The sequence below is a fragment of the Micromys minutus genome, assembly GCF_963924665.1.
Source record: "Micromys minutus genome assembly, chromosome: 16".
Lineage (NCBI taxonomy): Eukaryota > Metazoa > Chordata > Mammalia > Rodentia > Muridae > Micromys > Micromys minutus.
In genome coordinates, this window is record NC_137985.1 from 5,846,372 (window position 1) to 5,990,550 (window position 144,179).

General features: G+C 39.7%; 2 protein-coding genes and 1 pseudogene across 4 annotated transcripts in view; 1 reads left to right on the forward strand and 2 right to left on the reverse strand.

Annotated features, from left to right (window-relative positions):
- Positions 1 to 1,312: 1,312 nt before the first annotated feature.
- LOC308430933 (heat shock protein HSP 90-beta-like) lies at positions 1,313 to 3,407 on the reverse strand (annotated as a pseudogene). The gene has a single exon. The product of its transcript is annotated as a heat shock protein HSP 90-beta-like (transcript).
- A 44,188-nt stretch (positions 3,408 to 47,595) lies between these two features.
- On the forward strand, positions 47,596 to 109,931 carry PGR (progesterone receptor; the record flags this gene model as incomplete). 2 transcript variants are annotated; one of them, XM_080929980.1, is made up of 8 exons in its annotated part: positions 47,596 to 49,214; positions 50,694 to 50,845; positions 73,595 to 73,711; positions 93,083 to 93,388; positions 102,785 to 102,929; positions 104,858 to 104,988; positions 108,358 to 108,515; positions 109,776 to 109,931. In XM_080929980.1, the coding sequence occupies 8 exons, from the start codon at positions 47,596 to 47,598 to the stop codon at positions 109,929 to 109,931; spliced, it is 2,784 nt and encodes a 927-aa protein (XP_080786106.1). The 2 variants fall into 2 exon arrangements, with proteins under 2 accessions (XP_080786106.1, XP_080786107.1); XM_080929981.1 differs by lacking the exon at positions 93,083 to 93,388 and having other exon boundaries at positions 48,094 to 49,214.
- Positions 109,932 to 142,573: 32,642 nt separating this feature from the next.
- The window catches only part of ARHGAP42 (Rho GTPase activating protein 42), a gene marked incomplete at both ends in the record, with an annotated part of 233,837 nt that continues 232,231 nt past the window's right edge, over positions 142,574 to 144,179 (reverse strand). The window contains one exon of the mRNA XM_080930427.1: positions 142,574 to 144,096. Coding sequence (XP_080786553.1) covers positions 144,008 to 144,096 — 89 coding nt within the window. The remainder of the gene's footprint in view (positions 144,097 to 144,179) is intronic.

Genomic DNA, 144,179 nt, shown 5'->3' on the forward strand with positions numbered 1-144,179 from the left:
GGAGAATAAGCAGACACAGAGTAGACCCACGTATAGCCTAGGGTTTGGAACCAAGTGCACATGAAACTGGTCAGTTCTAGCCAAAGTTTAGTCAACACAAATGTTAAGTTGGAGAATAAATGATTTTTTATTTTTGGCCACTGAGTCTGAAGTGATTTCTTATGAAACCATTTTAGCAGTAATACATAGGGAATGTTCAAAGTACAATTAATAAGATATGTAAAATATAACCTAAGCAAGTCACAGGGATAATCATGGTAATACTCATTAAATTTTTAGTTTCTGTATTTTCTGTTTCTTAGATGAGAAAATGGTATGAAGATTCACAATGAAAAGATTCTTCACTTATTTTCCTATTATAAATGTGTGGTTCATATGCTAACACTTCACTCTAATAGCTCACCCTCAATGAACAGTCATTTAGACATTACAGTAGTCAATGAACATCCCAAAAGAATCATGAAGTATATAATATACTTTTCTTTCAAGGTGACTCACGTAGAATAAAACTTAAGAGCACCTAGGTGGTTTAGTGAGCCATTCCAAGAAAAATAATAATAGTTTTTATCTACCAGCTGAAATACCGCATGTCAGGAGCAGTGACAACCAGCTAGCAGTACACTACGCTGCTCAAGTTTAATTAAAGTTAACCCCATGAAGCAGGTTCTATTTTCCTCCACAGCTTGAGAGATTAATCTTGAGCCATTTACTTACTACATGATAGCCATATTGCAAAAACAAATACAACTGACTCAAAAACCCATCTACTTCCTACTATACCACATACTGAGATGAAAATTGAATTTGCTTCAACATAGACGAAGCGTTGTCAAAACTAACTGCACATAACTTTCTAAGGTGAGGCCATGACTTTGGATTTGATCTTGGGTAAACCTGAATTTGTAGATATAAATATACATAAAATCATATAAATAAATAGGAATGTACTTATATGTATAGAAATATATGAAATACATTATTATTCGAATATACATATGTGTACATGCTGATATAACAAGTGATTATTTTTCTTATTTATTTGTTTTATTTTTTTCTTTTTCATATAAACTGCTTCTTCTTTATTTTGCATACTTTTAATTTTAGAGTGAAATAAAACAAACAGAAAAAAAAACGTTAATGCACAACCCAACCCTGCTATTCTGTGGGAGGGGATCTTCCTGCCTTAAGGCACAAGGACAGGATAGAAGAGATTCTTGTAGACATGAGCAGATCCAGGTGAGTCAGGGCCAGTCAAAGCTGTTGAGGGAGCCACAGGGATACTATACAGAGGGCACAGGCTTCCCAGGAGCCTTTAATCCACTTCTTCCATGTGAGAGCCATCCTCTTCACTCTCCAGTGACGGAATCTCATCAGGAAAAGCAGCACTGGGCTCTTCTGTGGTGGCCTCATCTTCATCAATGCCCAGGCCTAGTTTAATCATGTGGTAGATGTGGTTGGAGTGAGTTTGGGCATCTTCAAGTGAGAAACTAGAGCAGAGAAGAGCAGTTTCAAACAACACCAGCAGGTCCTTAACAGCTTTGTTGTATTTGTCTGCCTTAGCCTTCTGCTGCAGGGTCTCCACAATGGGGTAGTCGGGGTTGATCTCTAGGTGTTTCTTGGCCATCATGTAGCCCATTGTAGAGTTGTCTTGCAGTGGCTGGGTCTTCGTGATCTGTTCTATGTTGGCTGTCCAGTCAAAAGTGCTCGTCACAATGCAGCAGGGTGAAGACACAGGCCTATTGGAGATTGTCACTCTTTCAACCTTCTGGTCCAAGATCTCCTTCATGAGTTTGCAGAGATTCTCAAACTCTTCCATTTTTTAATTTTTTTTCCTTATTTTTTGTTAGCTCTAGGCCCTCCTTAGTCACTGAGACCAGGCTATTTCTATCAAATTCCTTGAGCTGCTGCACACAGTACTCATCAGTAGACTCACCACCTCAACGACCTGTATTCATACAAACTCCACAAAGACAGAGTTGGCCACTTGATCTTTGCTTTCACCAGTAATATAGTAGATGGACTTTTGGGTCTCTTTCATGCAAGACACACACTCTAACAGGGAAGTCACCTCATCTGCAGACTGAGAGGTACGATAGAGAATGAGCTCAGAGAGATGGTGACGATTATTGGAACCCTTCTGGATTACAAGCTTTAAATTCTTGGAGAATGCCCCATAAAATTTCTTGTAGTCCTTGTCTTCAGCCAACTCAGAGAAGAGTTCAAGGCACTTCTTCAAAATGTTTTTGCGGATGACGTTCAGGATCTTGCTCTGCTGGAACATTTCTTGGGAGATGTTCAGAGGCAGGTCCTCACAATCAACCACACCACGAATAAAGCTGAGATACTGAGGTATCAGCTCATCATAGCTGTCCATGATGAACACATGGCAGACATAAAATTTATGTTGTTCTTCTTATTCTCAATAAGGTCAAAGGGAGCTCGCCAAGGAGTGAAGAGCAATGCCCTGAATTTCAACTCACCTTCTACAGAAATGTTTGACTGCCGAGTTGTCTTTCCAGTCATTAGTGAGGCTCTTATAGAATTCACCATATTCCTCTTGAGTATTGTCATCTGGATTTCTGGTCCAGATAGGTTTCGTCTTATTCAGCTCTTCCTGGTCAATGTACTTCTCCTTGATTTTTGTTTTCTTTTTATCTTTGCCACTGTCATCCTCCTCATCAGATCCCATATCCTCAATCTTAGGCTTCTCTTCATCTTCCTTATCTTCCTCTTCTTTCTCACCATTCTCTTCCTCTGCCTCATCTTCACTGATCTTCTCTTGTTCCTTCTCCAATTAGAGGGGGATGGGATAGCCTATGAACTGACAGTGTTTCTTCACCACTTCCTTGACCATTCTTTCCTCTAAGTACACTGTCTGGTCTTCTATGAGGTGAAGGATCACTTTGGTACCCTGGCCAATGGGCTCACCATGATCTGCACGGTTGGTGAAGGATCCACCAGCAGAAGACACCCAGGCACACTGCTCGCCATTGTGCTTTGTGATCACAACGCTTTCTCTGCCACTAGATCGGTGGAGTAGAGCCCAACACCAAACTGCCCAATCATGGAGATGTCTGCACCAGTCTGGAGAACCTCCATGAAAGCCTTTGTACCAGATTTAGCAATGGTTCTCAAGTTATTTATGAGGTCAGCCTTGGTCATGCCAATACCTGTGTCCACCAAAGTCAGCGTGTGCTCCTGAGGGCTGGGGAAAATGTCAATTTTCAGCTCTTTCCCACTGTCCAACTTGGGAGGATGGATCAGGCTCTCATACCAAATGTTGTCCATGGCATCAGAGACATTAGAAAATCTGCTTGTTTGAGTACAAAGTATTGATGATGAGAGACATGAGCCTGAAGGGCTAAGGTCTCCACCTCTTCCTCTCCATGGTGCACTTCCTTGGGCATCTTGAAGAGAAAACCAAGTAGTACAGAGCAGGGTGGGTCCGGACCATGTCCAACTTGCACAAGCCTAGGCTGTGCAGGGGTGATTCAAGAAAGCTTATTTCATTTATTCTTTACGTCTATTTTTCTTATTTATTTTTAGTGTGTGTGTGTGTGTGTGTGTGTGTGTGTGTGTGTGTGTGTACATGTATACTTAAGAAGCATTTATTTTTCTCTCAGCAGTCTCAGTAACCCTGATGAGTCCATTCACTCATTCAGTTGTCAAATAGGTTATTGATTCTGAATATGTCCTATGCACTTGCTTGTTCAGAAAATATGAAAATAAGCAAAAAGCTCATTATCGTGACTTTAGGAAATTCATTCTATAATTATCAAACACATATGCCAATAAATTGTCAATATTAATCATAGAATGCTAATTAAATACTGTGTTTACCCAGTGGATGGGAAGAAATTGGACTATTATGTGCTAAGTGTGGACAAGGAGGTGAAGGCCATGTGTAAGAGATCATGCCACTGTAACAGAGAGGATAATGAGTTTCCTTTAGAAGTGCTACATGGGAAATGTTCCTGTGTAATCCAAATGGAGACATCCAGCATGAAAATAGATACAACATGTTCAGAGCTAGAGTGCTCTTCAGTGGATGGTCTCTCAATGGTAAAGCTAGGAAAAGTACAGAAAAAAAAGCACAGGCTGCAAAGTTGCTGTAGAAGTTTCAGATTCTGAACTTCAGATCTTATGCCTGTGGTCAAGACCAGGTGAAAGCAGTTTTCTATGAGCTATTACTAGGCCAGTCTAAGAAATACCATGTGTTAATTAGACCAAGTATTGGATGTGATCTGTAAAACTGAGATGAGATGTTGTAGGTTCCAGGGCATCCCTGAGACTAGCCCATGTCCACTTCCTTTAGTTTATGAGTTGCTCAGAGAACTTAATAAAAACTGTAAATCATTTCTCAGAGAAAACAAGAAAATAGCATTTTCAAGTCTCTGTGGGGTATTAGTGAATCCGTTCACAGACTCGGGGATTAATGACACCTGGAAAAGGGCAATTATTGCTTCATGACTCTTTGCTTTCAGACTCTTTCCTAATCATCTGTTGAGGCGTTTCTATAATGTGTGAGTTGCTAGCAATGGAGTTGGCTGCACATAGTAGGAAAGGTGATTGATTTCACTGGGGTATAGGCTCCCACGAGTACTAGATGGTCCTTCTAAATCCTGCCTTTGTTCCTGGAAATCCACATTAAAAAGCCTAACATTCTCATCTTCCCTTTTCTCATCTTTGCCTCTGTGAGGTATTTTACTACTTTTCAACAGGCTGTTCTCCAGGCTCCCCTTCAGAATTCCAGTGGCAGAATCATCACTGCATCTGTACAGAGTAAGAACATTAAATACCCACTGAGCTAAAAATTGCACAGAGGGTTTGGTGTCTTAGACTGGCTTAGTGCTGTTCAAGTACACGATAAAACAAAGAAAGCTTTGCCAATGAAGGCATGGTGATTGCTTTTATCATTCATGCAACTGTGAATACATGACAGGAAAGGATGATTAAACCAATAACCTTGCTCACTATCTTCCTCTCTGTTTCTTGATATCATCTTTCTAGCTCTTTTAAGTCTAAGGTCATGACTTTTGCACCCTGCTCTCCTCATGCTAGGGCACATTTATTTTCAACATTAAAAACAATCTAAGTCAAGTTTTACTTTCTATGATCATTTGTCTATGAAAAACCTGAAACAATACAGTACAAAGGACACTAGATTAAAATCAGACTATCTGGGATCAAGTCCCACTCCAAACAGCTATGTATTTTGGAGCTGGTCCCTGAGCTGCCCTGGTCCTCCAATTTTAGAATCTGAGAACAATACTTCCTCTGTGCAGAACAAATGAGGTGAGTTATGTACAAAGTACATTTGCTGTTCAAGGTTGCATATCTTTTTTCCCCTTTGCACTTCTTAAATGAAGAAGCCAAAGCTAAGACAAGTCTTGAGAAAAGGCAGAGCCTTATTACAGAACTACACCTTTTGATTTTGGCTTTGACTTTAAATTCCTGTTATTTCTGTAGGGTGGAACAGATGAGCATATTTGGTGTTGTGATAACTACAGATAAACTGCTTGAGGAGTGGCCTTTGAAACACCCACCTCATCACTTGAGACCTGCACCTCAAGAGATGGCTGGATTAAGAGTTGGTGTATGCTGGACTGGTTAAAAAGGCAAAGCGCTCAGTAGCACTAAGACTCTTCATTATGTGAAGCACTATACCCAGTTTAAGATCATGGCTGCGCTATTTGCTATACCGGTGGAGCTACAGAGGCAAGGACAAGCAAGCACAGCCTAGTTTCTGATGGCTAAAGGGAATTTAGGTAGAAACACATGAGGATCGAGGCAATATATCGAACTGTTCTGTTGAGAGACATGAGATGGGAATGTGTTTGGCAGAACCCTCAGAAACACTGATTATATCTTTCTTGGTCAGTGGTCCATGGAAGCTTGCTTTGGGGGGTGTTGTGAAGCGCTGAGTTGCCTTTGCAGCTGAGCTTTGGAGATCAGGACTAGAGGTCACCCCCTGGAGGGCGGCCAGACTGGGCCACAGAGCAACTAAGGGGGGGGGAGAGTTCCACACTGAGCTCCGTAAATATCAGCAATTGTGTTACTGTAATCAGCCATCTCCTGTGTTGACAGGGAGCCAGTGAGGGAAGGAGTGGCTGTGTGGTGATATAAGGTCGTTCAACTCCTCACCATAGTAACAATATCTATTTAAAGCAACACGGAGAAATGAGGGATAGATTCAATTCATTATTACACTTGACTTTCCTCTGGACTTTTGCCCAGGTGTAAGACACTGTACCGTAGAACTGCCCTTATAAAACACCCTGCTCTCATTAAAGTCACCTCAACTAGGTGCATCTTCCTTTGAAAGCTATGCAGCTGTGATGCTAGCTTAAGATTATTTAAATTATTATTTATTAAACATTATTTTATTATTTATCAAATTATTATTAAAAGTATCTATAAATAAGCAGTTCTGTGGGACTCATAAAAGACTTAATTTTTATTCATTTTTACTTAAACATAAATGTAGATTCTTATTTACCACATTCCGAAACTGTATTCCTGTTAAAAAGTGTCAGGCCGTATGATGTCTGGTTCAGGAAGCATCTTGCATGCACCTTTAAGAGGATAGGCATCGATATACTGTATCTTTTTATTATGCCTATAGCCCACTAGCAAAGGCAGGCAGCACTTGGTTTTCATTTACAATAAGATTTGAGGGACTGGGTATATAGGATGTAAAAAGGGGAGGCTTAAGCATCATACAATGTAAAGGATAGTTCTATGCACAAAGATCTGACCTCTTCAAATACCACCATGCCATAGTTAGGACACTCAATGTGTTCAACCACTGAACATGAGAGAGGCTCACGGGCCTGTCCGAAGAGAATTCCACTTGTATCTTCTTTGACTTTCTCCATGTAGAACTTCAAGAACATCTGGTATAGAGGAGTTCTGCACACTTTCTACTCTGTTACAGCTACTCACCTGATCATAGCTCACAGTAAATTTCACTGTTTAGAGCAGCACAAAGATCATCACTACCAAGAACATCACCAATCAGGGAGCTGTTGCTCTGTTCTTAGCACACAGAACAGGTTCTTATTTTCCATTAAACCACTTTCTTAATACAAAGTAAAAGAAATTATCATTTTATACTAAAACATTAAAGATAATGAAATATTTTAGATTTTTTTTTGTTAGACTACTCAGTGTAGACATATTTGACAATTCTTTTTAAAAGTTTTTTTGAGTTGGAGTAAAAACTAATAAATTTTACTTTGGCATTTTCATCGGCAGATATCATTATGCTTTCTCAGTTTGCCCCATGGCAAAAATTCTTAGATGGCATCAGAGGTAAAAGTTTAACAAATGTCATCAATTATCAATGGCACTTTACAGAAGAGGGGGGCTCACAACAGAAACCTGCCATTAGTTATATTTTAAAGACCTCTAAATTTCTTTAGAAACATGAAATTTATGGTGGATCGATAAACATGACCTCCAGAATACTGTAATATACGATTGTTTTTGTTTTTTTGTTTTGGCTGGTACAGGATGAATTCATCGTTAGAGGAATTTTAATGCTTATTAAACACATACATTGGTAATAAAAATAAAAATAGAAGAGACTAACTTGGGTCTACATAAAGAAGGCCGGAATGAAAGAAAATGATTTATGTATTTTATCCATTTAATTACAGTGGCTTGGGCAGCCCAGTGCTCTAACAACAAAGACTATTCTTCTCAATCTATGATCCATGACCCCCCCTTACATTACAGCAAAGGACAGACCTAGTCCATGGTCCACATTTTTATTGAGTCCTATCCCCTCTCTCTTGCTGTTGAAGTTATTTTTAAAAAAACTACTCTTACAGTTTTATTTTTAAATGTATTTTAAAATGCAGGATAAACTGAGATTTCCCATTGATTGAATTATTTTTTGACTTGCAGAAAACTGAAATTGTACTAACTTTTCTCACAACTCAAGAAAATACTTGATCAGTGATCAGACTAGAGATCTCAGTAATAAGTACCTAAAAGTTTCTCAGCGAACCCCTCTTCCACGCAGTGAATTCATAGCTGTGTGGATTGTATGGTAGTGGGGAAACCTATGAACAAGCTGCAGAGGAGGAGATGCACCAGGACCTAAACAATCTGTTGCCAAGTCAACATTTAGAATCTATAAATGAGTTTGACAACTAATATCAACAGAATGAACATTCTGAAAAGAAGATAAATATGTTTGCTATTGCCAAAGTTGGCACTGAAATTGGACTTATAGTGACTTATTTAAGAATAATTATCATTCAACCGGTCAGCAAGTATGAGAAAACACCCAGGAGTCCACACTAGAACACTGGTCGCATACTTTTGAACTACCTGTCTTCTCACACAGAGTTTTTATTCTGCTTCAGCAGATTCAACTTGACTTACTAAAGATAAAGCCATTAGTCTTTTAAATCAGTAAAATAATATTTTATAATATATTTTATTTATTAATACATTTTATTAAATCTTATAGCATAAGCAGTAAATCAGAGTCCCACTAAAAATACCTGTGTTAGTATGACTAATTTAGAAAAAAAAAGATATAAAAATAGTTTTCCCTTGTATTGAAACTATTTTTTTTCATACAATATATCTTGGTTTGGTTTTTGTCCCTCTAGTCCTCCTAGCTCCTCCCCACCTCCCGTCTGGATCTACGCCTTTTCTCCCACTCTTTAGAAGCCAAACAGGCTTCTAAGGGGCAGTAATAGTTTTTGACAGAGCCTAATAAGGTATCTTAGGAATTCTTTTAGAGTAAGTAGGAAAAGAAAAATTAAAAAATGTTTTTGGAGACCCTTTAATGTAAAAATTATAAAAACTTCAAAGATTTAAAAGGGAGTGGATTGTTTTAACTGAAAGAATATTTTTAAATGCAGCTTGAAAAAGGATAGCCATGAAACCAAAATCCAGACTGCACTCATTCTGAGCATTAAGCTCAGCTTCCCCAATTTTCTAAATTGATTTTTTAGTTTGCCATAATGATGACCACCTCTACTGATACATTGTTAAAATATCACTCAGAATCTAATGATGACCACCTCTACACTGATACATTGTTAAAATATCACTCAGAATCCAGTGATGACCACCTCTACTGGTACATTGTTAAAGTCACTCAGAATCTAATGATGGCCACCTCTACTGGTACATTGTTAAAATCACTCAAAATCTTTACCAGAAATGTTTTGCAGTTTCTCCTTTAAGGGTTTTGTTTATTTGTTTTTTGGGTTTTTTGTTTTGTTTTGTTTTGATTTTTTTGTTTTACATTCACCAATGAAACAAGTTTTTTCTTTCATTCTTTTTCTTTCCTGAAAACTTTTAAAAATCATGCAATAGCTCTCCAGTTTCCTTACCTAAAATTAAAAAATAAAATAGTATATACTGCCTATGGATTAATTAAGCAATAAATTTGAAAGTTTGAGTTCTGTGGTTTCAATGTGTAATGTCTTCTATTGGCTGGACTATTTTAATGCTTGGTCTTCGACGGTGGTGCCGTTTGGGAAGATTCCAGAACCTTAAGGGGTGGAGCCTTGCTGAAGAAATACATCATTTGGCTTGGGCTTTCCGGTTTGATAATTTTCGCTCACTTCCTGTTCATTCTTTGCTTCCTTAGAATGGATGCGATGCTAACAGACCAGCTCCTGCTCTTGAACCATGCCATGCTTGGCAGTTGTTGTCCCTCCCTGTCGTGATGGGTTCTAACCTTCTGGAAATGTAAGTCTAAACCAACCTTCATTCCATAGTATTTTTTGTCAGGATATTCTATCAGAATTACAAAAAGTAAAGACTACACTAGTCTATGCTGTGTTACACACAAAATGGCGAAAAATGTCCCCGGAAGGTATTCAGTGCTGCCATCTAGTACTATAGCATCGAGAGTTCTCTGACGGGCGGCCGGTTTTCAGCTCCGCTTCCAGTGGTAGTTCCCTTCTCATTAAAAAAAAAAAAAAAAAAAAAAAAAAAAAAAAAAAAAAAAAACAAGAAAAAACAAGAAAAATCAAAACTACTTGGGTAGAATATAGAATGCTGATCAAGAGGGTGACAGTGACACTGTTGTCAAAGAAAATTCATGGAAAAGGCAGAAAGGGGGCATTAGTGAGGGACTAAAGCCACATGGGTAGGCTAGAGCAAACTGCTTACAGGAAAACAGCATGCTATTGATAAAACATGGTTCTAAATAAACTCTCAAGGAAGCAGACGCTAGAAATCACTAACCTTTCAGCAAGTGAGTTCTACAATAAGATATGAGCATCCCAGACTATGCAGTTGAGGGTTTTTCATCTGGGCTTCCATACGACAGTTGGTGCAAAGCCCTGTGACTCATGGGAGAGACAAACAGTCCAGGGAAGAAAAAAGTTAGGATTGCCAGAACTCAAACAGGAGAGAGTGAAACTAAAATATAGGTGAAGGGACACAACAAACTAAGACTTGGAAATAAAAAGACCTTACTGAAGACGATGAAGAAGGGGAATTGAAGAAGAAAAATGCCTAAAATTTATTACACTCATGGATAAAGTCTCAGAATTTAAAAATGGGGAAAATAAAAATATGCACATATGCCCCTTCTGCAGAGAGCAGGCATCCATGTTCCTCGTGAACCTGCGAAGAATTGTATTGTTTGTGTTGACCACTGGTTGTACATGACTGCAACTGGGAATTTGAAATATGTTTAAGATCTGAATTCAGAAGTGTCCTAAATATACGATACCCTGGCTTTTGAACTGAAAACCACAGTTATAAACACAAACACACATGTGTGCTTATGAATGCACATGCTCGCACACACACACAAACACACACACAAACATGCACACACACCACCACCACCACCACCACACCAGTAGGTCGAGATGCATTTAAACCAATACAATTATGTCAGTTAGGCTCAGCTAGCCTCATGGTGATGTGCTGGACAAAGCAAAGGCGTTTGGGCTTACTCATCTCTCACTGGTATGTTCATCTCACATCAATTCCTGACACATGTGTTCTCTCAGCAGTATTGGGCACTCTTTCTCAACACTGCTTTTTCATAAAATTTATGTTTCTTCAACTTTAGTTTGAAATTCTTTTCTGGGTGACTTGTTCACTACCTTTGTGTTGTAGGAATATTTTTGGCTTGCAAATTGAGCATGGAGAAAACCTTCCATATCAGTGCAGTTATAAGACCTTAAAATCATTTAGAGACAAAATTAAAAACTATCAAGAAAGGGCTACAGAGATGACTTAGCAGGGAAGAATGCTGGATTCCTTTCCAAAGGATCAGAAATCAGTTCCCAGCTAACTCAGCTCACGGTCTTACTTATAACCGCCTGTAACTCCAGCTCCAAGGGAACTTAACATCTTTTTCTGGCTTCCAAGGGCAGCTACAAGGATGTACACACACACACACACACACACACACACTAAATAACTATGTAGTAGAATATAACTTGAGAGCAATTAATAAGGACTATTAGGCTTATTCATTCATGGTACTCTTGTTCATTTCTGGTAACTCTCATACACTTTATCCAATTCTCAGGATTTTCTTTCTTTCTTTCTTTCTTTCTTTTTTAAGATAAATAACCTTTAGCTTTATCATGAAGATTGAAACATAGGCTGAATATGGTGACTAAATACTGAAATTTTCCTGCTAAAATCTAGGTCTGAAAAGAGGAAAGCAAATGGTTTTGCTTTCTGCTGCAGCACCCATACTTACTCAACAGAACACAGTGACCCAGGGCATAGAAGGACAGAAATATTTTAGGAAATTTCTGTTTTAAAAAATCACCAGATTACTTTGCAGCACTGACCCTCTATCATGACTTCATCTGAGTAAGTAACAGGGAAAACGAAGCTTGTAAAATATGTTATAAGGAGGTGGGGTAATGCTTAGTAGGATATCATGTGCCAAAATCATGAGGGGTCTAAGATAGCGATGGAATAGTTTGCATTTACCACACATCCTAGGACACAGGACACTTTTCTGATTTAACTGCAATTTCATTTGTTCAAGTCTTTGACCAGCTAAGCTGAACTGTTTGTTCCAGGTCATCAACCCTCTAGTGACTGAAACTATGTCAGACTGAGAAAGGGCACGGCTGGACCCAGGATGCAGCTTGGTTGGTAGTGTTTACACTGGGCATTGTCCTCAGCACTGCATGAACCAGGCATGATTGTGAATGCCTGTGTGCCAGCACTTAGGAGCTAGAGGCAGGAGAATCAGATGTTCAAGACCATCTTTGGATTCTCAGATCTGAAACCAGCATGAGATGTATGAAATCTTATTGGAGGGGAAAAAAAAGATGCAGCCTCAGACTTCTGTCAGGTTATGTGGCAGAAAAGAATGCCTCATGGATACACATGTTTACAGACACACCAGCCACACACATCCATAATTTCTTAAAAAGCAAGCAAGATGCCTCCAGTTCTGTTAAGGATGGGTACCAAACACTTTGGACATCTGACTTGAGGAATAGAGCTGCTATTGACCTGGAAGACTAAATCTCATTGTTTGTAAACATGAAACACAAGCTTCTTAGAGAGAATTTCCTACCCTTTCCTCCAGATCCACTACTCTATTTCCTCATCAGAAAAAAGAAAAGTCTAAGAAATGACAGCCAAATATGACAAAACATAGTACAACCCACAATTCTACTCAGCTGTAGCCTGTGGACAACAGTGACCAGCCCCAAAGGTGTAACAGCAACACTGATACCTTTGGATAAGCAACAGTAAGTAGGTAATTAGATTCACCAAGTGGTAGGGAAGCTATGGAGTTAGCTATCTGTGGCTGCTGAGGTCATGGACCCTAGAGGACAACCTACTAATGCCACTTTCCCAGAACAACACAATTTATATCTACATTTTCCAGGTTTTCCTTTTACAGGTAAGTAAAGTCATCACTTCTCATGAGGAGATTTTTTATTCTGGTGATGTTTTGTTTTGTTTTTTCACAACATACATAATCGATTACAGCCTCAGTCGCTGCATCAACAGCTAACAACAATCGCTAGACACGGCCACTATCATCCAAATTTGTAAGCCATTCGAAGATAAATCTTCTGATTGCGAATCCTGATGAATCTGCAAACTGGGAGCCTCTTGTTTGCTACATCCTCCTCCAAGCTCTCCCTGTCCACAGGCAAGTCACCTTTTCCGTCTCTTCTCTTCGCTCCTCTGACCTGCATGTCCTGCCTACTCCTTGCCCAGTGATTGGTCCCCTGAAATTTTTATTCATTAGAGTAAGGCCCTGCCACAGAACCTCTTCAAAGTAAGCTCTAAATTAACTTTAATGCCTGATGAAGTGCATAGACTATTCAGACAATTAAAACTCCACTGTCTTCATTCACACTACAGTTTACATTAGTCTTGTCAGCAGATCTCATTAAATGTAGACACGGCACACTGTCCTTTCAGGGAGTTAGAAAGCATAATACAGGGTATAGAAGAATGCTCCACCTTAACTGTTATAGCATTGGCATGCCAGAATTCCTTATGATCAGCAAATCCTTTACTTTAAATCAGCCCAATATGGGCATATATGTTTTAATCCAGCAAGTAGCAAATGAAAATTAAAGTCTTAACATCTACAGTACCTCACACACATCAAAATGGGTAAGATCAAAAACTCAAGGGAAATCACATATAGGTGAGGATATGGAACAAGGGGAACACTCCCCCACTGCTGGTCGAATTGCAAACTTATACAACCACTCTGCAAATTAATTTGTCAGTTTCTCAGAAAATTAGGAATAGTTCTACCTCAAGACTCAGCTATACCACTCCAGGGCATAGATCCAAAAGATGCCCCACCATCTCATAAAGACATGCATGGTATGTACTCACTGATAAGTACACACTTATAAGTACTTATAACCATGTTACCGATTCAGCAATCCAAAGATGGAGGCCCCAAGGGAAGCTGGTTGAATCTGTCTCAGTAATGTAGATATTAGAGGTGGAGGAATGGAGGGAACTTGATGGAACAAAGGACAGGGAGAAGAGGAGGAGCTAATCAGGTGTAGAAAGATTGAATAGAAATCAGAGGTGGGTAGAGGGGGACATCTCTAGGATATGCCAGAGACCTGGGAAGGAGGAGGCCACAGAATGACTATGGGAGTGACTCTAACTAAAAGTCCTAGCAGTATGGGATATAGACCCTGAAGTGGCTACTTCCAGTAGCCAGGAAGGACTCCCAGTAGAGGGATAAGGACAGTGTTCCACCCACAAACACTTCAACCTAAAGAGTGTCCTGCCTGCAATATGTGCAGTAACAGAAATAGAGTAGAAATGGAAGAAGTGGCCCCAAATTGAGAGCCAATCTCATGAGTAAGAACCAGTCCTTTACAATATTAAGAATACTCTGCCATGCTTGCAGACAGGATTCTCCCATAATTGTCCTCTGTCTACCAAACTGTTGGGTGAAACGGGTGCAGTGACCTACAGCTAAACATTAGGTGAACCTTGTGTAGTCATGTGGAAGAGTTGAGGAAAGATTGAGGTACCTGAGGATAGAGATTCCACAGGAAGACCAACAGAATCAACTAACCTGAACCTTTGGAGACTCCCCCAGACTGAACCACAACCAAAGAGTGAGCATGGGCTGGACCGCACACATGTGAAGCAGATGTGCACCTTGATCTTCATGTAGGTCCTCCAACAACTGGAGCAGGGGCTGTCTGAATTTGTTGTCTGCCTTCAAATTCCATTCCCCTAACTGGGTCACCTAGTTCCACCTCCGTGAGAACGGGTGTGCCTAGACCTGCAGTGACTGATGTAAAAGGGAAAAGGAATACACAGGGGCTACCCCTTCTCAGAGGAAAATGGGAGGAAGGAATAGGGAGTGAAGTTGTAAAAGGGGCCAACTGGTAGAGAGAGGGTGATATTGGAATGTAAAGTAAATAAATTAATTAATAAAAATATTAAATAATACCCTATCTGTCATCTATTGATAGGAACTGAGAAATCCAACTAAAATGTATTGACACTAATTAACATTAATTAAGGATTGCTCATAAAGCAGGAAAAATTTAACATTGCTTTATGGGCTTTTAATATCTTCCTAGCACCATAGTTCCATAGGCTAATGTATTAATATCCAAAATGTTTTAACATTTTTTTTAGCTCCATACAGTTGACAGTTGGTAAGTATTATGGTATTATATTTAAGAATTTCTGTGTGCAGTGTGTGTGTGTACCCGTGCACATGTACTCATTTGCACAAATGTGCATGTGTGAAGAAGTCAGAGGACAACATCTGGTGTCAGTTATAGACTTACACCTTTTTTAAAACAGAATATCTTTGTTTTTCTGTTGTGTATGCCAGGCTTGCAGAATTCTGAGCTTCCAAGGAGTCTTCAGTCTCCTCTTTCTTCCCCTCAGAAGAGTTCAGGGCTTCCAGATGCCAACACTGTACATGTAACTTGTACCTGTGCTCTAGGAATTTGGACTTGGTTCCTTTTAAAACATTCTTTAATTTTAATTTTTTAATCATTGTAATCGTTTACATCTCAAATGATATCCCACTTCCCAGTTACCTGTCCACCAACTCCCCATTCCACATCTGCCCTCCCCACTCACTTTAGCCTGTATGAGAGCGTTCCCCACCCACCCACACTCTCCCACCCCACCACTCCAGAATCCCTCTACGCTGGGGCATCAAGCCTCCCTGGGACCAAAAGCCTCCCCTCCCATTGCTGTCAAGCAAGGCCATCCTTTGCTACACATGTATCTGGAGCCATGGGTCCTTCCAGGTACACTCCGTAGTGGTGGTCTAGTCCCTGAGAGCCAACCTATATTGTTCTTCTAATGGGGTTGCAATCCCCTTGACTTCTCCAGTCCTTCTGCCCGCTCCCCAACCAGGTTCCCTTTGCTCAGTCTGATGGTTGACTCCAAGCATCCACATGTGCATTGGTCAGTTGCTGGCCAGACTTTCTCAGAACGGTCACACTAGTTCCTGTCAGCAAGTACCTCTAGCCCACTGCAACTGTGTTGGGTTTGGTGTCTGCAGACATCATGAATCTCCAGGTAGGGCAGTCCCTGGTTGTCCCTGTTCTGCCTTTGTACAAAAACATTTCTGGGTTAAAAACTTTGAGATGGGTGCATGGGTCTCCCTCAGGCAGGGGTCGTGCCTATCTACTAAAGGTGAACTCAAGTCTTTAAATTTAGGCAAGCATTTTTTGCCAACTAAGCTATCTTTCAAGCCTGCATTATGACATTTAAATCTGGATGGTGTTAGAGATTTTTGCAACAACCTTTCACTATAATCATTTTCACCTTCAGTATAGCATAACATTCACAAATGGTCATTATGTGCCCCGCATTAATAGAATGAAATTAATAGGATAAACACTTACCACTGGTACCCAGAATTAGGATAAGTTTGCAGGGAGTCTTTTAAGAGACAAATGGGATCAGCTGATGACGTATGAGTAGGCTGTAGTCAGACATGACTGGTGTCCACTTTAAAAAGTTCTGGAGGCAGACTATATACAGAAGGGGTTGGGAATGACTATATGTAGACCTAAGAGAATGTGAGAAACACCAGGAAAAAAAACCAAGCCTTCTGGTTCCTCTTGTTGGACTTCCACATAATAGACACTCAGAGTGTGAACCACAACAATGGAATTGTTCTTTGCTTTGATACCTGTGGGAGGAAGATTTATAACCACATGTGGAAGCTCTAAGGTTAACCCACGTATAGCCTTCTTAAAATCCAAAGCAAATTTCTTTTCTGGTATTTCTGGGCCATATTTGGAAAATCTGGGAGCTGCTCTGGTTTTCTTAGGAAATAAAAATAAAATTATGGCAGTAACTTTATATCTCCTGTGTGTCTGTGTATATATCTTCATGTATGTATGTGCGTGCGTATGTGCACATTCCTGTATGTGCCTTTTCCACACGTGTGTAAATTTATATAAGTAAATGTACAAGAGCATGTTAACTATTAGTTACTGAAATAGTTAAATACAGTACCAAAATACCTACAAGTTGCAAATAGGATGAAACCAAACACCTTTAAAACACTTTGGACATGAGTACATTTCAGATGGCAGTGGTAAAAGTCCATAATGGAATGTTAATTGTAAACAGCTTTAAAATCAATCCAGAAGCAATGAGGGTCATCAGTCTTTTGCTAATTATCTCTTACAGGGCTTGGTTAAGTTCTTCAGTTACTAACCATGAAACCATGACATATCGAATCCTATGTAATTTATACTGTAGTTATTGGGGATATCTTCTGTGGGAGGGGAGAGAAAGACAAACACACAAAGACAGACGCATGGAGAGACAGAGAGGGAGAGAGAAGAGGAAGATGGGGAGAAATTGTATGACTGCCATCTATATTGAAAAACGAATTACATTTCAGTGAGGTCTGCCCTAGTTTTTCTATTTTCAATTTATTCTCTGAAAATTTTATACGCATCTACAAAAATACGATCCTGTTCCTCCATTTACTGCCTCTATTCCCCTAGATCCCCCAGATACATTCCCCTTCTAACTCTATCTTCTTCTAAAACAAAATCATTTGCTAAATTAATTAGAGACACTGGTATGTGCATGGGTATGGGGCCATTCACTGAAGCACAGACCATCTCCCACAGTCAAATACCCACGGAATGAGCAGCAGCCCAAGTGTTCAAGGTAAAACGTGTTACCCGCTGAATGAGAATCCATTGGACTAAAACTCTTTCCAAGTGTATTGGACACTGTTCCAAACTGCTTCAATCCAGCTCTTCTTGCAGCTAACACAACTGGTTTTGTTCTATTTCTTTAAGCTATGAACGAGATAGTACTCTGTTATTATTTTATAATGGCGGTGTTTACCAAAACACTTAGCAGCATAGCTGGACATTCTTCAAGTCTGCCTTTCTGTCTGTGATCATCCTCTGTGATCATCGCCTTTCCTTCTGTGATCTTTTCACTCCTGTCTTGTGATGTTACCTCTAAGGTGACCTGCTTAGCTTCTGGCCACTCACTGAGCTGCCCTGGCTTTATGTTGTTCTGTGTCCCAATAGAAAGTGTGGAATTGTGTCTTCCTCTGGACACTGCGCAATGTTTACATACATTCATTTGTGTGTGCATTTGTGTCTAATGGCGTCTCCACTGCTGTCTCTGTGGACACTGCCTTTCTTCCATGTTTTCTATGCTGATTCTTTAACAGTCTCGCCAACTCATTGGCCTTTGGTTGTTATTGAGCTCAGCAATGTAATAGAAATGCACAGAAGAGTGTTTTACTTAAGATCTAGTTAATTCGAATTGATTGGGAAAGACTTTGTTTCAATTATTCAGGAGATGTGCCTCTTAGCTCACACTTCAAAAGTCCTCTTGGCCTGTGTGTCTTAATGAGCAGTTCTTTAACATATTAGGAGAAACAGAAAATTCATGATCATGCAACTGTTCCAGATACTAATCTTTGCATTCTCAGGAATTAACGAGCTGTAAACCAGCCTGTCAGGCAAAATGTTCCCAGTGGTACAGCCATGGCACAGGCATGGTACAATAGTGGTCAGCCATGGTACAGCTGTGGTTCAGCAGTGGGACAGTTGTGGTCAGCCATGGTACAATTGTTATCAGAGTAACCAACTGGTCTCGTATTGGAACAATATTACTCTTTTTAATGGGTTATGATCATCTCTTGTTCATTTTGTGTTACTTTTTGTTTTGTTTTTAGAGCAGTTAATGCTATTTTTCCTAAATGTCTCAGTGTACTTGTAAAATTACCATAACAGATGTCCTTTCAAAACCATTTGTGTTTTCATTCTGATAAACTGAATGACCTGCTTTTAGTCGGAGATACTGTGTGCACTTTGAGGAAGAGAGTGGCATTTGATGTTTGACTCGCTGCTAATTGTTACATTTACAGGCAGCACTGCACCGTACGGGGATACATCTTCCAATTATGTAATTATGGCACCGAGCCTATCATGGCTGTATGGCTATTTGTCTTGTAACCACTAAGCTCCCAATTAAAAGACCAAAATGGGCAAAATTATCTTAGTAGCAACTATTCAAAGAGCCACTCTGAAGAAAGCAGGTAATGACCTAGAGTGGAATAAACTGGAAAAGATTCAAAGCACATTTATTGACATCTACTATGAGGGTGACATTGTTCCTGTGGTTTCCTTTGTTTGTCATGCTCTATCCATGGGGATAAAGGTTACAAAGTCTAGTACTACATGAAATTATCCAGAAATGTTAAACAGGAAATGCCAAGGTGACCTCTTCATGTTAGTAATCTCTCAAAACACATCTCCTAAGAAGGACAAATTCATTGCTACCTTTTAGGGATGAAATAAATGAAAAAATCAATTTATGTGATTAATACAGCCAATGCCCTGGTCAGATGGATAAAATCTCAGCTGAATAGCTGGAAGACAGAATCAGCTGGAGCTTGATATTCATTCACATTCCTTGTGTTCGGAGCCATAAGGCCTGGACATGCTAAGGTCTTGGACAGGCTGAGACCCTTTGGTGCCTCAGCCTCCGTGTGGTCTCTTTGTAGTTGCAAATAAGAACACAGTGAATGATAAGTTAGGATCTTCTGTAAGCTTAAATTGTCAGCTTGACACAGTCTAGAATCATTTGTGTCTGGAGAGATGACTCAGTAGTTCATAGCATACCTGTTCTGGGGGCCTGAGTTTGGATCCCAGAACCCCTGTGGGGCTGCTCAAAATCATCTATAACTTTATGTCTAGGAGATTGACAGTCTTCATCTATTCCCCATGAGCACCTACGCATAGGTGAGTGATTGTCTAGTTAACCAGTGTGGGCTTGTCCTCAGTGTGCTAACTGATATGGAGAAACCCAGGCCCAAAGTGGGTGGCACCATTCCTTAAGTTTGCCTTTCAGACTGTGCAAACAGGGGGAAACTGAGCTCAGCACAGACACACATGAATCCTTCTCTTTTTTTCTAATTAGTGTAATTATATTGCATTCTTTCAAGTTCCTGCTGCCTCAGCTTCTCCACAGTGACGGACTGTGACCTGGAATCAATTCTGTATTGTCTAACATATGAGTGTGGTATTTCATTATGACTGGAGTGAAACTGGAAGAGTAGCACAGGTTACTTGCTCAACCTTGACCAGTGAAATACCTGAAAGATGACTGCTTAGGACCATCTTTAGAAAAAGATACAGGCATCTTAAAGAATTTTTTAAATGAATGAGATATTGGCTTGGCTTTGTTTCTGTTATAATACATAAGGCAGCATACTTTCTCAAGAAAATAGGTTTATTTTGGCTTATGGTTCTGAAGATACTCGGTCTAGGCAGCTTATGTGTGAATAACCTTACTGTTGGCAGGTTCTAAAAGCAGTGGGGAACATTACAAGGTGAAAATGGAGTTCGCTTGTGTGTCTCTGTGCCCTTCCTTTCCTGTGCGCACTCTGTCTTTATGCTTTCATCATAAGGACCCCACAATTCCCACCTCCAAACACTGTAGGTGCATCATTTTGATATTTTTAATACTTTGTACTATGTTTTAACAGATGAAAGTTTCAAAGACATACACATTGTACCAAACCATAGCTAACAAAGGCATCAAATTGCTCTTCACCGTAGCTGAGGTGGGTATAGAGGAGAGAGGAGCCAGTGTGTGAGAAGATGCTGAAACACTGCCATGTAGAAACAGAATGGTCCAAACAGTTTGTAAAAGAATAAACACCCCGTGTGGAGTGATGTCATTCTATAAGGACCTTGTTTGAATGGTTTTATTTGATAAGGATTATTGGAGTAATGATGATAAATTTGTTACTTTTTATAATTTAAAGGAATAGCTTACCCTCCCCCACCCTTGAAGCAAGCTTTCATGTTGTCCAGGCTGGCCTTGAACATATCCCTAGATGACCGTGAGCTTCTGGTCCTCCAGCCTCCACCCCAGTCCGGGATTACAGGATCACAACACTGAGCAGCACCGTGCTGAGGGCTTGTGTCAGCACTCAAGGCAAACAGTGGGGGGGGGGTCCTCAGGGAGCACCCGTCAGAAAAACGGTGCAGAGGGAGGTGGGTGGAGAGGATGACATTTCTGTCTTGGAAACCAAGGAGAACTACACACGAAACTAAAGAATGAAACTGTCCAGATAAATAACCGACTAGGAAGTCAAAGATAAGAGAGGCAAAGAAAGAGTTATCACTAGAGTGTGATCTTCCCCACCAAGCACAGTCTGGAGGGAAAGAGAAGAGGTGTCAGTTATCAGAACATCATCTGCGGAAGCTTAACTAGAACTAAGTGCTAAAAAAACAAAGATCTAGAAAGAGCGTTTTTTTTTTTTTCCAAAAGGAAAAAAACTTAAAGCTTATTTGTTAAATATTGTAAAACTGCAGCTTCTGTCATCAAATTACTTGTGGGATCTACAAGGCCTCTTTATACTGTGCAGTAGCAGGAGTCCAGTGTATGACAGTGTGCTAGAAAACCCTGTCTCTGGCTGATGAGGCTAGTCCTTTTTTATGAATCACACTTTAAATAATGTAGCAATTCGTGCTCAATGCAGTTGGTTTAAATTGATGTAGAAGAGATTCAAGGCCGAATAGACTTCTGAAACACTCTTACAGTGAGATCTTTATAATTTTTCATTAAATTATCACATAGCTAGCTAGCTAGGTTCATAATCAGAACCCATCACTGTCTCAAAAGTCAGCACACTGACTAGGGGTTAGGCAAAATATAAGACTAAGAATTAGTTTAGAATTATAGGTACTGAACTATGTAATCACACACACACACACACACACACACACACACACACACACACCTCTGCACAGTAAAGACACTAGCACCTAAGAGGGTCAATGATGGAAGTTGAAGTATTAATTTAGGAAGAAATACAGTAACTCAGGATGTGCTCTCAAGAGCACAAGACAAATACATTTTTTTTGTAATGTATTTCTCTTTTCTCGAAAATTCTTCCAATTGATAATGCTGGTCAATATAAAAGTCAGATTTATAATTTATCCTGCTTTGAAATAGTTGTGTTTTTCTCTCATGTGTGTGTAGGATGTGCATGATATGCTTCCATAACACAAACATATGTACACATATGTGTATGCATATGTTTCATATATACCACACTTTTTTCTTATCGCTCTATATAAGTAAATAGATTGTCATCTGTTTACTTTCTCTACACACACACACATACACACACACACACATCACTTACATATAGATCATTCTGTCAAAGAAACATTCAACCTGTTATTACTTTTTACAACATCTATTTAAAACATAGCTTTGAGGACTGAAGAGGGCAAGGTGGTTAAGAAACTGGTTACATTTCCAGACAACCGAGTTTCTTCTCTGAATACACATACAACTCACAATCATTTGTAGCTCCAGTTTCAGGGGATCTTCTGCCTCCTCTGGCTTCTACAGGCATTAGGCATGTACACAGTATGCAAACATACATGGGGGTCCAAATACTTACGCTAATATATTTTAAAAGTAATAAAATAGTTGTTCTGTTGCCAATGTCTACAAACTATTCCAAATTCACATTCTGATTATAAGTATGATATTTGTAGTCATGTAGCAATAGAGTGTTTTAAGTTCCCTTTAAACTCAGTTCTTGGAATGAATTTAGTGTTTCTTGACAACACTTTTTAAATGAACTAAGACATATACAACTGTGTAAGTTTATGGTGAGATATAAACTTGCTATACAATGCACTACACCATGCAGACCTGCACAGGGCCGAGAACCTGTACTGAACAGGGGCAACTGAGGACAAATACACTCTATTGTGGCATACTACCTACTGTTGCTGCCAGTGTTTTCTCAAACCCCAGTCTTCCAGCTTCGGTTTGAAGAAAAGACACTCAGGTGTTTTCTCCTCTTAATGCTATTTTAAGGGGAGTATTTGAGGGAAGATTGCAAGGTAATTTTTTGTTCATGTTACAATGTTTTTCAATTGTCCCTTTACTTACAAAATTGATACAAAACCAGAAGTCTATTTTATAAAGAAAACAACAATGTTTAGAAGTAAGAAAACTGACAAAAAATATATGTGTATATATATATGTAATATATATATTGGCTTGTTAGTTAGACACACACATATTAAACATACATTCTTTTTATATACGTATATTATATATTATAGATCTCTTGTGCTTAATTCATAATTTTTCTTTCTCATACCTTAATAGAGTATTAAAATCTAGATGTAGTTTGAAATTCATCCAGTAAAATGAATCATTAGAAGTGAGAGAAATATTTTAGCTTGATTATTCTTCCAACATCTAATGGAAAGAGATAAGACTCAGACAAAGCAATGGATAAATTGTGAGAGTCTTATGGTAGAGTTGGGAAAAAGATTAAAGGACCCAAAGAGGACAAGGACTGCACAGGAAGACCCACAGTATCAGCTAACCTGGAACCATGGGGGCTTTCAGAGAATGAATCACCAACCAAAGAATGAGCAGAGGCTGGACCTAGATCCCCTGCTGGGATGTAGGAAGTTAATATCCAGAGGAAAACTTCCTTTTCTCAGAAAAATGGGGAGACATTTACATGAGGGGATACTGGGAAAAGAGTAGTAAGGGTTGATATTGGATCATAAATTAAATAAAAAATGAAATGTCAAGAGAGACAGAGAGACAGAGACAGAGACAGAGAGAGAGAGAGAGAGAGAGAGAGAGAGAGAGAGAGAGAGAAAGAGAAGAGAGGGAGGGAGGGAGGGAGAGAGAGAGGGAGAGAGCTCTGAAAAGAACACTGTCATAAGACAACTTAGCAACCAACAGATTGGGAAAAGATCTTTACCAATCCTATATCTGATAAAGGGTTAGTATACAATATATACAAAGAACTCAAGAAGTTAGACTCCAGAGAACCAAATAGCGCTATTAAAAATGGGGTACTGAGCTAAACATAGAATTCTCAACTAAGAAAACTTGAATGTCCAAGAAGCACCCAAAGAAATGTTCAAATTCCCTAGTCATCTGGGAAATACAAATCAAAACAACCCTGAAATTCTACCTCACACCAGTCAGAATGGCTAAGATCATAAACTTCATTGCTCACTAGATTCTTGTGAGGATGTGGAGAAAAAGGAACACTCCCTCCATTGCTGGTAGGATTGCAAGCTGGGACAACCACTCTGGAAGTAATTCTGACAGTTCCTCAGAAAAGTGGACATAGTACTTACTACCTGAGGAGCCAGCTATACCACTCTTGGGCATATACCAAAAAGATGCTCCAACATATAATAAGGACACATGCTCCACTATGTTCATAGCAGTCTTATTTATAAAAGCCAGAAACTGGAAAGAACCTAGATATCCCTCAACATAGAAATCAATGCAGAAAATGTGGTACATTTACATAATAGAATATTACTCAGGTATTTAAAAACAATGATTTCATGAGATTTACAGACAAATGGATGGATCTAAATCTAGAAAATATCGTGAGTGAGGTAACTCAGTCATAAAAAAGCACACATTGTATGATAAGTGGATATTAGGCAAAGAGCTTGGAGTACCCATGATACAACTCACGGACCACATGAAGCTCAAAAAGAAGAAAGACCAAAGAGTGGATGCTTCAGTCCTACTTAGAAGAAGGGACAAAATAATCAAGGAAAATAGAGGGTGGGAGGGACATGGGAGGAAGAAGAGTGAGGGGGAAAAGAAGGACACGATCAGGTATAGGAGGAGATGTAGAGGTTCAGGAAATTGAACAGAGGTGTGTAGCAGTGGGGGATGGAGAACTGGGGGTAACAATCAGAAAGTCTCAGATTCGAGGAAAGCAAAAGCCTCCCAGGACCCCAAGAAGATGACATTAGCTGAAATTCCCCATAAAGAAGAGAGAGAACCTGCCGAGATCCTATCCAGAGTTTAGGCATGAGCCCCCAGTTGAAGGATGGGGCCACCCACCAATCTCCAAAATTTTAACTCACAATTGCTCCTGTCTAAAGGAAATACAAGGGCTAAGAGCACAGCAGAGACTGAAGCAAAGGCTATACAGAGACTGTCCATCTAGGGATCCATCCCACATTCAGACACCATACCCAGACACTATTGCTGATGCCAAGAAGTGCATACTGACAGGAGCCTGATACAGCTGTCTCCTGAGAGGTTCTTCCAGATTCTGACCAATACAAATGAGGATGCTGCAACTAACCATCAGTCTGAATACAGGGACCCCAATGGAGGAATTAGAGAAAGGCTGAGAGGGCCTTATCTGGCATCAGTCAGAGGAGAGTCTCTTGTTACTGTGAAGGCTTGATGACCCAGTATAGAGATAAGGCAGGAGTGAGTTTGTGGGTGTGTGGAGCACCCTCATAGAAGCAGGGTAAGGGGTTTGAATAGGGGGGTTGCAGATGGAAATCTAGGAAAGGGGATAACATTTAAAATGTAAATAAATAAATATGCAATTAAAAATAAAATTTAAAAACTCAACAAACTTAAAAAAGAGAGGGAGAGGAAGATGGAGAGGGAGGGAGATAAAGAGAGGAATAGAGGAAAGAAGAAAGGGAGAGAGAAACCTGGGAGAAATATTCTACCTTGATTATCTATGAAGTTACCTAATCCCAGCCCAGGTGATGAAGGGAATTCCATCCAGTGTGTATGAGTTATAGCCTTGGTCAGCAGGATATGATCCCATAGCACAGAACAATATGGGGGGTTGGATTTGCTAGTATTAGTTCTTATTAGTCATGTTGTACTTACACAGGTTTTTAACTTCATCACGCCTAAACTTTGATAAGAAATAATCAAATGTTTAGTATTTAAAGTACACACGATAAGGGAAACACGAACTGAAGGAGAATAAAAATAGCTTGTGTGGATCGTGGGATGTGGGCCAGCTAGAAGAAAGCTTGCTTAGTACATACAAAGCCTGGACAAAGCCAAGGCTCTGATTCAGGCACCACATAAACCAGGCCTGCCAATGTGGGATGATCATCTTTGTTCAGACGTCACAAGAAAAGATTTTGGTTTTTCTTTTCTTTTCTTTTTTTTATAAACCCATTGAAAAATTTTCTATAAAAATTTTTAAAAATTAAGAACACCTATTCAAAAACAATGATGAAGCCTTGGTCCAGTTTTTTACTTTTCAAAAGTTCCTTTCAAAGTATGTTCAATTGTGGTTGACATTTCTCATAATGAATCTAATTTACCTATTCTAAAAAGTCAATATATACTGTGATGATGATGATGATGATGATGATGATGATGATGATGAGTGTGTGTGTGTGTGTGTGTGTGTGTGTGTGTGTGTGTGTGTATGTACAAATGCCTATACCCTTTGTGGAGAATGTGATTTCTGTCATCTAGATCAACCCTCCACTTAATATAAGGCCTGAAGCACAAGTGTTGTGAAATGGTTTAATTCTGTCCTTCACCCTTCCAAATGCAGGGATATCAGAGGGTATGTATGCTCTTGATGTCTGGTTATGGGTCCAAACTTTTCCTTTCAAAGTCCCGTCTTGACCCCCTGTATTCCTAGCTGTCTCCTCCCAAAGTCATTCCAGTTTATCAGTTCTGTTCTGACCATGCTACTATAGCTGGAGCAGGAGCTGGAGATCATCTCAGTTCAAGAGATTTATTAGTTTTCTCTGTATTTTAAAAATAAACCCTCTACTTTTTGTTGACACAAGGATGACTTTAGCACATTGAGTGACATGTTTATATTCATGACTAGTGTTAAATCCTCCTAACTGCAATTCATAGTTTTTACTTAGGATGCTTCTTAGAGGATCTGATCAGTGCTGGGTTACAACAGTAATTTGAGATTCCACTGCACCTCAAATCTTGGTATCCCTGATGCAATTCTTAGGCTTCCTCCTCAAAAACAAAACTATAAAACTCCTCAGGAACAGTGTGTAACAGAATGTGGTTAAATCTGCCCCATAAATTCCCTACTAATATCAGTACAATTTACTTAATGCTATCTCTACTTAATCCACCCTTAAGGCCATTAAAATATAAACGATGATTCAAATGTTTGTTTTGGTATAATTTATTATTCGTTTTTTTTTTCCAAAGAGGAAGGCAGTTGTGTTTTCTCCAAACAAAATTAGCATGTTCAACAAAGAGTACAACAGTCAGATCTACTGTTGGCCATTACAGCAAGGCCGAATGTGTTGGCAAGTTTTCAAGCTATTGATTCACACTCATAACACCTACCAGGGTCCTGTTTCTACACAGAGTTAACTGGAATCAGATAGGGAGATATATCTAGCTCAAGACATACACCAAGAACTGTATCAAACTCTGATTAAAAGCAGATTTTTAATGATATATTACATAGCTTTGTTAAATGCTAAAAAGAGTAAGTTTTCACTCCTACTACTGAGACTAATGTCTTGTAGGATATGTCTTGGTAATACGTTTATTTTTCACTAATATTTACCCATGAATTAATGACTCATTTACTAAAATGGGAACTATTTCTTCAACAGTATTCTTAAGTCACATTTTCAAAAAACTAAATGGCATACAACAAACATATATTTTCCCTTTTAAGTGAAATAAGTAAATTACAGATGTATTCTTATTCATGTCCTCATATCTTAAATTATTTACCTCATCACATAGTGATTAATGTGATTATTATTTGTCCTTATAAAACACTACTTAATGAGTAGTCACAGATTTGTTTTTTGGGAAAAATAGATACTTCATTATGTGAAGTTGTAGTAAATGATAAAAATATGAAAAGTAGACAACTTTGGAAATAATGCCATAGAAAAAGGGAAAGTTTATGTTATCTTGCATTTATTCTGTACTTGATTAGACTTAAATCTTCCAAGTTATTCCTATTATTTGGAGAAATGACTGTACCATTTATACAAAAAGATTTGATGCTTAGTAAACAAGAGTAGCTGTTCATTTTGGATCTGTGTTTGGTGTTACAGCAAGATAAGGAGACTGGAGTGAGTTATGCTAATTACACTTTAACTGACCTTGTTTGTAAAACAAAACAAAGCACATAGCGCATGAGGAAAGATTGCTTTATGTTTGCAAACCGTGGCTTCTCTGATGTGGCTCAGATGAAGTGCTATGATGCACACAGAGCAGCAACTGCTTATCTTGGCACTGGAGTTTACAGAAAACAATCGCACGTTCTGTCACTATCAGGATGATGCTCTGCGCTGACTCAAATTCCAGCTTTTGAAATAGCAATACTCTATACCATCCACACTCTATACCCACAGGAAACACTCCCTCACTGATGCCAGTGGCTTTCTAGTCCACATGATCTACTGCTTGGATCATGTTTACTGCCAAAATTTACACTTATTAGACACATAAAACACTACCTTTGCTATCTTCTGGTGGTCCTCAATGCACTGCTTTAAAGCAGGCTAAACATTATTCTTATAACCTTTCCTATCCAAAAATAGTCCCATGTCTATGTTTATAAGACTGGGGCAGGAAGAGCTGAGAGAAATGACAAAACTTTCAAAACAAACAAACCAGAGTCACTGCTGGCTGTATTTCTAAACATCATGTGTGTTCCAGGCGGCAGTGAAGTGCCTTCTGCCATGTAATCCTCCTTCTGTGTTCACTCACAGCCTTGGGTTCTTACGAATCCACACAGTCATGAATGACAGGTTCCATTACCAATTCTAAGCATCACTTTGAAATCTTGCATCTTAATCTGGTTTACGTCTTCATTTAAAAAAAAAATCATGAACATGGTAAATGTTTCTTGGGAATCGTGGCTAATTTAAATAAAAAGGATGTAGTAAAAACAGGCAAATGAGCACAAATGATTATTTTCAAAGACATTATTGGTTTATTTTTCCAATATCTCTAGTACTAAGCTATCAAACATATCAAACAACTGGGAAAGATAAAAATATGAAAGTCACGTGACAAAGTAAAAGTATTTATGATTTTATTTGGATTAATTGGTTAGTTGGCTATTAGTGATTTTGTAGACTGAACCTACAGTTCCATGTTAGGCTTATGACTTACTACTGTGTTATAACTTCAGCCCAGTTCTGAGTTAGCATGCAGAAACAGCACTTTGGTGGTGTGAACCCGTGAGGTGGACTATCCGATACAATAGGCAGCTTTATTCAGGGCATTGGATACTTTATATTTGGAGGGAATATTGAGCTAATTAATTTATTGCTAAACAAGGTTATGTGAGCAATGTTCACTTGAGATCTAGTTTGTACACACACACATACACACACACACACACACACACATATGTACATATACATATGTACACACACACATATATGCTATGTTTTAATTATATAGATCTCTAGATCCACATACTTTTTTTCTTAATTAAGCTTAGAGATTTTGTCTTTTTATTTACTTAAAAAATCATTTTATGCCTTTTGTTTACATTTCAAAATTTATAGCATCCTGCACTTTAATGTCATAATTTAGTAAAAAAGAAGAGCCAATAAAACATAAGTACTCTGGTACTGCAGCAGTGAATTGGACAACTAAGAGAGCTATGTAGTAATTGGCAGGTAGGGAATATACACAGAGGAAATATACTGGAAAGAGAGGGGGCAGGGAGGGAGGAAGGGAGGGAGGGAGGGAGAGAGAGGGAGAGAGAGAGTGAGAGGGGGGGGGAATTATTTCAAGGACAAGATAGTGAATGTGATTTCACTGTGCTCTTAGAAAAGAACACAATTTAAAACTTGTGAGGTTTTTTTTTTTATTCTTTGAAATTTCTGGCTAGTATTTTTGGACTATTGTTGGCTGCAGATAACGAAAGTCTTAGATAAATGGAGACAGCTCTATCCACAACTTATTTAAATGGATAGGATCTGAGTTATACACAAACTCTGAGGAATCAAAACCAAGGATTCCCAGTGCTTATTTTGTGCTTTATTCTGCCGTAAAGAACTGTTCAGGGTGTGAAGCACGTTATCTTAAACACATGCATCCAGCATGAGATTCTTAAGTATGAGTTAAGCTTGCTATCTTGGGTCAAGGGCACATTAAACATTGGTTTCAACTTTAAAAGGACTGTGATGATTTTGACATAAATTTTAATTCATTTACATTTTGGGTTTTTCTGTGATATCTTCTGTGCTTAAAGATACTATTGTCCATTGACCATTGTCACAAAATCTAAACAAATCAATTTTTATATTTGCCAAAAAGTATAAAATACCCAGAATTCAATTCAAAGAGTTCAAGAAGGTAAACAAGCTGAAGGGCCCAAGTATGGATGCTTTAATCCCTCTTGGGAAAAAGAAGAAAACAATCATAGTGGTGGGAGGCAGATAAAGCGAGGGAATGGGTGGTAGAGGGAATGGAGAGGGGGAAAGGAGAATATGAGGGCCAGCAGAATGAATGGAAATATACAACCTACCTCAAGAGGTGAGAGCTGGAAGGACCAGAGTTCTAGGCGGTGAGAGACTCTCACAGAGAGGGACCTTAGATGAAATGCCCAACTATGGAGAGATAGAAGTTGTAGAGTCCACTTTAGTAGAAAGTCAGGGCATCAAGTAAAGGGGTGGGGTGGCCATCCCACAGTCAAAAACTCTGACCCGGAATTTTTCCTGTCTAAAAAAAAACTGCTTCGACAAAAATGGAGAAGAGACTGGGGGAAGTTACTGGCCCAAATTGAGATCCATCTCAAAAGGATGCTCCAAGGCTTATACTATTACTGACGCTGTGGCATGCTTACAGACAGGGGCCTAGCATAGCTGCCCTCTGAGAGACCCAACAAACAACTGACTGAGACTGATAGCCATACTTACATGTAACCAGTGGACTGAAGTAGGGTCCCCTGTAGTTGAATTAGGAGTAGGGTGACCGTATAAGAAGACCAGCAGTAGCAACTAACTTGGACCCCTGAGACCTCTCAGTGACTGAGCCACCAACCAGGCAGCACACGTGAGCTAGTGAACACATGTACAGCAAAGGACTGACTGATCTTGTCTCAGTGAAAGAAGATGCACCTAACCGCTGAGAGATTTGAGGCCACAGGGAGTGGGGAGGCCTGGTGGGGAGGGGACATTCTCTCGGAGATGGGAGGCAAGGAGAAGAATGGGATGAGGATCAGTGGGTAGACCAGGAGGGAGATAACGATTGGACTGTAAATAAGATTAAAGATAATTGAAAAAAATCACCTAGATGGGTTTAGCAGGTAAAGTCATCTCTAACCTTGACAACTGAATTTGGTTGTAGGAAACTTTGTGACAAAAGGAGAGAAGCAATTCCTATAACTTATCCTCTGACCTCTCCATATGCTTTATAGCACCCATACATGCACATGCATGCAAAACAAATAAAATGAAGTGGGGTAGATTCACCTAGAAGATATACTCATTGGGAAACTGCTTAAAGTATTTGTTATTCTCATCAGATCAATCAAGATGTGAACTTTAAAAGCTGTAGAGATGCTTTAGTAGATAAGAGCATGTGCTGCTCTTGCAGAGGACCTATTCTCATTCTCCAGCACTGACATGGTAGCTTGCAACTGTCTGTCTAGAACTCTAGTTCTAGGAGGTCAGATTCCTTCTACCACCTATTTAGGCACCAGATATTTACATAGTGAATACACACAGACAAATACTCATAGACAGGCATAAAAAAATAAATAAGTATGCTAACAACTAAACTGTAACTTATTCCTTATTGAATCAGTATGACAGTAAAATAAGTAAGAAAGTAAAGACTGTTTTTTAGAATTTTAATGATCAGTCAAAAGGTTCAAGAAATATTTTAGACCAAGACTTTGGAGGATGAGTCATAAATTGTCTGTTTTATAAAATCAGAGCACACACTTACTTGCACATTTTTACCTCTTTGCCACAAAACAGAGTAGATGGCACATAAAATAAAGGTAGTGCATGGTGGTTGAATGACTAAGTAAATGAGGATCATATACTTAACGACACTATTTAATACAAAATGTGTTCATCTTCACGTAACATCATGGTTGAAGTTCAAGTAAGAAATTTGCTGTGTTTACAAACTTTTAAATTGCTAGAAGCTATCTAACTCATATAGATGAGAGGCTCTTGTTTACAGAAAGCTGTTTGATCAATGGTGTATTCTAGGTTTGAGCCACACCACAAAAAGAAACAGGTTTTACCAGTTCCCAATCTCAGGGTTCACAATGTGATCAAATAACCTGCCATAGGCCACTGAGTGGAGGACAATGTTGCTAGCAGAGTTACAATATGCATGAGCCATCAGGCAGACAAGGAAACAAAATAGTCTACATCTAAAGATTGCACATTCTGAGCCAGAAAGCAGAAATATGTTTTTTTACTGACTTAGAGGTTGGAATCACAAGAACTCCTAAAGATCAAACTTATCATCAGGCTAGACAGCCCTCTCACTACTTGCTAAAGCAATGTCTCCTTTCATATTAAGCCAAAGCAGAATTTATCAGTCTGTAATTTAGAGAACATTACTTGTAGGCTGCCCTAAAGTTATCCCAGCCCACTAGCTGTTATACTTCTGAATGAGCTCTACACTGATTGATCTGATATCTGTTGAGGTCATACTCTCAGAGCTTCCTCATTGTGCAGAAGACGCAAGACACTGAAGACATTTGCCATAGCTTTTCTACAAAGTCTCGTTGTGTAATTAGTCCAATACCCTGCCCCTTACTATCACATATGTTTCCATACTTGATGTTTGGAGAACAATGACATTTACATCGCAGCTCCGAGTAACACATAAATGGCTCTTAATAAAACTTAAATAAACAAATTTAACTTCTTTAAATGAATGTTTAAGATAAAATATCCTTTTGTAAAGATAAAGTATCCTTCAAACTTGTTTTTGGTAATAAAGTAATCTTTACTCACCTGCAAAAGCTTCAAATTAATAGGAGAAATTATATTTTTCATTTCTAAACATATTTCCCATCTCACTAAATTTTCTTTTGTCATTAATTATTTTATTGATTTACATTCCAAATGTTGTCCCCTCTCAGTCTTTCCTGCACGGTTCTTTCCCCATCCTCCCACCACATTACCTCCAAGAGTGTGCTCCCCAACCTGGGTACCCCCTTTCACCCTGAGGCATCTCTACATGTTAGGAAGATCCTCTCCCACTGAGCCCAGGCAAGGCAACATTCTTCTACATGTGTGCCCAGGGGATGGAGTGGGAAACATTAAAAACTTTATTCATTTTATGGCCTTCTGATTTCTTAAAGAAAATAAATTCTGCTGAGGTTGCTTCAAGTTTTGAATTCCCTAGAGTGAATTTCAAATATGATCCGCCTTGCTAATTTTTGAGAGTCACAACAATATTCATAAATTCAGCTCTCAGCATGCACAAAGACATACCATGTAAAAATAATATTTAAACAAGGCATTTCTATGCAGGTGATAAAGGTGTGCCCTAAATATCATATTTGTGGAAACTCTCATGGCATTTGAGCAGGGAAGGTAACGTAAATAGGAAGAAGATAGGCAGAGATGCTAATGCTAGAGTACAGTCTCTAGGAATCAAAATATGAGCAGGCAGTACAGCCTGTCGAAAAGCAGAGCCTGAGGTGGGACTGAAGTGAAACATTCCAGAAGGCTGTGCTCATTTTATGGGGATCCCATGGCACTAATAGGAAAATGTGATTCTTGAGAGCTTCTCCTCCACACAGTCTGCATAGCAAAGCATCAGGCTGCTGACATCATCATCAACAGCCTCGGATATCTGAGCCCTGTGAGGCAGCACCCTGGCAGAAGGAAAGTGATAACTCTCACTGTGTGTATATGAGACCCTTTGTAAGGTCATGGTAAATGATACCGTATTAGCTCAAGTGTGGTGCAGTCATCAGAATGCTTTCACTGCATCATCCATGCACAGCCATTATTGCATCAAAAATCTAGCTTTTCCAGATTACTAAGAGAGGAAATGGGGACTTTAAAAACAAACATAAAAAGTGGCCTAGAAATAATAACATTCTCTCACAGCCAAATGTCAAACTTCTGACGTTTATGAGATTAAGTTAAGGAAGGTTCTCATTTAATCAAGCTAATCTCAGTGAAAAGGATATAGGGATCTGACAGACTGTGTTTGAGAAAAGTGTTTCATTTTAACATAAATATGACTATGGTGATAAGTGTTAGAACTACTCTCATCTGAAAAATGCCTTTCTTTATAAAAATATTATCTCCACAAGTGGTCAGCTCTCAACAAATATACACACAAGTAATGCTAAGTAGAGTAGGTTGTACTTATATGAGTGTGTGTGTGTGTGTGTGTGAGAGAGAGAGAGAGAGAGAGAGAGAGAGAGAGAGAGAGAGAGAGAGAGAGAGAGAGAATAGTGAAAGAGGCATGGACTTGAAGGGGCACAGGCGGTGCTGGAGGAGGAGAAAAAGGGGTGGTAATGATCAGACATAGTACTCATGTTTAAACTTCTTAAACAACAATGTTTAAAATAAAATATGTCAACTTTTTATTATTAGCAAAGAAACAATATAGACAAGTAATTGTGAATGCTTTTGGAACACGATCAGATGAAGCCATATTTACATGGCTGTGTTGTTTAAACACAGTTAGGGCAGAAATGATACCATTATAGTGGCCTTAACACAGCTGAGGTTCATGCTGGCCAAGTTTATAATGTGCCTAGCAGATGGGAAGAAAAGAAAAACTTAAAAATAATTTCTGAAGTAGAAATATGATCATATAAAAATATATGTCTTACCAAAATACAGCCTCGTGTGGCTACTTTTGGAGATCCCACTGAGTGTACAAAATGTAATATGCATGGTCTTAAAATAAATCTATGGAACTAAAACTAAATATGTAAGACAGGAAACACTCTTCAGTAGCTATTGACAAGCGTATACAATCACACTGCTGGATGTCTGAGATTATGTCAAAATAATAATTGTCAGGAAATTCCTAAATGAAAATAGTAATCCTTTGTCAAGTGTCATATTGTGTAGACATCTTTCACCATCTTCTTAGCTGCCTCTTGACACATTTCATTGTATGTTTCTTAAATTTCATAGCAATTTTATGGACTGATATAGTATCTTTTGTTTTATACTTGATGTCTGTATTTCATGAATCTTTGATAAAAACTTAGTTTCAATATTTGTATGTAAAAGCACATAGTTAATTCCTGCCACGACACTGCTTGCTGTCTTCTGTGTGTGCCTTTTGCCCATTGGGGGTGATTTTTTTGTATGACAGGAGCAAAGCTTATGCCATTTATTCAACCAACCTATACTTTAATTATTCTGTTTATGTTAAATGATTATTTATATCACATCGCCGGCCCGCTTCTGTCTGTGATGTTCATGTGTCTCTTACTCTTCTCTTGCTTCTCTCTGTGTTGTTTTAGATAGTGTTTGTTTCCTTTTCTCTTCTGCATCTCATTCTGGAACATCCTTGTGCTGGGTAATGACTCCTTGTTTCTAGATACAGGGCTAGCATTGTAAATCCAGTCCAATGGGAATGAACCCTTTAGTCTACTTACCTTGAAAAGGCTTTATGCCTGCTGAATTTCTAAAGAAAAGCTTTGCTGAGGTCAGTCCCCATTGGTTGCCAGGATTTCCTCTTCTCCCTTTTTAGGGCTTTGACAATGCCAGCCTCTTTTCTCCTGAAAACTCTGCTGTGGTTTTAGTGGGGTTCTCTGTATGAAGCTGGACTTTTGCTTAGCACTCTTTCTCTGTCTTAGACTTTGGACAGTGAGAAGTAACTTTTGGCCTCCAGAAGCTGTTCTATTCTTATTTCTTGTCATGTCTTTTATGCCTGGACAACCTCAATGTCCCTATCTTTCTTGTAAGTGGGGAAGTTTGGAGATATTCCATTGCCTGGGATGCAAATGCTTATTATACCTATTCTGGAAGGACCTAGTCAGTATTTCCTGAATACACCATATAGGATTGGGATTTCTTCATTTTTGCTTTTCTTTGCCTTTTTTGCAACTGACACATTTTAGGAAATTGCTTTCTAGTTCAGGACATTTCACTTTTTGAATCTTATCAGTGGCATTCTTCCACTTGAGGGCTTCTGCTTGGCTGTTCTTAATCTATTTGGATTTACTTGACATGGGCATCTTCACCATGCAGCTCATTAGGTTTCCTTAGAATCACATTTTTGGTTTTTATCACATATTTGATCCATTTTCTTCTGCTGTGGAGTCTGGGTAATGGTGGTCGTTGGGAAACGCCTTCCTGCCTTGCTTTTATTTTCATACTTTTGTGGTCCTCTAGTGATATTTGCACACCATGATCTTTTGTTTCTATCAACTTTATAGTATGGCTTTTGAAGTAAAGACGTTATAGCCTGTTTCTGATGGACACATTGGCACAGCTGGGCTCAGTGGTGCCGTCTCCATAAACCTAAGTGAACACTCGCCCTGCAGCAGTGCCTTTGGGTGTGAGAATACGCAGCAGCTTCCGGAGAGTGTGAGAGATTGACCACAGCAACGTTGAATGCACTTTAGCTTCTTATGTAGCTGTAGCATGGAACATACTTAGTGGAACATACTACACCAGCCCTTCCCTAAATCCCAATTCTGTGGACTTGGAGATTCACAGAAACCTAAAGAACTGGAGCCAAGAGTCAGGGAAGCATAGGGAACTAAAACTTTCTGTGGCAGAAAGCCATGTCACATATCACGGAAGTCCCAATCATTTCAATAATCATCCTTTAAAGTGCCTTCCTCAAAATGTGGGCTATGGGTTTGTTGATTGTCTGATCTAATGTTTCCTGATCTGCCTCTTCCAGCAATAACGACCGTGCCATGCTGCCGAGGAAACCCACACTTTGTACTGACTGTAAATTGGTCTGTCTTTCTTTTGTTGTTTCACAAGTGTTGAAGGAACTTGGCAAGACCCATTTAATTTTCATGCCCTTGAAATTTCTTTTTTCTTTCCTTTTGTTACAGATACTTGGTAGGCAGAACAAGCTTCTTATTCTCTTTTACAAAATTATAAACCTAATACCTCATGAGCAGAAGTTTTAGGTAGCAGAAGACTGACACGCCCAGGACAGTCTTCCACCTACCTGCAGTCATAGAGTTGGTCTCACGTCCAGATATCATATGACCTCATTCCCAAACCATGTTTCCAGGAACATTTCTTCTCAGACCACAGTTGTGGCTGGTGAGAACCTCTAGCAATTAGGCCTTAAAAGGACAGTGCTAATTAAGAGGTGTTTGGAATCATGTTGGAGGTTGAGGTGAGACAAAAACTCACCTGTGATTTACATTCAACAAGGGCCAAGGGGATAAAAAAGCCTATCATGTAAAGTTAGACAGACTCCAGATAAGAAATACTCACCACACTTCACAATTGCCCAGGACAAAGACATGGTCATGCCATGAAATATACAGTCATTGAATGCCTGTTTATTTAATACACTTTAATGGAAAAAAAGTGGAAATCATTCTTAAAAGAAGAAAAGAAGAGGGAGGAAGCACAGAGTCATGGGCATTTACAAGCTGTCCACTGAACTTACAACCTATTTTTCTTGCACACTTAATTAGACCACTTTTTCCAGCCTTCACTACAGTTTGATATGGCTAATTAGCTAAACTCTGAATGGTGTGAGGTTAGCATAAAGGATAATTTCTGTTTATAGGCTTGGTCCATGTAAAACTGCCCAAAGGACTTCTCGGATCCAGAGGACAGAATCAGTGCCATGGTATAAGGAGACTCTGTAGAGAAAGCCCATGGCGGGTCCTGTCACCAGTTACAGACAGTGACATTTAGTTGGAGACACCCTAGAATTTAGTGACTTGTTTGCAGCAATAGCAGTTTTGAAGGTCATGACTATTGTGAAGAGATCCCCCCCCCCACCGAGGAAATATACATATAGATGAATAGAACAAAATTCATGAGGAGAAAAAGAAAATTAAAGGATATCTCTCAAACAAGAATGTGTTGTATTTAAGTTAGCTTGAAATTTTCAGGGGAAGATTGTTTAAGTAAAAAGAATGTATTGAAGGTGAATGAAGGTGCCTACTTAAATGCACTAAGCAGAGACTATAGTGGTGAGTTTGACAAAAACATCTTCATTGAGACATTTTCCAAAGATGAGAACAAAGAGTGGCAAGGGGGTTCTGTGAGCTGTACTGTGGACGTTTCATTTAACTCTGGGGTAGGATCATTCTAATGCATGTTGCCTAATCAGTCTTTTTCTACACTGTCCAGGATTCTTAAAACAACAACAACAAAAAAAAAGTCTCTACAAATTTTGCATGCAAACAAATGTAAATATGTTTCTTATTGCCTCAGTGAAGCCAAAGGATGTGCTTACATCAGTGCTAGATCATAAGATAAAGTAGGTACTAATTCAATATCAGAGTTACAGTTGCTGTGTACTCCTCCAATTTCAATGCCAAATCCATTATTTAGTAAGATATTTTCAATTTATTACTTACTAGTTTTTGGGAAAGTGAGTTAAGTTTTATTTTTTTATTAGTTTATTTAATTATTCACATCCAAATCACAGCCACCCTCCCTCCCCTCTTCCCAGTCCACCCTTACAAATACCTCTCTTCATTACCCTCTCCCGTTCTCCTTAGAGAAGGGGAAGCCCTCTTGGATACCACCCTGCTCTGATAGTCCTGTTAGGGGAAGGGAATTCAGTGGCAGAAAAGAGTCATAGATAGCCCTCGCCCCATTTTTAGGGGACCCACATGAAGACCAAGCTGCATGCACATCTGCTGCAAATGAGTTGGGGGACTGGGTCTAGACTGTACATGTTCTTTGGTTGGTGGTTCAGTCTGTATAAACCCTGTGGGTACAGGTTAGTTGACTCTGTAGGTTTTGTGGTGTCCTTGACCCTTCTGTCTTCCTCGGTTTTGCCCCTACTCCTCCACAAGGCTTCTCAAGCTCCATGTGATATTTGGCTGTGGGTCTCTTCATCCGTTTTTCCATCAGTTGCTTAGATAAAGCCTCTCAGGAGACAGTTATGTTAGGATCCTGTCTGCAAGCATATCATCATGTTTGCTCTCTCACATGGGATGGGATTTGAGTTGGGCCAGTCATTGGCTGGCTTTTCCCCAGCTTCTGCTCCATCTTTATCTCTGAGCATCTTGTAGGCAGGACAAATTTTGGGTTGAAGATTTTGTTGTTTTTCTCCCACTACCGAAGTCCCACCTGTTTCCAGGATGTGGACATGTCGCTCTCCATATCCCTTGCTGGTTGGAGTCTCAGCCAAGGTCATCCCCATCAACTGCTGGGAGCCTCCCTTGTCCTACTTAGGTCTCCTGCTCGTCCCAAAGACACTGACCACCATTTTCTGTCCTCATTCCCAGCCCTCTCATCCCTCCCACGTGATCCCCATTTCTGTTCCCCTCCTCATCCCCTTTCCAATCACTAGTTCCCTCTCTCCATCCACCTCTGCTATCTATTTAATTTGCCCCTCTGAGTGAGATTCACACTCCCTCCTTTGGGCCTTCCTTATTACTTAATTTTGTTGGGTCTGTGGATTGTAGTGTGGTTAATCTGTACTTTTTGGCTAATGTACATTTATAACTGAGTACATACCATGGGTGTCTTTCTGGGTCGGCCTTACTTCACTCAGTATATTTTCTTGTTCTATCCATTCGCCTGCAAATTTCACCTTATCTTTGCTTTAAAATCTGAATAGTATTCCATTGTGTAAATGAACCATGTTTTTTTAATCCATTCTTCAGTTGAAGGATACCTATCTTGCTTCCTAGATATTGGCTATTGTAAAAAAGAAGAGGAAAAACTCTAGCTAACTTTTAAGTATGAACATTTGCACATTGGAAATGTGTCATTATTTCCTCAAAATACCTCAAATTATGAAAATCTATAACCTTTAAAGAAAGAAAAATACCTTCACATTTCTTATTACAAATGGCTCCCTACAGAAACCAAATTCTTCTCCCAGAAGAATCTGACACAGGGGAGAAAGTTGTAAGCCCTTGAAGGAAGGCACATTTGTTACAGAGCCCAGGGAAACCCATCTACTCCCCCTGCCTTGTAGGGCAGCTGCTTCTGTAGGGGCTGAATTTGGGGAGTGTCAAAACAGGTATTCTAGTCTGTCAGCCAAGCAACTAGAGGTTTGACTTCTCTCTGTATCTTTATTCAAAAACTCCACTTTGAGTTTTTCTTTATACACATGTCTTATTGTTCATCTCAAAGTTTTGAAATTACTTGTTTAAGAAAAAACAATAGAAATTAGATATAGAAATCTCTCTCTCTCTCTCTCTCTCTCTCTCTCTCTCTCTCTCTCTCTCTCTCTCTCTCTCTCTCCCTCTCTCTCTCTCTCTCTCTCTCCTCTCTCCCTCCCTCACCGCCCTCACTGTTTTTGTGAGTTTGTCTGTCTACCATGGACTGTGAGTAGAGCTCAGTGAAGCTGGCATGAGTCAATTCTCTCTTTTCACCAAGTTGCAAGGACTGAACTTAGGCTACAGGTTTGGTTCCAGGCACCTTTACCTGCTGAGTTATCCTGCCACCCCCAGAATACTTAGTGCATCATTTAAATAATTGACATTTTTCTAGGTATGAAAACAGTTAATATACACTTAATCTTATTGATATTGTCATCCTTGGGTAACCTAATCTTACTGATATTGTCAGCCATGGGTAAGCCCCTCTGCATGAACAGGAAGCTGTGAAGTTGAATACACAGGTTGTCTCAGGTGGTAAGGTTGGAAAATTATCATTTTTCTTACTTTTCCTTAGCAACAATATACTTTTTTAAAAGATTGTCTTTTTCATTATTTTAAGATTTATTATTTTATGTATATGAGCACACTGTTGCTGTCTTCAGACACACAAGAAGGTGACATCAGATCCCATTACAGATGGTTATAAGCCAGCATGTAGTTGCTGGGAATTGAACTCAGAACTTCTGGAAGAGCAGTTAGTGCTCTTAACTACTGAGCCATCTCTCCAGCCCAAATGATGTACTTTTATTTCAAAATTTAACAGTAGAAGAAAACAAATGCATAGTGAGATTGGTACAGGAAAAAGGTATTTTAATTTATAATATTAGAATGACGCGCATGGCTGAGCACAACAGGAAAACAGAACCTCAGTCTTAGCTCCTGCTTATGCTTAAGTATGTGTGTGTGTGTTTTCTTCATTTCACATTAGTGCCTAAAAATACCCATAATTTACATCAGTGGCATAAGTTTAGAAAGTGATATGACACACAATATTTGGAAACTTGCTGTTAAATACACACACACACACATAGAGAGAGAGAGAAAGAGAGAGAGAGAGAGAGAGGAGAGAGAGAGAGAGAGAGAGAGACAGACAGACAGACAGACACACTGCACACTGTCTTAGTCAGGGTTTCTATTCCTGCACAAAACATCATGATCAAGAAGCAAGTTAGGCAGAAAAGGGTTTATTCAGCTTATACTTCCACATTGCTGCTCATCACCAAAGGAAATCATAACTGGAACTCAAGCAGAACAGAAGCAGGAGCTGATGCAGAGGCTGTGTAGGGATGTTGCTTACTGGCTTGCTTGCCCTGGCTTGCTCAGTCTGCTTTCTTATAGAACCCATGTCTACCACAATGGGCTGGGCCCTCTCTTCTTGATCACTAGTTGAGAAAATGCCTTACAGCTGGATCTCATTAAATGCCAGGCTTGTGGAATGACCCCAAGTAGTATGATACATAAGAGTGCCTACAAGAAACCCTGCTGTAATGATAGTGCTTGTCCCAATCTGCATTTTTGCTGCTGTCATAAAACACTGATGAAGAGCAATGTTGAGGAGGAAAGGGCTTTTCACATCTTCCGGGCTGTACTCCATCAGAGAGGGTAAGCAAGGCAGGAACTGAATCAACAACCACAGACCAGTGCTGATTACCATGTTAATTCTCTGATATATATATATATATATATATATATATATATATATATATATATATATATATATATATATATATATATATATATATATATATATATATAGCATATGTTCAACTGCTCAAGAAAATACCTAACAGATGTGTGCACATGCCATTCTGATAGAGGCAATTTTTCTTCCCAGGTAACTGTGGGTTGATATTAAGGTGATACATGATTGGACAGTGGAGAGGTAGGTAGGAAAAGAGACTGGAGGAGTGGAAGAGGAGGCGGTAGGCAGATATTGACAGAGGAGGAGATGGAGGCAGATGTGCATGTTTCTCTCATCTCATCTCTAGCTTGATGAGGTCGTCATGATTATATTTAAGGGTTTCTATGGGTCTAATTTATCTCATTTAGATGGGCAGTTTATATCTTTGTCCATTAGTTGTAAGCTTATTGTGTAGAGGGTTTGTGAATTGAGAATTTAACATATAAACCTATGTAATAAGTTAATAAATGTGGAGTCATGTTTGTACCGGGTGGTGGAGGAAAGAAACACGTTGGGGTGATCGTATCTAACCTGAATAGAAGCAGCAGGGGCCGTGGAGTGAACCTCGCATGAGTTTTTAGAGTAGGCATGAGGAGCCAAGTTAGAGATGCCTGCGGTGCCATGTGGCCCCATGGGAGCTGGCACTAGTGCAGGATAAAAGGTTACCACTTTTTAATATTTACCGCGACAGGTAACTCTGGATTGTGTCAAGTTGACAAAGACTTGACAGCCACACACACAAAAAGCTGATCACAGGGATAGAATTTGTGCCATATGAAAGTCAAACTTAATTGTATCAGTTATAATACAAAATCTACATGACAAAAAGCTTCTGAGACTCAACTTAGTAATGATTTTTTAATTCTTGTTTTGATGCTAAAAATGTAATTTATCAAATCATAACTTGATCAAAATAATCTCTATCAATCTCAGACAGTCCCAACTGCCAAAGAGCTAAAAGATGGATATTCTTTCAGGTAGTATTTTCCAGTCTCAAACACATCAATGAGTTGTATCAGTTGCTAAAAGAACTAAAAGGTGTATTAGCAGATGGCTTCTAATAACGTGTTATTTTTCCTTTGACAAGTTTATACATGTATACACTGTTCTTGCTCACACCCAAACACCCCACCTCTCCCTTACTACCTCCAACAAGCTTCCCACCCACCTTCATGGTCTCTTCTTTTGCTTTCCATGCAGTGAGCTCAGTTGATACTGCCCACATGTATGTAGGGGCAGGACTGTCCACTGGGTCTAGCATAACTTATCAGCGACTATACACCCACTCCCAATTACTCATCCTTACTCAGCAACTGCCAACTAGCTAGGGGTGGGGCCTTGTGAGCCCCTGTCATTCCATACCAGAAATCTACCTGCCACTTATTCTCAGCATTTTAAGCAGATAATTCTTAAAAGCCGATAGAATGTGTAGTCTGACCCAGAGATATATGGAAGTAGATGTACAGAAAACAAACTCAGAAGAAAGGAAGGTGAACATTGTAAGTCTCTAGAGAAAAACCAAAACCCCTCTGAGATTCCATCACACCCTTTTGTTTCTCAGATTATAACATAACTAGAACTCTACCACCTTATGGTGAATGAAAAACGGTGCAGCCCCTGTGATCTGACAGTTGTCTGCATGCCTGTCGCTACCATCTCTGACCAGCAGAAAAGGAGCGACGACACCGCATTCTTCTCAAAGCGGTTTATTCAGGAACCTTACAGCATGCAAGTGAAAATCTTTCTGTCTCCTTTCTGTCTCTTTTTCTCCCTCCTCTGCCCCCAAGTGCAGCCCCTTTTATCCTCCCTCAACTCCACCTCCTCAGTCCATGTTGCATGGCTGCAGTTCATAGGTCCCCATCATCTGGCCTGATCTCGCACAGTGGGAGTGGCTAATCTCAGGGTGGCGGGGGAGGGGGGCAGGAGGAAGTCAGGTGCTAGTCACAAGACTAGGCCGGAGTCCCAAGCACCATCTTTGGACTGCCGACACACCCGCTCTCCACACATGCCTATGGTGTTGTGTGCACAACTAGATGCAGGTCCATTGGGAATGCTCTAATAAAGTACCATTTCTTCAGTGGGCAGCATAGATAGACTAGAATAGCTACCTTGCACAGATCAGAGCATCATCCAAGTGGCAGATTCAATGTCTGGTGAGACTTTCTCTATGTTTCATAGATAGTACTTCTTATCATATCATATATATATATATATATATATATATATATATATATATATATATATATATATATATATATATACAGAGAGAGAGAGAGAGAGAGAGAGAGAGAGATAAAGATATAGATAGCCATTTCATTTCTGAATAGTTACCTAACAAAAATGAAAATATATGGATACAAAAAGGCATACAGGTGATAAATATCTAGCAAAACAATAATCATAAAACTCTGAACTGTCAGCACAGGCAAACACAACATGTTATATTCATTCACTGTATTTATAACTTGGCAATAGAGTAAACTATTGATGTATGGTATGGAGCTGACACTCCAAGTATTATACAAAAAATAAGGGTATATTACATAAACTCAATGGAAGTCTTCATTTCCAATACTTTGGAATTCCCAGAAGAAATGGCTGATTCTAGGAGAGTAGCGGTAGCATACAAGCTGTCTCCAAAGAAGCTTTGGAGAACCAAAGAGAACCATTTTTACTGGCTCCAGAGAAAGTGTGCAAAGCACTTTACTCCATGCTCGTGAATCTTTGCCACACGTAATTGTGACGCATGGCACCAGCAAAGAGGGTAGCAAAGGCGCCCCCAATACTCAAAGCTGAACAACACTTGAGGAATAAAATGTATCCCCTAAAGACAGAATAAAGTGTGATAGGACTGAAGTGTGCCCCCTATTATAGATAAAAGTAAATTACTGATAAAGATGCCAGTGAGTTACCTCATCTTAGAGTAGAGAATGTAACTTCCTGCTCCCACACCCCCCCACTCATATTGACTTTTACAGCTCAGTGACTTCTGTGATGGACCCTGAGAAATGCTGCTTCGCACAAGTGCTCAAAGCCCACATCGTACTGTAAGCCCTGTTCTGTGTGAACCCGTTATGTTCGGAGGTGAAAACAGCAAATGCAAGATTCCCAAACGTCCTTTCCCAAACCCATGATCCATGACTACTTAGAGAACGTCACTCTACAAGGGTTCCCAGGAGTCTCACGAAATATTAGGGATGTCTGAGAGCCACTATAGCCCAGCAGATTCTGGGAAACCGTGATGACAATGAAACAAGGGTGGAATTTGGAAAGGAAAACTGACATTGGAAGAGTATTGTATATTCTCTGGGCATTATAGCTGCATATACTACTCTGCACCAGGCTGAGCTTACTAAGAGCAACATGCAGGAAGCTTCACAGAGAGCATGCTGCTACTCTGTATTCATTGTGGGATTTTCTTTAAATCTAAAACTATTCTGAAAAAGGAAGTCTGTTAATATAAAGTAAAAAAAACCCTCATGTCTAAGACATAGAACATAACAGAACACCTAGTAAACCAGCCAGGAGCCTTTAGAAGTCCTGATATGCAGTGACAGAACGCAGATCATCGGTCACTGTGTGGGTAGTAATGTTGCGAGGAAGGGAGGGGAAGAGACAGTATGCAAAGATCTGAAAGGGTATGACCGACATTCAGAGGCAAACATTCTATGTCTCACAATGTCTTTAGCCAGGTTTTCCCATATACTTTATACATATGCTTATATAGGAGGCTACCTGTTAGCCTCGTTTCTTTGCTTTCTGCACTTATTCTGTGCCCTGTCCAGAATACACCCCGGCAGTTTCCACACTACATTTTTACCATTTGGACATATCGTAAGGACATTCTTACCATAAGGACATACAATAACAGCTTCCTTGAATTCTTTTCTATCTCCCCAATTCTCACACATCTAAAATTAGTCAGCAATAGCTCATTGCTGGAAGAGTCCACGCCCAAACTCGATGGTCCAATGTAACAGAGCCTGCCTTCTCACATGTAGTACCTCCCTGGTGATTCAGGCACCCAGGGACCTTGCCTCCAGCATCCCCACCTGCTCAGCAGTTTTGGAGCCTTCCACCAATTTTCTAGACCTCCCAAGAATAACTGCAAGGTGTCAGCATAAAAAGGATCTGGGCACACTCAAAGACATTTCCCAAATGATTAACTCAGGTCTGAACAGGGCATGCTTAAGACAGTGTCAGGACGTCTGCTGATCTTGGATTGAGCATGGACACTCACTTATGACTGTATACAAAATGTATCATGTTACTCTCTCCCTACAGTGTTCTCATGAAATTAGAGGTGATTTGTTTTTAAAGATCATTGGAAAGAGTAGAGAACCACTGTGAGAGAAAATGCTGTTTAAGTGGAGATCTTAAGATGTGTCGAAGGATATTTAGTAAGGACTGAAGGGAACCTCATGAAAATACAGAGATTTATTCATTAGGACAAACCAAATGTGACACCCAACGTCCAAACTCCCCACAAAGGCAGAGATGTGTTACCAGTTGTCTTCCATCCTTAATGCTAAGTCACATTGGTAGCTCACTTGTCACAAGAATAGTTTGAATGTGTTAATGTTTAGAGGCAGGCTAGACAGGCAGCCAGTGAGGGTGCTTAGTGCCAAACTCAGGATGAAATCTACCTCTAGAATCTGTATGGTTGAAGAAGGAAATCCACTCCCTGGGGCTGGTCTTGGACTACCATATGCAGGCACTCACAGGCATACACACAAGATCGCCTGCTACTTCTTCAGCGACCCCCAGTTAGGATCTCAGCACCCACAACAGACCCCTCAAAGCCACCTGTAACTTCACCTCTCAGGGCTTTCATCCCCACTGCTGGCCTCTGAGCAACTATGTAACCATGTGACATTCATTAACAAGGACATATACACAGAATAAAAATGAAACTATTTGGGACCATTTTCTACCTTTCATTCATGAAAGATAATGTCACCATATGTCATTGTCTGTGTTGAATCTTTACAAATTTCAAGTCGGGAAATCTTTGCAACAATTTTGCTTTTGATAGAGTAGTTTTTCTCTTTACTTAATTGGCAGTATAAATTCTGATATGTTTAGGAGATTTCTTCTCAAAGCATCTGATATTACAGGTGGAATAGGACTAGTGAGTAGCTGAAATGCCAACTCCAGAGCTTTGGATCTAGCAGGTGATTGGCTAGGGACAGGCTTTGGGCGGACCTTCCTAGAGCACAGAAGCTTGCTAGAAAGCCATGGAGTCAGTCTAGACTGCCACTATCAGGCTTTGTAGTATTTACTGAAGTGAGGATTCTGCCATTCAGCTAGCTTCTCTTAGCTTTACCAGAGCAACCTGCAACCAGAACTCGCTGAGATTGTAGAGAACCCAGGGAGCTGCACTGACTGTCGCAGCCAGAAAACGACTAAGAATAGCTACATTTTAGCCTCGGGGTTTTGGTGAGGACTGTAGTGCAAACTTCCTAAAATTTCTAGGTTTCGATTAACTTAGGAAGTCTGAGAGAGCGGGAGCACTGTTTACATCACCGGCCACTCCAGCACCGGGACTCATGTACAAGGAGAGACACAGGGTTGGGGGAAAAGTCTTTTGAATAACTCTCCCAGTTCTGAGACCAGCTTGCTCCAGCTACTTCTTCCTGCCCTCACCCCTCCGCCGCCGGGACAGCGCGACTACCACCCTTCCTCTGCGTCTGGGTGGAGGGTAAGGACAGGCGCTGACCAAAACCGCCCCTCCCGACCAGGAGGTGGAGATCCCTTGGGTCCTGCGACTCAACACCCACTTCCTCCCTCCCTCTGCCCCTATATCACCGGCACCCCCTCCCTCTCTTTTCCCTCCTCCCAGGAGACAGGGGAGGAGAAAAGGGGATCTCGGGTCGTCATGACTGAGCTGCAGGCAAAGGATCCGCGGGCTCTCCACACATCTGGCTCCGCGCCCTCCCCCACCCACGTCGGGTCTCCCTTGCTTGCACGTTTGGACCCGGGTCCCTTCCAGTGTAGCCAGCACTCGGAAGTGTCATCTGTAGTTTCGCCGCCTATACCGATCTCCCTGGACCGGCTGCTCTTCCCTAGGTCCTGCCAGGCTCCGGAGCTCCGGGAAGGAAAGACACAGGACCAGCAGTCGCTGTCCGAGGTGGAGGGAGCTTTCTCCGGAGTCGAAGCCACTCGCGGGGAAGGCGGCAGAAATCCCAGAGCTCCGGAGAAGGACAGCAGACTCTTAGACAGTGTCTTAGACACCCTGTTGGAGCCCTCGGGGACCGAGCAGAGCCAAGTCAACCCTCCAGCCTGCGAGGCCATCACTTCTTGGTGTCTCTTTGGGCCAGAGCTTCCAGAAGAACCGCGCAGTGTCCCTGCTACTAAGGGGTTGTTGTCCCCTCTCATGAGCCGGCCAGAGAGCAAGGCTGGCGACAGCTCCGGGACAGGAGCAGGGCAGAAGGTGCTGCCCAAAGGGCTGTCACCACCCCGGCAGCTGTTGCTCCCGACCTCGGGGAGTGCTCACTGGCCTGGGGCAGGGGTGAAGCCGTCAACTCAGACAACTGTGGTGGATGTGGAGGAGGAGAGTGGCCTCGAGACCGAGAACTCTCCGGGCCCGCTTCTGAAGAGCAAACCTAGAGCACTGGAAGTCACGGGTAGCGGAGGAGGAGTCGCAGCCAACGCGCCCGCGGCGACCCCAGGAGGCGTCACCCTGGTCCCCAAGGAAGACGCCCGGATTTCTGCTCCCAGGGTTTCCTTGGAGCAAGACGCTCCGGTTGCCCCCGGGCGCTCCCCACTGGCCAGCACAGTGGTGGATTTCATTCACGTGCCCATCCTGCCTCTGAACCACGCGCTCCTAGCCGCCCGCACCCGGCAGCTGCTGGAGGGGGACAGCTACGACGGCGGGGCAGCAGCCCAGGGTCCTTTTGCCCCGCCTCGGGGCTCGCCTTCTGCGCCATCCCCGCCGGTTCCCTGCAGCGACTTCCCGGACTGCACCTACCCTCCCGAAGGCGACCCCAAAGAGGATGCGTTTCCTCTTTACGGAGACTTCCAGCCGCCCGGCTTGAAGATCAAGGAGGAGGAGGACGGCGCGGAGGCTGCTGCGCGCTCGCCTCGCCCCTACCTGTTGGCGGGAGCCAGCGCCGCCGCCTTCCCAGACTTCCCGCTGGCGCCCGCGCCTCCGCGAGCGCCGTCCTCTAGGCCCGGAGAGGCGGCGGTAGCCGGCGGCCCCAGCAGCGCCGCGGCGTCGCCTGCGTCCTCCGCGGGCTCCGCGCTGGAGTGCATCCTGTACAAAGCGGAGGGCGCGCCGCCCACGCAGGGTTCGTTCGCGCCACTGCCCTGCAAGCCGCCGGCCGCCAGCTCCTGCCTGAACCCCCGGGACGGCCTGCCCGCAGCCCCGGCCGCCTCGGCAGCACCCGCCATCTACCCACCGCTCGGCCTCAATGGGCTCCCTCAGCTGGGCTACCAGGCCGCGGTGCTCAAGGACAGCCTGCCCCAAGTCTACCCGCCATACCTCAACTACCTGAGGTGAGCACCTACAGTCAGCCCTTCCCCGCTTCGTTTCACCAGCTGGTCCATATGGCAAGGTGACAGCGGCGGCGGGGGCGGGGGAGCTGGGCTTTGGAGACCTGACACCCATTGTCCAGTGCCTCTCTTCTTATATTTTTTGGGGGTAGGTGTAAAAGGGTAGGGGTGCAGATATACTATTTTGTTGTGCACCGTTCTCCCAAACACTGCGTGCAGACAGGAGCACCCAGGTCCAAAACCTGAGGCATCACTCTAAGACCTGTGATTGTGCTGAGAATTTTGGGGGACTTCATTTAAGTGTGTGCCTGTGCCTGTGTGTTTGTGTTTGTGTGTGTGTGTGTGTGTGTGTGTGTGTGTGTGTGTGTATTTGTTTTGGGAAGGCTGTAGTGCAAAAGCCCAGTTTTTCTGGAAGGGGTGGGGTTTAAGTGTGGCTTCAGAACTGAAATCAGAAACACCTTAGGGATCTGGGCAGGTCTCTGGCCCAGTTTTCTTGGGAACATCAAGAGTGAGGTAAACTGTGTGTTTAAACACCAAGTGCAGGGCTGCCAGAGCTTCGAATCCTCACACTGCTGCAACACCTTTACTTTCCTCATGTGTTTTCAAGAATGTTTAGCCCCCCAGTCCCCCGCATACTGCAGTAATGGACGTGAAAGGGGAACAATGCTCAGGGTTTGGAGTCTCGGATGCAGTGACTAAGCAAAATAATATCAGCATGTTAACAGTGCCTTAAAATCACAACTCTGTCGGAGCAATCAACCGTTCCTGGGCTGGGTTTTCAAACCGGAACCAGTGCTAATTCCAGTTAAACTCCTAAAGCTCAGCCATTTCTGTTGTGACCCAGCACTCAGGAAGGAGGTCATATTTCATCCGCCACGGGCAAAATCACTTCTGTATAAGGAGCTCTTTTTAATGGAGAGTTTCTAGCTTTTATGAACGTGAAAGGGTGCTCAGGTCTCCTTTTATTAAGCTAATGAGTGTTAGTGATTTGCATGGAATCCATTATTTTTATTATATCAAGCATCAATTTAGTCCACTGACATTAATAAGTGTGTATACATATGTATGTGTATATATGTGTATGTATGCATTGCATTGATATATATATATATATATATATATATATATATATATATATATATATATATATATATATATAATTTTTGTATGTTTATTGTCCTAGCACCTGGGGATGTGGATCAGTTTTTAGAAATGTTGCTTATCTAGCACATACCAAGCCCAGAGTTCTATCCCCAGCACCTTATAAACTGAGAACCGTGGCAAATGCTTCTGTTCCCAATACTTAGAAGCTTGAAGTTCAAGAGTTCAAGGCCAGGCTTTGATACAGAACAAGTTTAAAGCCAACTCAATTACACTAGACCTTTGGCAAAAAACGGGTTCTCATCAATCCCAGTTTACGAAAGCTTTCTTTATTAGATAGCAGTGTGCTTAAAACTAAACAGAATCTGTTTTTGTTTCAAGGCCAGATTCAGAGGCCAGCCAGAGCCCACAGTATGGCTTTGATTCCTTACCTCAGAAGATCTGTTTAATCTGCGGGGATGAAGCATCTGGCTGTCACTATGGTGTGCTTACCTGTGGGAGCTGCAAGGTCTTCTTTAAGAGGGCTATGGAAGGTAGGAAGCTTCCTCCTCATTCTTCTTCCTCATTCCATCCATTGTCATGGAGAACACCTAATACTTTACACGTTTTAGTTATGCTTGTTTCTAAGAAATGGTGACATTTTGTTACACCTTAAATTATGATGCTATTTTAACCGTGTGCATTGCCTATAATACCCGAGAGTGAATGAGGGTGAATGTGGTTGGACTATAACTCTATACTGTGACTCGCACTTCAATAGTACTCAAGTCGTGACACTGGCCAGAGGTTCTTTTCCTCTCAAGATACAACTTTACTCTAGTGATGCGTTCATATGCATCTTTCATATAAACAAAACACTGGGCTTTTAGTAATTAAAGCTACATATGTGTGCATATTTGTATATTTGTGCATACATTAATATACATATGTTACATGGTCACAATATATGTATAAATATATGACATATATATGTAAAATGTGTGATACACTTGCAAAGTATCTGCATGTTTGTCCTTCCTATAAATACATTTTGATATAAGATTGATATAATTCTAAACAAAAGTTGGGTTTGTCTTTTTGTTTAGCATAACTTCATGTGTAGGAGAGGACAGGAGTAACGGCTTGGAATAAATGAACAATCTGAGTTTCACAGTTACAGTTTCCCCCAGGACTATCTTGCTTTCAGTAAAACCGGCACATTTTTAAGGACCATTTTATTAACATACGTAGCCAATGGTTTTGCAGTAGTTTGTAGGGTGTCTTTCAGACTTTACGTTCCATAGAAACATTTTAAAATTTCTTTCCCTTCAGCAAACACCAAGCCAAACATGTTTGCCTTTAAAGATAAGAATGCACTTACAGATCGTGTCATAGTTTGATGCTAGAGATAAATGTATTTTCTAAGACCTGACATGAAGTGCAGAGATGCTGTGTGGGCTGAGTATCGGGGGCAGGCTTTCCTCCTTCCCAGTTCTTACAGCCCCTCCTCATAAGCAGCTCATAAGGTGCTGGAACATTCATACTTCAAAGGCTTCCAGGGAGGCTCTTCTGGAGATTTGTGTGCTTTCTTCGCTTTTAGAGGCTTGTTTTGGTTTTGGTTTTGTGTTCTGATTAAGTAACACATTATTGAAGTCATATTGAATGCATGCAGCTTCAAGCACCTGAGTTCATTGTGGCACCATCCATGAGCATATGTGAAAACTTTTTGTACTCATTAGTACAGTCTTGACTCCTTTCCTGGTAGGATTCCTTGTATTCTATAGTATCCCTAGAACATTATAAGCTTATAATTTGGCAGCCCTTTAAAAATCCTCCAGAAGTTAATTATTCTACAGTACTTCTAGTTTACTGTTAAGGAAGTCAAAGTCATAAATATGGGCAATTGCTAGCTGATTCATAGTGGCTATATATTAAGTGGGTATATATTAAATGTATACATATTAAGTGGATACCTATTAAGTGGATACATATTAAATGGATACATACTAAGCAGATATATATTAAATGGGTACATATTAAGTGGCTATATATTAAGTGGGTATATATTAAGTGGATACATATTAAATGGCTATAACTAAGTGGATACATATTAAATGGATACATATTAAGCAGATATATATTAAATGGGTATATATTAAGTGGCTATATATTAAGTGGGTATATATTAAGTGGATACATATTAAATGGCTATAACTAAGTGGATACATATTAAATGGATACATATTAAGCAGATATATATTAAATGGATACATATTAAGTGGCTATACATGAAATTTAGGAGATTTATATGGTTTGCTGAGAAAACAAGAGGAGAGGGGCTTGAAAGCTGTGTGTGTGTGTGTGTGTGTGTAAACAGAGGACCACACGTGGAGTCAGTTCTCTGCTCCCACTGTTATATAGGCTCTGAAGACCAAACTCATGCTGTCAGACTTGCATGGTCAGCACTTAACTGCTGAGCGTCTTGCGGGGCTGTGAGCTGGGATTTGTAGGTTCTGCTATAGTACGGGAGGCCTGGTGTGAGGTACGAAGCTCAGCTTGCTGGACAGCAGGTGGGTTAACTGAGCCAGTGATGTCACTGACAGCCATGTCACTGCAAAGTGCCCATGTCTAAGTCTCCACTGGACTCGTCTCACCCCACAACAGAGGCAAGTTATACTCACTCTTTCCTCAGGAGGAAGTCAAGCTGCCTTCCTGACAGTTAGGAAGTGGTAAAGTCAGGATTCAAACCCAGATGGCAGGCTCCAGGTCTCAACCCTCAACCACAGCGCTTCCTTTCTCATCATGGGAAACAATAAAACATGTTTGTCCAGTGAGGAAACATCTAGAATGCTAAAGATGAATATTATGAAGAGATGTAAAGACCAGAAATGTGTGGGATAAAGGTGTACATCACATTTAATTCACATCTGGAAGTACCCGAGAAAAGGCTTACCCAGGTGACAAGCAAGTGTTCTGAGTGTCCCTTCCCAGAGTAACAGTGGGAGACACAGTCAACTAGAACACTGGTGTTAATTGGTCAGGAACTGCACAATGTCTGTTAGGGAGATGAAAAATATCACTTGCCAATTCTGCTAATTCATACCAGCAACATGATTGTGTGGGGGACAGAGACATTTTTATTGGCTTACTTTAATATGCCCAGTGACCAGAAAAATATTGAACATTCAGTAAGCCAATATTTTGCTCTGTAAACTGGTCGTGATAACTACTTATGCTGCATTTTTATTTGGATAGTTCACTGTGTGACAACGTTGGTAGGATAGACATTGAATACAGGATAATTAAACAATATAACAGAACAGAAATGCCTCATTTACAAGACTCAAGCTATGTAACATGGATACATTTGTGATTGTTTTGTAATATTATAACACTTTCATTTGTGTATTAATTATTCAGAAATTAATTACCTGAAGTACCTTAGGTCATGCACTAACTCACTGATTTCCTAGCATACTTGGTCCCTACTTATACTAGGTACAGATAAGAGACCAATAAAGCAGAGTATACACCACTAGCCAGTGCTTGCGTGGTGACATGTGGAAAAGGACATGTCACCAATAGATGGCCACAATGAATAACATATATGCTGGGTGATTGACACATGCTGTGCACATTCTGAAACAGTGACCAATTGTCAGAAACAATGAGGTTCAGGAAACTTTTATAGGACAGCTGTCATTGGTAGTCCATTTGAAAACAGGACATAAATAAAATTGCTTTTATTAAGAAAGGTTTTCTTTCAATTGTTGAGAATGACTGAGCATCTAGATGGGACTGACTTAGAATCAGACTTCCCCACAAGACCATTTCATGAAGAGAAAGGAGAGTGGGTTGTCCACTAACAGCCAAGTAAGCTGGACCTTCCCTGTCTATAAATTTTAGGAATGCCTTATCATCTGTAGTTCACAAAATTACCCAAGTCTCCTCCACTATAATTTGTGTAATTAGCATTTGAGCTCATGAGGAGATAATTCACCAATCATTCTATTTGCTTTAATGGGCTCTCAGAATGTTTACCCTGGGAAGTTCTTCCATTATCCTAAAAATAAATGTGTAGTAATTCATTGGACTTCATTTCAAAACTTCACAGCTAATTTCTTCTCAAGGTGGACATTTTTCTGTCTATCACTGAAAAAAATAAGCACAGGGAGAGCTGTGACCCAGTGAGGTAAGGAGGAAACAGAAAGATGCATGGTGTGGTGTATGTCTGACGGTTCCTAAAGGCCCTTTACACTGGTGTGACCTTAATGTCACTGTACAGAGGAAAGCAGAGCTGTCTGACTTCCATTTTAACCACTGCAGCTGTGCTCCTGCTGAGGCCACTGAGTCCTAAATTTTTTTCTAAGTACCCAAGGAACATGACAGTGCATTGTACTTTAAAAGGAACTAAAGCATTGCTGATAAAGCTTAAGTCCTTATGCTCAACACTTAGTCTTCTATCACTGATTCTTCAGTGCCTCCAGTGGTTTATATGATACTGGGAACTGTGAAAACATAAGCAGTATCAATTACTAGGATGTATGTGTCATTGAATCATTATCCATAATGTGTTTTTATATAGTGATGTATGTGCACTTGCAATTCATATGCATGTTCTATTCTGTGAAAAAACACAATGATCATGGCAACTCAGATAAAGGAAAGCATTTGATTTGGGCTTGCTTATAGTTCCAGAGGATTAATCCATTATCCTCACGGTAGGGAGCATGGCAGTACACAGGCAGACATGGCAGCAGAGAGTTCAATATCTTGATCTGAAGGCAGCAGGGAGGGAGAGACACTGGATCTGACTTGAGCATTTCAAACCTAAATTCCCTGCTGCAGCAAAGCCACACCTCCTCCAACAAGGCCACACCTCCTAACTCCTTCCAAGTAGTGCATCCTTGGTGACTAAGCATTCAAAGATATGGGCCTCTGGAGGGCCATTCCTATTCAAACTCCCATAATGTGTGCGCTTACTTATATTCATTTATATATGCATGGCATTTGTGTATACATGCTTATATGTGTGTATATTTGTATGTACATGTATATGAATGCACACATAGGCATGCTTGTGTATATAGCTGTATGTGTTCATACATGTGTATGGCTTGAGATACATGTGTTTGTGTATACACATACATTTGTATGTATGCTTGTGTGTACTGTATGCATATGGGGGTCCATGTGTAAGTGAATTTGTGTAGTTCTTCTAACTTACTCTTTAAAGCTTTCTATAACAATTTATGGAATTAAACAAGTTATGTCCAGGTATTGCTGGAGTTAGCATTTCTTGTGCTTCGTAAGTGCCTGCTCCATTCTCTGGGATTTAAGTTCTTTGAGGCTCCTAACACACCAAATCCTACCAACATGATTTCATTCACTTTAAAGGTGTCTATTTCTGTCACATGTAAGGATAAATTGCATTGGGACTACAGAGACAAATATGTAGGGCCTGCCTTTAATCACTGCAAGTGTAGGAAGAGGAAACTCAAATGCAAATCTAGTCTGCTGAATGTACACTCACATGCCACGCATGTATGAATGAACACACACTGTCATACATACCCATGCACACACGCAAGCACACAAATATGTATGCATACACCCATGAAACTTCACTTTCATATAGATGCACACATGCACACACACACATAAAAACATGCACGCATATGTATATATATATATATATATATATATATATATATATATATATACATGCATACACATGTGCATACACACAGCGTTATATGAAAAGAACATGAGAATGTTCTGGCTTGGGGTATCCTGGAGATAACACTATATTGAAAAAGTCCAGGATGGATGCAGGATGTCTCACTCAAATATCATCTCACATTACACAAGAGGATTACTCATTTAACAGTCTGACTGGCCTTGACCAAAATCTGGCACTGGTCTAATACATATAACTCCTTTATGAATACAATAAAGTAGAGATACTGTATTATATCTAAATTTTACCAAGAAATACATAAAGTATTACCACTACCCGTTAAGTCTGACAGTAATGTCTCTCTATCTTTTAACTCTTGCCTCCCTGATGTATTTCGCATTTGAATGAATATTAATTACATTTTTTAGAAGTAAGCATGGTTTCTCCCTGGAGACTGGCTCCTTAACTCTGTCCGAATCCTTTCTATGCTCAGAGTTGCTCTGCATTGTGCTGTTTGTTTGTTTTATTTGTGTTTCCACTCTAAAGTTCATCTAAACAAACTATTATAAGCAAACACACACACACACACACACACACACACACACACACACACACACACATCCTCTATGACAGGACATCTTTAGGTCTTTGTTGAGTGATTATGGTACCAGAGAAAATCCTTGGCAGGAGGTCTTTTCATGTGCAAACATCTTTGATGTCTGAAAAAAGATAGGTGAACACCATTTGGTGAAGTTTTGGCACCAGATTGCCCCACAGTCAATAGGCCATCAATGCTGACACCTGAAAACCATGCTTGAGACATATGGCTGCCATATGTCTTTTCCAGTAAAATATGTTTTTTTTTTTTCAGCAAAATAGTGTCCCCAATGATACAGACTTTAACATGGACACATGGGTCACTGTCATCATTTAAAGCATTTGAAAGTCACCCATGAAAGTGGTTGTTTAGCCCTGTAATCTCAGCCTTAGGAGACTGATGCAGGAAATCCATGTGTTTACAGCCATCTTAATGTACAGGAGAAGGCCCTGTTTTCTGAGAGAAGAATTTTATGTATTTTGTTCTTGTTCTACAGCTACCTAACCACTAAGGAAAGGAAGATGAGTGCAATTTCTACCTGTGCTGTATATGCATGCTCCATTTAATTTCCCTTTAGGAAGTTTGCCCCTTTTCAGTGAACTGTTGTATGTTATTTTATACTGTAATGATCCTTACAAAGTCCTTCTTGTTTCTTCTTTTTTTAAATCACTTTACTATCTACAAAACAATGAAACAAAAAATTTCTGCATGTTATTAAGCTAGTTTTAAATTCATTTCATCTGAACTGCTGCTATATCTTCTGTTATTTCCTTGACTTATTTTCATGAGTAAGCATTTTTCTGGAGTCATTTTATACAATATAATTATATCTTCTACAGAAAACCATATGCAGCCTTACCAAATTCTTTATTGTTTCGCACCTAGGGACTTATACAACTGGCTGAACACTTAGTGAATATGAACCACTAATCCAAAGTTGTCCTCAAATGTTTGTAGACAATATAAAAGAAAGAACACAATCCTTATCACTAACTTGTAAATGAAGGAGCTCTCCTGATCTCTCCGGGAACTAAGGCATGGTTAGCCATCACAATCAGATTTTGAGGCAGGTTCTCTTTTCCTCAGTATAAGGAGTAGTAGAGCTGATTGCCTCCAGGATTGTGTATCTGGTAAACACTGCCTCTGTAGCAGATGGCATGGTCTTTGCTTCTAAGGACTGTGGGGAAGTGACCAGTTAACTGTCAGCACAGCAGAGTAGTGGAATGGAGGGGGAGAGGTACAGTCAGTACCAGTGGAGGAGAGTAGAAATCATTATTGCCTTTCCACCCTCTCTACGTAGAAACCATGCCACATACTTTGGATTTGTGTCTCTGTCCTTCACAACCTCCTCGAACAGAATTTACCATTCCCATTTCAAAGGGAAGTAAGCCAGGGCTCGGATGTTAACCAAGTTCCCCAAATAAGAGAAAACACTGGAAGACAGCACACATTTCATCTTACAGAAATGTATGTCTTTTATTGAAGCAGAACTTAGGAACCACTAAAACTGCATTACAGTGCATTTTAAGATATTGCTAACCGGTTCTCAACGGCTTTAGCTAGATCCTACGTCAAAAGAGTCAGAGGAAAGTAAAGTTGATTAGAGCAAAAGAAGTGAACCCCAGGGAGTCATTCACCAGTCTTCCCAAGTGAGTTGGCCAAACAGAAACTGAGCAGAAATTTGTTACATTCCAGGACTTAAGATCATTTTCTACTGATGTTTGGGCATGGCCTGTGACTGCTGCTGAAACCAGATGCATGTGGCTTCCTGATCAGTGGGTCTTCCCAACTGGAGGTTGTCTATTTCTATAAAGAAGTATATAGGGATGGCTGATGAACTAATGAAGTTGACATGTCCAGACAAGACACAGTTTCAATACTTGTTGCTTCTTATACTGTAAAGACTACCTTATGGATGTGACTGCAAAAGAGACTGAGGTGCTGGAAGGATACAAAAGGAGATTTTCGGTTTAGGTTATGAGTCGCATGACAAAAAATAACATGGAATGACTGTAATATGAATAATATTCTCTTTCAGAGAACTGAACCATTGCAGTCGGCCACTTGGCCTTGCAGGGCCATTGTAGTTAATTTTAAACAGAAGTCACAGGAGACCACTAGAATGTTTACTGGTATATGATGCTAAACACTTTTTCACCACACACAGACATATCTTCTTCCCACAGTGCTTAAAACTAGTTTTACGTTTTAAAGCCAAGCTTTGCATGTTCCTTGATAGAAGAGTATATGCTCTAAAATGCTGACATTTTTTCCATGATGATGCTCTTCCCAGTAGACTGTTGCCTGGCAGATACTGAGCTTACAGCACATATAATGTTGCTGTAATTCCCCATTAGGAGCCATCTTTGATGTATAGAGAAGGTTTTAAAAAGCAAAGGTACCTGGCTATGATTTCCCAAGATAGAGGCACTCCTCAGTTTCAAGTGCCCCAGAGTTACATGCTTAAACACTTATAAACAGATATGCTAGATGGTTCATCTGCCTGAGAGTTTCACTATTTAGGTGATGAGCAGGTTTAACAAGAGTGGCATTTATTAAATACTTCCTAAATGCAGGGACGTTCCTAGGCAAACTGTAGCAAGAGCGGAGCTGAGACGGAGCTGGAGGCTTCTCTCCTAACCGTGACTATGTCTTGTTCATCTGCTAGTGTTTAGTGCTCATTAGCACTTATGATAGAAACTCACTGACATCAATGAAGGTACACATTGGAATTTTTAGAAGAAAAGTTAATTTTGGCAGGAGGAGATATTAAAAATTAAATTCTTAACTTAGGATCTTTCCTTGTGAGCAGATCATTAAGTCTTCACACTGTATTGTCTGGGAGGTTCCCTCCTCTCCTCTTTCCCCCCTCACCTTTCATTTCCACAGTACCCCTTCTGCACCCCTCTTCTCCTCTCCCCTTTCGTTCCCTCCCCCTTTCCATCTCTTTTTACAGAGGAACTGCTAAATAGAATGTAAAATGCTGGGATGTGTCCCAAGCAGATTTCTGTGAGTGACTTGGCCCTACATCCAGCATGTGTCTACAAAGGTCTCATCTGTTCTAACCCGACTGACCATATTGCTGTGATCCTCGATGATTACACTATGGTTTATTGTAAGTGCTGGAGATGGCCTCGTCTCTACCCTGCTTCCAGGCTCCGTTTCCGTCCTAGATACCAAACTCGTGCACCATTCCTTTCTTCGGTCTGTCCCACTCCCATGCACTCTGCGTCTACTGAGAGCAGTCACAGCCCGAATGGGGACCTCCAGTTCACCTCTTTTTCATCCTCTGCTGCTGTCCTGCCTGGCAGCCTCACATGTAACCATGGACCCACCCATGTCAGTCTCAGCATCTTGACAGCTCACTGTCTCTTCTCTAGTTTCTCTTCCCTCTCAGTCATTCAGGATTCCAGCTCAGATGCATGAACTGAAGCGTGTCAAGTTTTGATGACCACCAATCTCTCACTCCATGTTCTCCTCTGTGGTGTGCTAGCAGGTTATATATTTCAACAGTTTCCAGCAAATAGCACATTAGTGCTTAGAAAGGCATACTTAATATGCATTTACTGGGAGAAACAGAAGAAAAATGCAAAGACTAAACTTCAGATTACTATAAAAGAGAACAGCATCTGAGAAACAAGAATTAATGTCAGAAACAAAAAACTGGGCAAGGTTAAAAGAGGGACTTAGATGAGAGAAACTCAGCAGTAAAGTCCAAACTTCAAGGATGAAATTTAAATCTATCTAGAAACCAGGAATATCAGAAGGTGACTCCAACTCTGCAGACCTAATATTAAAGATGCTTCTTCATAATGGTGAAAAAATAGCAAACTGATAGAAATTATGTGACAAGTTATTGCTTCTACTACATTTCAGTCATTGCGATAGCCTCTTGCTTAGCTCCTGTCATCAGTGCAGAGGCCACGTATAACAGTCATCGTCATCTCCAACTGCATATGCAAAACAGACTGAACAGATAATTTCCCTGTAGGGTAGATACCATTCAAACTGAATTTGGGTAAAACTCTTTTGTGCTGCAATGAATGTGCTGTGTTCACTTTGTAGTTAGATAACAAACCTGGTAAACAAATAGTGGATATTTAACTCAATTAAAAAATAGGTCTCTGAAGGAGATAATTAAGCTTAACTCCAGCAAAAGTATTCAAGGGTAGGAGAAAATAAATTTCGGGGGCATTTTCACTTAAAATTACACAGGCAAATAGTAGAAAGTCAATAAATATTTGCTTATTGAACCATGAAAATTACTAGCCAGTGAGCATTTAAACAGCATCTGCTGAGGTGTGGAAGGTTTTCTTTACATCACTGTACACTGAAATGCTATTATATAGATATGAAAATGAAAGCATCAGGAAATTAATTGAGTTATCCAAGGCCATTGAGCTAATAGGTGGGAACTTGGTAGCAAAAGTAAGTTTAATAGCTATGTAAAAATTGTTTTTAGTAGGCCAAAGAGACTCAGAGAATTTTAGAAACTTTAAAATTAATGAGACCTGCAAAGATCTTGTGTATATATGGATTATACCTACCCACCATATTAGAAACTAAAACCGATATTACAGAAATTGGAAAGATTACTCAGGGATTATGAGCAGCTGCTCAAGCAGGAGTTTAGATCCAATGCCTGGCAATTCACAAGTTGCGTGTGTGTGTGTGTTTGTGTGTGTGTGTGTGTGTGTGTGTGTGTGTGTATTACTGTATGCCAGGTATGTGAGGGTGCCTGTGTAGGTCAGAAGAGGGCACTCACTCCTTTGGAGCTAGACTTATAGGTGGTTGGGAGCTACCAATGTGGATGCTGGGAGCCCACCTCCACTCCTCTGGAATAGCAGGGATCACGCATAACCACTGAGCCAATTCTCCAGCACTGTGAATTTGTATATTTTGAGACTTTGATTTCCTCATTTAAAACATAATAATCCATCAGATATGAATTTTTTGAATAAAAAATACAAAGGCAAGTAAAATTGTGATTATCAGCATCTGATTACTAGCATGATTGTTTCATTTATGTTTCATGAATCTCTGACAGGTCACATGCACAACAAATCCTACTTGTTTCATCTCACAGTGAAATAAACTATGTTTATAAGCCAAAAGAAGAGTGGAATTGTTTCTCAAATGGCATCTCTTGTCTGCAGCCACAGCCAGTCTGCTATTTGGTTTAAATCCATGAAGCGGTGGCTCCACAAAGACACAGCGTTGTAAAATGGACGCGTGTTTTGATGGTCTTTTAGGCATCACAAGGGGTGGATTTTTCTTTGGAGACAATAAAAGGATGCTTTTCTACTTTTGTTTTCCTTTCTGATTTTATCTCCTACAAATCACTCTCCTGTTTCTTCACAAAGGAACTTTTCTATTTTTAAAATACAATTTATAATGGAAGCCTTGATCTGGGCAATTTTTAAAATTTAATTACCAAATTCCAAAGTGAGTACTTTGTATCCGAAAATCATCTAGAACTTTCCAGCAAGTTTTGTGTCATTCACGAATTTGCTCCTTTTTACATTGTCATGATGTTTATACATTTGGTGTGCTTTAACCTCTTGAATTTATTTAAATTATGTTTAGCTATTGTCTTAGGTCGCTTTCTGTTGCTAACAACATAATACCACTGACTGGATGAGTTACAAGGAAAGTGTTCTGTTTCTAGATCATGGTTTTGGTCCAAGTTGAGGGCACACACCTAGTTGTTTCTTGGTTTCTGAGTCCTGTGCCAGAGAAGGATGCAAGTTGAGATAAAGAGCTAAACTGAGACCCAGAAAAGTGGATATTACAGCAAAATTTCTCCTGAAGTAATTGATGAAATCACTATTCTCTTCAGCCTTGAATGCCATGCACAGGTTAGCCCACTCCTGTGAGGAAGCTCTAAACACTCAGTTCATTTGCTTCCACCTTCTCTTGTCTCTCTGTGGTATGAAATACCTCCAGAGCATGGTCTCTGGAGGGCACAAATGGTCTTTAAGCTGATGGTTTTGACACCATGTTCTCATCCTTCCATAAAATCAAACTCATTGCCACAAAAGAGCATCCTCTTTTCCTGTTCATTATTTAATCAACAAATTCTCCAAGGACTACAGGTTATTTTGGATGAAAAGAATAAATTTGAATAATCTGATTTCTAGTATTTGTTTCAACCAACACTGGACAGAAGTAGAAATGTCTTTTGAAAAGTGATGGGGCCAAGAATTTATACCATTATTTCACAAAACAGTTCTCCAGATATTTGGAGACTACGTGGTTCTTCATGGTGAGGGATGTTCTGTTCATTGTAGGATACTTGGTAGAGCGTCAGGACTCTCCTCCATGGGCAATTACTTACGTGTATCAATCAAAATTTTGTTCATTCATTGTGGAATACCTTGCAGAGGTAAAAAGTATATAAAGCTTTTAAATTCTACAAAATATCCTTTAGTTAAAAACAGCTGATAGACATCTGCATTTCTAGTAGCCTTGAAATAAACTGCATTGTACTTATTTTGTACAGCTGGGACCAAATAACCAAAGTAAAGAGAGAATGGCTTGCTCTGGCTCACAGTTTTGGAGGGCTCAGTACATGGAAATTAGGCCCAAGTTGGGTCCCAAATCTTGGAAGAATCCTAGAGGAGTAAGCCATTCACCGTGCAGAAATAAAGTGGAAAGGGCCAAGAAAAGTCCTGCCTGGCCTTCTAAGGTGTGCCTCCAGCAACCTACAGCCTACCTATAACCTACCTACAGCCACACTGCTCTGTAACCAAGGGTTTATTTTGTCTTGGTTTTATTCCAGACAGTTCTGCTTCTCATTTTAAGTTTAACTTTATTAGCCTTGGAGAGCTCTGTTTTCTTCTCCTGTTTCATGGCCACAGTAGCTTTGTCAAAGTCTACCCTTTAAGTAGAGCTTGGCTTTTAGTGCTCTTCTTTAAGCCAGCTTTACTCCCTGTGTTACTTCATTAGAAATTGTGTTCATATCATCCTGAGTGAGATAACCCAGTCACAAAAGAACAGACATAATATGCAGTCACTGATAATGGGATACTAACCCCAGAAGGCTCTGAACACCCCAGAAACAACTCACAGACTGTGTGAAGTTCAAGAAAAAGAAAAGAAAAGAAAAGAAAAAACCATTATGCTCAATCTTTACACACCAAGAAAACTTTGACTAATTCTGGGTTACATCCTGTTTTACATGTACTTTATGCTCATTGTAACTAGTAAGACCTTAATGCACACTATCAAACCTTTGAAAAAAAAAGCCAAGCACTGACAAAAGTGTATTCTTATACTTTTATGCAAAAATGCTTAAAATTTGTTCATTTATCTTTGTTTTTTAAAGTAAAGTTGTTCAAAAAAAAAAAAAAAAAAGAAATCAGGATTAAACCATTTCACTTTCTATCAAAAAATGACATGTATTCTTATGAATATTCATTAGAACTAAATATAACTGCTGTACATACTGCAGGAAATTTTTATAGTTAAAAACTGCATGTATAGAAAGAAAATAAATTCTATTCAATGTAAAAAAAAAAAACAGAATTGCCAGAAATTTTCAATTCTTTTCCAGCTGATTATAACTACAATAACATATTAAGAGCAGCAAAAATATTAAAATGGTTTTGAATTTTAAAAAAAGAAATTGTGTTTATACAATTTATATTCAATCATGCTTTTTCTCCCATCTTCAGCTCTTCTCAGACCTTCCTCATATTTCTTTCTATCCAGCTTTATGCTCTCTCTTTCTCACCTCTCTTGCTTTCTCTTGCTTTTTCAAACACACACACACACACACACACACACACACACACACACGCACGCACGCACGCACGCACGCACGCACGCGCGCGCACGCGCAAAAAAACAAAATAAGCAAAATATTTAGAGTAAGACAAAAGATACCCAAACAATATTAACAACAACAAAATGATAATCCCATATAAAAATAATGGTGTTCACTTTGGTTGATAAACTGCTCCTCGGCAAGGAGACTGTCTTGGGGTGAGGTTGATATAGTAACACTCATCCATGAGCTTTACAGCCCAGTTCTTAGATCCGACATTCCATATGTGCCCTTTGAGTTCATATCTTTGCCCTTTTCTTTCTCCACTTATGGGTTACAGAAATTGAGCCTTTATAAAAAAAAAAAGTAGCCAAAATTAAATAAGCAACACACTTCTATTGAGGTTTTTGCAGGACTTCTGTGTCTCTGTGGTAGGAGGACTTGCTCCATGTGCACCAATTCACACCACCTAAGCGTCTACTTCCTGGGTCATTGTTCCTAAAATGTACCACACTTACTTATATAGATTCATTTCTGTTTGGTTCCTTCTGATTTAAACAAGAAAAACATGAAATACTGTGACTTCTCTTTTTTTTTTTTTTTTTTTTTTTGGCAGAATGGGCTTTATTTTTTTTTTTCCTGTTTCCAGTTTTTTTTTTTTTTATAAAACAACTTTATTTTACAAAACAAAGATAGATGTACAGATTTTAAACATTTTTTGCTTAAAATTATACATTTTTTGTCAGTACTTTTTTTTCAGATTTTAACATAATTTTTACATAAAACTATATGAATATATTTTTTTAGTCAGTACTTGATTTTTTTCAAGGTTTGATTGTATGCCTTGAAAACTTAATAGTTACAATGAGCTAAAGTATACACAAATTCTTCTCTTATACACAAATTATATTTACTCATTTGTGCTCTTACTAAAAGGCAGCTTGAAGGCTAGAGAAATGGCCCTGTGTTTAGGACCATGTTCTCTTATAAAGGACCTGGGTTTGGTTCCCAGCATCCATGTCAGGCAGCTGGCAGGAACCTGGCACTCACAGCTTCTGAGGGCACTTCCACTCCTGTGGGCATCCCTTGTCCGAACTTAAATAATCGCTAACTTTCAAAAGAAGGAAGCCTCTTCAAAAATGACTAACACATACATTTTCCAGGAATTTCTTACTCTAGTTTACAGGGCAAAAGTTTCATTCCAGTTAAAATGGAACCAAGTAACATAATTAAAATATTACAAGCCACTAGGCAATGACCTTACCTAGTCACAGTTTTTATAATATGAATATTTTAAATAATGGAAACAGCAGGGGGTTAAATATTGAGAAAAGTTAGAGACAGTATGTAAGTACAGTTACTCAGCAATACACACACACACACACACACACACACACACACGCACACGCACACGCGCACACACATGCAGAGGACCTAGTGCAGTTGTTAAGTTGGTGTGACTTAGAGGGTCTTGTTCTCCTGGTGTCTTCCTTTCCCCTGACAGTTACACTTTTCCTGCCTCCTCCTTCATGTGTTTCGATGAATGTTGAGAGGAGGAACTTGACAGGGACATCCGATTTACATCTGAGTGTTCCAAGGTCTGTGTAATGTCTGGTTTTGGATGTCTGTATTTGTTCCCATTTGCTGCAGGAAGAGGCTTCTCTGATGATACTTGAAGAAGACCCTGATCTATGAGTACAGAGGAATAACACTACGGGACATTTTATCTCTACACCCCCCCCCCCTTTTAGACCAGTATTATTTGGCTTTTCCATTACCCTTGGACTGTCTAGTGTTCTTGGTCACCCAAGCAGTGTTACATATGGGACATATCTGGTAGAGTGAGCCTTATATCAAATAAGTATGGGTTGGTTACGTCCACAAACTTTGTGCCACCAGCTTATCTTCCCAAAAGATATTTGCCCCAGCATATCTTCTAGGTAGTATACCCTTGTAGTAAAGAGGTTTCTGTTTGCCTTGGTGTTTTTGTTACTCTTTTGATAGCATGAGGATTACTTTCCTATACCAATGAACCTTTGGGCGATGGCTCTCTGTAGATAGCAGCTTATCATTGTGTTCAATATAGGTATTAATTTCAGCAGTGGGTCCTTGCTATCAGTTTGTGGAGAGCAACCCTATACTACTGGCAACAGAATGTGTTGTTTGGGATTCCCATTAATCTCTTTGGTCAACTAATATATTAGATGTAACCTAATCCCAGTAATTGGAGCTTAGCTGGGTGACAAAAGATGGCCAGTGCAGATTCTGTCTCTCCCATTATGTGGAGATTTCATTTAGACCACCTTCATGTATGTATATATTCTAAGAAGTTTCTACTGCATCAGGTTTCCATACTACCCCTCTAATGCCTCGTAATTTTAGCTGTCTCTTCCGATAGCCTCTCCCACAGCTCCCCATGCCCTCCCACTCCCCACTTGTGTGAAATGAGTTGGTTTGTCTTGTCCAATTGTAATGTGATAGGTTTTATTTTATTTTACTATATTTTATTTTGCTATGTTTCTTTAAAAAATGAATGAATAAATGGATGAGTGAAAAGCCTAGCTACAAACGTGAAAGTTGACAACTGAACTGTCATTTATTCTTGCTGGAAAAAATCAACCCTTGTTACACCCTTCCCTCAGGACAGCCTTATGCTCAGGAGAAGTCGATCAACATATGTGGACACCATGTGTGTCAGAGTGGTTTTGTTTTGTTACAGTTTGGTATTTTGTTTTTTCTTTTGTGTGTGTGTGTGTGTGTGTGTGTGTGTGTGTGTGTGGTTTTATTTTGTTGTGTTAGTTTGGGGGTTTGTTGTTGTATAAGGTGTTTCTTTGAGAAAGAACTTAAATCTGAGTGTGTTGGGAGGATCAGAGGATTTGGAGGGACTTGGGGGAAGGGAAAAATATGATTAAATATATTTAAATTTAAAAGTTGTTTTAAATAATAAAAATATAATTTAAAAATTATCATGGTAAAAAGATGAAAAATGTTTTAGACACCTACTATAATCTATGCTGATAGAATGAAGGGTTTTGAAAATATAGAAGTAAATACATAATCAATTATGAAAAATAAAAGCCAAAAAATTATCTGAGAAAACTGAAGTTGTTATTTCACCTCCATATGCATATATCCACCCAACCACCAATGAACACATATATGCAGACACACACATATGCATACAAACATATACACACATCCACACACATAATGCACACACAGACCCACCCACACACACACACGCAAGCATATATAATACACATATGCAGACAGACATACACACACATGCACACACACATATACAGATACACACATACACATGAGCACAGAGGCACAAACACATACAGACACACACATGTACACACACTTGCACACACTCAGACACATTCAAATACAGACACACACATTTATGCACACATGCACACACACATACAGACACACAAATCCACAAACACATGCACATATATGCAGAAGAGATAAAGAAACTTGCTATCTTATACATTTTATTCATGGTGTAGTACTATAAAAGGCAATGGATTATATATAAAAATGATGTGTAATAAAAATGCTTGGACAGGATAAAATGACCATCTTAATTACTATGAAGAACAACCATACATAAAATTGTATAGGTCATATAGCTGTGTATGACTACATTCAAATGGCCATACATGAACAATAAGTATTAAGATGCATATATTTACCCAACAAATGTTTATCAAAATTTTACCAGACAAACTTGTTAAGGCATTAAAATTCAGCTCCTACTAAGAAAAACTGTCATGAAGACTCTATGAAGCAAATATTTGGTTCACAGGAAAACAGCGAAGACTTTGTGGGATCCTTTAGGTTAGGCTAGATGAGAAAAGATAAACAGCAAAGTTTTTTTGGGATTCTTCAGGTGAGGCTAGATGGGAAAGGATCAGCAGATCCATGAAGGATGATTGTCAGGAGAGGACGGAGTCAGGGATTGTGAGACTGGTACACTTAGCATGCTGGACTCTGAAGAACATAAACAGAAAAACAACATTTAAAAGGAAAGGGGGTTGGAGTTATGCACTTGAAGAAGTGTATAAACCCAAGGACCCAACCAAGTATGGTGGTATGAGCCTTCAATCTCGATGTTAGAGGGGTAGAGACAGGTAGCTCCCAAGAGCTTACTGAGAAGTCAGTGTAGTCTAATTTGCAAGCCTCAGGTCTCAATGAGAGATCTTTTGTATGACACTGTAGGTTGACTTCTAGCGTTCAAATGTATGCTCCACCACACACACACACACACACACACACACACACACACACACACACATAAAGGAAAAGCAGAATATAATGTAATAGTTGCTATTCTACCTTCTTTTTTCATTCTGAAATAGACGATAAATTTCCCCAGGAGAAAGAAATATCATGATATTGTGTCATACAGTTCAGGAAATTTTTCCTTGAGTTTCAACACGGACGGGTGCTGTAAACATTAATTAGGAGCTAGACAGCATCTCCTATTAGGATTGTCATTATGACATGAATGTGATTAACTCCTATCAAAGAATATGTGTGTGGATGGCTAAGTAGTTTAATAGGCTGCCTTGCAGACTGACCGTGTTATATTGAACCTAGGAGAAGCTACAATGTACACAGAACAAGCAAATAGGTCTGAGCATCTTAAAACCTGAGTATAACCCGGGAAAGCTTATTCTTAGAATAGTGGAGGCAGCAGATGTTTTACTGGGTTGTCACCCCCAAAATTTAAGACCATATAGATTTTCATGATAACACTGGGACAAAGCCAGTCCATTTGTTCTTGAGTTTTTGAACCTAAACATGTACCTTTGTACCTAAAGGAATGGTATCTGTAATGAAGTCCCTTACATTGTTTATTTTTCCCCCAAAATATTATATTGGAAATTTTCTGCATTTACATTTCAGATGTTACTCCTTTCCCATAATCCCATCCTCCCTCCCCTCCCATTGCCTCCGTGAAGGTGCTCCCTCTTCCAACCCTCTCCCACCTCAGCACCTTGGCATCCCCTACACTGGGAAAAAGAGCCTTCACTTAACTCAAAGCCTCTTCTACTGATGTCAGAAAATGTAACCTCTGCTGCATATGTGTGAAGAGCATTTTTGGCGCCTCTAGACAGTTGGTGATGGGAAATCTTACTTCACCAGGACAATCTGAAGCTGGTCTAGGCAGGAACCTGACTCTGGTCCTACACCCTGAAAAGGCTCTGATTAAGAACATTTACATTTGAAGCTTGGGTCTGAACACTTAGAATTGAAGCACCCAGCAGTACATTTGCATTTGAAGTTCAGGAAAGGTGTGGCAGTCTCTTTGTCTTCACCCCTGGCCTCCAGAGAGATGATTACAGGATTTTTGATTATTAACTTGCTTGTTCCCTGACTCAGAACTGATGTTATCTTTCTGCATGTAATTTAAGTGGTTTAAAAGAGGAGTGAATAAACAAGGCTGCACTTCAGCCTGGCTGAAGTCATGTTACAAATTTGACTGCATCTTTTTACTTTCGGTCCTTCCCCACCTGTCCTGTTGTTTGACTGAGCTGGTCTCAGACACATATGTACCTCATGCCATGGGTCTTTGCATGCGAACTCATTTTTTCGTGTTTTAGTCCCTGGGAGCAGTGGTGGGTTTGGATAGTTGATAATTTTGTTCTTCCCATTGGGTTGCAGACCCTTTAAGCTCCTTCAGTCCTTTCTTTAGCTCCTTCATTGAAGTCCTCATGTTCAGTCTGATGGTTAGCTGCCAGCACCCTCCTCTGTACCAGTATGTCTCTGGCAGAGCCCCTGAGGAGGCATCCATATTAGGTTCTTACCAGTAAGCACTGCTTGGCATCAGTAATAGTGCTTGGGTTATTGGGCACATATAGGGTGTATCTCCAGGTGAGGCAGTCTCTGAGTGGTCTCGTCTTCAATCTCTGCTATGTATTTGTTCCTGTATTTTCTCCTGTGAGTGTTTTGCTCTCCATTCTAAGAAGGACTGAGGCATCCACATTCTGACCTTCCTTCTCTTTGAGCTTCATAAGTTCTGTGGATGGTTTCTTGGGTATTTCAAGCTTTTTGGGCTAGTATCCACTTATAGAGTACATGCTATGAGTGGGTTTTTTTGTTCTGTTTTTTTTTTTTTTTTTTTTTTTTTTTTTTTTTTTTTTTTTTTTTTTTTTTGTGACTGGGTCACTTCACTCCGGATGATAGCTTCAAGTTCAATCCATTTGCCTAGGTTTGCCTAGGATGTTCATGAAGTCATTGTTCTTGATAGCTGAGTAGTACTCCATTGTGTATGTGTATCACAATTTCTATATTCATTCCTGTTAGAGAAAGGATGAAGAGAGTGGGGGCATATGGCCTGTGGAGGTGCGGCAAGCCTTGGGGCAAGGGAGATGCCTCTGAGGGGCCCATGTTGGGAATCCCTTCCCCCTGAGGGACCAGCCACACAATGGTATAGTTTTTTCAGGTCATGGGGTAGTTAAGAGGGTGATAGAGGCAGAGAGAGAGAGAGAGAGAGAGAGAGAGAGAGAGAGAGAGAGAGAGAGAGAGAGAGAGAGAGAGAGAAGGGAGAAGGGGAAGAATAGAGGAATAAAGGCCGGCCATGAATACGTGAGGGAGAGGGGGGAAGGGAAAGGGAAGAGGAGGGGTAGGGGTGGGAGAGCAAGGCTGCAAGAGGCCTAGAGAGGCAAGAGAGCGAAGAGGGGGCAAATAGCCCCTTTTATAGTGTCAGGTCACTGGGGTGGAGCATACCTGGCTACTGCCAGGTAATTGAGGGTTGGGGTTTACAGAATCCCAACAATTCCTCTGTTGAAGGACATCTGGGTTCTTTCCAGCTTCTGGCTATTATAAATAAGACTGTTATGAACATGGTTGTGCATGTGTCCTTGTTAGGTCTTGGAGCTTCTTTTGGGCATATGCCCAAGAATGGTATAGCCGGGTCCTCAGGTAGTACTGTTGTGCCCCGGGTGGTTGGGGGGGGGGGACTCAACATCCGAGATATCCGCACCTACAAAGACACAGAGACAGAGAGTGGTGCAATTGGCAAAAGGTGTGTGGCAGCTGCATCACAAACAGCTACTCCGAATTGGGCGAAGGCCTGAGGGTTTAAAAAGAAAGACACAACTCAATTATTTGCGTTACTGGAGAATGCTGCTTTACTCCAAAACTCCAACTGGCTCCAGCTCTCCAGTATATAAACTTACAAAGGTAGTTACAAAGGCAGTTTGTAAATTCCCTAGCTGCTGGGTAGAAGTGTCTGTCACCCCCTGGGGTGAAGTCTATATCCTGAGGTAGCCAAAAGCTGGAACAGAAACAGGTGTGGAGTAGGCTTGTGACTGGGCCAATTAGTATCATGAAGGCTCATTGATTTTCCAAAGTTAAGGCATACAAGCCAGCAGTTTAGCTAACCCTTAGCTGATGGGGGTTGGGCATAGCTCCCAACAGAGGTGTAATTCCAGTATACTGAGGATGTCCTGTAATCAGGACAGTGAAGACCCTGAGTTCCCAAGATACACACCTTTTATACATTTTTGTGAAGTAGGATTAACACAGCATGAGTTGGTTACTTCCCATTTGCAGTCAGAGTTGACCTTTCACACATTTGGAGACCCCTGGAGGAATGATATAGTTATCTGGCTACAGCTGTCACACCCATTTGGGGGGTATGGCAGAAAGTTCCTAGCATCGTGGAGTCCACTATTGGAGACCCTTTGAGGAATGATATAGTGATCTGGCCACTTGGGGGTATGGCAGGAAATGGCATCCTTAGGCATGTCTGCATCAGGCTCTGCTTCTTCCTTTCTCATAGTAACTACAGGCTTGACTCACCAGATCCTCCTTGTCCCTTAGGACCCCACAGTACTATGTCTAATTTTCTGAAGAACCACCAGACTTATTTCCAGAGTGGTTGTACCAGTTTACATTCTCAACAGCAGTGGAAGAGTGTTTCTTTTTCTCCACATTCTCTCCAGCGTCTGCTGTCTCCTGAGTTTTTGATCTTAGACATTCTGACTGGTGTGAAGTGAAATCTCAGGGTTGTTTTGATTTTCATTTCTCTGATGACTGGGGATGTTGAGCATTTCTTTAGGTGCTTCTCAGCCATTTGATATTCCTCAGTTGAAAGTCTTTGTTTATCCCATTTTTAGAATAAGATTATTTAATTCTCTAGAGTCTAACTTCTTGAGTTCTTTGTATATTTTGGATACTAACCCTCTATCAGATGTAGGATTGGCAAAGATCTTTTCCCAATCTGTTGGTTGCCATTTTTTCCTTTCCCTTACAGAAGCTTTTCAATTTCAAGAGGTCCCATTTGTTGATTCTTGATCTTACAGCACAAGCCATTGGTGTTCTGTTCAGGAAAATTTCTCTGTGCCTATGTGTTCTAAGCTCTTCCCCACTTTCTGTTCTATTAGTTTCAGTGTACCTGGTTTTATGTGCAGGTTTTTGATACACTTGGACTTGAGCTTTGTACAAGGATATAAGAAAGGATTGATTTACATTCTTCTGCAGGCTGATTGCATGTTGGACCTGCACCATTTATTGCAATGACTGTCCATTTTCTATTGAATGTTTTTAGCTCCTTGGCTGGAAGTTCTGTTCAGGCATTGAACTTCACTGGCAGTGTCTGGACTCCATGCTACATTCATAGGTGACTCTTGTTGGGAATGCATTCTTGCCATTTTCCTTTAGCCAGAATACATGGAGACTAATCTGTAACTGTACCTTGGATGATGGTTTGTCTGCTTCCCTGTTCTGATGGCCCAGCACTTAGTTCCAAAGATGATCATCATTTAGAACTGAGTTTCTACACCCTGTGGATTCATTAATATCATTTGTGTATCCATTCTAATCTTCTGTAGGCGCCCATTGGAGTGACACATGACAGGAGATGTGGGTTATATCAACCCATTAAGATTGTAACTTCATGTCATTGTGCTCAACTATCAGAGTGCCCCTTGCCACTTACATTTAAATGCTGGACTGCCAACTTTTCATCTGCTATAACAAAAAAATTGCATTCAATATAATAGTCACAGCTCCCTTATTTATTTGTAAAGAACATAAATGTTTTTAACACTCCCTATCATCTAATTTAAGCCCTCAACTGGAAGGTGAGTTACCAAGTGGGTCTTTTTCATTTCCAGCCTGCAGTGGCTGCCAGTGAGAGGTGAGCTATTGGGGCTCTGAGTCTGAGGCTCTGTGTAGACCTTTTGACTTTTAGTCATTAGAACTTGTGTATAACTTGTACTTCTTTTCATTTTTAGGGCAGCATAACTATTTATGTGCTGGAAGAAATGACTGCATTGTTGACAAAATCCGCAGGAAAAACTGCCCAGCATGTCGTCTGAGAAAGTGCTGTCAGGCTGGCATGGTCCTTGGAGGTAATGTTGGTGTTTCCATCAATAGTTTAGTGTGTCTTGCACTTCTGTTATAACATTGAGTCAGAAGGATTCCATGTTATTCACTAATTTATTTCTTTACTCACTTTATATCTTAATCACAGTGCCACTCCCTCCTCTCCTCCCAGATGCACCCCTACAAATCCCTCCCCTATTACCCCTTCCTTTCTCCTCAAAGAAGGGCTAAGTCCCCCTTGGGTACCATCCTGCCCTGGGACATCCAGTTGCAGCAGGACTAAGCTCATTCTCTCCCATTGAGGTCCTACCAGATAGTCTATTTAGGGGAAGGGTATTCAATGGCAGGAAATAGAGTTAGAGATAGCCCCCACTCTGCTTCAATTCTTAGAGGACCCAGATTAATACCAAACTGAGCATCTGCTACAAATGAGTAAGAGGCTTAGGTCCAGCCAGTGCATGCTCTTTGGTTGGTGGTTCAGTCTCTGTGACCCAATATGGGCCCAAGTTAGTTGACTCTGTAGGTCTTCTTGTGGTGACCTTGACCCCTTTGACTCTCTCAATCCTATCCCCTACTCTTCTATAAGATTCCCAAGCTCTGCCTGATGTTTTGGCTATAGGATATGGGTTTATTTCTTGGAAGCAGCTCTGCGTCTGTTTCCATCAGCTTCTGGATGAAGTCTCTCAGGAGACAGCTATGCTAGGCTCCTGTCTGCAAACACAGCAGAGTTGGGTCAGTCATTGGTTAGCCATTCCTCACTCTCTCCTTCATCTTTATCCTTAAACATCTTGTAGAAAGGACATATTTGGGGTTGAAGGTTTTGTGGGTGGACTGATTACCTCTCCCTCCACTGGAAGTCCCATCTGATTACAGGATGTAGCCACTTCAGTCGTCATCAACCCCTGCTAGGAAGAGTCACCTCCTTCCAGGTAGGATCGTCCAGATAGATCCCTGGGACCCTTCCCCATTCTCATCTCCTGCTAGTCCAAGAGATGTTTCCTAACAATTTTTGTTCTCACACCTAACCCTCTCCTGTCCCCTAACTACACCTAATCCCCATCCTTGTTCTCCTTATACCCTTCTCCACTCTAATCCCTCCCTTCATCTAATCCCTCTGATATCTATTTTATTTCCCCTTCTGAGTAAGATTCACACATCCTCCCTTCGGCCTTCCTGATTACTCTATTTCTTTGGGTATGTGGATTGTAACATGGTTATCCTGTACTTTATCGATAATGTGTAGTTATATGTAAGTACATACCATGTGTGTTGTCTTAGTTAGGGCATCTATTTCTGCACAAACATCATGACCAAGAGGCAAGTTGGGGAGGAAAGGGTTTATTCAACTAGTACTTCCCTATGCTGTTTATCACCAAAGAAAGGACTGGAACTCAAGCAGGTCAGGAAGCAGGAGCTGATGCAGAGGCCATGGAGGGATGTTACTTACTGGCTTGCTTCCCCTGGCTTGCTCAGCCTGCTTTCTTACAGAACCCAGGTCTACCAGTCCAGGGATGGCACCACCCACAATGGGCTGGTCTTTCCCCCTTGATCACTAGTTGAAAAAATACCTTATAGCGGGATCTCACAGAGACATTTCCTCAAATGAGGCTCCTTTCTCTGTGATAATTCCAGTTTGTGTCAAGTTGATACAAAATTAGCCAGTACATATTTCTTTCTGTGTCTGTTACCCACTCAAGATGATACTTTGTAGTTCTATCCATTTACCTGAAAATTTTATGATGTCTTTGCTTTTAATAACTGAGTAGTATTCCATTGTATAAATATACCACATTTTCTTTATACATTCTTTAGTGAAGGGGCATATAGGTTGTTTCCCTACACTATATACTATGATGAATAAACCTGCTATGAACATAGTTGAGCAAGTGTCCTTGTGGTATAGTAGAACATTTTTTGTGTATATACTCAGGACTAATATAGCTGGGTCTTGGAATAGAACTAGTATGAATTTTTTGAGATATCACCAGATTGGTATCCAATTGGATGTACAAGTTTGCATTTTCACCAGCAGTGGAGGAGTGTTTCTCTTGCCCCCACAATCTCACTAACATGTGCTGTCACTTGAGGTTTGGATCTTAGCCATTTTGACTGGTGTAAGATGGCCACTTAGGGTGATTTTTATTTTCCTGATGACCAAAGAAGTTGAACTTTTCTTGAAGTGTTTCTAGTCTATTAGAGAATCCTCTGTTGAAAACTCTCTTTTTATTTGTGTACCCAGGTTTTAATTGGCTTACCTAGTTTGTTAGTATCTAATTTCATGTGGTTTTATATATTTTAGGTATTCACCCTCTGTCAGATGTAGTGTTGATGAAGTTCTTTTCCCATTCTGTAGGCTGCCTTTTGTCCTAGTGATGGTGTCCTTCATCTTGCAAAAGCTTTTGCATTTCAAGAGGTCCCATTTGTTGTTCTTCTCAGTGCCTAAACTATTGGTGTTCTGTTCATGAATTTGTCTTCAGTACCAATATATTTAAGGCAGTTCTCCACTTTCTCTTCATTATATTTAGTGTATCTAGTTTTGTATTTGCATTTTTCTACATGCAGACATCCATTTAGACCAGCATCATTTGTTGAAGATGCTCTTCCTGATCCATTGTGTGGTTTTGGCTTCTTTGTAAAAAAATCAATTGTTCAAAAGTGTGTGACTTTATTTCTGGGTCTTAAATTATACTCTGTTGATTAGTCTGTCTGCTTTTATGCCAATGCCATGCAGTTTTTATTACTATTGCTTTGTAATATAGCTTAAAATCAGGGATGGTCATGCCTACAGACCTTCTTTTATTGTTCAGAATTGTTTTAGCTTTCCTGGGTTTTTTCTTTTTCCAAATGAAGTTGAGAATTTCTTTTTGAGATCTGTAAAGAATTGTGTTAGAAATTTGACCAGAATTGCATTGCATCTGTGGATTGCTTTTGGTAAGATGTGTATATCACTGTATTAATCTTTTTAATCCAGAAGTATGAGAAGAATCACAGGTTTTTCCCTATTAATAGATGATTTATTATTTCAGGTACTTTCCTTTTTAAATTTTTATTAGTTATTTTACTTATTTACATTTTAATATTTTCCCACTTCCTGGTCTCCCCTCCACAAACCCCTATCCCACCTCCTCCCCCTGCTTTTATGAGGGTGCTCCTACATCTCCTCCCTGCCTTCCACCTCACTACACCAGTGCTTAGAGCCTTCACAAGACCATGGGCCTCCCATTCTATTGATGCCAGACAATGCCATCCTCTGCTACATATGTGGCTTGAACCATGGGTCCCTCCATGTGTACTCATTAGTTGGTGTTTTAGTCCCTGGGAGCTCTGGGAGGTCTGGTTAGTTGATATTGCTGTTCTTTGTATGGAGTTGCAGACTCCTTCAGCTCCTTCATTCTCTTTTCTAGCTCCTCTAATGGGGTCCCTGTGCTCAGCTCAATGGTTGGCTGTGAGCGTCTGCCTCTGTATTTGTCATGCTCTGGCAGAACCTCTCAGGAGACAGCTGTATCTGGCTCTTGTCACCAAGCACTTCTTGGCATCAGCAATAGTGTCTGGGTTTGGTGGCTGCATATGGATTAATCCCCAGGTGGCACAGTCTCTGGATGTCCTTTCCTTTGGGCTCTGATCCTCTCTTTGTCCCTAAATTTCCTTTTACAGGAGCAATTCTGTGCCAATACTTTTTGGATGGGTGGATGGGCCCATCCCTCAACTGGGAACTGTGCCTAACTTCAGGTGGTGGTTTCAACAGGTTCTCTCTCCCCTTTGTGGGTATTTTAGCTAATGTCATACCTATTGGGTCCTGGGAGGTTCTTGCTTTTCTGGCATCTGGAATTTTTCTGGCATCTGGATTGGAACTATCCAATCCCCCATTGTGACACACTTCTGTTCAATTTCATGACCCTCTGTACATCTCCTCCATCTTCTCCCATACCTGATTCTGCCCCCTTTTTTTCCATCCCCTCCTTTTTTCCTCCCAAGTCCTTCCCACCTCCTATTTTGTTCCCTCTTGTTAGTAGTACTGAAGAATCCACCCCTTGATCTTCCTTCTTCTTAAGCTTTATATGGGCTGTGAGTTGTATCATGGGTATGCTGAGCTTTTTTTCTAATATACTTATCAGTGAGTACATACCATGTGTGTTCTTTTGTGACTTAGTTGCCTCACTCAGGATGATATTTTCTAGTTTCATCTATTTGCCTGTGAATTTCATGAAGTCACTGCTTTTCCAAATTTTTTTTATTCATTTTTATTCTTGTTTTTGTTCCTGTTTGTTGTTAGTGACCATTCATACTCCCATTTGAAGCAACCAATGATACAATCTTGTTTACTCTGTGGATTTCCCGCATGCTGAGTTCTGTTGTGTATCAGTAGACTTTATGGTGGTGTGTGGCCCTGTCTTTAGGTAGGGTGGGTTGAAACTTAGCTACCACTGCTTACCACTTGTGCAACTTTAAATGATTCTTGAGCTTGTTGGGGGCATTAGGCTCCTTAACTGTAGAATAAGAATTTAGGGGTATCTTTGAGCTTATAACTTGGTCCTGAAGGTTTGTCAGATGCAAATTAAACATTGACAAACAAAATGACCATCACCACCACTGGACTAAGAATCTACTTGATAAACATGTAGTTGCTTCCTGTACATGTTTTTGTTATTAGAGTCCCTAAGGCTTTTAATAATGTGGTAATAAATACATTAAAGTTGGACCTGGCAGTTGACTGAGTAGGTAAAGGTGCTTGCCACTTAGCTAATGACTCAAGTTCGAACCCCAGAGCCCATGTGGGGGAAGGAAAACCAATGTTCCAGAGCAGTACTCTGTTATCCATGTATACAGCACGGCATGTGGATGTACTACTCAATCAAGTGCACTGAAGTCAAGAGCTGTAGAGATAGTAAAATACTTGTCTTGCAAACCTGTGGATACCTTTTTTTTTTAAAGGCTGAATATGGTAACTCTGACCCAAGTTCTGGGGAGGCAAAGACTGAAGTGTCACTGATCCTTGATATCTAGCCAGCATAGCCTACTTGGCAAGCTCCAGGGCTGTTAGTAGAAACAGTCTGACAAAAGAAGAGGAGCTATACTCATGATTATCCTTTGACCTCCACAAACACATGTACAAGAATGCATGCACACTCTTTTAAACACACACACTCGCACACACATATACACAAAAATATTAGTGTCAGACTTCAAAATAATGGTTTGTTTATTCATTGAGCATTTTATGTATTTTGATCATCTCCATTTCTTCTGTAATATTTCCCAGATTTCCCTGCTTCTGTACCCACACAGCTTCTACCTGTTTCTTCTTTTCTCTTTCTCTCTCTCTTAAAAATAAAAAGACATGGAATACAGGGCCTGGCCTGGTGTGTGGTTTGCAGACCCTAGTGACAGTTCACTGCAAGCTGTCATACATTACACAAATGCCTAGAAATAAGTTCTGTATGTGGATGAAAGCTGTAAAAAGCATAATGAAACACGCAGTATATGCTGACATTAAAAGCTTTCTCCTTCTTAGTGCTGCCTAAGGCAAGCTAGCTTGTGCTCCCTCAATGTTCCACATTTCTTCCTTCAGGAGGTGTTATTTTTAGACCAATGTTCTTCAGATTTAAAACCTCACCCAAGTGCTATTTCCTCCCTAAAATTTTTGCCAGTGTTCTTGCTAGGGCAAAATTAACACCCGTTCAACATGCTGGTCACTTCACAGTAACTCACTGAGTTAGAGCATTCTCAGTATTTTATGGTCTCATGATTACTGGCTATTTTCCCTGTCAACGCCCAGGCCCCAAATGTGCTCATACAATGCCTGGCTGGGGAGGTACTCAGAAGGCAGTGACTGTATCAGTACACCCACTTTCAGTACTTTTCAAGTCCTGTGCTTCAATTTCCTACTCCCTTTGTGTCAGACTTAACTCCAGAAGTCTTTGTGATCCCCCTCCCCAACCCCTTGTTTTACAAAGATAGCTTTTCTCACAAGCCATGCATCTTGTTTTTGCGATGAGAAAGAGATAGAGATACCGAGGCCTCTCTTGCCTCCACCCCTGCATTTTCTATGGCACTTGTGTCTCTAATAAAATGACCTACCATCAGGATTATAATAACTTATCAGTTCATTGACAATTTCATAATGGATTTTGATGATACTTAACTCCTGCTCCTCTCCCAACTCCTAGCTCTATCCTACTAGACTTTGTATTCTCTCTCCTCTCCTCTTCTCTCATCTCCACTCCTCTCCTTAAATGAATAATCCACAGAGTCCGGTTTGACTTGCCACATACTTCTGGGTATGAGGTTATCCCTGAAGCTTGAACAGAATCTTCAGGGTCTGTCTGATGTTGTTGGTCTGACCTAGAAAGTCTCATAATGTTATTGGATTTTGAGAGCTCTCCAAGCTTGCATAGTCGGGCATTGTCCTCTGTGTACAAACTTCTTGTCTTCTTGTTCGTTCACTCCATTATTTGAGTACTTCTCAAACCAAGATGTAACACCTCCATTAACTGCCACTCTATTTCCACAATTCTATATTATGACTTTTAACTAAGATTTCTCCTTCTTCTGACTTCTTTTCTCTCCTCTCACTTCTCCTTCTTATGTGGTTTTTTCCTGCCTGACTTTCTTCACTTCTCTTTTTCCTGATTTTTTAATCAGCAGAGAAATAAGTTTTTTATTGTGTCCAATCCTTGCCTTGCAAGCAGGAGAACCAATTGCTTGATATTGAGAACTTACTCTTTAGAATGGCTGTGGTTAGCGATTCTGGTTTTAGGCAGTAAAGACAGTCCAGGCTTGTAATAGACAGTCTCACAAATTCCAACCCTTATAGGGCTTACACTCTGCAGTACAGGAGGTGACACACATGCCAAAGGACATGAGGATATGTGAACGATGCTCAGCAGTTCCATAGATGAATGAGCATCAAGGAGTCCCTGAGCCTTATGCCAGTTCACACCTTCCTTCCATAAGCAAAACTATTTCCAACACAGTGGGTGTGACAGCAATGACTTTCCTAAAGCAGTGTGAATACATTCCTAACAGTTTAAATGTACATCCAATACTGAAAACCTGCTAATGTGGTGACTTGAACCCCTCCATGGAAAGAATGAATTAGACCACTATAGTTTGTGGTTACTGTGTTACACACCCTGCTTAGACCTGTCCTTGCTGCCTTTACTCACAGAATGGTCTAATGTCTGCTAAGGTAATTACATTGGAAAAAATGTGGATGTGGGTCTGAGTCTGGAGGGCAAGGGCAGCTTTTACCAGGGTAAGGCATAGAGGAGCCAGTGCTATATCCGGCCTGTGGCCTGGTTTCAACGAAGATAAAAGTGAGGAGAGAAGAGATGCAGGTCCACCTGGACCTTCTGTGTGCCACTTTTACAGTGCCCTGTCTCTTCCAGGTTTATACAGTTGGCCTGTCAGAGTCCTCTAGTCAGCGAGGCCAAGGTACCTAATGGCTTTCTTCGAAAACCAGTTTCCTCCAGATGATTTTTATGTAGCTTTCTCTACTTGTAATACTCCCACCTCTCCAGGAGGGTAGCACATAAGACCCAAGATCCCCACAGTGGTATTTATGCTAAGGATAAGAAAAAAGCAACTTCTCAGAGACATGGCCAAAGCTTTCTAGGAGAGCACCATAGTGTGAACCCTTTGTGAGAAAATGGAGAGGAGTGTTTATACAGTAACAGTGTATGTCCAAATAAGTACACTATTCTACATCTTGGTGAGGATTCTACATCTTGTAGGAAGTATGTCAGTGGAACTGGAAGAAGTTAACTTGGAGCAGCACAAACCTCGAGTTTGAAGTCCATTCATCAGAGTATAGCTGTGCTCTTTTAAAGCAATGGTCTGTCTGCAGATAAACTCCATTTTCAGTGCAATGTGTCCTGCATCCCCACAAGTGTTTTTCTCTAGTCCTCAGCCATCTCCAACCTCGCTTCTGAAGCCTGCATCCTGGGTCATCTCCTTCTGTGTCTCTACATGGCTTGCCTCATCCTGTCTTCTCTCTTTAGATTCATGAGCTCTGACTTGCACTTTATTCTAAGTTCAGATTTGACATTCAACAGAGTGGCTAGCATCTCCGGGGAAACACACACACACACACACACACACACACACACACACATACACAAAGGCAAAGGGAAAGACTCAAAACACGTAGAAAAAGAAGGATTCCATGCCATAGGGAAAGTAACTCCAGACCAGAGGCAGTAGTAGCAAGGTGAACTTGGGATAACCGTGTTGCAGCTGCTCCAAATCTCTTTTTATTTCTCTTGCTTTCAGGTGGGACTGGTTTTTAGATTCAACAGTTCACTGCCCAGTGGCTGCAGCCTCATGGGTCATTAAAAGATGTAGAGCTAGAAGCCTGTTGGCAAAGCTTCTTTGTTCCTGCTTTTACTTCCCTGTTTTCATTGCTGCGCTATGGCTCAGATCTTTGCAAATCACAGAGAATTTAATCCCTTTGCATAGCATGCATCCATCAGTGAACCCTTTTTATATGTAATGACCTTTAAGAATGAAGGGAAACTACCAATGTTTAAAATGTGACAAGAAATATAAATGGGAACTTTTATGAACTTCCAGACATGACGGTGTATTTTCCATTCCCCTAATGCAAAGTGGCCAAAAAAAACCAAAACAAAACAAAACATATTCTCTTGGGTATGTGTGTGAGATATTAAGTGCTTTGTTATGTAATATCTAATGCATAAATGAGAATATGTAGATTAAATACAAGAATTAATTCTTAAAAGTAACATTTAAAGTGTGTTTTACTAAGTGGTCTCCCCTGCTTACCCCATAGATGAGTTCTTGCCCCCAGAAATAATTAAAGTTATATTATTTTTCCTCTTTACAAACCAGATAATTTTAACAATGTTCCAAACACCCACTGAGATTGTTTGTCCTTTTTTAGTTTGTCTTTTCCAACAACATGCTGTCTTTAAAAACAATTGAGTTTCATGGTGTAGATTGCTCATAAAGATGAACATAATGTAGCTTTTTAATTTTGATTTGGTTTTTAGTTTGTATTTTAGTTACGTTGTTTCCCCTTTCCCATCCCTCCCTCAATGAGCCCTTCCTACTTTCCTTCCAGTTCATGGTATCTTTTCTCATTTGTTGTTATTGCATTCTTATATGGTTTTGCATACACATATATACTCCTAAATGTAGCCTGTAGACTCTGAATAGTGTTGCTTGTCTGCATGTTTCAGGGATGGCCATTTGGCACTGCACCAGTTGGTGCTCTTTTCTGGGGAAGACTCCTCTCCCACTCCCAGCTTTCTTCAATTGCCTAAAGCTGTTTGCAGGGTTGAGTCCTGTTGGGCTTCCTCCTATCCAGTTTGTCATGTTCATTTGAATCATACTTGTTTTACTTACTTTTATGCAGCCATCTTGGTGACACTTTAATACACGCTGCTAGGAGACATCTCACAGCAAACTCTCTGATTCTCTGGCTTTTACACTCTTTCTGCCTCCTTGTCCACAGTGGTCCATGAACCCTCGATGTGGGAATATTATATAGATGTAGCCATTGAATCTAGCCTCCATAGTTGGTTGCGAATTTTTGTAGTGCTCTCTGTTGATGACAGGTGAAGACTACACTTAATGGTGGCTGTAAAGACAACTGTTTATAAATGACTGTTAGGTCTTATGCTGGGTCACTAAATTTGGATTCTAGCAACAGCCATGATTTTGTTAGCACCGAGTAGTTAGTTAGCTAGGTTTCCAGTACTAGGCATAGAGCAGATTTTGAGAGCTAATATTGAAATTAAAAAAAAAACTTAGCATATTTCAGGGTTATATATTAGAAAGAAGCATTGAAATTTATCTCTCTAATACACAGAGACCCAAGAACTCTATGAGGAACAGAAACACAAGAGTGGCCTACCTTATTATACCATAAATGGAATTATACAGAAGTTTACTAGCATGGTATGCTGAGGCTCAAACACAGCAGATTCTTTCTGAGAGTCATTGGCAAGAATCTGCACAATTAATAATCCAACTCATGTCACATAGGAAGGAGGTCATTAGTGAAAAGGATTAGATTCAAGTGTCAGCACAGGTTAAGTTCAGTTCAAGTTTCTGCAGTAGAGGAGCTCTCAAGTTTCCGTGAGCTGTAAGAGATGCAGCCTCCTTCGAATGACATCTGAGTTATTCTGGGTTTTGGTTCTCCCACATCAAGAGGAGGATACTGTGGAAGTAATCCCAGTTTGCACACTGCTGAAGGAGATTAGAGCATTCCTCTCCTTCCTTCCATCTTTTTTCCGTCCTTCCTGTTCTCCCTTCCTCCCTCCCCCTCTTTCTTCAGTTAGATCTTCCTATCTAAGGTTTCTGATTTCATATACAGACCTTCTGAGTAAGGGTGAAATATGAGAGGATACTGGAAAATCTTGCCCAGAATTTAATAAAATCCTATGGGGGAATGTCAGAAGAAATATGGTTTTGACATGCCAAGACATAGATTCTGCTAATGGGCTGTTTGTTCCTATCTGCTCCAGTGACTGTGTTCTCATCCTAGGAATGATATCGAGGCTCTCTGGTCTTCTCAGTTCATATGATTCTTGTTTTTTATGAATCACTTCTCCGGCTTTTCACAGGTCACAGTGAACTTTTACATTTAGTTCACTGCTGTGCATTACTGAGTAGGAAGATAGTTCCAGTCCTAAGGATAGTGATATATCTTCTCAGTAAGGCTCCATGTGCCTAAATTCTTGCTTTTAGAAAACATTTCTGGATAATGACTCACACACAGGGGGAGTGGGAAGGAAGAGAATGAGAACAAGAAAGTGTATGCAAGAAAGTCCTTTTGCATTTGTAGAAAGATCGCTACAGTACTACAAAGGTGACTGGCACTTTGGGATATGAGGTTTCTGCATAGAGCAGTAAGTAAATGAACAAGACACTAATTAAATGGATGTTTGTTGAAATGTTGTAGTTAAGGTTCTTGTAGAGAGTCATACACTTAACACTGAGTGAGGAAACCAGTCTCTGCCTGACTCCCCTCACCTCTCCACTCAGCCCTGCTTCTCACGCAGGATGTCCTGCGATGAAGAGGATGAGTCTTAAGGCAAACTCTCCTACACTGCACTGCCATCCACACTTCCTCCAGATAATCTCCAAATATAAACCAAAATTTACCTACATGTATATTCAGAAGTCTAGGGCCCTTTTCTGTCCTTCCTTTAAAAAGAAATACCTGGAGCCACAATTCCCCTTTTTAGGCAAGTTGCTGTGGATGGTGACTCTCTTCTGTTTCTCTGGACTTCACCCTGTCATCCTCTCACCAACAAATCCTTTTCTCTGCCTTGAGCCAGCATTTCAGTAGGAAACAACCATACCCCTGGTCTTGTTTCTCACCCAGCACTCTGAATTTGGCAGCCTCAAGCTGTCTTCTGACCACTGTCTACGTGTGTTTGCTACACAGCCTCTCACACATGTGAGCTACGGACTGCTGAGCTGGATGTTCAGCTTTCAGCCTAACATTCTTCTCTGTTCATATGAAGCTACTTTTACAGCTGCTGTCTACAACTGTGTGGAGCATCTACCAGAATTTTCTCTTCTCCAGGTATTGATTGAGTAGATATACAGGGCTTCAAATTTCTACTTTTCTGGTGACATTGAGTAATTGAGAGAACATGGATTATGTTTAAATTTTTTTAACTGGATATTTTACGTATTTACATTTCAAATGTTATCCCCTTCTCCCTTCCTAACCCTCTCCCCCTCAAATGTTTCCTGCAGGGATAAAGAAAAAACAGCAGCAAAAGAGAGGGTGTGCAGGTATACAAGTAAGCAACATTCAGAGTTGTCTCTGTCACTCAGGGGTTCATTTACGCACAGCCCAGGAGTGTGAGGACCACACCAGACCAGCATACCTCTAATGGCTCCCGATGTGCTGCCTTTTTCAGAGAACACTTAGATGTATCACCTCACCATCATCTCTCCCTGTTCCAGTTACTCATAACCTTGCTATTAATTGCATACTTCAGTCAGTTCAGTATTTTAGCTCATGAATTTTCCATGGGTTATACAGTTTGAGATTTTTTCTATTTTAATGTGATTTAAAAAAAATATGGGTGTGTGTATGTATGTGTAATATGTGCATGCTTGTTTTTATGTGTCTGTGGAGGCCTAAAGTTGATGCCTGGTAACATTCTCAATCTCTTTCCACTTACCTTACTCAGCTGGTGTCTCTTATTGAACGTGAAGCTTCCAAACTCAAGCAGGACTAGCTAGCCAACTTTTCCTAGGGATCCAGTCTCTGCCTACTGAGCACTGCAATTATCACAGTCACCATGCATGTCTGGGTTACACTTGGAGATAACCAAACTGTTTCTCTAGACTTGTACCAGACACTGTACTGTTTATTTAAGGAGGTTGTCTCTTTTTTTGAGAATAGCTTTCATGTTCTTGTCTTTAAATTCTTTATTAATTATATTGCAAACAATAACTCTAAGATCCAAATATCAGTTATCTAATGAATACTATTAAAGCATGCTGGTAAACCCAGTCAATTTTCCATTGATGGTGATGTCTGTATTCTGTCTTACTTTCACTGGTCTTTTGCAATTTTTAACATTAAGGTTCTTGAAGATCTAACAATCAAGTCTTACACACTAGAGTGACCCAAGGTCTGCACAGTGGTAACTGACTATGCTGTTTTCTCACTTCTTGTACTTTTAAAAGTTGGACCACAGTCTTAAATTCAGTAGAATTTAGTCCTGTGTGGCTTTAACCAAAGGTGTGTCTTTCACAGACAATTTCCATTGTGTGATTCCAGGCCCTTTGGGGATTGCATCAGTGAAGGACAACTTCTAACACTTACTTTTTGCCATTGGTTTCCCATGTCTTGCCAGTCGAATGATGACAAGCATCAGAACTGTGAGGGGGCCTGTGATTATGAATTATAAACTTCCACACAGGAAGTAGTGAAAGAAAGAATTACTTTACCTACAGACCCATCAGCGCCACAAAGTGTCCTTTATTAGGGGCCTCCAGGCAACTTACTGACATTTCCAAGAGCTGAGACACACAACAATAGAGGTATTCGATTTAATATCTGTTGGGTGGTATGTAGTATATATTTCTGTCCTCAAATTATATTTACAAATAGAAGCATAAGCTTAAGGACAGTGTGTACATTTTTCAAATGGTAGAAAAATCATGTACATAAGTAAACACATCTGTCAGTTGAAGATTTTGTTTCCATTGTCACACGTTTTGATGTTACAAGTGTCTTGATGACCTGCTTGGAATAGAATCTATGACTCCAGGAGCATAATGCAGTTAAACTATTTGCTAATGTGACCTACTAAAGATAGGAATCCATGTAGCTGGGGAAGGAGCGCATATGGAAAGAGAGGTGAGGGGAAATCAGCTGTCTGTGCATCTTCTTCAACTGTTCAAATCTTCACTAAAGTTTTCTGGGCAAGTCATACGTGGTACTGCCCTTCCTCTGTCCCCTAGATCTGCACATTGCCTTTAAATGTCTAATACTAATAAACAAACCCCCAGGAATCTATAGAGTTCTTTTTCCTTGATGAGCGTCTTGTCAAACATACGTGTGTGTGTGTGTGTGTGTGTGTGTGTGTGCACTGAAGTTCAGAAAGTGACTTTGTCAAGGCTTAGCTCTGCCCAGGTGTGTTTGTAATGAGCAGTGATAAACCCTTTTGATCTGAAAGCTGTTGTAGATGCCCTAGTGTATGCCTTAAAGACAGGATCACCCATTCCTGCCGTTTTGTGGTCCCTGGTCAGAATCTGGGAGCTGGCATTTCATTGTTGACTCTACACCCATAGTCTTTCCTCTGTTTCCAGGAGTCTTAATCTTTCAACAAACTAACCCAGAAAGTATTCTCCTTTAAAATTCACACGGCTGACACCATTATTTACACTGGTAAATTCTCATTTAGGTATTTCTAGTATGTTCTTAAATCCATGATGGCCCTGATCTGATGTTTGCCCTGCCACCTCATTTTACCATATTCTTCTCATTTACAGTAATTTCTTATTTGTTTCTCTCCATCACTTATCAAGTAGATGCCATTGTCCCATTGTCATGTGTTGAATGATCTATGTAAGGAAAGATGGTATCTCTTATCAAACATTGATGACCTATGACAAAAAATACCACAGTGCCCGTGAGTGTTGGAGACAATCCATGAATAGGAAAATAAAGAACAAGCACAAGGAATTACCTTCACCTATCATTTCTATCCCATCAAACACAATTAAGGCTGCCAGCCTCAAGGTTAAAGCACTTGCTGCCCAAGAATGAGGAATGGAGTTTACATCCCCTAAACCCATGAAAGTGCTGTGAAGGTCAAGCAGCCCTACTCGAATCCCATCCTCAAACGCATTGCTGAGGTGCCCTACGTCAGTGAAGGAGATGGAGAGCAGCAGAGGATGATTCCAAACACCAACTTCGGGCCTATATGTGCATGCACACAGACCTGAACAAACACACACACACTCGTACTTACACAACTAAACATGTATCCCTGTATATGTGCCATACATACAGACACACACTCATACACACACACCTATACATGTATCCCCTTACATACACACCACAAACACATACCCTCCTATACAAATGTCCCTAGACATACACAGCACACACACACACACACACACACACACACACACACACACACACACACACACAACACACATCTGCACTTACAGTGGAAAAGGCGGGAAAGTAATTGACTATGAATAGTGACTGTCATTGTATTTGAGCCCTCTAAGATACATAATTATACCTTATCCTGTGGCAAATATATACACTAATTTAAAAAGGAGTAGCTAAGTATTGATCAGATAAAATAATCAGCACTAGAAATCAAGCTTTTCTAAAATGGAGCATTCACATGCAGATGTGGCCACCGTTCTTTGTTTACTCTGCTGTACTGGAGCAGATGAGAGAAGAGTCATCGCACGTCTTCTCAGAACTATGGAAGAACAGGCTGACACTCCTGGTGGAGATACATTTTAAATTTAGGAAGACTCTAACAATTCATCTCTTTAGGAAAAGATCTCTTAAAAACATGTACTTTATTTTACATCTTAAAAATAATTGTCCTGATGTTCAAAGTCCTCTCGTAGATGAATTGCTTGATTTCTTCCTAAAGAATCCTCAGTCTGAAGATTTCAAAATGAAGGCAGTTAGGAGAAGCTCAGTGAGGTCAAGTGCAAAGGTTTCTGTGACCACATTCGCTCACGTTGCTCTCTTCCCTCCGCTCACTATGCTTTGTGCTACGCCTAATTTGTTTGTAGTATGTCTAGTGTTTAGCATGAGTTTCCTCCTTGTTTAAGGACCTTTTTGCTTTTTACCATCAAAATAAAAGACCCATTAAAGAATGCTCTGTGTTATTCGATGCTGGAACTCAGATTCCTACTCAATGTCACCAGTAAACATTTCACTAGAAACTGAAAGAGTGAGACCAGCTTTGGAATGGATGCATTTGCTCCGCTCCATATGAGCCTCATAAAGTTGGCAAATCGTAGATTTTCACAAATCTCATCCTTAAAATGCAAACACTAATATCGATGCAAAAGTTTGACCTGTTAATCAGGACACTGGAACGGCCCAGCTAGGCATGAGGTTATTCTCTGACTCATGAGAAGACTGAACAGAGTCAGGAACGCTTCCTACATCTATTCAAGTTACATTTTAAATAATCAATATATCAGGAAGTTGAGGTTTTTATTTGAGGGATATTATTTTCTATAAAAAAATGCAGTGTATAAAAACATTTACTCTGGTTTTTTAAAAGTTGCCAGTAGTTCAGAATAATCAAATACTGATGAACCCAGAATGAGGGGATGAGAAAAGGAGAAAGAGGGGGAAAGTGAATTGTAGTAACATGCAAAGGATTGTGGGTTGCTATAGGAAACAGGGTGGCTGTCACACGGAGGGGACTAAGGTTTAAAAGGGTTTTCTATGGTGCTGAACACATTAAGTATTTATCTTTTTGTTGAGTATTTACTTTTCAATGACTTGTTTTGCTCTACGTTTTTCTTCTGTGCTTATATCATAAAGTGTAACTAAAACTTAAGAAGGCTGTGTGCTGAGGATGGTTAGGGAAGAGATGAGATTATGTTGGTTCCCATATCGTTTCTTCTGCCTCTCTCTCTCTCTCTCTCTCTCTCTCTCTCTCTCTCTCTCTCTCTCTCTCTCTCTCTCTCTCTCTCTCTCTCTTTCTCTCTCTCTCTGTCTATGTCTCTGTTTCTGTCTTTCTCTCTAGTGTTGGTCTTCACACATGCCAGACAAGTACCTTCCCACTGAATTACATTCCTGATGCCCTTGTAGTTTATATTCGGAGACATAAGAGTTTTCATTTGCTCACTGAGTTACCAGAGTTGGCCTTGAATTCCAACATTTTATACGAAGTGTCAGTTTGAAACTCTGCTGTTTGAGCCATGTGATTAAAATGTTAGGCATCTAATTATCATTGTGAGTTAAATGTGTTAAAAGAAGTAAGAATTCAGGAGAAAAACCACATGCAGATATCATTAGGGTTGAGGAAGGGCATATCATATTAGCTACGAACAATTGCATTGCTAGATTGGAACCAACTATTAAAAGTTGATAGAATCCAATTCTGACTTTTGCCTGCAAATTCTTCCCTAAATTTCCTCCAAAAAAACCTCACTCCATGAAGTCTTATCCCACAATAAACCACAGGGAGAGGGGCAAGGAGCAGGGGAAGCAGAGACTTTGGCATCATATACCCTGAGCTCCTGAGCTGAGCTCTTCTCTCCTGCTCCAGATCCTCTTACATCATTCTCAACCTACAATTGTCATCATTCGTTCTCGCTTGAAGACTACAGTGAGACTAGATTACACATCTGCACGTTTCCCAGTTTACTGAGAGCTCTACACATCTGACTTTTCTTCTCCTTACTGACAGGATTCTCAGTTCTTTCTCCTGTTGACTCTGGTAACTCTCCCCCTGAGATGTTCATGGGGTGTCACAGCACAGCTCTCATCCTTCGTCATTATGACAGCACCCAAAGCAATAACTAAGTACACTGGCACTGTCAATACAAGTATATGGTAGGAACTGGGACAGCCATGTCTCACCACCTACAGCAGTAGTTCCTCCCAATCAGGTCCCCCAGTCTAATGCCTAATACAGGCCGATGTTTTCTTAACTCAGCTCAGTGCTGTGAACGCAAACATATGTCTGAGTCACATCAAGTTCGAGCGTCAGGATACTGCCATCTCTGCTCCAGGAGCATCCAATCTTCTTTTTCCCCTTACAACTTCATTTTAAAAAATCAGAGATACATGTACATATTATTAAAAAGCATTTTAGCATAAAACTGTATGAATACATTTTTGTCAGTACTTGATTTTTTGAAAGTTTGATAGTATGCACTGAAATCTCACTACTTTCAATGAGCATAAAGTATATGTAAAACACAACATAACATGAAAATAGTCAAAGTTTTCTTGGTGTGTAAAGATTAAACATAATGATTTTTAAATACCAAAAGTTGCCACAAGCTATCTTCTTGGCTCTTGAGTTATTAATGATTTAAGGTCTAGGTGTCCCCTACTCTGAGAGGGTGCTATACACTTATTATTGGTTTTTTGTTTGTTTGTTTGTTTGTTTGTTTGTTTTTAAGAAAGATTGAGGCTTCTACTTTTTTGTCCCCTCTTTTTTTGGAACTTCATGTGGTCTGTTAGTTGTTTCTTGGGAGCTTTCTGGGGCTAGTATCCAATCCAATCTTTTGTGAGCTGGTGTTGTGTGACACTATTCAGAAAGACATGAACAAATACCTGCTTGTTCCAAAAAGGAAATGACAACAGACAAATAGAAATGATGCTTTCGAAGTCCAGTGTGCCGAACCAGTGAGTTCATTGAGGTCCTTTATAGAACCATTGACAATCCAGAGGCAGCTACATGACCAAAGACTACCCTAACATGGTGAGATCTCAGGAAAGATGGAACCCTAAAATACTCTGCATGGCTTACAGGAAGCTCAACAGGCTGAAGAGTCTTCAAGGCAGCAAGGAAGGACTTCCTCCCCTGGCAGTTGCTCCCTGCATCTAAACGTTGGAGGTGACATCGTGACTTTTTATGTTTCAGTTCTCCCAAACTTATTAATAATTTTTAACCTCCTCAGTGTCATGAGCCTTCTCCAGGGAAGAATGTTTCCACTTAAAGGGAATTTGCCATCTAGAGATGTGTTCAGATGTAGTGACTGCTGTCCCAAACACATGTAGCCTATTGGCCATCTAGAAATGTGTTCAGATATAGTGACTGCTGTCCCAAACACATGTAACCTATTGGCCGCAGGTGGACATGCCTGGGTCACTACAGTCACCAGGCCTCTTTCAGAACCATGGAACAGGCCCTTCACTTTGAAAAGCTGTTCCTGAGTCAGCGTGGCTTGAGCTGAAATTCAGCTCAGTATCAGTCACAAAGTCTTTCTCTGGTTCACTCCTAACACGGTGGGAAGCAGCATCTTAAGCATCCAGTGCCCACCCGAGCATTACCCAGGACCAACCATGCTTAGCTTCTGAGATCCGGTAAGTATGGAGGCATTCAGGGTGGTTTGGCTACCAACAAACAATCTGTTCTCAAAAGCTAATTTCCTTCTGAGCCTTGTCCTCATGCTTTTCCTTTTGAATATACAATCATTCACCAAAATAGGAATTCTATAAGTTAAGTAGAAATACATATATTCTGCCATCACAGATCACAGGGTGAAAATATGTCTTTTCTTAATTTAGGAAAGATACCCTTAGTTTTGGTTATTTAGATCTTGTAGCAGTATTTGGACTTATTTCAAGAAACATATGAATCTACTGAAATTGTATGAAAGACGATGGTAAGTTTACATAATGGACATGAATTATAATAAAGTCATAAAGAATAAAACCCAAAGGAAGACTCACAGTGGTGATGAGCCAACCCTGTTTGCACGAATGCAGTCTGGGCCTGCAGCTTTGAAAGGCAATCCTGTTACATGACTGGCCAACCCTGTTGTTGGTGTCTTCCAAACACTAGGCACCTCAGTGTACCTCCTTTCACTCATAACCTCTGCTCAGTCCCGATGTGACTACAAGCACCCTGCCAACCCAGGGAGTATTTAACCCAAATCTGATGCCTCTTATTTACACCCCTCCCACCCCCGTTCTTTGAGGTAAGGTCTTATGTCCTTCAAGCTGGCTTTAAACTCACCACACCATTCAGTAAGGCGCCTGGAGCTTCCACCTCTCCAGCACTGTGATCACAGGTCTGCACCACCATGCTTGCCTGGCTTTGTTTCGCCTCCAGATAAGTGATAAGGCCTACACAGCATAGTCCTTATAAGGCTTACAAATATACTGCTAGGATAATGGATTCCTATGTTTACACGGAGTTCTTTTCTTTTTGTTTTCTCTGTAGGTCGTAAGTTTAAGAAATTCAATAAAGTCCGAGTTATGAGAGCCCTCGATGGTGTTGCTCTACCCCAGTCGGTGGGCCTTCCTAACGAGAGCCAGACTCTGGGCCAGAGAATCACCTTTTCACCAAATCAAGAAATTCAGCTGGTTCCACCACTTATCAACCTGCTTATGAGCATTGAGCCTGATGTGGTCTATGCAGGGCACGACAACACAAAGCCCGACACCTCCAGCTCTTTGCTGACCAGTCTCAACCAACTAGGCGAAAGGCAGCTGCTTTCAGTAGTCAAATGGTCTAAGTCTCTGCCAGGTAATTTGTACATGGTATCGTGCATTAAAAGGTACTATGTTTGCGGCACTATCTGAATGTAAAAATAGTCTGTATGAAAAGTCAACCACCATGTAAAGAACACCATATGCTTCAGTGGATCAAAACGCTTGGTAAATCTCATGTGTGTACTGGTTTAGTTTGTAGAGTGCTAGATTAGCATGCATAAGCCTTTAGGTCAGTCCCCAACCACACCTGAACACGGCAAGACTCATACAGACTATGGAAATGCAGAGAAGTAGACAACACGTTAAGGGTGGCTAATTGCTATCTACATGAAATAGTTAAGAACAGCTAAGGATATGTGTTAAATCACAAATATAGTAATTCAGAAAAAGACATGTTAGGCATCACCACAATCCCTGGTTCTTTTCATCACACCGAGAGAAGCAGGATATGGCCAGCAATGCTGAGAACCTGTGTTTTTATGGAAGTGCTTCATCGACTTTACTGGCACTGGTTCTTCAGTGCAGCTCTTCAGCATCCACATGGCTGGTCGCATTCCGAGGATGCATTTCTCACTTGGTTGAACCTGAGATGTAGAGACAGGTTAAGACTAGCAGTTGCTTGTATGGGTCCTACCCTGGTGGTTAGAAGCAGAATGTTTCTTCCGAAGATCATGTGTACTTACATCAACAGCATCCTTGTAATGTTCACTTTTCTGACACATGGTCAAGAATCAAACACATCGTGTCCTTTCTGTCCTGGAAGAAATTCAATTAAGTTTTTATTTTTATTCTTTTTAAAGAATCCCTTCCCAATTTGTCTGAATACATTTCTTGGCTATTATTCTACCTGAAAGGTTTGAAATATAATAGATGAATTGTTATCAGACATCCAAGGTTATAGGAAACAGAAAACAGATTCTTGTTTGTTAGACCTTCAAACGAATATGTATTGAGAAAAGTTAATAGAACTTGCTATTCTAATGGAGATGAAGTGATTCTACAGATGACTCAGAAGCCCAGCTTTTCATTCGCTTCACTGTAGCTGACAGGCCTTGGACAGCTAACTTCTTCCTTCAAAAGAAGTTTTGAATATTTAAAACTTACTGTGAAGTGGCTATTAAATTTGGTAGACCTTTACTAAGTAAATGTCAAAGGGCATTGATAAAAATACTTCTGTTTCTAAAATGTGTGTTTAGCTGTGCTTTTGATTTTTCGTTTCCATTATTTGGAAGTAATGATTTCCTTGGCCACCATTGATATGGGTCATTATTTCTCTCGCTTGTATTTTTGGAAGCTCTTTATTATTTAAGAAGATTCTACCACCAGCTGGTAAATTTTAAAAAGAAAGCAATTAAAAAGAACATTTACTTATTTAAATGTTTAAATGTTTATAGATCAAGATATTTTGACCTCCACACATCCTTGAAGAAGTATGTGTACTGAATTTAGTAGCAACTTTTTAAGTGCTGCAAAATATAATTTATGTGTGCAAATCAAAACAATGGTCACACTTTTATGATTCCTCAGTTTCTATTAATGATTCTCAAAGGCAACACTGAGATGATCAAAAGTTTGTGTGGATTGTGCTTTCTTTTGGCCATATTTGCAAACAGTGAATTCAAAAAGGACACTATAAAATGGATGTGCAGATGTGCAAGGAAGCATGATTAACTTTCCTCTTAGAAGAGCTAAAAGGCACATAAATTCAATCTTGTTCTTGTTGCTTCTCTCATCTGTGATAGTGGCCTAATAACAGAAGTAACTTAAGGAAGCAAAGGTTTGTTTTGGCTTCTAAGACGGTCCAGTCTGTCACAGAGGGGAAGACATGGTGGTAGGACTGTAAGACAATTAGTCTCATTGTCTCCAGTCAACTGAGAGAAAGGAATTAATGCTGATGTGCAGTGAACTTTCTTCTTTGTGTCCAGTTGGAAATCCCAGGCATGAATGGTGGCACTGATGTTGGATGGATCATCTCTCTTCGATTAACACTGTGGAAATGTCCTCACAGGCAGGCCCAAGGTTTTGGTTCCTAGCTGGTTCGAAATCCAGGCAAGTTAGTAAGAGTAACCATAATGCTGATCCAGTGTCATTAGATACTCCGAACTAGTGCCTTTACGATTTAGTGATGAAATGAATGCCCACCACATGCCTGCTGAGTGCAGAGCTCAGCAATTAAATCATGCTGCTAGGACAAGAAGCCAGAAGGCGGGCTCACAGCGAATGCACTAGCTACACACCTTTGCATCTGAGCAAAGAAGGGAAATGTATTTTATTCAGTTACTTACTTACAACGATACTATTAATTATGTGAAAAATGGACTTTTGTTAAAGGAGCCTTAACAATAAGTCAGATTGTGAAATTGCATATTAACAGTGAAAATGTAGCTGCATTTATCCATGTATATTTACTGTTGGAAACATGTTGATAGACCATTCTTTTGAGACAGTAAGGTATACAGCAAAGTCTGATGAGAAGAACAGTTCAGAAGCCATGTCAATCAGTGAGGGCTCTCAGCATGATGAGGGCTCTGGGGTTCTGTTCGTCCCAGGCAGAGGCTCCTCTTCGTCCTGTCTTCACTCTGGTTGTCATTTACCTGTTAACATAATTACAGCTAATTTTACTTCTCTCCGAAAATATTTCAGAGATTCTTTTTAATTTAATGGAAACACATAAGATGCCATAGACTCAAGGTTTTATATTTATAGATACACTCCATCTGACATTTAACATCTATATTTGAATGACCTTGTGTGGTATTTTTTATTGTCTTGAGAAAGCACTGTATTCCTGGTTAAGGCTTAAAGCAAGGCATTACTTACTAAATTTTAAAACTTTAATTTTACACATTTCCTCTATTAAAGAACTTTCAACCCAGAGAGAGGGAGCCGAGACACCTGACAAGAGATTCAGACACAGAAGTTAAGAGAGTGAGGAGAGATGACGAGCTGTAGCACTGGGTTCTAATGGAATGGACAAGAAGACTCATGAATTGTGTAAAGAGAAAGCACATTCATTAGAAGAATCAGTGTGCCCAAGGGCATAGGAAAGGAAACCTGGGAGTGAAATTTGGTTAGTGATAAATGGAAAAACACAGGAGAAGTCAGCGGCTCTCCACCTTTCAAATGTGCGAATTCTTAAATAACATCAGAAATTGAATTATTCAGTTACTCCCTCCCACCAAATGAAAGGCTTTAGTAGTTGGATGCTGCTGCAGTAAGTGTTGGCCTTCTGAGGGCTTCACCACCAATCTACTCAGAAACAAATGACAATAAATGTAGTTGGGGACTACTAGTGGAAAGTAATAGCACAAATGAAAATCATAGATTGATCAAGTGAGGTCTTGAAAGTCATAGTATGACAAAAATTAATGAGTGCTCATTCAAAATGCAAGGACACCTTCTCTACAGTGAATTGTACAAGAATTAAAACAATGGAGAAGTACAGAGAAAACATTTTCTTGTCATGAATTTGTCTTGCCATTTGCCCTTATTTGGTGAAATATTCATTTCATGACATTCTGTGACATTCCACTTATGGCCCATTTGAGTTCATCTCTTCTTGCTTTCAATTGCTCAGACTACTTGTCATGGTGACAATGTGAATACAGGAACAAACAGCCTTTCCTCCTTTTTCTAGCTCTGTAGTGGGAGTTGGTGTGGAAAGGGATTTTTTCCCTTTCTTCCCAAAGGCAATAGATAAGGAAATTATTGCCTTCAAAGCATGAGGAGAGGTATGAAGGTGACCTGGGAGTAAAGTCAGACATGACCAAAGGTTCTATGACAACTGTCCAATTCCACTTCCTCACTGTATGCCACTGAAATTACCATCACCAATGCTGGCTTTTTCAGATTGTCAGGTCGCATGCCTATTCTCAGCCCTGACACACTTCAGTGCCTGTGGGGCTATTCGCAGAGTAACCTCTTCTGGTGAGACTCATTCTCTGGTATCCATTCATTTCTTCCAGGTACACAGTCTCTCCCACAGAGTTCTAGTCACTGTAGATTTGTTCTTTCTCCTACACCATACATTTTGCTGTCCTGAGTTCTGTCCTCTCTTCCACTGACTTCTAATGCTACACATTTTGGACGAACAGATCTATGGCCTTGATGTTCTCACTCCACTCCAATGACACTTAAATAATGACATCAGTCCAGCGCCATCAATCATGATTTTTAAATGCTCTTAACACAGCTCCACCCACACGACGCCCTGAGTCACATGACCTTACTGTTCATATGCCAAAACCATTTTTCTGTATACTGAAACAAGTCCTCAGCCAGCCCCTTCAGAACTATCTTTGGCTTTCTCCTCCTTTGTTTCCTGCTTGCGTGATTGTCAGTTTTTCAATACCTCTTATTCAGCACACAGCTTTCTACAATGCTACTTACATTACTGCTGATTCAGCTTAGTTTGGTCACCACCCTTTCTTTGTTTACCTAGGTTTCTGCTCTCAAACAGTCTAATCCAAGATTCTAACCCAAGAACCATCTTTCTAAAATAATTGCAGCCAATCATGTTTTTCTTTTTCCATTTTCAAATAAATTCTAAACTCTGTGGCCTTACAACTCAAGGCTGTTCTGTAACCCAGCTCCTAAACTGAGCACTCCTCCTCTCCTGCATTCACCCACAGAATGTAAGGAGCATCTGCCGAAAGATTCTTTGCTCCGTTTCCTATCTTTCCTATCTCTTTCCATCTTGGGGTTGTTTTCTGTCCACACACATATTCTCTTGTCTGGCTCCTCACTTTGCCCCAGAATTCACACTAGTCTAATCTGCCCTGTATCTTAAATCCCAACACTTGGGAAAAGGTAGAGGCAAGGGAAGGTCTTAGGTTCAAGACCAGCCTCTGACACAAGTAAGACCTTGTCTCAGAAAAGACATATAAGTTGTAGAAATCTAAAGTGTGGGGTGTATAACAAAGAGCTATATTGTGTTATATAAACTCTGACACTCTTGATTAGACTAAGCCACTGGATGTGTCTCCCTATGATCTAAAAACTGACACACATATTGACATTGAAGTCTTGTAGCAGAAGGTCCAGAGATGTGTAATTCTCCACCTTGGCTGAGGTTCACCATTTCAATTATATGACACTTTTTTTTTAACTGAGAGGAGCTAACCACCTCTATTAAACATAAGGGCATCAAATATAAATGCTTAGTGAGTAATTTTTAATCAAGCAGCAAAAATGAATCATTGAAGAGAAACAATGTAAACATTTGAAAAGTACTAAATATTAAGGTTATTATCAGTCCAAGTGCAGCTTTACCAGTATGTTAGTGGCTATCAGAAAGGGAACTGGGTGTTAAGCTTACTTTCTATATGGCTGTCAGATAGAGACGCATATTCAGTTTGTACTCCAATACAACAGAACTTAACAATGCACAGGCCAGAGCATGGCAACCGTTCCACAGCACACCACCCTCCTCTGCTGTCAAAGATCACCACCCACGCATCATAGGAGGCTTATCTCTGCACACTGAACTCAGCTCACCCAAACCCCATGTTCCAATCTGAGTCTGAAAAGCTGAAACTACAATGTTAGACACTTTTTAAACAAAGGTAGAACTTACACATTTTTTATCAGAAACTTACAAGCACAGCAAGGCTCAGGAGTCATCTTTTGTCTTCTGCATTACCCTTTTTTCAAAGTATTGAGACTTGAACAGTGCACAGCCATGTTTTCAAAGATGATTAGGCTAAGACCCTTACAGAAAAGTCCATCTTTGCACTGCTTGTTACGCACAGTTAGCGATCACTCATCACTTTCCGAAGAGTAGGTTTTCCAGTTTGATTATCATCTCAAATGCATGAAATTTCTCTGATCATTATCACCACAGAAACCTGATCGCCATGTTCCTGGCAGTTTCAGAACGAAATGTTGGAATGGTGTCCCAGGCAATGGGAAGAGACTTTCCCTGGGAGCCAGCCATGTTCAAGCCAATTTAACATTGGACTTTTTCACAGCTGCACCTCCGAAGGTGAAGGAAGGAAGTTTTCTGTTAGCTGGGAATGTATGTTCTGCTATGAATGTTAGTAACTGAGTAAGTTTTGAAATACTTCAATAAAAGTTGCCTTTTATACTACAAAAACTAAAAGTGTTCCTTTATTTCAAAACACCGAGAAGCCTAGAATCCAGAAGTTCCAGAAAAAGGGGGAAACAAAGGATAAAGTGAAGATAAACAGAGTCTGATTTTCAGAAAAAAAAAAAAAACAGAATCATGTATGTAAAACTTGGTAAAAACTAGTCATAGATTAATATAAGGCAATAATTTAAAATGAAATACATCTAGCATAGTTATATGAAACAGTTAGATATTTTAAAATATATTAGAAAGGGCACAATTTAGAACCAAATATACAGAATGACGAGAGAATTACTAGAGATTATAATGAACATTCTGTTAATATTTTAAAAGTAATTAATTGAATCTCACTTTTTACCAACCTGTCATTTTATATATGATGAAATTCATATATGCATATGATACAAGCTGATAAATAAAATAATACATATAAAATGAATATTCTGAAAATATTTTAAATATATATTTTATTACAAATGTTTACTTGTTTGTATATGTGTAATTTGTATGAATCTATTCATATATTTATGTTCATGTGCACACAGGAGCGAATGTGTGCCTGTGTGGAGGTCAGAGGTTACACTGAGTGTCTTCCCAGCTGTTCTCCACAGATTTGTCTAGATTGGCTGGCAGCTGGCTCTAAGGAGTCGCTGCTTTCTGCTTGTCCTTAGCACTGAGATTATGCAACACCACACCCCTGGCTTTCTTTGAGTGCTAGGAATGAACAGCTCTCTCTGCTTTCCTGTCAGAAGCACTTTGCTGGCTTCAGAATTTATTGTCATTCACAGCATTTATATTTTAATTACATGTATGTTTTCTGTAACTTAAAAGACAGTGGTTTCTAGCTTATAATTTTGATCTCATTTTGTTTGGGGCCATATTTTTATTTCCTTTTATTTATTTATTTTTATATTGTTATTTTGACACAGGTTTTGACATGGCCAGGGCTAGCTTAAAACTTACTCTGCAGTCAAGGATAAACTTCAACTCTTGATTCCCTTACCTCCAGTTTCTCAATGCTGAGATTACAAGAGTAAACGACTACAGTGTGGTTCAATTGATTTATTTATTTATATTTGGTTAATTTGTTTAAATTGGAGATTTTTTTTCCCGCAAATTGATTAGTGGTTTTTTTATAACCATTAATCCAACTAGTGATCTGTTATAGAATCCGTGGTTGGGACAATAAGTATTTGTATATTTCTCAACAAAACATATAGTTGTCCTGAATCTTTAATTCAGTCATATTTAGTTCCGTATATTTTCGTGGCCTAAACTTGTTCACAGTGGCATTTGGTTGCCAGAGTGAGAGGCAGGACGGAGACCCTTCTGCAGAGCTCTTGAGGTCACACTAGCACACAGCTTCCTTTGGGCAATCTACACTGTTTAAAAAGAATTGGTTTGTCTGTCACCAATTTATCCTGAATTTTATAAGAGAATTATCCATTTTGCTCAATATTCAATGACAAGAAAAACTTATGTTCTAGATATTGTGTTAAGATTCATGTTTTCTGAAATGACATACCATATAGACATGAACTTGAGGGAGAAAAGTCGGATGAATATAAGAAATTTAGAAAATCACAAGCAACATTTTTTCTTGGCAAGCTGGAGTCTTTCTGCCACAAAATAAATTAGCTTTGTGAATGCTAATAGTATCAAAACAAAGGAAACATAAGCATTCTAATCATAAAAAAATGGGCTCTCAAATAGAAAAGGATAAAACAGCCTTTGGAGGCCATCAGGAATTCACTCATCTGGAGTGAATGAAGGACAGGTTTGGAATCCAGCACAAACTGAGACCTGGTGGGTGGGACAATAAACAAGTGTCACAGATGCATTCCGTGGATGCCTTGGTTCCCTCTACCCTCTTACAGTAAATATCACACCTTGTCTTTGCTGACTCAGACTCAGAGTCTTGGTAGCTTCTCAAAGCTTCCCAGGTAAGAAACAGGGCAGCAGGGGTTGTATGCATTTCCTCTTATATCATCAGCTGTCCTACCAAACTCCAAATACGAAGGAATAATGAGAAAGGGTAGTTAGAAACTGAAGAGTATGCCTCAAAAATCAGGAGGTTGATGGTCTACCACTAATTAGGGAGGGACACTTGTGTTTTCATCTCCAGGGAGGCTAAGGAACACAAAGTCAAATACACTTCCCCAATTGATGGTGGGGCCATCGGGAGCATGTGCAGAAAATTTCATGTCTAACAAAAAGAAATGCCTTCTCTCTCAACAGCTAACAGATTAAGTGTTACTCTGGCTTGATTTCTGGAATCAGGTCATTTGGAAATGGGTAGCCATGGACTTTGAGGGAGAATAAATATCTTTCAAAGAGCTTCATGGAAAGGGTTCCATGCTCACATTAAAACGTTTATTTTTACTTAATCTTAAAGTACTAAATCCAGTTTTATTATTCAACTGTTGTATGTTACAGTGGCATGCACATTCATATTCCTTCCTTGCTATCTTCCCAGGTTCAAGTCCATATACCCAACTACAATCAGTCCTCTTAAGGTCTCTCCAATATGTCCAAAAATGTGCTAACTTTATCTCAATTAGATTCTTTGCCCTTATTTCAGATTTGGGGAGAGCCTCTGAACAAAGGGCTTAAATCCTTCTTTCCTCCATAGAAAAACCGAGTGTCTTACATTTTCTTCTTTAAGTGTTTGGATGATGCAAACTCAGTCTCCCTTTCCCCTCTAACCCTCCCACGTTCACTCCCCTCCTTCCATGCCCCTTCCAACACTGTGTCCTTTTTTCTTTTTCATTAATACCCCACTTCCTCAAATGTGTGCTGCTCATATACTCATAGCTACAGGAGTAACCACTAGAGTGGTTGACCTATCAGAGGCCACATCTTTAATGAAACTGACTTTCCCTCCAAGAAGCAATCAATTGTTTATAAGTCCTCAGCCAGGGGTAGGGCTTCTGAGTCCCTCCCTCTCTATGCTGGAATTCCTACGGGCTTGCTCTTGCGCAGGTTATCTATAGGCACTACAGAAAACATGTCACTGAAAGACGAATGGTACATGTTCTCACCCATATGTGGATTCTTGCATCGGTTTCTATCGTGTTAACATGGTGCCTAGCATGGAAATGAGTGTTGCGTGAATCCAGAACGGATAGTTAATTCAATGAATGATTCTTACCAGCACTAAATCACAGTGATGATGTTCATGTCTTACAAAATGGCTGTCCATTTTTCTCTTTATAGGCTGTGTTATTTATGAGCATTTTCTGATTTTTAGGGAAACATGTCAGTATTTAGTTTCCACTTCCTACAAATTTTTAACATGATTCACATGACTTCTGTGATTGTTTTCTTTCGAAACATTCGTAGGTTTCCGGAACTTACACATCGATGACCAGATAACCTTGATTCAGTACTCCTGGATGAGCCTGATGGTGTTTGGCCTGGGGTGGAGGTCGTACAAGCACGTCAGTGGGCAGATGCTATATTTTGCACCTGATCTAATCCTAAATGAGTAAGTGGTAACTTTTGGTGCTTTTGTTGTTAATACAGGTACATCCATAGTGTGATTAGAAAAACTTCATTGCAAATGTGAATCATGTGGTAATAGCCACTGTCGGAAGGATCTCTGTAATGTGTTGCCTTGGAGACCATTGGGTGAATACCCAGGAGTGTGTTAGGTGGCTAGTATGTACACCTATTTTCAGTGTTTTGGAAAGCCTCTAGAATGATTTACATGGTGGCCAGACTGGTTTATATCCTCAGCAGCAGTGCACAAGGGTTTCCTTCTGCTCGCATCCTCATCAGCATGATGTTTTTCTAACTGCCATTCTGACTCTGGTAAGATCGACTATCAATGTAGCTGTAATTAACTTTTTCTGGGTGACTCATGAGGGCGAACAGTTTTGTTTTTATTGGCCATTTGTACTCCATCATTTGGGAACTGTCTATTTATTTCACAATAAGTTCATTAATTAATTTACTGATTGGGTTCTTTCATTTCTTGATTTCTTTTTAGTTTATAATCCTTGCATATTCTAGATATTAAGAGTCTATCAAATGTTTAGTTAGCAAATATTTTTTGCCTATATTTTAGGTTTTATCTTCACTCAATTAAGCTTTTCTCTTGCTGTACAGAAGCAACTTAATTTCATGTAATCCCATTTTTCAAATCTTTATTACTTCCTGAGAATTTGAAGACCTTTTTAGAAAAATTTTTGTCCTATGTTTATTTGCTTGAAATTTTAGTTAAATCCTTTGAGTTGCTTATTTGATATTTGGAGCCCATTCCTCTTGTCTTGAAATATATTTTTATCTCAAACTAATATTTTTATGTTTTTAAAAATCTGAGATGTATGACTCAATATATTATGCCATTATATAAATGTTTATCATATTAAGTTTTTATATTTGTACTTGAGATAATTAATGTTCTTGAGATAATGAAATAAATCAAATATTTTAGCTTGACAGTCGATTTACCTTTAAAAATTAAACATAAAACCTTCTGTGACTATTTCAATTTGATTTAGCATATGTAAGTAGTTTTCAGCATGTAGTATTTAGATGGTAAGATTGTGTCTAAGGCAATGCCTACACTGTCAATTTTGTACATCTAAGTCAATAACTGACACTGTCTGATGTGTTCACAGTTTGACAGTCTTCATGCTTCATTCTTTTCTTTTGAAGTGATAGTCCCTTGTCATAAGCAAGCACACAGCATCACCCACCTTAACAGTTCAAGAAACCGAGGCTCGGGAGGACTGGATAACCTGACACAGAGCTGAGGGACCAGATTAACCTTAATCCTTCAGAGTGGGCGTCTTGCCTTCATCCCACTGTTTTTACTAGCTACAGTGACTAATGCTGGCCTTACAAAGTAGCACATGCCCAGAGAATCCCTCAAATCAGGGAACTCCATCTACAGAGCCTGTTCTAACCTTTCAATCACATTTGCTACCATTCTTTTATTTGTTTTCCTGTGTCACCACACATATCTCTAGAAAAAGTCATTGTGTTGTAAAGTTTTATGAACTGAAGCAATCCAGTAACCTGTGCACAATATTATGCTTGCACAAATACATATACTAGTCCATCAATAAAACAGTTTTTGGTTTCAAAATCTCCCAAATCCTTCAACAATTCTCTCAGTAGATTTAGGTATTTAGAGTGTTACAATAAAAGCAAAAAAAAATATTAACCTTGATCAATGTGTGTGTAATATTTTTAAATTTCCTTTGCCTCAAAAACGTAGTGCTACCATGTAAAAAAGTTTAGAGACACTGAAAAGTCCAAATATTAAGTATGTTTATTAACTACATTAGTCAACTCAACAATGGGAAAACCAATTCTTGTTCCCTGACAAGTTACATTACTAGCTGGCTGTTGGCTGTGGATTGTTTGTTTATGCTGCTTTCTCTTCTGTGCTGCGTGTGGTCCAAGGCAGAGGATGAAGGAGCTGTCGTTCTACTCGCTGTGCCTTACCATGTGGCAAATCCCACAGGAGTTTGTCAAGCTCCAGGTGACCCATGAGGAGTTCCTCTGTATGAAAGTCTTACTACTTCTTAACACAAGTGAGTACCCAAGTATAAAGACACTTGGCACCTTACTTTTAAATTCATAGGTAAATGTCAAAATATCGTTAAATGATTTCCTGCCAGGTAAATAATTTAGATTGTAACTGTGAAGGATGAATTTCCAATATATTGCCACTGACATTAAGATAGCGGTCTGGCATTTTTATATATAGTCACATAAGACTTAAGATAGCATATCCACTTTCTTTATTTACATGAAATATGTTTACAAACTCATTTGCTTATTCCTTTTTATAAGCTAGTTAATACAAACTCAAGTTATGCTCCCATTAAACCTACCACACATGCACAGAGGTATTCACTCCACGACATGGACACTCTTGTTTAGAACTATCTTCAGTGGGTGAGAACAGTTTGGCTGTTACAGCAGATGGCCTCAGGGATCTGCAAAGTGTATGTTGCTCAAACAGTCCTGGGGGTAAACAAGGAAGACTCAGCTTCCTCCTATATAGTTGCCGCACTGTGCCACGTAGCCTGCAGTCTTCGGGTGCATGTGACTAGAAATGAACAGATAAGGAATGAGTAGCAGTTTGGGTACAAACCTGAGACACATGCACTGAGCCTTTCTCTGCCCTTTCCACATATGACATGTTCAGCCTTCAGCTGTATGATTGATTCTTTAATTTGCAAGTGAGTCACTGGGAGCTAAGACCTTAGGATGAGGTTGCTAAGTGTTTTTCTCAGCAGCATCTTCTCAGGGACTTCTGCAAGTGGCACCGATCTCAGATGGCCGAGGAAGGGAGCTTGAGATGGGAAGGAAGAGTTAGTTCCTTAGAATGCAAGGTGCCTTTGTGGAATCCACATAAATGCACCTACATATCCTGCGTATCCTAGTGAAAACTGGAGTAACATTTTGGCCAGTGGGGAGAATTATACAACATCTCTGGAAAAGCATCTTTAAATCTAAGAGAATAAATAAGCAATACAAGATATGCAGAGAATTGTAGTGCCACATACTTCTTTGCTCTAGGAGGTGGATTTTTACCTTCTTTAGTCAAGCAGAAATTTAAATACTGTGGTGAAAATATCAAAAGACAATAAGTAAAAATTGGTGGGATTAAAATAACTTTATATTTAGAAAGAATAGTTTATTTAGCTCAGATGATATCTTAATATATCCAGATAATTAAGTTAAATGCAAACATTGAAATTGTTTAAAAACTGTTGAAGAACTATAAACTTTTCAAACCTCAACTACCTTTGCAAAAGTAAACAAAAACTACAGGTTTAGAAATGTGTTGGAAGCTAAGAGTTGGATGGTCCCTGCAGAGAAAGGCTCAGAGCTTGATTTCCAGCATTCCTGCGGGGTGCCTCACAGCCACTGGACCTCTAGGAACAGAGGAATCCTACATCTGCCTCTCATCTCAGCAAGCACTGACACAAAGGTGTGACTATACATTCATACAGACACACACACACTCATAAATAAAAACAAGTAAAGGTAAATGAAAGAAGTGGGAAAGTTATAAGGGGAAGTTTGATAATTTCGTAGAAGCTTAAAGATCCTGGATGCCATTTAAAAAAAAAAAAAAAAAAAAAAAAAAAAAAAAAACTCTCGATGAATATCTAGAGTCACACAGGCTCTCACAAATTTCCTAATGAAGGGATTACCAGAAGGAATAATTCTGTGTTCTCATGTCAGGATGAGTTAGCTATGAGGACTGGTTTGGCAGCTCTAGAAGCACATGTGTTTGGAATAACTAGTCTGAAGTAACTGGAGAGAACAGAGCATGGGCACTGTAGATATGCAGGCTGCACATTCGTAAAGATGTGGAAAAAATTCCATCTTTATTGAAGTTTGCAAGAATTACTCCTGTGAAGCCCCTGTATATTTAGGATCTGAGCAGCTGCAAACTGAAAACCAAGTGCTATTTCTTTGCTTTCTTTCTGGTTTGTTTCCTCATCCTAGAGACTTAGAAAGCAGCTGGCACTGAGATGCTGGCAAAGTTCTGTGTTTTAAAGCTACGTATGTGCAGTATCTTTAACCTCAGTGCATGTTTTTATGGAAATAGTGCATATTAATATGAATTATGTGGAGTAACTTAGACTAAGGAGGTTTTCTATTTTTCTCATGGATCTAAACATGGTTTCAGAAAAGTTTCCTTGAGGCTGAGGGTTCGCTTGTAAGAGTGCAGAGAAAGAAGACAGCACCAAGCTGTGGCCTCTGAAAGCAGAGGATGTAGAGTGGCAAGAGTGGGTGATGATGTTCTTGTATGAGAGATTCACAGAGAATTGAAAGGAAAGGCTCTAAATCTCTGTACTGCTGAGGTAGGACAGCAATGGTCATCTTAGTGCCAGTATGCAGATACACATAAAGGTAGACCAAAGATTAATATCCAAATTGTTAGCTAACATACATGACAAAGTCAATTCTCTTAAAAAAATCATACATATATATCTCTCCCCACTCTTGTTAGTTAACATTGCTATGTAAGTGTTGAGCAGTACAATGAGTCAATTGTTGAGAAGTCCTGAGGATGCTCACATCTGTACACCAGCATTTGGGAAGTGATGACAGGAAGAACAAGAACCAAGGTCATTTGCAGTTACATAATGAGTTTTGAGTACCGCCTGGGCTACATTGGACCCTGTCAGGAAGGAAGGAAGGAAAGAGGGAGGGAGGGAGGGAGGAAAGGAATGACACCTGACAGCTACAATCACAGGAAAGAGGACAATAGAAACACTATTAGAAATATACCAAGAAAACAAAGTGACTGGGTATAAGAGTTAAGTCAATGAATATAAAATAAGCACTCAAATATGTTCAACTTTTTTCATAGCAGCAGGAAAACAGTAGTAAATATAACAAAGCAATGTTAAAATTACAACAAAAAGATAGTTTTCAAGATCAATCTTAATAAGAAATATTTAAGATTTACATGAAGACAAAACTATATAAAGAAACACAACTAGTTGCTTAAAATAGAAAAAAAAAAGAAGATCCAGAATAAAGCCATAAATGAAATTAAACTAGGTATTTAAAGAAAGGCTATATTAAGGCTATATTATAATACCAAGACACCTTTTGGGCAAATACTACATTAAATACACAGTTCATAGATATAAGTTTGAAACGTAAGCTCTTCACAGATTCTTTGACAACTATAAGATTTCTATGTCCTGATTTTGTTTTTCACTATTGTTTTCCTTCTTGTTTCTATTTAAAATTAGTGTGTGTGTGTGTGTGTGTGTGTGTGTGTGTGTGTGTGTGTGTGCCTATGTGTAAATTTAGACATTATGTATAAAGTATGTTAGTTATCTGGCTCATTGTTAGTAATAGAAATCTATTCATTTCTAAGTGTCATTTTATAAACATAACTTTCACTTCTTGTTAATTTTGTACAGTTCCTTTGGAAGGACTGAGGAGTCAAAGCCAGTTTGAAGAGATGAGATCAAGCTATATCCGGGAATTAATCAAGGCAATTGGCTTAAGGCAGAAAGGGGTGGTTCCCAGTTCACAGCGCTTCTATCAACTTACAAAACTTCTCGACAGCTTGCATGATGTAAATATTTTTTTTTACAGATTATTGGTGAAAATTCTTGAATTTCTCATCTTAGTTGGGGTTTTATTGCTGTGAAGAGGCACCATGACCAGGGCAACTCATATAAAGGAGAACATTTAATTGGGGCTGGCTTACAGGTTCAGAGATTCAGTCCATTATCATTACAGTGAGGAGTATTGCCAGTGTCTAGGCAGACACAGGTCTGGAGGAGGAGCTGAAAGTTCTACATCTTGATACAATGGCTGCCAGGAGGAAGGTCTCTTCCACACTGGGCAAAGATTGAACATAGAGACCTTACAGTCCACCCCCATAATGACACCCTTTCTCCAACAAGGCCATACCTCTTAATAATGCCATTTCCCATGGACCAAACACTTCAAACCACCACATATCACACAATGAACTCTGGGGGGCTCTGTAAGCATTTTTCTTTTTGGACAGTCTGGGCCCCAAGCCTAAGAAATGGTGCTATTAACCTAATTTTTCACAGCATACCTAGAAGCTAATAAAGTACGCAATTCTTCTTAGATGTGTCCAGAGGCTTAAATTCTGGGTCATTCTAGATCCTGTTAGTTGATGACTAATATTAGTCATGACAGTGCGGTTTCTCCAACATTCTCATTTGTAGTTGGGTTTTAAAAGACAAGATCATACTCTCGTATTCAGTGTTGACCATATGTTGACCATATGACCATACCATATTCAATGCAAGATTTTATTGCTGACACACACACACACACACACACACACACACAATTAGAGTCAAAGTCATGAAAAACTACCCACTCACCAGGTCAGCTTGTGAGCTTGAATTATACACACTGCACACTCTGCAAAGAGGATGAACTACTTCAATTAAACATCTGCAATGAAAAGCAGAAAATAAAATAAGCTTAAAAAAAATCAACTCAAATAAAGCACCAGAAGACAGAAAAATTCACAGAGCCTCAAAAGTTCATAATAGTACTAAGTCAAAGAAAGAACAGAGAGCCTTCAAAAAAGGGGGATATTTAACTTTGGGATAAAGTTCAAAATAGAAGACATTAAAATTCAACAAAAGTTATGAAATACAAACAACATTCTTAGCACAAAATCACTTAAAATGTAAGACATAGCCCTGGAGCATAGAGAGAGTTCTCTGCATGTTGTTAAGAGCAAACGTTTAGACAGGTATTCCCAGCATTAGAACATGTTATCATACTTGAACAGTGTGATTTTATTGTTTTTTCTCACGTTTTCTGCCCATGTGTGAACCAACAGCTTGTGAAACAGCTCCACCTGTACTGCCTGAATACGTTCATCCAATCCCGGGCACTAGCTGTGGAATTTCCGGAAATGATGTCTGAAGTTATTGCTGCCCAGTTACCCAAGATCCTGGCGGGCATGGTGAAGCCTCTCCTCTTTCACAAAAAGTGATGACTTTTTTTCTTTGTGAAACATAAATTTTGTGGTGTGTCATTTTGTCTCAGTCAGGACGGTCAGGTCTGTGTCTTTATAATAATGTCCTTTTGAAAGCCTTACATGTAAGCATATCATATGGCTCCATAGTTCCTTTGGTCTCCCTGCTTGTATTTCCAAAAGGGAACTCTTAAGACGCCAGCCAAAAATGTGGTGTGAAACAGATTTTCAGAGGGTTTTTTATGAGAAAAAAACAGAAACAAAAACAAACCAGAGATGAAATGGGTTGATGTTTTTAATGCCAGGTGAACTGGGCTCAGGGTGCTTGCTTGGAAGCAGATTTAGGGCAGAGTTAGTGACAGCCATACAGCTGTGGTGACATTATTGAAGGTGGGTTTAGGGGTATGATGTCTTTAAATAAGACCCATAAATAGTCACAGAAATCATGAGGTCTCTTCTCTCATTGGAAACCCTATGGTCGGCTGACCTTACAAAGTCAGTTTTTCTTGCTAGTTCCATGTCCTTGCGTTTTTAAAAATCATTTTATGTAATTGCATTTTAAATGCTATCCCCTTTTCCCTCCCATCCCCCTCCCCTTGTTTCCATGAAAATGTGCCACTCTCCCTCACCCACTCCACCTCACTGTAAGAATATGACAGCACTCTCTTGACAAACGCTCCCTTTGATCATATCGTCTTATTGATACTTTACCAAGAAAGGCTTTGGGGATGGGGGTCGGGGGAAGGAAAGGGGAGATAAATACCAACCCTTTCTGGGGGATTATGGTTTTTTCTACGAAAATGTATATAGTGAATCTCAGGAGGAAGGTATTTTTAGTGCCTCTAACTCTGAAAAAGATGCTTTAGAAATAGACAAGTCTCAGGTGAAAAGTTTTGAGTGCCTATGACCCAATTCTAAGTGAGATGCTTCAGGAAAACCTAGATACTTGCTTAAAGTCACACAACCAGGTGCAGTGACAATAAGGCACACCCTCCACTTTGTCACTGCAACTTAAGATATTCCTTTCAAAGACAGGTAATAGGGTAATAGTTCTTCTTCAAATGAGTTACTGGAGATATATTAGTTAAAAAGTCAACTCATGCATATAAACATGTACCAGTATGGCATATCCATAAACAATGAGTTCTTTAGCGCATTTGGAATAGGGTTAAGGTGGAGACTAATCAAGTCCCTCGGCTTGTGCTCCTTCCACACATGTGGAGGTAACAATGGCCTCCCTGCCCAGCTGTATCTGATTAAAGCATTCAGTCAGCTTTACCCAAGTACGCCAATGGTTGGCATTAGTTGATAGATGCTCTTCCTACAGGTCTACATGCCTCCTTCTGCAGTATGTCTGAATTCATTCATTCCTTACTGGTGCTTGGCTCTTCATAGTCTCCATATACACATGCACACTTCACTGTTCAGGCCAAAGCAGGATCTGATGCCTTGGGCTATATCCCTAACAGTCATTCTTTAGTTTGTCAACTTCTAGTGCCATATGTTCCTGCCATGCCAATCTTTAGAGAGAGACAGAGAGACAGAGACAGACAGAGACAGAGAGACAGAGAACAAATTTCTGCCAGAACTTGACTCCAGACCCATGTATGTGTCCACCTTCAAGATCCTCTATTTCCTGCAAAGGTTTTCTCAGTCTTTCACATTGTCATTTATAGTGATTTGATCCTAATTTTTAAATTACAATAATATGCAGCTGCACCATTCTGATAGACCAGTGATAAGAAGAGAATGTAGTGTTTCTTGACAATGAGTTGACTGTGACATTTGTCCTGCTGAGGGTCTCCTTGGTGACACAGATAAACCTCTTCTTGTGTCTTAATCAGTCACTTTGTCTGCAACTTTGTTCCTCTTCATTTCTGAACTCTATTTTCCCTATCCCCTGGTAACTTGCCCTTTATTGACTATATCATGGGAGAACATTTTATATGCATTTAGAGAAAACTGGTCTGTTTCCTGTTCTGAACTGAGTGAATGGAATATTATTTTCTTCTCTATAAAAGATTTTATGGACAGTTAAATACTCTGATATTGTTTTATATTGTAAAGCTCAATGTAAAATTTTTTCTTGCTTTTTATTTTATTCAATAAATATTTTGGAGTGCCTAATGTAAGAAAAACAAAAACCCACGTGAATAAGCTTTAATAGAACCTGGAGCTAAAGGAAAACTGTATATAACTCAAAAAGTTATAGCCCAGGAGTTGTACAAATCTAATGTGTGCTAACTAGAGGACTATCCAATATTTGTGGTATATAAACTATACCTTAATGCTCGACTGGTGTAAAGCATTACTTATGTACAACTTGAATGAGGTAAGAGCTAGAAAAGATAGTATTTTAAAATTAATAATTATTTAATCTAGGCAACTGCCAGCAATTCATTTGCTTTAAACTTTTGTGTATATTTGTATATTGGAAAAGCTTTTAATATCATTTTCCAAAAAAAAATGACAATAAAGTATTTTTGAGATCTCTCAAATAGAATACCTAGGGAATATTTTTTCTGTGGCAGTTGGCTTCATTGTGGGGGCTTGGTGAATGACTGTGGCCAAGAACAATGTCTTGAGTCCTTCTACTCAAGTAATGGACCCTGAATCCCTGGATACAATCATTATTCAATTATTCACTGTTCAGTCCGTTTTCCTTTGAAATAACGGACTGATTTGATAGTGGTTATCTTTGTGTACTAGCATGGTTTATCTTTCAAAGTACTGAAAACTTTCTAATTTCATTCAACAATGGGGAAATAAAGTATGTTGGTCCCAGGACTAAATTTTATTGTGGCCCTTGTTTTGTAACTGCATAAAAACATTTGCTATTCTTGATCTTAATCTCCATATATAGTCTAAATATCTAAACACCAGCTTTTAATATTTTAAAATATTTCCAAGCTAAGAAAGAAAAAAAAATTCCCTGGAGAATGTGACATGACCAAGTGGGAGTTATCTCCTCTCCAAATCTTTTACTCTACAGTTTCCAACTTTAATGCCTCCAGCTATGCCTGTGGAGTCATTGTAACCTTTATCTCCATCCTGCAGGTCATGTTCTTTGGGTTGCTCTAAAGTAAAATAAAAGCTTAGGAACACAGGAAATACTTGATGGTTTGCTTACTGACATATTTTATTTACAAAGTGAGAAAAATGATTTGTGTCTAAAGAGATCCTGTATCCAGTATCATTTTGAGGAACTATTTTGTTTCTGGTGTTTAAAAACGTGGCATGTTTAGTTAGGCAATGCTTTTCCATTGTGCTTTCTCACACTTATTTTTATGTTTTACTATTGTATATGTATGAAATAAAATATTTTTAAATAGCACAGTAAATCAACTTGTAACTTCTAAATTATTGCCAACTATAGTGATAGATTTATTTATGTATATAAAAGGCTATATAACTCTGTTCACTTCTTGGTTGCTTGCTGGTTACATAAACGTAATGTATTATTACACTTATAATAATAATGAGCTATTTCATCAAATCTTACCCAACTGCTTTGCAAATAATAGGCACATATACACAGATGCTCAGAAATGGTATTTCCATAGTTTCATTTTTATTGTGCTATATTTTTGTTATAACTTTGTCATGAAAAATTTTCCCAGTCACTAGTGAAATCAGGCGTCTGGAAAATCTGGCTGCTTTCCTTCTCCCACTGCTCACTATGAAATATTTTATTAATTTGATATGTGTTTACTTTATTTATTTTTCTGAATAAAATATAGTCTTTTGAGTTTAGGGCCTGATTCATAAAAAATCTGAAGAGCATGTCATCCTTTGTTTATAATATCTAAAAACAATAGTATTAATGTCTTACATTTCCCAATAACTCTTCAATATCCAGATAGCTTACACAGCACAGCTCTTCCACAAACCTATGTTTTGTGTTAAAAGTTATTCTTTTCATGGCTCTAACTTCAACTGACAATAGGGTTCAAACTTCATGAGGAAGTCAACTCCCCAAATAGAATTGCTCTACTGGTTATCACAAGAACTCTCTCTGCCTACTCTGACAGCTTTAATTCCTTTGATAACTGCTACATTTTCTGTTTTTTGTCAATGAGATTTCAGGCTAGAATATGAACCCTTTCAATCTCTTTAAAATTCCACAGCCTCATGTATAAGAAGCACTCAAGACTTAATGTTTTCCCAATGTTTTACTCCATATTCTTAAAATACATTATTCTTTTTACTGCTTAATTCAGCAATCACTCTCCTAAGGATAGAAGGAGTTGGACAAGAGGAAAACACTAGGGAAGGCATAACTTTCTCTTTCCTATGATCTGCCTCTCAGACATAGAAATCCTATTTATCCCTTAAATTCCAAAAGAAATCCAAATGTGGATACTTGAGAAAAAAAAATGTCAACTCCCAAGTTGCTCACACACACTAAACTAGGTCATGCCATAAGTTTCATTAGCAGAAGATTGCTAGGAGTCCATGATGTTGCTTTTGTCTTTGTTTGGCGTTGAACACCAATGTCTACCTCTACCTTCAGCTTGCCACTTCTTTAGCATAACATCATTTCACACCCTCTGGCCTTTAAAGTAAATATGAGTAAAACATAGAGCTGCTAACTGTCCATGCACAGAATAAAAAACAATTGGATAGGAATTGCAGTCTGCATCATGATATGTATCCAAGTTGAACAAGAACTAGACAACCAGATACAGGTTGAATCCCACATTTATTTAGACTCAGAGGTTGGCGGGGGAGGGGGAACTTGCAGACCACCAGTTTCTTGTACTACCCTAATCCAAAGTTAGTTCTTCAGAACTGACGCTAACTGTTGTGTGTGTTGATGTGTTTCTGGAACCCCAGGACTATGGAAGTTGAGGGAGGATTGCACAACCTTAACTGGCCTGGGCCACACAGTTAGACTTCGTCTCTATTTAAAAAATAAATAAACGCAAAGAGTGGTTTTCTTTCCTTATTGTCCTTCTCTTCCCTGGAAGAATTCAGGAGTTTATGGGGCATTAACGACAGTTAAATAATAGCAAGAGCCTGGTTATTGCAGACTCTGCTCTCCTCAGTTGACAGCATTCCAAAGCAGACCGCTAGCCATGACTGGAGGCTGTCCCAGGCTCCTTCGAGCTCCTGCAGCTGGGGAGTCTGGAACAGGCTTGCAGGATTGCTGGATGAGTCCCAGAATGTCAACCTCATTTTCGATTTACTGGCTCTGGTTGCCTCGTGTCATGCTGACCTTATTGTTAAACACAGGTTTGTTTGCCTTCTTACGACTCATGGCGAAATGGGGAAAGCATTACTTCTAAGCTGGCTGAAAGCTTTTAACTGACAGGGCACTTTCAGAGAAATGTGAGGAGACCAGCCATGAAGGGGCATTCTCATTACTTCCAGGAAGTTACCATGTCATTAATTCTCGGGGTGACATCAGTGTCACAGCCCACGTTTACACAGACATAAAAAAAATATGTAAGCCGCATTGGAAATAGTTTTCAGGAATAGACTGTGCTTCATTATTTAATTGCCTTTTGAATCGCTCTATCCCAGCTTTCCAAACATTACTGTGAATGAAACTTGTTTAAATGTGATTTTCTTTTGGAGGATACATACGAAGCTTAATACATGGTTACTTTTTTTGAGGTTTTGTGATTAGCTACTTTATCCAGCAGTGGTTTAAAGTGTTTTCTAACTGAAGGTAACTTTGGCTATCTTCCGTGCTTCCCCCCCACCCACCCAGCCTCAGAAGACCGATTTTAAAGTATTCATCAAATGGTGTTTCTATTGCATATACAGCTGTTCTATTTTCTTAATATCTTCTTCAAATACGTACCATTTAAAGTTACTGAGCTATGCACCGACTTGGTGTGACTGGACTATTTCAAATGTAGACATAACTCAGTAAACCCATTTTTAAAAAATTTTAAAATAGAAAGATGGCCAGTCACCTCCTGTCCCAGCCTTCCTTGAGCTCAGTTTGCAACTAGAGACTTGAAGCCATAGAGCATTATAGAGTATTAGCTTTTCTTCCTGTGAGGGCTTTGTTATAAGAGAAACTGAGTGACCAGCAGTATACCCCATGGCTGTCAAAAACAGAGACATGTGTGGCTCAGTTTCCATTGGGTACAAACTCCGTCTAGAGTTTCAGATACTCAGTGGGGATACACAGAGTCCTACAGGCTGCCTTTTAGGACCATAATTTTTATCAATATTGTGTCTTCTTTTGATCTAAATATTCTGTTTTAACTCTTCTGGGGTGCTCATAGCATCCCCCCCCCCCCCGCCAAAAGAATCAGAGAGGTGTGACATCAAATTTTAAAGTATTTCAAAACAACAACAACAATTTTAAAAAATCCACAAATTTTCCAAAGTGATGCTTTGAAACAGACAAGGGTTTGGAATAGAGGTGTGGCTTGCTAGGTCAGTTCATTGACATCAAAGCAGATATTGCCCTCCTGATTACTGAGCAACATCCATGACAGGATGGTGCAACCCCAAAAGGTAACGTGCCTGGTCAACAACATGGGAAGTATTGGAAGAATTACCAGTCACTATGCAAACTTAAAATGCACATATGCCCAGAGCCTGCATCTATGGTGTTCACGGAGCTCACTGTTCTAACCTGAGGCTACATGGTTTAGGGGAACGGCACATCTAATCTCTGTTTAGATGTCAACCGAGGGCTTTTTGTTGTTGTTATTGTTGTTGCTTGTTTTGTTTTTAAGATCTTAACATTTCCCCTTGAAACAAAGAGGAAAATGCCTATAAGCAATTTATCCATTCTGACTCCCACAGTAAATCAAAGCACCAGCTTTAACTCTGAAACTTCCAACCTTTTAAAGAGTTTATATCAATGTGCTGTGGTCAATTCTGTTACCTATTTAAGTATAGGAAAAACTTGCCCTAAACAAAGAAACAAAATGGTGGTAGTGGTATGGTGCTGGTGGTGGAGGTAGTAACTGTGGTGAAGTTGAAAAGTGTTACCTTAGGCATCATCCCGTCTCAGTTGCAAAATATCACCCTGCTGGACTGTGGCAGTACCCAGTACCCTCTTCTCTGGGCTACAGTTGGGTGGAAAGGAAAGACAGATGTTTAGAGAGCTGGATATTCTGCAGTGAAAGAGAGGAGAGTGGAAACACATGGGGAATTCTTACAATAGCAGATTCCAAAATGAGTCAGGAAATCCTGAAAATTGTTCTATGTAAATTGGTTGAGGAATTAGCCCAGCATTCAGTCAGGAAGAAGGGGGAGCCCTCCTAACCTGTAAACAATAAAGGCACAAACAAAGGAAACAGCACATGAGTGTGGTGCTGCCAGAGATCACGGAAGCAAAGCTGATGTCACAGAATGAAATCCAAGTCTTAAACATCCATGGCCCTCTGTACCATCAGATCACGTGAAAATGTGACTCTATGTGAAAAGATTGTCCTCTATGTAGTGCTCTAGAAAATGGCCTCCTGTAATACAGACAGTGGGGGTGGGAAGGACTCATCCAGGAGGCAGGGAGCATGTTTTGAAGGAAGTTGCAATATTCTGTGCAAATGAGAGGTCATAAACCTAAAGAGCTGTGGCAATCGTGAGCTCCTCAGCTTTCCAGAAGGCATTGTGAGACCAGGAGGCACTGACAGAATGATGGCAGTAGATGACACAGATAACCTGGTGGACACCAGGCCAGAGATGCCTCATTGTTTGGCTCCTGTGGTGAAGCCGAAAATCCTTACCATAAAGAATATAAAAATTAAGAAACTTTGGTTTTACTGACCACTAAAATTCAGATGTGTACCAAAACAAGCTGTAACCCCTTCTCCAACATTTCCAGAGCTTCAAGTACCTGGACCTCAAGGTCCTGATGTAGGCACTGTGGTAAGGACAAAAAAGCTCTAGGCTCGGCCAATGGGAAATAGAGACACAGATTTGCCAACAAATACCAAACAAGCACATTCCACGTGTAGCTACTTCTTAAGATGACACCATCCCGTAGTGTGGCAGTGTAGGATAGGAATACAAGAATAAATACCTGCACAGGATCTTGCCTCATGAACCATCCAAGGAGTCCAGAGGTAAGAAGGAAGCTAATAGATGACAGGCTGGGAAGGAAACTTGTCAGTCTGAGGTCTGTCCAACTGTCTTGGTTTAGTATATCCTTCACCCGGTCGGTTTCTATCAAGGCCTCACCTCCCATCTTAAGCCCTCTAACAAGAGCAAAGTGGGGAGAGGGAGAAACTGACTGAGCATGGTACCAGTGGGAAGTAGGGCTTCCCAGCAACTCTTCTTCCACTTCCTAACTTCCAGGCAATTCCCAAGCTTGGTCATAAAGGCGACAGGGTCATGCCAATGCAGAAATCTAGGTCTTTTGAATGTCTCACATCTCTCTTCACCAGAACTATGGAGCATTTGACTACTGGTTTGATACTTTCTATTCTTTACTGGCTTGTCAGATTTTCATTATAGAAGCTGGTTTCAACGTCTAGCCTCTGCTAGTGGGTCATTTTGTTGTTCTTTCAAGGGAATCATGGCTCTCATTACATGCTATCTCCATGGCACTGGCAGCAAGCATAATGCAGGTGTTCGAGACACTGCAGACTTCACAGCTTCACAGAAAGCTAGCCACCATGTTCTTGGACTCCTCTTTCCTGGTCTAGACTATCTGTGGACCACCTTTTTTTCTTCAGTGTTAGTCCCTGAGTATAGAATTTTGACATGACTGCCACACTTGTGGCTGCTTCTTCTTTTTCTCTTCCTGACAACTACAGGATTCTGTTTCTGAATTTGGATTCTTACTATATCTCTTAAAAGCTATTTGTAGTCAAGCTCAACTTTGTTTCCTTGGAGACAGGATCGCACTATGTAGCTCTGGCTCCCCTTGAACTCACTATGTAGACAATGTGGGTACTGAACTCATAGAATTCCCCCTGCCTCCTGCTCCTGCATGCTGGGATACAATGTATGCCATCGGGCCCAGTATTCAAGTCCAATTCAAGGTCTGTGTGCTTGATGTTTAGAAGATCATTTGTTTCTATTTTAGAAAGCCTTGTTCCTCTGACTTGACTTGCTCTGGTCCACTCAAAGTCCAACACAGGAAGTCAAAAGATGAACTCTGGTTTTTTGTTAAGCATTTCTTCTCCAGTGTTCCTGGAGAAGGCCTCATTGCCAAAAAGGACCAACACAGATGGATGTACTTCACTGAGCATATACTACTCCATTCTTTGGGAAATTATGTCAAGAAAGTGTAGTATTCCCTTCATCTGCAATGAAGCTTTACCCCCTTGAGTGCTGAGACGTAGCGAGCTGTGAGCGGAGGGATGACTGTCGATACATACAGCACTGGTCAGACACCACTTTTTATTTCTTGCTTCATGCATCCCTTGGAATAACTTTACTGCTTTGAATGTGCAGTTCCATGGTTGATGCTGAAGTTGTCGAAAGGCTCATAGTAACAGAATGTACTCTGGTTTTTGTTGGTAGAACTGGTGTTTACAGTGCTCTGTCATGCACACACCCTTTCTGTGCTTTTTGCTATTAGTCTACTTTAAGTAAATAATAAGTCTATAAGTATATTCAGTACACATAGATATGTAGTTTCATATCATTGGGTACATTTTTATGCCTGTGGCTTCCAGTTGCTGATTAGGAAAAAAATATTTTGAACTATATTGAAAATCGAGGGGCTTTGTTAGGAAGGTAAAATTGTCTCCCTACGTGTGGAGCCCTGGCTCTGTTTCCCTGGCGATGGCCAGGTGGTGACTGTAGAACCTGAGCAAGCAGCATCATGTATGCATCATGTATGCATCATGTACGCATCATGTATGCATCATGTACGCATCATGTATGCATCATGTATGCATGCCCAACCCATTAGGAGTCCCTTGACTTTTCCACTATGGGTGGATTTTAGAGGGAAGGTTGAGAATGTTGACACAGCCTATCTAGCTTGAGTTTCAGATAAACCGTTTTTCAAAAACATTGGGAATTTAAATGACGTCTAGTGTAATTCCAAGTAATGATAAAGAATAAAGTCTTTATCAGTGAAGTAAAACACCCCAAACCTTGCAATAATTACACACTAGATACTAATAGTCAAGACATTGTTCACATTGTTAATTCTAGTTATTAGTTCAGCTTGCATATGACCATGTATGGTATAAGATGGGATGTTAATATGGTTTGGTGATATGTGTTTTTGATAATCTATGCATTTAATAAAACACGAATTGATTCTCAAGATAATTAAATTACAGCAAACTGTCTCGCGCCCCACTTCCCACCGGCAGGAATGGCGTGCAACAACAGGATTCTTCTGCGAACAACCTTTATTGTACAACACTCTGAGCAGGGGACCCCGTGGAAGGAAAATGCACTACTTATATATGCCCAGGAGACTCGTGTCGCTACCTGATTGGCATGTCCTCCAGTAACTCATTAGCATGCCCCCGAGAGCGGGCTGTGACGTCTGTGGCGCATGTGCGCTGTGTCTCTTGGGCTCTGTTTGCTGCATCATCGGAGGGAAGCCGGCGCCATGTTTGGGTGCAGGACAAATGGCTCTCTACAGCAAACTAGTTGTTTTAATCATAAATGTAAGACAAAATACCTTATATATTGTAAGACATAGTAATACACACACACACACACACACATTGATTACAGTGGTAAAATGTGATATTTATTCAATAAAGATTAGTTTTCATAAGAAACTAAACATTAGTACATTAGAGAGGTATAATCTAATTGTTGAGACTGTTAGTCTGCACTGGTTTCATTAAAGTACTATAATTTAGTACAGTAGTGTAAACAAGTGGTAGTCAATAATAAAATATGTGCCTACAGTGTATGTGGGTCGGCAGGGAATTTGAAGACAAAAAGTTAAAAGGGTAGATTTTTGTTTGTTTGTTTGTTTTGCTGCGTTTCTACTTCATTCAATATCCGATATTCAAAATTGTTGGTAAAACATATCTGTTTAATTTCCGTCAAGTGATAAGTTGGAGAAAGTCGGATGTTCTATGTAGTTATTAGATCACAAAAATGTTCTTACTGCATAAACCACTTATTGCTGACTTAACATAATGTCTTCTATTAAAGAAGTTCCACGTTACCAGTTAAAGTTTTCAGTAATGTTGAGCAGCTTCCTATTTACCTATGAAATCATGTCATGTAATTTAGTAAACACTCGAATGCAGTTATGGAAATGTGCACGCAGGCACTCCCAACACTGGGTAAGTAGAGGCAGAAGCACACAGCTGCAAATCTGAGGGCAGCTGAGACTACATCAGATACCCTGGGCTAGCCAGGCCTTCAGATTAAATACTGGGCATCACATTTTAAAAGAAGAAACTGCAACGGTCAGACTTGCTGCCCCCTGGAGTCACTTACCAAGCTAGAGCATTAGCATCGCTCTCTGTGCTACTGATGCACAAGATGTTTACGTTTTAAAATGATGTCTTATCCACACGGTAGGATGTTATTTCATTGAATCAGAAGTGGAGAAATTTCATCTTATAAATGAATTAGTCCTAGCAGGGTTCTTTTGTAAAGTGAAGAAGCCCACGGTGCTTGAGCAGTTTGGAATTCAGAATGCTTAAACAGTATGAACACAGTGAAAAGGCAAAGCCCTCTGGTGCCCAGCTTGTGTCCTTGCATGCGATTGGAGTAAAACTGGCTCAGCACTGAGCGGCCACACTGGGAGCCACCTGGAGCGATTCATTCTGTGTCATTAGCTCAAACTTCATTCAACCTACTTCATGCCTTCTCACTGTGCGCTTTGTTCTCTAGAAGATGGCCGGGAAAGAGCATATTGAAAGCAAACATGATCCTGTAAGACTCTTAGTACCATATATTTCTATTCCTGTTCTTGAAATAATTCCACATGGGGCACACTGGAGAACCACCATATACATCTCAAACTTGCGCATCTAGTTCCCAAATACATTGCATACTTAAAAAAAAAAAAAAAGAAAGAAAGAAAACTCGAACAAATGGAAGGAATTTTAGTTTATTAAAGTTGTGTAATTTTAAAAATGGAAAATCAACTTGTTAAATAGCCAAGATTATGCTACCAATCCAAAACCTTTAATTTTGTTGTCATTAAAGGACTTTGGTATCATTTTTATGTCCAAATCGCTGTAAGACTCATAGACTAAGGTTTACTGTGAGACGTGTCCTATTGTGTGTCATCCTATTGGGTGTCGCCCTATTGTGTGTCACTTTCGTAACATGATAAACATCCTGAACATTAAATTGTTTCTAACAAAATGTGACTCACATATGAATGAAGCATATTTAAAGGAGAGAAAAATTCAGCATCAATAATAACTACTGTTATCAATTTATAACTATTGTTATCAGTTAATGGTTATTGTTAACTGATTGATTAACAGTGGTTATTGGTACTCTAAGGGATTATGTGAGAGGCATAGCTCATTATTTCCTGTGCGTGCCTTGATTTTTCTCATCAAGAACACCATTGTTAACTTTCATCATCAATTTTGGTTCTAAGCCAGCTTGTATTTTCTAGTTCTTACAATCTGAAATGGCACTAGTCAAGAGGAAGCTCTGCATACTTGTGCAAAGCCTCTCCTTGTATGCCAGCTCTTGTAGCTCATGCCTGCAATCTCAGCACTTGGGAGGCAGAGGCAGTGAGATGTGTGCTAATTTGAGGCAAGCCTGATCTGCATAAGTTCTAGGCTAATCAGGGCTGCATCATGAGGTCCTGCCTAGTTGTAACCTGGCAAAATCAGGAGGCAATGCTGAAATCAAAGCACTTGATATTCAGTGAAGATCGATGTGCACGCTCATCTTTCACGTTTCTTGCACACTTCTGTTCTGTAAGAACAGACACTAGATGTGACAGACCAGTGATAGCAATCAGCCTGGGCACACTGCCAAATTTTATTGCAATGTTTGTTGTCTTGATTTAGGAAAGACAAGTAATCACTAAAAATTTACTTTAGAGTACAAGACTCTTAAATACCGTGATTATAGCATAGAAATGAAAACCTCAAGCACCAGAGGAATACAGATATGTACAAATCACCCAAGAGACAACCTGTTCACACCATAAGAGCACAGATATGTACAAATCACACAACAGACAGCCTGTTCACACCAGAAGAACACAGACAGGAACAAATCCATCAAGAGACAGCAGTTCACCTCAGTAAACCAAAAGCAGCACTCTGCCCAGTTCTAAAAGATAGGTGTGTCACTGCTTGAACAACAGTTCCTTGTGATTTCAGTAACTTGACCTAAGCTTGTATCTCAGGAGACACTTCAGCCGAGAGCTCTGTACTGACACAGGAAGTCACCTTGAAGTCATCTCACGCTAGAGCACTAACATGCACATACCCCTTTTCCCTAAGTAATTGCCAAATGCATGCTAGAAATCAAGTTACCACACAATTTTGTACATTACAATAAAATTATATTAACAAATTAGTAACTTTTGGATTAGCAAATGTGTGATTTTTAGCAACTCAAGCACCCAAAGCTTATGGATACAGATGTTTATTAAAAATATGAAATATTCAAGAGGATGACACCTCTATAAATTTATATAAATCTGAGATAGCAGATATGTAAGGACCTATGTTTTGGTAAATGTGATGCTTTTTTGAGAGAGACAATGGAAAATGCATATTCTCATAGAACTTTATCCCCACTTTCAAAATAGAGAATCACAAAAAAAAAAAAAAAAAAATAGAGAATCACATCCACTATTATGTAAAATTTTCACCCCTCTTTCAGATAAACTTTATGAAAAGGGAATGAATATTATACTTGAAGCTCATGTATAAGAAATGGATACTGGCACGTTAGGAGAAGTCTTCTGACCAGCACATGTCTGTAAGGAGGAGGTTGGCATAGGTTATGCAGTGATAGACTCATGAGCTAGTTCAAGTTCTCCTGCGCAGTTACACTGTTACACTGTTACACAGTGTGGTTCATGGTGGGCTCACACTGTTACACTGTTACACAGTGTGGTTCATGGTGGGCTCACACTGTTACACTGTTACACAGTGTGGTTCATGGTGGGCTCACACTGTTACACTGTTACACAGTGTGGTTCATGGTGGGCTCACACTGTTACACTGTTACACAGTGTGGTTCATGGTGGGCTCACATTGTTACACTGTTACACAGTGTGGTTCATGGTGGGCTCACACTGTTACACTGTTACACAGTGTGGTTCATGGTGGGCTTACAGTCAGTGGATCATCACATGTAGCACCAGTTTTTTGTTTTATTTGATTTGAATTCAGTTACATGTGTCAGGGAGACCTTTTTCTCTATTATGTTTTTAATTCAGAGTTACTTTTACTTAGCCAGGGATTACTTTGGAATCCTTCTGACTGAGAAGGAATGTGTTCATCCAACTCATGAACCAATGTTGTCAGTGTAGAGACTGGTGAGGACAATGTTAACACTCAGCTAACAAACACACAGAACCAAGAGTCTGGACTAGCACTTCATACAGTCATCAACAAGCCCCATTGAGTTGGCTTGAGTTAGTTGCCAGTGGAAATCTTAAGTCTCCCTAATCTTTGCTTTCATTCTCTATTTAAAAATGAGCAATAGGATATTCTCTGTATAAAGAACGGGCTGTATGAAAGATTCCAAAAATAATTTGTCTCTGTAAACCACTGAGCTAATATTAACTGCATTTCATTTAAACTTTTAATGCTTGGTGCTCATACTGAAATCTACACAATAATGACTTAATGAAAATTTTAATAGATTTAATTTAATTTCATGCTTTAAATTTCTCTTTAAATCTGTATAATCATATTAATTAGAAAACGATAGAAACATTTAATTTCTTCCTAATTTCTTATACGTCTATAAATAATCTGAAGTTATTTGTGGTATTGAACGATAATTCTTTCAATTAATTTTATAATCGTTTTATCCATTATGTTGTAAAATTGGATATTCTCATACTAAGACATAAAACGGTTAATATATTGATATTTGATTTGTGATACTTTCAAATCCAATGCAGTTTTCTCTTCATTTTTTTCTGAATTTTGTTTTTTGTAAATTTGAACTATTTTTTAGATAAAAACTATTTAATCTGAAAAAATGCCTTTTGTCTTTCTATTCCTTCATTTATCTTCATTGATAAAACCTTGGCTCAGAAAAGCAAGTAACATTTCACACTACATGTTCCTAAAATGGATTTTGGCATTACAATTCAAAATATCAATATGTACTTTAATTCATCCCAGCTATATTTAGGAATTTCCATCTTTTATTTGCTTAGGGGAAAAAAGGTAAATTGCTTCACACTGTCCTTCAAGGTTAAACTGTCAAACGGAAATATTGAAGTTTTATTGATTAAGAATAACTATGAAATTATTGCAACTGAACACTTAACAGTGTGCCTGCCAAATATAATAAACTAATAATTTAAAACTATGTACACTTGCCAACCCAGCACTTGGGAGACAGAGACAAATCAATCAGGGTGAAGCCAACTTTAACTAGTAGGTTAGTAGGTAGTGAAGAGCTCAAGGCCAGCCTGGGTACATGACACCTGTCTAAAAGAAAGATTAAAGTATATAATTTAAATGGGTAAAGTCTTCTTGTTGAGTTGAAGTATTATATATTAGTTTGTTATTTAAATTATTGTTGCTATAGATGAACTTTTAAATTACATAAGAAAATTGTATTAGTCAGGGTTCTCTAGAATTGCAGAACTTATGTTCTCAAACTGAAGGTGTGCTCCAGATTAAAGGTGTGTACCACCACACCTGGATCTGGGACTTGCTTTGTCTTAGATGACCTTGAGCTCAAGGATCTTCTTGCCTTAGTTTCCTAAGATTCATAACTTATATGCCTCAAGATCAGAATCAAAGGTGGGCCTCCCAATTCTGGATTGTGGTTCATTCCAGATATAGTCAAGTTGACAACCAGAAACAGCCACTACAAAAATCATGGGCTGAAATAGTCGCCCATGTGATAAATTTCCATCATAATTGCAAGTGCTCTTGTAAACCTGCATTGCTCCTTATGATAGCTCTTCTAGTCTATTCAGTTCTGAAAGCCAAATTCATCACTTCCACCAAATTCTAAAGATGCAGTCTAGTATCCAAATTGTCATTTCTTACCCAAATAAGTTTTGCACTTGAAATACTTTGTTTATAAATATTGTTCCTTCCTTTGTGTGGTTCTTTAGCCTCTCAGTACACTGTTGATGCAGATTTCAAATGATCACATCATTAGAGCACCACGGGATGAAAGAGTGGCATGAGCGTAAATATCATGTGTTATTATCATAGACTTAAATTTTTTTCCTTCAGGTATAGTTATTTCTCTTGAGCTCACAGAACACAGACAAACATTTATTTTCACCAACTTAGCACAAAATAGCTCACCTAGACAAAGGTCTAGGCTCTGAAGTACATTGGGCGAGACTCAGGAGGAATGCTCTCAACTTCCAGAATAGGAGATAAGGTTAAAAGTTCTAACCCTTCATTGATGGATTGTTATCTTTCCAAACATGTTATAAATATTCAGAAGGCAGTGTGACAGTATGGTCATTAAGCAAATAGCAATAGCAAGTTCTACCAAAAGGTCTATGACTTTCTCAGTTTTGGACTTTTTGACCAGAAATACTGCGCCAGGTATGAGGTTCCATACCTTGCAGGCCTCAAATCCATCCAATCCAATCAGAAAGTGCCTCATTATCTCATAAGAATCCAGTCACTCTTGTACCAATGGGTTCTTCTTGCCTGCAGCATGCAGGGTCCAACACTGGGAAGACCCCACTGTGGCTTTACTGCTGCAGCATCCGGGACAGCATCTTCCAACACAGTGCTAGCTAGGAGGAAGCTTCTGTTGATGTCTCTAAAGTAAGAGTTCTAAAGCATTGCATTTTGCCTAGGAGTTGTGACAGTTAACCACGGGCAATGACAATATCCTGTGTGGCTTTGTAAACCTGAGGCCAATAACTCAGAAAGGAGGAATCATGTGCTTGCACTAGGATTTTACTTTCATAACCCATGTCTTCTAGGGAGGACACAGTTCACACATGCAAAATAGTTTCTTTTTCTCAAATCATAACCATTGTCTTTCCTTAAGGCTTTTCAGAAACCCTTAGTTTTGGTTAATATAGTCACTATTCTTTGCTTTACCATGTTTTCCTTTTTATATATATATAATACAGCATTTCCCATGTATTCAGTCATGCAGAAAAGCAGTTCTGAGGCATCTGACACCCCTTCACTTTCCAGGTGGAAAAATGAGGTTCCGGCAGTCTTTATGCCTATCAAAGGAAACACGGCCCCAGTCTGTCCCCTGGACCATTCCGCTGAAAGCAAATCTACATTTGCCTCCTGCGTTAGAACTGCTTCTTCCCTCTTAGAGCAGGTCAGTTTGGAAATGAGAATAACACGCTATGACTTATTGGGACAGTAGCTACCAATAAGGCTGCTTAATGTGGAAATAAAATCAGTTATATCTCCAAGTTTATTAGCAGCACAACACAGTTTTAAACAAGTGCAGAGAATACTATCATCTCCACCAGGACACCAGGCTTAAAACCTGGTGTGTAAAGCCCTCCTTCCGCACTGCTCTCAGACTCAGTAAGGATGTAAAAGAGTCTCGCCTGTGCTTCCAAACGCTCCTGGAAGCATGTCTGTTAAACACATACTGTGAAATGTCTTTCCTAGCCGAATCCTCTGATGCAGCTGGTCTGGTTCACCTCTCCTGACCAGCATAGGGGTTGTCAGCAGTGTTCATGAAAACTAGAAGGAATGGTTGCTTCGCATGCAATGTCCTCAGCATCTGACATCGTACTGGTCCTTAGTGGCTGTAAAGTCTCTTTAAGGTTCTCCTGAAGAACTCCTCATCTGTAACTAGGCTGCCCCTAAATGTCATCAGCTTCCTCCCTTATTCACACTTCCTCCAAGGTCTACCTTTTTTAGCTTCCAAATATCCTTTTTTCTTCTATCTTCAAGCTCTCCATTTTGTACCTGAAGCAGACATGTCCTTCAGAAAGTGACTGTCTAAAATAGGCGCCAAGACGTCACTTATCCTGTAGATTGCACTACAGGGCACTGGTGATGCTGTGGGCTATTTCCTTCAGCGAGTAAAACTTCAAAAAGATGTATCATAGTCTGCTATCATTATGCATAAATGGCCTTACTATAAGCAAAACACAATTGAGCTCTGTCTTTGAACATAGAGGGACGAACAAGTTGAATAAAGCTCTAAAATACATTGCACACATGAGATGCATCTCACAAAAACAGACTCCCCTGCATCAAAGTTCTAGCTCTTCTTAAAACATGTGACATTAAGTAGTTCTTGGCCCTTATGGTTCATGTAGTATTCCTCTGGTGGTGTGGAATGCCTTATTGGTTGATACGGAAGCAAGGCATTTCTTTTTCAGACTGGAAGTAAAATGAACACTGTTTCAGTCTTTAGACAAATAAGGGCCTTTCCTCACAGAACAGTTAGATTATAGCTAGACACTCTGAGTTGTTTGGTGACTTGTCATATGATTTTTCTTGCATTAATTTTAGGGTCACACACTAGGTGCTTTGCCTTCAGTCTCTCATCTGTTTTCTAGGTATGATAAGGTGAAGGAGAATACAGGAGGGGAAGGGTACCCTTCCTACAGGGAAAGCAGATTGCCCCGGAGATTTGTCATTTGTGTTTGCTTATATCTCATCGGTGGGGAAAGTATCCAGAAACCCTTATATTGCACAGGAAGGCAAGAGATGTGGCTTTCAAACAGACCTACAGAAGTTCTAGAATTAATTAAAGAGAGCCCAGACAGTCAATAGATAATTCTATAGAGTTCCTGCCTATTCTCATTAGATTTGGTTAGATGGAACTCTTAGGGTGGTGAAATCAAAACATGCAATGGTTATATGTAGTCCAGGCATGCTTACAATGGAACCAAAGGAGACAAGACTTGGGATCTGTTCCTCAGTCCAGCACATATTTGAGCTGTGTACACATTGAGCAGCAGGGCACAGGTTCTCATCACTGTGGGATCGTATGTACTCATCACTAACCCCTCAAGGTAAGCAGCCAATCACATATCTTTCTATGTCCCACTCAAGGTAGAGCAGAACCTGGGATGATGCATGTACAGCTTCTCCTAGCCATTACTGCTACAGAATTCCGAGATTATAAGAACCCTAATGTACAGTTGACTTAACATTTCAATTACGTGTAATAAAGAACACGTCTAAGAAATACATAAAACACCCAACTTTCTTTTTCATTTGTTAAACCAATGGACCACTTGTGCCCAAGGATACAAAACACAAACATTAGAAGATGGGGGGTAACTATTATAAGGGTCTCAAGCTCAAATGATGACATATGTCAAAATGTCAAAAGCTGGTAAAGGCCATTTTGCCCCATGGAATTATGCAAAGGTCCACAGTCCTGGTTTGTTGCTTTGCCAATCTGAACTGGATGTACTGTTGTGACACAAACTTGAACCTTGTCTCAACAGCAAGATAGAGGAATGAGGTCTCCTGCCCTTAAGAACTAGCAAGGAAGTTGTATGTATATTTTCCTACCAACTTGGTCACAGAGCCAAGAGGCTAGGGAATTTAAACTTTATTTTCAACTTTTGTATCTTCTACTAAGAACTGAAGCTTCCCTTTAGAAAGAAAAAAAGAGCACCAGTCACTACTATATGCAGCCAGAGAACAGATTGAGAAAATTATTCTAAATGAGCTTTTGTGCATGTGTATGGTGTGTGTGTATGCATTCCTGTGTATCTGTATATATATGGTATGTGTTTGTGTCTATGTGTATATGTGTGTGCTCATGTGAGTTCACATATGCATATACATTCATGCACACATATTCACAGATGCACGGTTTGGGTGGGTGAATGCAGGTATACATGTGGTATACAGTGTGGCCAAAGGCAAGCTTCGGCTGGCCTTCAGTGGTCCTGGCCTTCAGTCCTGTTCCAGACAGATTCTCTTCATTGTTTAACATTACATGCACAAAGCTAGGTCCATTGAACTTCTGGTGATTTTCTGTATTTTCCTCCACCACACAAGAGCAATGGGACTACTGCACATAGCCTTATGTGCATCCTAGGAGTTGTGACTGAGGGTCTAATGTTTGTATGGGCACTTCTCCATCTCCCCAGCATGAGCTTAAAAAAAAAATATGGCTTTGGCCCTATGATGAAACCACTTTCAATTTCTATTATTTCTTAACAAGCCAAAATGAATTTTGTTGGCTTACTACAAATATTTATTATTTTACTACAATAATTTATTATGTTATGTGATTTTGCCAGGAATTTGAGACAACTTGGCTGAACAGATTTATTGATGAGGTATCTCGCCTCGGTGAGTTCATTAAGCCGACCCCTGAGCTGAACTGAAAGGTCTAAAAATGCCATTGCTGTAACACTTAGCTGCTCCTCTATAAGACACTGATACTGGGACCTGACCTCAGTTCTCTGGAAGAGAAGAGTGCACTGTAAAGTATCCCTCCAGCCATAGAGGGCACTTCCTCCATTGCATACTGGAGAGTGCTCATGAAGATGTGGTTATTGAAAAAAATTCAGGTAAAGGTTCTTATAGATATTGTGGCCTCTTCCCGATCTCTCCTCAAATATGTAAATTATTAAGATCATGAAAAATATTCTCTTAACCCCTCTTTCTAGTTTATCAAGAGAAGGTCATCAAACACTCATTCCCATTTGACTAAACCCCAAATTAATAGTTTATCAAACTGACTGAAAATTTTGGTTTTCCTTAACATGAAATCCAGACAACTACTCTCCAGTGGAATATGCTTCTATATACCTTATTTTTAAAATTATTTTATTGGATACTCCCTGGATTTACATTTCAAATGCTATCCCCTCCCCCTCCACTTGTCTCCATCAAGGCACTCCCTCTCCCAATCACCCTGTCTACCTCAGTGCCTTGGCATCCCCCTACACTGGAAAAACACACCCTCACTGGACTCAAAGCCTCTTCTCCCTTTGATGCCAGACACTGCTAGCCTCTGCTACATGTACAGTTGGAGCCATGGGTCTCTCCATGTGTGCTCAATTGTTGATGTTTTAGACCATGGGAGTTGTGGAGGGTTTGACTGGTTGATAATGTTGTTCTTCTCATGAGGTTGCAAACACTTTCTGTTGCTTCACTCATTTCTCGAGCACCTTCACTTGGGGTCCCTGTGTTCAGTCTGATGGTTAGCTGCAAACCTGCTCAGCTGTATCTGTATTGACTCTGTCAGAGCCTCTGAAGAGGCATCCATATCTGGTTCCTGCCAGTAAGCTCTTCTTGGCATCAGCAATAGTGCTTGGGTTTGTAGCTGCATATAGGGTGGATCTCCAGGTGAGGCAGCCTCTGAATGATCTTTTCTTAAATCCCTGCTCCTCTATTTGACATTGTATTTCCTCCTGCCAGTATTTTGTTCTACCTTCTGAGAAGGACTAAGGCATCCACATTCTGGCTTTTTTTTTTTTTTTTTTTTTTTTAGCTTCATAGGGTCTGTGAATTGTTTCTTAGGTATTCAGAGCTTTTCAGGACTACTATACATTTATCAGTGAGTGCATATCACATGTGTTCTTTTTGACTAAGTTACCTCATTCAGGATGATAGTCCTTTAAGTTCCATCCATTTGCCTAGAAGTTTCATAAAGTCATTGTATCTAATAGCCGAGTAGTGCTCCATTGTGTAAATGTACCACAGTTTCTGTATCCATTCCTCCATTGAGGGACATCTGGGTTCTTTCCAGCTTCTGGCTATTATAAATGAGGCTGCTGTGTTGGAGCATGTTTTGGATATGTGCCCAAGGGTAGAATAGCTGGGTCTTTTTTGCCCAATTTTCTGAGGAACGACCAGACTGAATTCTAGAATGGTTATATCAGATTGCAATCCCACCAACAATGGAGGAGTGTCTTCTTTCTCCATACTCTCACCAGTATCTGCTGTCATCTGAGGTTTTGATCTTAGCTATTCTGACTGGTGTGAGGTTGAACCTCAGGGTTATTTTGATTGTTGCATTTCCCTGATAACTAGGGATTTTGAGCATTTCTTTAGGGGGTTCTCAGCCATTTGGTATTTTTTAGTTAATTCTTTGTTTAGCTCTGTACTCCATTTTAAAATAGGACTATTTGATTCTCTGGAGTCTAACTTCTTGAGTCCTTTGTATATATTGGATATTGGCCCTATATCAGATGTAGGATTGGTAAAGATACTTTCCCAATCTGTTGACTGCAGTTTTGTCTATTTGACAGTGTCCTTACCCTTACAGAAACTTTGCAATTTTATGAGATCCATTTAGCGGTTCTTGACCTTAGAGAATAAGCTATTGGTCTTCTGTTCAGGAAAATTTCCCCTTTGCCTATGTGTTCTAAGCTCTTCCCTACTTTTTCTTTTAATAGCTTCAGTGTACCTGGTTTTATGTGGAGGTCTTTGATGCACTTGAAATTGAGCTTTGTACTAGGAGAAAAGAATGGACCAATTTGCATTCTTCAACATGCTGACTGCGAGTTGAATCAACATCATTTGTTGAAGAGGTTGTCCCTTTTCCATTGAATGACTTTAGCTGCTTTGTCAAAGATCAAGTAACCATTGGTATGTGGGTCTAGTTAGGCTGGCTAAGGATTTATTGATCTTGTTGATTTTTTCTGAAAGAACCAGGTCTTGTTTTGTTGATTTTTTTTTTTTTTTTTTTTTTTTTTTTTTTTTGTATAGTTCTTTTTGTCTCTACTAGGTTGGTTTCTGCTCTGAGTTTGATTATTTTTTGCAGTCTACTCCTCTTGGGTGTATCTGCTTCTTTTTGTCCAGAGCTTTCAGGTATGCTGTCAAGCTGCTAGTGTATGCTCTTTTTAGTTTCTTTTTGGCAGCAATCAGAGCTATGAGTTTTCCTCTTAGTACTGCTTTTATTACATCCCATAAGTTTGGGTATGTTGTGCTTTCATTTTTGTTAAATTCTAAAAAATTATTATTTTTTTAATTTCTTCCTTGGGCATGTTATAATTGAGCAGAGTTCAGCTTGCATGTGTATGTGGGCGTTTTGTTGTTTTTGTTGATATTAAAAACCAGTCTTTGTCCATGGAGATCTGATAGGATGCATGGGAGCATTTTGGTATTCTTGTATCTGTTGAGGCCTGTTTTGTGACCGAATATATGGTCAGTTTTGGAGAAGGTTTCATGAGGTGCTGAGAAGAAGTATATTCTTTTGTTTTAGAATGAAATGCTCCTGAGATGTCTGTTAATTCCAGTTGGTTCATAATCTCTGTTAGTTGTGCTGTGTCTCTGTTCAGTTTCTGCTTCCATGATCTGTATATTGATGAGAGTGGGGTGTTGAAGCTTCTAATTATTATGGTATGTGGTGCAATATAGCTTTGAACTATAGTAGGGCTTCTTCTATAAATGTGGGTGCCCTTGTATTTGGAGCATAGATGTTCAGGATTGAGAGTTTATCTTGATAGATTTTTTTTTCATGTGATGAGTAAAAAGTGTCCTTCTTTCTTTTTTGATGACTTTTGTTTGAAAATCTATTTTATTTGATATTAGAATGAATACTTGAGCTTGTTTCTTTTTTTTCCATTTGCTTGGAGGTTTTTTTCCCAGCCTTTTACTCTGAGGTAGTGTCTGTCTTCGTCTCTGAGATGAGTTTCACGTATGCAGCAAAAGGCTGGATCCTGTTTACGTATCCAGTGTGATAGTCTAATATCTTTTGATTGGGGAATTAAGTCCATTGATGTTAAGAGATATTAACAAATAGTGATTGTTGTTTTCTTTTATTTTTGTTGTTATAGGTAGAATTATGTTTGTGTGCTTTTCTTTTGGTTTTCTTGCAAGAAGATTATTTTCTTCCCTTTCCTAGGGTGTAGTTTCCCAACTTATTTTGGAGTTTTCCATTTATTATCCTTTGTAGGGCTGGATTTGTGGACAGATATTATGTAAATTTGCTTTTATCCTGGAATATCTTGGTTTCTCCATTTATGGTGATTGAGCGTTTTGCTGGAAATAGAAACCTGGGCTGGCATTTGTGTTCTCTTAGGGTTTGTATGACATCTGTCCAGGATCTTTTAGCTTTCATAGTTTGTTGAGAAGTCTGGTGCAATTCTGATTGGTGTCGGCCTTTATATGTGACTTTTCATTTTTCCCTTATTGCTTTCAATATTCTTTCTTTGTTTTGAACATTCGGTGTTTTAACTACTATGTGCCAGGAAGAGTTTCTTTTTTGGTCCAATCTATTTGAAGTTCTGTAGGCTTCTTGTATGTTCATGGTCATCTTGTTCTTAAGGTTAGGGAAGTTTCCTTCTATGATTTTGTTGAAGATATTTACTGGTCCTTTTAGTTGTGATTCTTTGCTCTCTTCTATACCTATTTTCTTAGGTTTGGTGTTCTCTTTGTGTTTTGAATTTCCTGGATATTTTGGGTTAGGAGTTTTTTTGATTTTTTGCATTTTCTCTCACTATTATGTCAATGTTTTTTGTATTATCTTCTGCGCCTAGATCCTCTCTTCCATCTCTTGTATTCTGTTGGTGATACTTGCATCTATGACTCCTGATTTCTTTGCTAGGTTTTCTATCTCCAGGGTTATTTTCTTTTGTGATATCTGTATTGTTTCTATTTCCATTTCAATACATTCACCTGTTTGATTGTGTTTTTCTGTTGCTCTTTAAGTGATTTTTGGGTTTCCTTTTTAAGGTCTTTTACTTGTTTACGTGAGTTCTCCTGGTTCTTCTGTCATTCTTTAAGGCAGTTATCTGTGTGATTCTTACGAACCTCTATAATCATCATAAAGTATTATTTTAAGTTCATATCTTGTTTTGGTGTGCTTGGAAATCTAATACTTGCTGGGTGTGAGAACTGAGTTCTGATGTTGCCAGGTTGTCTTGGTTTCCATTCCTTAGGTTTCTGTGCTTGCCTCCTGACATCTTATTAACTGTGATGTTAGGTCATCTTGCTGTCTCTGACTGGAGCTTGTCTCTCCTGTGGTTCTGAGGGCCTGTGGGCTCAGTAGGAGATTGCTCCTAGGTGTTCAGCTCTTTGCAGGCAGGCATTGAGTTTTGATGGCAGTGACCTGGCTCTGCCTCCATGGGCTCAGGTGAAAGAGCACTTCTGAGGCTCTTCTGGGTGTACTGTAAGACCCTCTTTCGGGGACCCCCACTCAAATCTCAGGACATGGGGTTACCCAATGAAACATGAGAGACCTTCTTGTTGCAAAAGCATGAGGTAGTTTAATGATGGAGCTCCGGGACTATACATATCTCATGCAGCCAAGAGGCTAGAAAGCTGGGGGATTTTATAGGGCAGGGGTTGGGAGAGAGGGTTGGGGGCTGGAAAGCACAAAGTTTACCCAACACCCATAGCCTAGGTGCAGTTAGAAAGTCAGGAGACTGGTGGTTAACATCTAATTTACATTTGAATAGACACGGGAGGGGCTCATTTGGCTGAGGACTCAGTTGTAAAAGACAGCCAGGACAGGAATGTTTTAACAATGGGCTTAGCTGGGCATGCCTGGACTTGTTTTACAAAGTTCTCAGTCCTAGGCCTTTAAGCTCACAAACTAACCTTTTTTGCCCCAACTTACATGAGTTTTTTTTCTTTTTAGACCTTGAATTTAATTTACTTTCATTACAACAGTCTGGGGGCAGGCCCTGAGTCCTGATGGTGGAGACCCAGCTCTCTCTCATATCTTATTTTTAAAGTCACTTTAGGTACAGAATAAATATACAGCAAAGTTATTGTGCCAAATTAGATAAGGAATAACATGAGTGCAGCTAAGTACAGAAACCACACAAAACAAGCAAAAAGTCAGTATGATAGTTTGTTGACTATAATTTTACTATATTTATTATTTAATTCCTTATATTAGTTACTGAAAAGGATCTCCTCATTTGATACCTAAATATATGACTGTTATATAAACAATAGCACCTCAAACTTGAACACTACATAAATGAATTACAAATAAAGACACAGGTATTTTCCCCATTAGACTGCTTATTCATAATAGCGTGTATGATATGGTAGGTTTTAAGCATGGAGGATAAACATGTGGTACTACAAGATCCCGCAAAGTACATGCTATTTATGTCAAAAAGTAGGTGGGAGAGGACATATTAGGGCACAAGGAACCTCCGCCATGCTGTGGTGCAGAGAGTAGTACACAGTCTTCATCGGAGGTAAGAGCCATAGCTTCCATCTAAACCATGGAAGAGCACAGACTTTGGGAGGCACTAGTGAAAGATGACGAATGGCAAGAAGACCACCATCTAACTGAGGTGTTCTGGGATGCTCAGCTACTTCCACACTTCACTTCCTTAAGTAGACCTCCTCATGAACATTCTGAATCATGAAAAATGCTTCTTGCCTGTTGGGCTTATTCAGTAAGGACAAAGACTTGACTTCTCCCTATAACCCTAAAAAATGCCTACTCACAAGCATGACCTGTCTGTCATGAGAGAAGTGACATTGATTGACATCATACTCACACCAATAGGGAAGCTTATAGACACTGATTGCATAAATACAGTTCAGGTTCCTTCCAATTGTCTTCTGGTGAGTCCTGCCAACATTCCAACAGTGGTTTCTTAAGAAATGGATGCAGCTGTCTTATCATTCTTTTTAAGTATTACTCAACTGCTTGATCCACTTTGTCATTCATAAGGCTGTTTTTCCAAAGGCATTGCCATAAGCAGGAAGGATCAACAAGGTAAATATGCTCAGGAAGTTGATAAATGCCCTTCACTAACATTGAATTAACAAGACAGAGGCTGGCTGTGGTAAAACAGTTTAGAAATGCTAATCTCCCCTTCTTAAAGTATTTTTATTTTGGAAAGCAAGTGAAAACAAAGGAAGTGAAATTTGACCATTAGGGAAACATTGATAGTCAGCAGGGACATAATTTGTAGGTAGGAGTCAACCCTCTGTTTTTGTCTTTACTAAGAGATGATTTTTAAAGTCTCACACAGTGACATGAGGACATGATAAGAGCAATAAGTAAAATATGTATTGTGGAAAACACAACATACCCAAACCTATGGGATACAATGAAAGCATTACCAAGAGAAAAACACATAGCTCTGAGTGCTTCCAAAAAGAAACTGGAGAGTGCATACACTAGCAACTTGATAGCACAGTTGAAAGCTCTAGAACAAAAGGAAGCAGATACAGCCAAGAGGAGTAGACTGCAAGAAATAATCAAACTCAGAGCAGAAACTGACCAAATAGAAACAAAAAGAAGCATTCAAAGAATCAACAAAATCAAGAGCTGGTTCTTTGAGAAAATTAACAAGATTGATAAACCCTTAGCCAGAATAACTAGAGGGCAAAGAGAGAATATCCATATTAACAAAATCAAAAATGAATGTGGGGACATAATAACTGGAACTGAGGAAATTCAAGAAATCATCAGATTCTACTACAAAAGCTTATACTCAACAAAGCTGGAAAATCTGAAGGAAATAAATGAATTTCTAGACAGACACCAGATACCAAAGTTAAACCAGGACCAGGTAAACCATCTAAATAATCCCATAACACCTAAAGAAATAGAAGCAGTCATCAAAAGCCCCCCAACCAAAAAAAAAAAAAAAAAAAAAAAAAAGCCCAGGTTCAGATGGGTTCAGTGCAGAATTGTATCAGACATTTAGAGACGATTTAATACCAATACTCTCCAAACTATTCCACAAAATAGAATTAGATGGAACACTACCTAACTCATTTTTCGAAGCCACAATAACCCTCATTCATAAACCACACAAAGACCCTACAAGGAAAGAGAACTTCAGAACAATCTCACTTATGAACATTGATGCAAAAATACTCAACAAAATTTTTGCAAATCAAATCCAAGAACACATCAAAATAATCATTCACCATGATCAAGTAGGCTTCATCCCTGGGATGCAGGGATGGTTTAATATACAGAAATCCATAAATGTAATCCATCATATAAACAAACTCAAAGAAAAAACTTCATGGTCACCTCACTAGATGCTGAGAAAGCATTTGACAAAATTCAACACCCCTTCATGTTAAAAGTCTTGGAAAGAGCAGGAATCCAAGGCCCATACCTAAACATAATAAAAGCAATATACAGCAAACCAACAGTCAAAATCAAACTTAACTGTGGAAAACTTGAAGCAATCCCACTCAAATCAAGGACTAGACAAGGCTGCCCACTCTCCCCTTACATATTAAACATAGTACAGGAAGTCCTGGCTGGAGCAATTAGACAGCAAAAGGAAATCAAAGGGATACAAATTGGAAAGGAAGAAGTAAAAACATCACTATTTGCAGATGACATGATAGTGTACTTAAGTGACCCCAAAAATTCACCAGAGAACTGCTACAGCTGATAAACAAGTTCAGAAAAGTGACTGGATATAAAATTAACTCAAACAAATCAGTAGGCTTCCTCTACTTAAAGGACAAACATGTGGAGAAAGAAATTAGGGAAATGATACCCTTCACAATAGTCACAAACAATATAAAATACCTTGGTGTCACTCTAACAAAGCAAGTGAAGGACCTGTATGACAAGAACTTTAAGTCTCTAAAGAAGAAAATCGAGGAAGATTTCAGAAAATGGAAAGATCTCCCATGCTCATGGATTGGAAGGATCAACACTGTAAAAATGGCCATCTTATCAAAAGCAATCTACAGATCCAATGCAATTTTCATCAAAATTCCAACCCAATTCCTCATAGAATTGGAAAGGGCAATGTGCAATTTCATCTGGAATAACAAAAGACCTAGAATAGCGAAATCCATCCTCAACAACAAGAAAACATCTGTGGGAATCACTATTCCTGACCTCAAGCTATATTACAAGGCAATTGTGCTAAAAACTGCATGGTACTGGTAAAGATATAGGCATGTGGATCAATGGAATAGAATAAAAGATCCAGAAATGAGCTCTCACATATATTGTCACTTGATTTTTGACAAAGAATCTGTAAACATTCAATGGAAAAAAGACAGCCTCTTCAACAAATGGTGTTGGTCCAACTGGCATTCAGCATGCAGAAGAATAAAAATAGGCCCTTTCTTATCTCCTCGTACAAAGCTCAGTGCAAGTGGATCAAAGATCTCCATTTTAAACCAGGTACACTGAAACTATTAGAAGAGAAGGTAGGGAAAACCTTAGAACACATAGGCACAGGAGAAAATTTCCTGAACAGAACACCAGTGGCTCGTACTCTAAGGTCAAAGATTGACAAATGGGACTTAATGAGATTGCAAAGTTTCTGTAAGGCTAAAGACACTGTCAAGGAAACAAAACAGCAGCCAACAGAGTGGGAAAAGATCTTTACAAACCCCACATCAGATAGAGGCCTAATATCCAAGGTATACAAAGAACTCAAGCAATTATACATCAGAGAATTAAACAACTCTATTAAAAATGGGGTATAGAGCTAAACAAAAAGTTCTCATTTGAGGAATATCGAATGGCTGAGAAGCATCTAAGAAAGTGCTCGACATTATTAGCCATCAGGGAAATGCAAATCAAAATAACCCTGAGATTCCACCTCACACCAGTCAGAATGGCTAAGATCAAAAATTCAGATGACAGCACATGCTGGCGAGGATACGGAGAAAGAGCAACACTTCTCCACTGCTTGTAGGGTTGTAAAGTGATACAATCACTCTGAAAATCAGTCTGGCAATTCCTCAGAAAACTGGACATAGTACTACCTGAAGACCCAGTTATTCCTCTTCTGGGCATATATCCCAGAGACGCTCCAACATACAATAAAGACACATGCACCATAATGCTTATAGCAGCCCTATATATGATAACCAGAAGCTGGAAAGAACCCAGATGTCCTTCAGTAGATGAATGGATCCCAAAATTGTGGTATATTTACACAATGGAGTACTATTCAGCTATCAGAAACAATGACTTTATAAAATTCTTATGAAATTGGATGCATCTAGAGAATATCATCCTGAGTGAGATAACCCAGTCACAAAAGAACAGACATAATATGCCGTCACTGATAATTGGATACTAACCCAAAAAAGATCTGAACACCCCAGAAACAACTCACAGACTATATTAAGTTCAAGAAAAAACAAAGGCCAAAAAAAAAAAAAAAAGAAAAAGAAAGAAAAAAATAAGAAAATAAAAAACCATTATTCTTAATCTTTACACACCTAGAAAACTGACTATTTCCAGGTTACATCTTGTTTTACATGTACTTTATGCTCATTGTAACTAGTAAGATTTTAATGCATACTATCAAACCTTTAAAAAAATCAAGTACTGACAAAAATGTATTTGTATACTTTTATGCAAAAATGCTTAAAATCTGTACATTTATCTTTGTTTTTTAAAATAAAGTTGTTCAATTTAAAAAAAGAGAGAAATGTATTGTGATTTCAAAGGACAAACTGTTTCTTAGGTAGAGTGCGTCTGGCATCAGGTAATAAACTGGACAGAAAATCATACAGAACTGTAGCTGCTAAGGCACCCTTAGAACAAACATGGTACACAGGAAAGAAGCTCAGTCCACAAACCCTAAACTTACTTTGAGCACTTGTATTGTTCTACCACTATAAAATTCCAGTTTGTAAAACTTGCCTCTGTACATACTGAAAATATTGCTTGAAATGATGTTTAAGCTATGTATAACAAATATATGAACAGAAATTAATTTCCTGATTTGAGCTGGGTCCCATTCCTGCAATTACTGAATATTTTAGAATATCTGTTAGAATGCAAGGTCTTTTGTTTATACACAACATTCCACAATCTAAAAGACTCGGGTCTTTCTTGGTAAGGCATTTTCAGGCTGCACCCCCCATTAATGTTCTGAGTTATGGTCTGAGAAACTTTTCTAATTAGCCTCTGTGTAAGAGAAGGATGTGAGATTGGGAGAGAAGTTACGAGCAGAGAATTTTCACAGGACAGAGAGATTTCATATATTCTTGACATAGCTTGTGCTTGAAGGTAGTTACCATATGGAAGAGTAACTACTAAGGAGAAAATGGAGGAAGTCACATCTATTTTTATTGTCACTACTTGGGATTAACACAAATATAAAGTATATCTGTTCTCCATCCCTGACAAAGTCTGTCAACAAAGGGGTTATGGGTTTTTAGTGTTGTCTGTAACACAATGAACCACATCAGCAAGCAAGATGATACTTCTTCACACTGCACAGACACTGAAGAGATTGAAAAATTATTTTACTTTTCAGATGCTGTTACACAATCCATTAGGAAAACCATTCAGTTGAATGACTAACTTGTATGAACCATATGGAGTAGAATGGTAGCTCTGGTGGAGAGTCACCTGCCAAATACATCAGTGTTTCAATCGCAAAGATACTTGCACAGAACACCCAAGGGAATTATGTCCTCACATTGATCAAACTGTAGGTCTTTATTTGGGTGCATACTGTAGCACTCCGAGTGTAGGTAAGACAGATCTGATACATCCCAGTGTCTCTGAGCAGCTCAGGTTCTTCATGACGTGACTCTTCCGTCACCGGCAATGCTCTTCTGCTCTGCACATGTTCTGTGCTCTCCAGAGAATACATCTTCATCATTGCAGTCTCCTGCATTCTTCATCAGGAGACTTACTTCAGAAAAGGGCCCTTAGCTTCTCTCCCACATTCCATCATGGTTTCCGTACATATGTAATTAACAGGAAGAAAAATTCTAAAAGGTGACAAAGTTCAAATGCAACATGAACCAGCATGTTTGTGTCTTATTTCAGGGAAGGAACCTCAACAAATAATGACAGAGTAGATCTCAGCATCAGAAAGGACAGCTGCATTTCACACCATGTCCTAAAAAGCGCTCTGGTGAGCACTGTAGATTTAGCTCACAACTGGGAGGCAGGAATGTTCTGTGATACATAAAAATAAAATGAAAAGTTGGGATCTTTTGTCCAGCAGCAGTGGAGAAAAATAATGGATGTTTACTGTCAAGTTGGTCTTGACAAATCAGCTTCTCTTCAGGGGTCTTAATCTAACAGGATGCAAGGTGTTGATAACAAAGAACTTCAACAGAAAGTCCTACAGATAGGAGACTGGGATATTGTAAAGGTAACATTCTGTCCCAGAAAATGGTTACCAAAGACAGCAATGTCATTAGTATACTAAGCCACCAGGGACACACCTTGACCAAGGGGTTTAGCAATACATCTCTGCAGTATACAGGGACTAGAATCTGGAGGAAAGAAAAGAAAGAGCCAAATTTTCATCAGTTTCCTATCACATCACACTTTTTTGAGATGCTTTCCACTCACTGGTGTTACTTCTGGATGCATCTGCTGTCAACGGTTACTCTCTATTCATAAATTCTAACCCACTATCTTAACTTATTTAAAAGCATAAATGCACTGAGACACAGTGCTCTGTGTATAATCTGCTTATTTTCTCTAGAAATACTGATGTAATGCAGAATGAACCAAGACTATAGGCTATAACATGTAACAATAGCTTGGCAGCTCTTTAGACACCTGAGTGTCTATGAACTAGAGAAAATGTTAAAGTTGTCAGTTAGATAACAAGGCCACATGGAGAGGCTCTGGAAAGCCAAACTTTAAGACTATGGAGAAGAAAGTATCTGTCATTGTAGATACTCATAGGAATTATATGTTGGAATTATTGAAATAGGTTATAATAGAAGGAGTGGCTGATATAGAACCCTTTGCTGATAACGTAGTAATGGAGAATAAATACCTCTCTTCTGTATGAGGCCTATAATTCAGTGGACTTCATAGGAAAGACTATGACTGAATGCCATCATAGAAAACCTTGTAAATTCCACTTCTGTTAACAATGATGGCTTGCTTTCAAACACTGTGTTCAGGGACTGGAAGGATGGCCAAGTGGTTGGGAGCATTTGCTGTTCTTTCAGATGTCAACTAGTAACTCCATACCCTCTGTAACTCCAGTTCAAGGCTATCTGACTCCCTTTTCTGACCTTCATGGGTAAAGTGTATACATGTAGTACACATACACACATGTGAACAAAACATTCATATAAATAAATAAATCTCTTTTTAAAATAGCAGACTTTGTGGTCTAAGAATTGAGCAGGTGTTTGCTTCCTGTTTCCACTGGTGGGGGGAGGTTTAGAAAGCACAGTTTTCCAATTCAGATTTATCATTTGTACAAGAGCAGCTAAGGCCAAAACTTTCCATCATTAAAATACTTAGAGGCAGTAGCATTTCAAATGAGTTGGCTGCATGGTACAGGACACCCTTACATTTCCCATAATGGTCACCACAATGTCACAATACTGACAGGAAGGAAAAGGTATGCACATGTGATTTATTAACACGTGTGTTTTAATAGAAACTTTTATAAAAGTCCCAGGATCAGTTCACATGACTTCCAAGGGAAGGTTGCTCCTCTTACTTCATGAGCCAAATCCAACCCACAGAGAAGTTATTATTTCACACACTTGTTTCTCTTGCATGGAAGCCAGAGAAATGCTCTAATATTCTGGATGGATTATGATAGAATCAGTGTTTGACTTACACTCGGCTTACTTTACAGACTTCATATACATTATTGCTTTCAAATACTATCATCTTAGAAAACAAATAAAATATAGTTATGATAAAACAAGGACCGATTTTCTTGAAATGTTTAGGACCAGCAAAACAATCACACATAAAAACAGTATATTAAAAAAAGAACAAAAATAATAAATGTACAATTTAAATTACATCTTTAAAGTAATGATTTCAAGGTTTCCCAGAGACTATCAGGCAATAAGGAACAGACCCTTACATGGGACAGCAGATTTCTTTGGGGTATACAGAACTGCATTTGGTATCTAGGATTCTGCAACTGCTAGCAAGCTGACTCTGTTGCAAATCACTTCTTATCCAAAGAAGAAGAAGAAGAAGAAAAACAGCAAGTGTATTTTAAAAGTAAGAAAACAGAAAAAAAAAAATGACTGTGATGCCAATATCTGTGTCTCTCTTTCCATCAAGCAGGAGCTACATAGTCTGCTGGTGACATAGTCTGCTGGTGACATAGTCTGCTGGTGACATAGTCTGCTAGTGATAAACTTAAGACACATAGATGTTTTGTTTAGTGGCTGGTCCCCCATATCTGTGTCAGATAAAAGAATAGCACTTATTATGTGTTACCATGGATACCATGAAGATACTGCCATCCGCTAATACTATTAGAGGAAGACAACGTAGTTCTCAGGGACTAGTCCTGTTCTGCCTTCATAAGTCGCCTTTAGCCATCCTGGCTCCACTGATGGGTGCACTTGTCAAGGAAAGAAAGAAAGAAATGTTATTCCAATGATTCAATAATTACTGCAAACTAAACAGTCAGCTAAGAATCTTCAC